This window comes from Ambystoma mexicanum, chromosome 2p (assembly GCF_040938575.1).
Source record: "Ambystoma mexicanum isolate Mex_15411 chromosome 2p, UKY_AmexF1_1, whole genome shotgun sequence".
NCBI lineage: Eukaryota > Metazoa > Chordata > Amphibia > Caudata > Ambystomatidae > Ambystoma > Ambystoma mexicanum.
Window position 1 is genome coordinate 759224599 of NC_090923.1, and position 144179 is coordinate 759368777.

Sequence of the window (144179 nt, forward strand, 5' to 3'; positions counted from 1 at the left end):
TGGTTAAAGTGTACTGTGAGCAGTGTGGATTACCTGGGAATCTTGGATTTTAAGAATTTGAAGTTTCCAGGTTAGAAGTTTGAGGAATAAGTGGGCACAATTGCTCCCATTTTGTGAGAGTATGGTTGCTTTGAAGCATCTGGACATCATTGTAGTTCACTGTGGTGGAAATAGGTTGGGCTATGTCATTGGAATTGCATTACAGTTTGCAATGAAGGATACATTTTCATAGTTGATGGAACTGTTACCACATTTGAAGATTGTGTTCTTCCAGATAGCTGAAAGACAAATGTAGAAGCGTTCACATTTATTTTGTCCACACATTGAGAAAGCAAGGCGCAATGTAAATAACGCTATATGATCTTCTTTGCAGGATGTTGGAAAGACATTTTTTCAGAGTGAAAATATCAAGTTTCATAATGTCAACATTTTCTTTAGATATGGAGTGCATTTGAATGATGTTGGCAAACAGGTTTTTCTAAAAAATATTCAAAATGCATTGAAACAGTTTATGTTAACACATAAAATATGGATTGAAGTATTTTGTAGTGCTTGTAGTAAACAAAAAGTATAATGAAAGCTAGAAAAAATAATGATGTTCAGTAGAACGTTTGTTACTTACATATATAAAACCAAATAATCCCAAAAATATGTAGAAGTCAGAAAGTAAAAGAGCCACCATTTTTGAATGAAAAAGAAGTTAATTGATTATAATTCACCTGCCCTACGCCTACAATTTTGCAGGTGTCCGCACACTAAAATAGTGTATGTGGACCTTACAGGGTGAAAAAGGGCCTCGGATTAAAAAAAATATTTTTTAACTGTGGAAGTTGCCTACAAAAGGAACCTTTTTTCTGTCTTCCTGGCTTTTTCTTTTTTTTTTAAATTTGTTTTATTGTCAGTGAGATGAGGAGGTAAAGTGGGGGGAGTAGTAGGAACCGCAGATATGGAGGGGCAGTTGGACAGGGCAAGATCTTGGGTGGGCCTTAAATATAAGGTAGGGTTCAGTGTTTCTCTTGTGGCTTCGAAAGCACTTTGAAACTTCTTCCCCCTGAAGAGCGATATATACAGAGAATTGTGACCCTCGAAAGGTAAGGATCGAAAGCCTGCGAGGGAGCTGGAAGGATCCTCTGCACCACAGGAGTACCTGGTGTGGTGACAGAAGTGGTTGAGGAAGATAGGGTAGCGTGACAAAGGAACAGACATTCTCAGAGCACCAGAGTGGTTTGATTTGGTGTGGAGGTGCATAGAGGTGTTGCCGAAGGAGTACTGCTCAAGTTGTTCATGAGTAAGTATGACCCCACATTGAATGTATTTCAGCTGGGCAGCCTCAGTGTTTGGTACTTCCCCAATGGTGGTAGAAAACAACCACACCCATGACTCTTTCTGGGCGCTGGAGGTAGGCACTTCCTCTACCTACTCTTCCTGATCCTTGTCATCCTCGTCCACATCATTGCACCTGTTTCCCTGTGCAGGACTTTCATTTGGTGGTTGTGGTGGTTGTCATGGTGGTGGTGGTGCCCCTGGGAGGGAGGGATGGCCATGAGAGTTGCTTTTGTTAAACTTCTGGATGTCTGCTAGAGGTAGCTCTCTTGGAAGATTCTGTCTGGTGATGTGCCAGATTATGAATGAATACCGGGTAGGAAGTAGGTCTTGGAAAGTTGTACGAAGTTGACAGATCAAGTAAAAATGGGTCAAGGACCTGTGGAGGGGTAAACTTTGAATTTGAAATATTGTAGATTGACAAAAAATGCAGTTTCAAATTGTCTCTGTCACACTGTATGGGCACGGTTACATGAAGACATCTGGGGATGTGTTTGGTGGCGGCTGTTCATGTGGATATGTGGAACTCAGCGTGATGTGTGCAGACACTCTATTTCGTTAAAAGGAACCTTGAATAGTCATGTAGTCCATGGACTATTAATTGGGGTTTTTAAAAAAAGGAATGTATCACAGAATAATATAGAAAATATTTATATTATGCCATTTGTGATCTCATCTTTGATGTCCTGGGTGTTAGACTTAGCAGAGCACACTGGTGGTGTGAGTTATTGTTGCTTAGCTTATCATAACTTCAAATTTCTTTTTTTTTTTGGTTTTACTTGTACCCATAACGTCCCTTTAACATAATTTTTTACTGGATTTCATAGGTTTTTGTTAGTACAACTTAACCATAATGACCATTTAACAACTTTTTTTCACTGAATATCTATCTATATATATTTTCTTTACTCTATATAAATAGGATATTAAAATCCACACATTAAATTACTAACTAAAGAGCCCTATATGTATAGGTGAGGTATATACATGGACGGAGAGCACTATGCATTTTATTCAATTTCTGCTACGTATGTATTTTTGCTGCCGAAATGTTATTTGCACATACATCCAAATTCTTTATCTTTTGCATTTTTGCACAAATTCCAACCATTGCCTACATGCATCCCGTCCGAGTATCACTCGAGCCTGCTGTACGTCACATGCACTCTATAAAGGCTACCATTGCCACTTTATTATTAGCCAGCCAGGAGCTATATTTGACTACTTCCTCCTTTTATGCAATGTCAACGTATTATGGACACACAAAGGAATGTTTTAAATCATGGTATACTGTTGAACTTTAAAAACAAATGGTTGCTTTGTGTAATTGCTGTATTCTAAGTGGCATCATATATTGTTTTTGCCCTTACGACATGTATCTTCAAATTATGAAGGTAATCCATGTCGCAAATGTTAGAGGAAGAGGTCTGTATTCTCTTATGAGTAATAATATACCATCGAATCGTTCCAATATGGCTGCCTTGTAAAACATGTTGAATGAATGGCTTTTAGCAGGTAGACACTCTCTATGTGTAATCAGAGAGTTGTTTTGGAGATAAATTGCAGTCCATCATCTGTGTTGTTTGCAAACCTACGTGATCAAGCGGTCTGTGCACCGCGAAACGCGTCGTTTTTTTCTTGTTTCCCTTTCCTGATGCCCTTATACTAATAAAGAAAACGTGCTGCCAGGAATGCTGAGGAGTTTTTTCCACTTATTTGCTGCAAGGACATTGTTTTCCTGTTGTAGCTGCTCTCTGGAGTGCATTCCACTCGCTGCCTTTCCTTTGAAAAGCATTTATTCATATATATATATATATATATATATATATATATATATATATATATGTACATATATATATATATATATATTCATATATAAAACAAAGTTGTGTTTTTTTGTGGGTTTTTATGTGGCGTTGATCTTGGGGATGTAACTCCTCATGAACAGTGAGGCCTGGCATCATGAAATCATGAATTTTGCATAGAATATTCTTTATTATATTGCCAAATTAATGCAACTATTTCTAGCACGATAGGTCATCCCATTCCCGAGATAATTAACTTTTTAAAACATTTTGGCATTACTTTTTGTGGTGTTCCGTGTGCCATCTACAGGTCATTTGTAGAAAGTGCTCATCATTGTACTATCTATGCTGAACTGGACTTGCATTTTTTTGTTTTCATATTTTTTTAGAAGAGTTAGTGTGTCTTTATTTTCATTGATTTCTTTTGCAATAAACTCAACACATGTTAATTTCACTAATTAATTGAACGCCACATTATTACTTATCTCTGAATTAAATTCTCACATGAATATCATATTTGCATGCTTGCAATATGATATTCATATGAGAATTTAAATTGAAGGTAAATTAAAAATTAGTGTTCAGTCAATCAGTGAAATGAACATGTATTGTGTTTTACCTTTGTGGCAAACAACAATATTTGTTGATCTTTTTCGGTGGTATATGAAAAAAAACATCAGAGAATAGTCATCCCGGGCAAAGCCGGGTACCTAGGCTAGTAGTTATATATAATAATGTTTGCAAACTCCATTTTAAATATTTTTATACAACTCACACTCAGAGTTGAATTTCCTACATTCTCAACAACCAGCAAAAACAAACAATGGTCAAAAGCAGTTGACCCAATAGATTTGGAAGGCAATTAACTTTTTTGAAATCATCCGCCACCAAAACAAATACTGCCAACAACAAACAAACAATCTCCTTCATTAAAAGAAAATGTTTGAAAAATTGGAGAACTTATCCAAAAAAAGAGCTTTCAAAGTGGTGGGGGAACAAAACACTCAAAATGTATCTGCAAGTTGGTAGGATACCAAGGTTTCTCAGGATCTGCATTTGTCCTAGTTTAGAAGAGGATGACAGACAAGCGCTGAATTAATGGGAACAGATGCTCAATCAAACATCTATAGAAATGATTCATAGAATCATAGAGCAATCAACCAAAATAGATGGTAAGATATTACAAGAAATTGAAGACAATAAGGATATTAAAACTCTAAATCTACCAGAGGTGACTTTTAAAATTTCTCGCATCTTAATGATTATCTACAACACTTTACAGTACACTGAAGATTAAAAAACAAAAAAGTTCCAAAGGGATGAACAAGACTATCTCAACAAAAGAATATACACATTTCAGAAAGTTTTTGATCAGAAGAAAACTGTCGAAAAAACTGGTGTAGCAAAACAGCCAGTCCACAACTGACTGTCCCATGTTCTTCATCAGAAACAGATCTACCAGAAAGCGGTAACGACACAGACCTCAAAAAAGATAAGGGCTCTTCAGAACCCACTGTTGATTGTCCTTTTTTAGAGGAGCTAAAGAGGCACAAATTGGGTACAGAAATATATCAGTTCCAATCCGGGTTTACAACAAACACATATACAAAAGCAAATATCTCAGTTCCAACAAAACCCACCAAAAGGGTGAAAGGGCAGGCAGGAAATCTAAAAGGAGGATCAAACTGGAGTAACAACAAGATTGCGCCAAATAAATTTATCAGAAAACAGACCTAGTGCTCAATATCTCAAGTTTGATACCCTCCAAAAATGTACTTTTGGCTTTCAATAAAGGGATGGCATACAGCCCTACAAATACCTATGACTACTTTGAGATCAAAGTTGATCTATACAAATTTTGCAGGTGTTTAAAACTAAAAAAGTTCTTTGACACACAAGACACCTGGGGACCACTTCAGAATCTAAAAAAGTACAATCAAAATTAAAAAACAAATCTAGCACAATATATTATCACCTTAATGAATCTTTAAGGCATAGATAAAGAGTTCACAACTCAGAATCCTTTTTCAGAACAATATATAAACACTTTTCAAACATAAGACAGTGAATTGAAACCCAAAGCCAAATGTATACCACAATTACCTTCAGACAATGCCATAGACAGTTTTAATAAGACAGTCACAGAAAATCTTAGAATCCTTATATCAACCAATTGAATCAATCATGTGGCAAGAACAATATAGACTGTTAACTATGGACATGACTTCATTATATACCTGCATTGAACATGAGAAAGTTTTCACAGCAATAGAATACTTTCTCAAATCCAGATCTGTCTCTTTTAACAAAATTAAATGATAATTGAAATAATCAGGTTCACTCTAACTAACAATATTTTCTGTTTTGACAACCAAATCTATTGTCAAGTACAAGGAACTGCCATGGGAGCCAAATATGCAAATCTATTCATGGGTCACTTTGAGCTGGTATAAGCATGGGTCCACAAGGCATCCACAGAAACAGAAAACATTGTGTTCTGGGGTTGTTACACAGACAACATATTGATAATTTGGAATGGAGATAAAAACTCACTTTTGGAATACATAAAATGTTTAAATCTTAATCTCTATAACATCATCTTGAGCATGGAAAAAAATCAGCTTTCTAGATTTAGAAATCTATGTTCATGATCACGAAATACACAAACCCGATTCATCAAACCTATAACTGGCAACAGCATTCTTCATGCCTCCAGTAATAAACTCAGCACACACAATACAGAACATTCCATATGGATAATTTCTTCACATCAAGAGAAATTGCAGTGAAGAAACGGAATTTGAAAAACACTTAGAGAATAGTGAACAAAAATGCAAAGAACGAGGTTACAAGGCATCAACACTAAAAACAGCAAAATAAAAAACTTCAAGCAAGTCACCGGAAGAGAGGAAAATCAGACTTGGGACAACATATAGCTCTGATCATTTAAATATAATAATTATATTGAACAAACACTGGCCCAATTCTCTTCTTGATGCAACCCTATCAAGATATTTAGACAAATATCCAGCAATAACATTTAGGAAAGCAGCAAACATCAAAACACTCATAGGTCCAAGCTATATGAAACCAATCAAATCCAAAAGATCAGTAACCATTCAATCATTATGGAACATTCCTGCAATCATTGAGAACCACAAATGTGGCATTTGCAAAGTATGCCCACAGATAATGGACAACACTAAACCCATACAATTGCCAAATGGCTTCACAAAAAAGATCCATGACTTCATTAACTGCAACACTGAATTTGTAGTGTATGGAATCAAGTGTTACTTTGAAAAATGGTACATTGGGAGCACCATCAGGAAACTAAAATTAAGAATTATACAGCATCTCAGAGCAATAAAGAATAAGGACATAGGATGCCCACTAGCCATCCACCACAATCGAGAACATAGGGATCAAAACATTTACTTTGACTGCTATTTCAACCTAAGACAGCTTCCATTTGAGCTGATTTCCATACACACAATGCTTTGCTCAGGTGGCCCTTAACTAGAGGTGAAGTTATAGTGATAGTGATGGTGATGGCTATTTGGTGGTACTGTGGCATGTGTGACATGGCTCAAATGTCATATTCTACTTTCACATTTAAGGTGGAAAGGTTTCTTTGAAATCTGTTTAAACCCACCATAACTTCAACGGTGTTTGATATACACACACACACACATTTTGCCCCCCCCCCTGCCATTGGGGGAGAGGAGATACGAGTAAAGAGACCTGTTTCCTGTTGCTTGGGGGAAATGTCTTGCCAGCCCAGGATGACAAGGACAAGGACAATGCAACATAGGGATAGAGAGAGAAAGGGGGTCGGTAGGTGGGGGGGTTAGAAAGGAGCATCCAGACCTACATGTTGCTGAAAGGATAAGAGAAAAAGCTCAACTAGATGATTAAAATGAGATCGCACAGAGTCCCGGAGAGTCCCAGTCTACCAGAAAGACTGTGTGAGCAGAGGCAGCGGCTTTAGTATCAGCGTTGGAACAACTGGCTGAATACCCCTTTAAGCAGTAGAAGTGGGCCAGACTTGAATACCCTTACATGGCGTGCAGAGCCGCACAGAGACCCGGAGAGTCTAAGTCTACCAGTCGCCCCGCTCTTGTGGCATGCACGGTTTGAGGGTGCAGATCCAGTGGCCTCATGAAGTGAGTGAAAAACGTGAAAGTTACACTTTGCATCCGCAACAAGTGACCCACATTCTAACCTGAAGAACCAGAGGACACCATCGGACACCAGCAAGAGGGTAATGCGACTGGAACATGGTGTGGAATGCCCCAACACGAGGCTCAAGGCAAAAGTGACTGATTGCGTGCTGCAAGGAATTACGCAGGTCTGCAGTGGTTGAGTGAATGAGGCCGATACTGAGACTGAACGTGCAAACTCAGTTGAAAGTATCCCGCATTGAAAACAGCACATCAAAGTTGACAACTAACAAGAAAGTATGGTGGCGAAATCCATCATTGGAAATCTGGGAAGTCCAGCGGGCATAATTTTGGACCCCGAAAATAAAGAAAAAACTGAAACTGAACGTGAAGCAATGAAATCCAGCGAAGACTTGGAATGGCAAAATATGGTACCCATAGGCACTGTGGCAACCTTGGCCCCGCCGCGGCAAGTACAAAAACTGTGGAAAGCTGTGGGTCTGGGTCCTGATGCAGGTCAGGGTATGGGCTTCGTGACACCAATAGTATGTTGGCAGTTAACAACAACATGGTCCCATACAACTTGGATTCAAATGAATCGAATGAGCGATTGACAAGCCTAACCAAAGCCACGTCACAAAGGAAAGGTGCAACAAGAGTGTACTATATAGACAGCATATGGGAGGTAACTACCTAAGTAACCTCCACAAAATTCCTGCTACAGACGTGGTTGCTGTCTCAGTCGCCGACACAGTGCTCGACATGAAGACAAATGAAATGGAAGAAAGATTGTCAGCTGTAACAAATATGGAACAGACCTCTTTTACTGAAGACATCTACGATCGAACAGACGCAAAGATGTTAGAGGCCGACAACGAGCTACAGATAGCCACCAAACGAGTTGAAACGAACTCAGACAAGCCGACAGGAACAACAAAAGGGCTTGGAGTTAGTGCCGTAAACACAACTAAAAAAAGGCATTCTCGGGTCAAAAGAAAAAACCTGACACAGACAAGGAAACAAAAATAACATCCTCATTAGCACGATTGAAAGAAGTCAGCCCGCCTAATGAAGGTTTTGGAAATGAACTAAAAGAGCAATTAAAAATTGAAAATGAAGATCAAACAATAGAGGTGAATAGATCAAGAAAGGAGGTACTGACATGCAAAACAGACAAAGGAGATATAAGAGGGCCGGTGGAGCTCCATTGTTCAACTCCAGTCTCGTTATTACCCTATATGAGTAAGGGCAAGGGGAACTCCAACTCCTGCCAAATAGAAGACTTACTGAACAAATAATTGAAGGAACTGGAGAAAAGAAACAAATTTATCCAATGAATGGAAAGAAAGGCAAATCAGAAAGTTTCAGTTAGTATAAACACAGAAAGAGCCTCCGAGCTGACAATAAAACAAAGAGCTGCCACATTCAATGAAGACAAAATACGGAGGCCATTAAGAGGCAAGTTCACGACTCGGGAATCAAGAATGCCGACCGGTATACCCGATAAAAATCAAGCAGATAGATTAAACTCCGAGACAATAGAAGAAAAAGATGCTAGTAAGCATCTGTTGGTGGCAGCAGGGATACAGATACATAACAATGTAATGGCTGCTACAACGCTAGCAATGGCTCTCTTTACAAAATTATATGAGAGATTCAATGAGAATGTAAGAGATAATTTGACCCTATTAGCCATGAGACACTCGAAGATGATTTACATAGAATCTTTCACACAACAGTTTCAAGAACGCTTGAACCAGGAAGCAGAAAATTCCAGAACATGACAAAGAAGAATCAGAGACCTTGCAGGAAGGAGAAATAACGACAATGATATAATGATGGAGGCCTTACTGGACTCACTAAAATGGACATGAAAATAAACAGAAAGAAACAAAAAAGCTGAAAGATTATTACGGAATAAATTAAGAAGTGAGGTGAACCAAGCTGTGAATATAAACGAGACATGAGGAAAACAAGATTACATAATAAGACCAATTCTTGAACAACAAAAAAAGGAGTTCATCCACGAATGAACACTCAAACAACTGTAGCAGCACAGGCATCCAGTGACGAACAACGGACTCCAAATATAATTGCACAAACAGGAGAAGGATACACAATATTTCAAAAACCCCATACAGGTACTGTAATGGAAGGAGTAAACAAAATTTCACAATGTGGTAAGAGCACAAGTCAAGAAAAGTCACAAATAACCTTGAACTAGAAAGGCCATCCTAAAATAAAAGCAACAGGCTTTCGAGCGTTCCTGTGAAATATCTCAACACCCCCAAGGGCACCAGAAACCTCTGTGGCGAGGTCGACAAAACTTCCTGAAAGATCACATACATAATCGATCTATCAGAACCTCTGGGCTCATCAGCTGGAAAAATGTCACAGATATCGCTCAACAAAGGAGAGCATGATATAACTGATTAAGCCTCTTTCTACATTGTGGAAGTCAGTAAAGAAGTGAAGGGAACAAAGATCCCTGTAAGAACGAACCATGGTCAGGGGCTTGGGCTCTTAGTAGAAGAAAGTAGAGAGAGTCCTGACAAAAGGAAACAGGGTCCGGGTGTAAGAAAAGTGACCTCCAAGGAAGCTAGTGACTTAACGCATTTTCATACTCTAGCTGAGAAGTTGGAAAAGGGTATAAAGAGTAAAAGCTAAATTGCCAACAAATCGAATCCGCAGTAACGGCCTGAAGAGAAAATAAAACAAATCTCATGGAACCCAAAAAAACCAAGAAAAATAACAGAGGATAGAACAAATGCAAAAAAAGTGTGGGCAAAAAGCTGAAGAACCTTGTGAACCACGGAAAAAGCTACTGTTGGAAAGTATCTTTAATGGAGAAAAAGAGATCAACTTAAACAGAGTGAACATTATGAATTTGTTGCAATCGTTCGTGGGAAGAAACAGATTAGACTCTGATGAGATACAAATAGTGGAATACCTGAATGAAGAAAGGGTAGGTCAAGTGATTTTACATCTGTGATGGAGATAATAGTAGACAAAATTGAGCTAAAAAGAAAGACCTACAGAAAAAAGGCTACGACATAAGACACTATAATGATGTGACAAGAACACATAAGTCACGAGTAGAACACACGAAAGGGGAGAAAAGAGGAGAAAGTGAGTGGAAAGACACCAAGCCAGAGAAGACAGTACCAGTCACAATTAGAATTGATAATTCAAGACTAGGAAACAATGAAGAAGATTGTGGTCACAGGTGCGACAAGAAGAAAGACAAAACAGCTGAAAAATTGGGATTGGATTGCAAGGGCTCTAGTAGGGGCAGAAGAACAATAGGTAGCAGAGGCAAATAATGTTGGAGTTATCTCCAAGATAACATGGAACACAAGAGGGTTTAAGCATCTATTTAACAATGTGCAAGAAGCAATAAGAGAGGCGGAAATACTGTGCCTCCAGGGAACCTGGCTTCAGACCTGTTCATCATGTGACGAATATGACATTAGATTAAACCCTGGTAAAGAAGAAAATGAAAGACCCCTTGCAGGAATCTTGATACTTGTCAAAAACAAAGGCAAGTTATCAGTATCCAGCAATAGAAATCCAAATCGGTACGTTCAATGGGTGATTATTAAAGTATCCTCATGGACAAGTAAAAATAATACCATCTTAATAATAAATGTGTACTGGAACCCTTAGAAAATCAACGCTGGTGAGCTATTGGACTGTATAGCGATGCTTATTGACAATATGCATCAACAAGAGACAAATCCGTTGATTTTAATTTGTGGGGACCTTAACATTAAACTATTGGTGGAAATAGAAGTACCTAAAAGATCAAATATAGGTGTCCAGAAACAGATGGTGTCAAACAGGAACCTGTGGGAAAATCTAAATAAATCCCAGAATCTACACCTACTGAATGGGCAGACGGCAGGTGACATTCCATCCAAAACGACCTGGGAAAATGGTTTTATGAAGTCTACGTTAGACAACATATACATATCTCGAAACCATCTGCACAAAATAATGAGACTTGAGATGTTGGAATCCAAAAACAGCTATCAAAAGCCGCTTAAAGTAACATGAGAGGGAGAAGAGGAATCAACGCAAGGTACATTTACAACGCCCTTGGAAATTAAACAAGGTTGCAATTGCCTAAGAATAAAGCAACGTGATGTGATAGAACTTAAACACTCCTGTATGAAGTACAGAGAGGGTCAAACGAACAACAATGACTATGAACTGCTGTTGGCACCCTATCGAGTGGTAAAAACTGGTTTGAAGCAACCACTTATCTGTCCTAAACATGCTTATAGTAAAAAGGTTGTGGAAAAAAGGAAGGAGATGAGGAGAAAGATAAAGAATGGTACAAAACAGTAAAATTAAGAACGTCAATGGATGAGGTTAATGGCTTAAAACTGAGAAAACAACGCTACAAGAACTGATTAAAGTTCTTCAGAACGAAAAGAGATCAAGAACAAGGTGAAGCTATGCTAAGGGCATTGAAAGATAAAACTTCAAAAGAGTCTTGGACAATAATCAATGGATTAACTCTCCATCAACAGAGCAGGATGAGTAACGCAGTAGCTGAGACTAAATGGGTCGAGCATTCACATCTGTATAATTCAATTAAACAGGGAGAAGAGGCGAAGGAAGAACAGGTTGAGGAAGTAGAGTGGAAACACGATTTGACGCATGACATAATTAAATTCAAAATCAATAAGTTGAAAATATCAGCCCCTGCAGGCCCCGATGGAATCTCTGCAATTATCCGGAAGAATGGTCTGAATTCCTAGAAAAAGTCTACGACAGAGTTGTACTACAGAAAAAACGTCCAAACTCATGGACCTCAGGAATGATAGTGCCTATCTATAAAAAGGGAGCCCGTAAACTAAAGTCCAATATCCTTGCTGGATGTTCCAGTGAAGATACTGGCAACAAGTCTGCCAGAAAGAGTGTCAACCTGGGCAGACAATGTAAGGATTGCCGACACACAGGTTTTGCTAAATTCACAGGAACAGAATTGAACATCATTACGCTGTCTCTATTAAAAATGGAAGCAATCAAATGACAATAAATCTATTTATAGCCTTTATTGACCTAAAAGAGGCCATTGACAGCGTAAATAGAGAAAAACTATGGGCAAAGCTGCAACGTTGGAGCTGTCCAAAAGACCTGTTGGGAATGATAAAGGCCTTTCATCAAAAAACCATAAGAAGAGTCAGGCTAAACAGAGTGGGCCACTTATCAAAAGAAATTAAGATTGGGAACGGTGTCAAAGAAAGCAGGGTGTCCCGTGGCAGCAATCCTTTTAAATTGTATCTTGCAGATCTACCAGAGAAAATAAAATATGACAATCTAAATCAACAACCTTGAATAAGGAGAAGATCTCAATGATACTTTATGCCGATGACTTGGCGGTTCCTGATTTAACAGAACTAGGTCTGCAAAGAAGATTGAAGAGACTATAGACTTACATGCATCAAAATGATCGGAAAATAAATAGCAGTAAGACCAAAATGTTGGTATTTAGAAATAAAAGGGTAGAGCAGAGAAAGAACTATATATGGGAACCAGCAGAACGACGTCTGGAAGTATCCAACTCCATCAGATTCTTAGGTATCCAGTTTAACACGAACGAAAAAGAACCAACTTGGAAAAATTAGTTGGAGAAGAAAGTTTTGGCATTGGCGGCACACGGATCAATTCTGCATGCGCGTTATGGAAATCCACAATCTTACCACTAAGACAGTTCTACCTTCAAAAAGTAATTCCTTGCCTGAACTATGGAGGGGAAGGAATCACTAATCTACACTGGACCAACTGGTCGCAGCTAGAGAGTAAGTTCTGGAAAAAACTTTTAAAACTACCACAGAGCTTACCAAAAGCAGCACTAAGATTGGAACTGTGTCTTCAATTAATGAATTCGATAATTGTATGGAAAACACTGAACTTATTCCAGAAGATAATAGAAGAAAAACCGGCACCTCCATATGTTTTTTTTTACTTCAAGTGGAAGTGGAAAAGGAACAACTTTGTTAAACGAATGGAAAGAAAAATGCAAAGAACAGTTAGAGTGGTTAAACGTATCCATTGACACACTTATGACAAATCCAGATAGAGTGAAGGAGAAACTAAAATGCGCAGAACTGATTGCAACACAGGACGAAAAACAATCATACAAAAGTTTAGCAGACGGTGCAAACGAACATAGGGGTGAAATTCCAAAATATATAAGACAATTTCCAAGCAGACAACATAGAGACTCCTGGCTTCGAATTAGACTAAATATTTACAGTACAAACAGCTACCAGTGGCGAACAGAACAGGTCACAGAGGATCAAACGAAGGCAGATGTCGCCTGTGCTCAGAGGATGGCCATAGTGAAACAGTGAAACATCTTAATGTCCATTGTAAGTCCCTGACAGAGAGGAGAGTCCGATTTTTGGAAAAACACGTTGGCATCTACACAGCAGAAAAAGCAGAAAGCTAGTGGCAAAAGTTTTTATCGGGAGAGGAATCTGGCTTGACATGCACAGGAATCAACTTCTTAGAAGATGTAATGGGAAAAATGCTTGAAGGAGGTCTAAGAAGATGTAATGGGAAAAATGCTTGAAGGAGGTCTAAGAAGATGTAATGGGAAAAATGCTTGAAGGAGGTCTAAGAAGATGTAATGGGAAAAATGCTTGAAGGAGGTCTAAGAAGATGTAATGGGAAAAATGCTTGAAGGAGGTCTAAGAAGATGTAATGGGAAAAATGCTTGAAGGAGGTCTAAGAAGATGTAATGGGAAAAATGCTTGAAGGAGGTCTAAGAAGATGTAATGGGAAAAATGCTTGAAGGAGGTCTAAGAAGATGTAATGGGAAAAATGCTTGAAGGAGGTCTAAGAAGATAGAGAGGACATAGGATAAAATAGGACTTTATCGTGTCTACTTTTCAGTTGGAAGTTGGTTAACTGTGATGCCCCGAATGGGGTCTGGAATTGACATGTGTTAAAAGTGTGTTAAAAGTTTCATTTAACTAAAAAAGCACAATAAAAATAAAGAAATCGCTTTAGGGTGTGAGAGGAAAGGAGATGAAAAGATGGACAGGGGGAAGCAATGACAAGATGGAATGTGCCTTTAATGTATGTACAGTGAAAGGGGGTAAAGATGACTAGGGCAAAGTGGTCAGAATTGTGGGCTAGTGAGGTAGTTGTATGGAAAGTACCGTAAAAGTACCGTAAAAAGATACAAAGGTGTGTTGGATAAATGATGAGTCGGGTAAAAGGATTACATTTTTGGTCTAGAGAGTGGATTGAATGAAAAGAAAAGATGAAGTAGGTAGAAAGATAAAAGGTGCAGCCTGGAGTAGGGGTGCAGGGTAGATCAGTGGAGTATTAAGTAAGTAACGATAGCAGAGGGTGGGAGTGGATGTGGGCTCGTTCCACGAGGTAGACGATTTGTCGCTTGTTAGGTCAGAGGTTTAAGCAAATCAGTCATTTGTGCCAATTACCTTCTGACGGACCCACCAACATGCAAGATCCGTGGGCTATCGCTCTCCTACGAGCCTGTGGTCGTTTTTTGCACACTGATTACAAAGAGTGATAAGATACCAATTTGCAGATGATCTAGCCACAGACAAACTGGCCACAAAGGTAGCTCACAGAATCGCTTTTACAGAAAATCAAATATGCAATGGCAAACTCATATATGTAGGTACAAACACCTACAGGAGACACAGACATATACAACCCTAACCCAGCTAGCAGATGCACAGCATATTAGAAAAAGACATAAAATGCACTTTTTCTGCCAAAGGTAGTCTTGGAATGCAAGCTTACTGTGTCCTTGCATTGGTAACCTAGTTAGGACTGCATGTTCCAGATGTTTTTTAAAAGGGAATCTTGGTGGTGGATGAGTCCTAGCAACCGTGCCCTCTCCCAATTGGCAGGGAGTCTTTTTGAGCCCCAGGCCATATATACCAAGAGTAGAATGGGCATCCATAGCAATGGAGAGCCAGCGTCTTCATGACCCATATCGACATGTGCCAGGAGCAGTCCAGGTTATGTGGGAGTGTGCCGGCGGTGCTGACCTAAAGCAGTGTATGCCAGAGGCAACGCAGGTTAAGGAGCACTATGGTTGCAGTGCTAAAGGCCCTGCTCCACTGGATCCAAGGAGTTGCCCAGATGAAGAGAGGGAGCGGGCAGTGCAGTGAGTGATGCAGCATTCCTACAAGCACAGGTAGGGCCACAGAAGCTGAGGTAACTGCCAAGATCACCAAGTACATTTTTGTACAGCAGGGCCCCGCCCTGGGGCTTTGGGGGGGGGTCCTTGAAATGTGTAACAAAGCATTAGTCAGAATGACTCTCTAGGCAGGGGTGTCAGGCAGCATTGTGTTTAATGGTGCTCCATTCTTTCCTCTTTATTCATACATGTCAACCCCCCTGATTTAGGCAGGTGACTCCCGATGTTTCAATAAAAAATATTGGGTTTTGTCTCTTCTCCCACCTAAAATAATTCTAACCCCAATGTATTTGTATTGCAAATACATTTTTCCTGCTTTCGCTGACGAAATCTTTCTCAGGTGCTTCAGAATGTTGACATCTATGGTTATTATACCTTATACTGTTATACGTTAAAAACCTGTGAACAAGTGTCTCACCTACCATGGTCTGATTTGTTATGTACAGTCCAGGGGAGCTTGGGCTGTATTACTGCCTGGCAGACTTTTTTAACCATTAGACGGTGCTTATGTGCCGCCTATAACCCAAAACTATTGCATTGTAGCACAGCTAGGAGGGAGATGATGGGTGGAGGGACAAAGAACTTGCTCAGTTCTTTGCATACAGATTGACAGCCTTTAACCACGTTAATGAAAATAGCTATTGCCACCCACTTTCTCCCCCTCCATGCCGAAAACACCTACTACATGCATCTCTTTGAGCTAGCTCTGTCAAGCAGTAACATCAAACGTTGACCTGTCAGTGTCATTTCTAAACAGTTTTCTTAGTTAATAGCTTAATTACTGCCAGGATTTTGCCACTGGTATAATAAAATGTCTTAACCAAGTGAGCCTTCAGCCATTCGATCTATATTGGTTCTTTGCAATGAGGTCCTGGTAAAAACAAGCATTGGCAAAGCCAACAGTGTTGGCTTGTATGTAGGCATTAATTAGATAGGCATTTGCCAAGCACTGTTATCATTTGCCCAGGTAACAGCACAATTTTCCAGCTGTTGCTGTCTTAATGCCAAGTAGTACCATTCTCATAGTGCCTGGAAAATGCTTATTCTTTGATTACATATAATCCCAAACGTTTGGGTTTGTAATGCTTGTTTTAAATGAAAGATGAATCCCTTTAAATTATGACATTTGCACATGTGCTGTATTGGTAACTGAAATTTATGATAAGGGGTTCAAACAATAACATCAGATTCCACCTGTGGTTATTGATAGTATAGCCACAACTGCTTCTGCATATGCAAAATTGGCATCTTTTGATGAACAGCTGCGTGGATTTCAGGGGCCTCTGGGTGTGCCATACATGAGAGTGTAGGAGGATTGCAGAATCCTATCAACACACACTAAGTGCCACAGAGTTAGCCAAGCTATTATTTTAAAGACAAGCTTCTAGCCAAAGGACCTTCATCATCACAAATTCAGGGAGTGTATATGCATGCCCATTCACTACTCCTTTCCAGCTAACATCACCCCCAAGGTGGGGCGTCTGTTTGGCTATTTAGGTTGGGTGTGCTCCACTTGTTATTTACAATGGTCATCTGTTACCATCTGATATCCCTCACTTTTTTTGCTACATGGCTGAAGACTTTGAAAGCGCTGTTTAGAGGATTCAGAGTGGTAGTGACCACCACCACAGGTAATGTTTGGAGATGCTAGAAAGGGGATGTGTGCCCCTTCTATCGCTGAGGATTCTCTTTCATGCTGGTCTTCCCTCCCATGGATTTTCTTTCTGGTTTGGTGGATTGTATCTGAAATTGGACGGTCACCTTCTTGAGTCACCCACCTTCCTGACCAGTTCACTCATTGTTGGTTTTTATTGTGTGGGGTTAAATAGCACTGAATGCCATGATTAAAGGACAGAGTCAGTATGAGGGCTCCCCAAAATGAAAGGCCTGCCTTGAATTAACATGGATATAAGGCCCTGCAATTTCAAAGTGAATAGGAGTAAAATTAGGCACCAAAACATGGAGATGCCGAAAATGTTTAATTGCCTAAGATACAAGAAAGATATGAGACAACATTTGCAAAATGTATTGCAGTGCTGAAATCATATTGTCCCAAATAGCAGTGTCCAGAATGTTAAATGGAAATGCCAAAATGTGTTGCAGCCTGCGCAGCAGAATGGAGCGTTTTACTGTGACAAGAACAATTGCATGCAAAGTCAGTTTTTACCTTTCTGTTAAAGATATGCTCCTCAAAATGTGTGCATGAGTTGTAATAGATGAACTGGAGTTTTGTCCATCAGGAACCCATCACAGAGGAAACCATAATTCACAGAATCTACAAGGAGATTTGAATTGCAGCAGAATGAAAATCTTCACGGCTGAAACTTCACCCAGTGACATTGCAATTGTGCCTTTAAAATGAACACTTTTCGAATTCAGGTGTACAGCTAAAGTCTCTACATATATAATGATGTGGCCCTTCTGTAACCACTGTTGGCAGGAAACTACTTTTGCAAGGGTTTCCATGTTCAGATTGTGTGCATTTTCAAGGGTTAGTTAAAGTAAAAATGCTTTCAGCAGAGGCAGGCCCAAATCTTGGCTTCTGGTTTTGTTTCTCTGCTGTGGGTCCTCTAATATGAAACTAGATTCCAAAGCCCATTGTCATGGAAATGGAAGTCTGGTTATCCCTTCAAACATGAGGCCATTCTGTTAAAAATACAAATCAATCTTGGTAGAGATCATTTTCTGCAGGGGGCGAGATAGGGAATTGCCCTCCTCCCCAGCTTTAATGACTAAAACAATTTAGACTGTAATAAAGCTGGCCATTAGCCCTTGAAGTCTTGGGCTAATCTAAACATAGGAACACCTCTTGACATCACAGCCAGTAACAGATCCATTGCAAGGGTGTGGGCCAAAGCTAAGGAGTAGTTTCTCTCCCATTGTGCAAAATGGGAGATATGCTGTATAAGGGATAACTTTGGCAATATTGATTGCAAACTATCCATGTTCAGACTTCTGAATAGCTGTCAGCGAGCTGCATCTGGTGAACAAAAAACAATTTTGGTGACACCAACTTCCCAAAAGTTATATAGAAAAACTTGATGTGGCTCTCTGTATAAAAGTGAGAACCATATAATTTTGAGAAAATATGTAAAATGTGATCCATATTCCACCCACCGAGCGCCATATGTTTCATTAATATAGTTCGGGAGCAAATAAGAAGATACTGTAGCTTCGCACCAGTAGGTCGCACAGACACCTGGCAAAGTTTATGCGATTCACCAAAAAATGTAGTATTAAAAAATGCTGTAATATGTATCCAAATATGAAGAGAAGGGGCATTTGTCATACAGTGAGTTTTCCATGTGCAAAAACCAGACCCCTGTCCAAGTTATATGATGGATTGGGTCTCCTCCCCTGGTTTCCCAAAGCACTCCCACATTCTCTTGACCTATCGGCCCACAGATGGGAGGGAACCCTTGAACACTGCCCAATCCATTCTGCGAGAACTATGACACATCAGTGATGTTACTTTCCTTATAAATAATTCTCTTCGCCTCAAATCAAGACTCTCCCCACCAAATCTTGAGGTGTGCAGCTGACAACATCTGGAACCATACTAACAGACTGAGGCATAAATCCTCTAGTGCAGCTAGGAGCTGTAGTAGCTAGATTGGGACCCTTCTTGAAGGGCGAAGAGAATACTTGATTGGCCCCTTGATTGTCCCAGCAGTGATGCTCTGATGCCCCCCTGATTTCTTTCAAGCCCTCTCCTGTAAGTATAGATATACCAAGCCATAGATTAAGTAAGCCCTATGCTCTTCAACATTGCCATAAAGATTCCCCCATGGCAAAATCCCCTATCTTATTTGTTTGTGCAATTCAGTTATTTTCCTATTGAAAAATCCTTTACTTGTTTGTGCATTGTAGTAATTTTCCCATTGAAAAATCCTTTGTTTGCCTGTGCATTTCAGTCCTTTCCCATTGAAGAATCTCCAGTTGCTTGTGTGGATCCTTAGTATATTTTTCTCAGTAAAATTCATTTCCACATTTATTTCACAGGATTGGGGTAGATGGAATTTGAAACCAACTATCTCTTCCCAGTGCATTGTGTGTCATTATAGTTGTAAAGTGTTCCCGGAAATAAGTCATTTCATTCTGAGCTGAAAAACGAATTTGGCCGTGTATTTAAATTGTGTCCTACAAAATGAATTTCTATCTGCAACTGTATTTTCCCCTGGCTCTGCCATCCTACCCTAAAAAACGATTTTCATATTGTGAGCGATCCCGTTGCCCAGAGCCTACCTGTGATTTGCCTCTGTCATTTTAACTGAAAACCGATTTTCCTATCGTGAATTCCCTATTGCCTAAAGCTTGCCTGTCATTTGCAGTCTTAGTAAAAATGAATGGCATTTGCATTTTTGTTGCCGTTGAAATTGAGCTTAACCATTTGAAAACCGTTTTTCCTAGTCTGTTCCTCTTCCCCTACTGTATGGTGGTAACGAATTTCCAATTGCATTCCCTTTCCATTTGCCCACATGTTGCATATTCTAAAATCGATTTTCCTATTGTGTGCTGGCTAGTATGTTCTAAAGCCCTAATTGTCTTCTAAGAATAAGCAGCACAAAGTACCTTTTGTGCTGTCCCATATCATTTGTACTAACTAGTCAAAAATCAATTTTTCCTGGTGCAGAAAAACAAATTGTCCCATTGATTGCTGGCTCACCATGTTGTTTCTGAAAGCCCCATTCAAAATCCGATTTTAACCTTGTGTTCCCATTCCTTGCACTGCCTTCCATTCAAAGCTTGCAAGCCTAGTGGAGGTCTAAGGGGGGTGAGGGTTGCTGGACTCAAGAATACTTTGTGTTTATGTGCACAGGCACTTTTCTGTGTTTTGCATTCATTTTCATGGTGTTTTGATGGTAGTTTTCCCAGTATGCCGCTTGACCAAAAAGGACTCTGAAATTTGTGTTGCCACACCTTTGTGGCCGTTTTAACTGTTTGTTCTATTTTCCCATTAAATCATAAAATAATAAAATAGTCATTGATAAACACACCGGCCTGGTTCCTAGTCTACTGTGACACTGGGTGTTTGTGGAGGTAGGGTACAAGACGGGTTGGATGCCTCCTTAAAAGAATCTAGATTGTAAAAATAAAAAGCAGTTTTATTGTGCGCCACATTCATTGCAAAGAGATCCCTGACTTCCTTGTGCTGTATAATATATCCTAACAATTGATTCACCATTGTTTTTGGACTGTATTTTTTAGTCCTCGCCTCCCCTCTTGTTATCATCTAAGCTTTGTGTAGGGTCGCCTGATTTTATCCTGCATTTTCCCATTATTGTGGACTTTTGTTTTTCTCAGTCTTGATGATTCATCGTGTAATTTTCTTTCTGACTGGTTTCTTTTGCCTTTCTCTTGCTTTTATCTGTCCTCTCTGCATTTCTTCTCATTACTTCACATTATTGTACCATCCCAATAACTATTGTCAGGCGCTTTGGCATAAAGTAGTATAGAAACAAAATAAAATAGACAATTGAACAATATGATGTCTTCTCTGGTGTCAAGTTATGTTGTTTTGGGGCTTTTCCTAGTCTGGACCCTGACTGTTTGACGTACAACAATGCATTTTGTTTTCTGTAATCCTGCAGCTGTTTGGGGATGCGCCTTTTCACCAGTCTGCCATTGAAATGTAGAGTAGATAGTGGTCGATAGTTTCCAAGGGAAGTTGAGTCCACTCCTTTTGCCCTATTGAGGGTAGTGTTTAGTGCATTTTTCAGGGAGGCAGGAAGTGCCTGGTCGCTAGTGAAGGATTACATAGGGACATCCAGTGGGCATGCAGGGTGTCTAGCAGTGATTTTGTCAGGTGTGCTGAGCGAGGATATGCCTGGCCGTGGGAATGTTTAAAGGTGTTTTGCCAAGACATGAGAGTGATAGTCTTTTACATATTGCAAAATCCCTTCTCAGGGATTTAAATAGCTCAGGGTGATTGGCCGGCTCTGTATATGTGTTTAATGTATCGGGTAATATGTACCATCATGTATCGTACACATATGAGTGTTCTTTTCAAACCTGGAGGAAAAGATAGATTTTATATCTCTGATTTCATGTAGTTAACTGTAAATTCAGAAATCTCTTCAAAGCTTTTCAGTTCTGGCATGAGATACTTAAAGTGTTCAAGGTTGGAGAGTTTAAGAAAGATATCATCCACAACCATGCCTAGTTTAATTCCAAATGACTGAATTTGACACCCGCTAGATAAGTGTTGGCTTCTTATGCTTAGCAAATCACACAATCCTATTGCGGATAAGGGTAGAGACAAGTGGCACCACTCACATGTCACTCTCTCTAGTTCCACCCTGTCAGGGAGTCTCCCACTCACCTGTGCTTTGGATTTAGGATCTGTATAGTTAGCAAAGTGGTACGTTATAACTAGAGTTCCATGCGTCATTTACCTCCCTCTTTTCCACCACAGATTTGTTTGCACCTATTTTCACTGAAATACGAGTGGACACCGCTTTCAGCCCCCCATTCAACACCCACCATTGACAAACCAATATGCCCTTTCTGAAAACAAGCCTCTTATTTTTACTTTCCATGATTTGTTTCTGCACTGAAAAATATAAACTGTGCATATTCAGGTGTACAATCACTGGACACCATTATGAATTCCCAACACCTATAGTCTTTAAGGCCTCCCTCAGGAAGTCCCAGTCTACCCTGTGTAACCTTTTCTCAGCTTCCAATGATGACAGTGGGGTTCAGAAACCTCTTGGTCCTATTCAGCCGGTGAGCAATCCTTTTGACATTGACAAAGGCTTACCTGGCCACAGCCAGCCCCACTAGGTCTGAATGAAAAGGTTCCGGGACAAGAATTTCAAACTGGTTTGCACATATTTTAGAGAGCAGCTTAGCATCACATTTCTGCAGGGCGATAGGTCTGAAGGAGCCACAATTCTCCAGATCTTGACCAGATTTTCAATGAACCTTCTTGTAGCCGTGCTCTTAGTATAAAAGATAGAGCCTAAGCTTTAACAGGAGTTGAAGAGATCACCCATTGGTTGGACGGGTTTTCCACAGGAGAGTTTACATAATCCTCCTGCGCTGGAGCCTTCCTAATTAATAGTGCTTTTATTGCTTTTAAAACCATCCCATTTTGCTTGAGAAATCTAGGACCGAGGGGTGGGGATTGGCTTTCACAATGTATTTAGCCCACTCGTCTGGCAATGTACTGTCATCTGAGTATAATATTTGGTAGAACCAATGCAGGAGTTTCATTTTCTCATTACAAATTCTATTACTTTCCCCTTTCGTTATCATTCAACTATATGAGTGATTCATGTTAGCTTTAGACAATAAACTTGAAACTTGTCTGCCTTCTTGCCTTTTTCATTAAAGGCTTGTTTTAAGGTCAAGCTGGTTCTTTCAGCCTGGTTTAACGATATTGCATTTAGTTGCTCTGTGACTGCTGTTAATGTGTGAAGTACTATTTTGGGTAAAGTCCCTAGATTCTTTATTTCTTTCATGGACCAATACATTTAATGTTTCCTGGCCTAACTAACTCTGCCCCAATTAACAGTAGCTTCTCTTTTATAACTACCTTTTATAACTACCTTGAGTGCATCCCACTTATTATTGAGTGATGTTTCCTCGGGTTTATTTAGTCCATAAAATGGTATCCATTCGGAAATAGTATGAGTGACAACTGGGTCCCTCAGTAGGAGGATTGTAGAAAAGTGTCACACTTCAACTCAAGTGCCTCTGGTATGGCAGTGCTTTATACAGCCCAACTGAACAGTGATTAGAGAATGAGATTCAACCTATAGATACATTTGTAATTGCATCTTATAGATGTAAATATGTAGGTCTATTCTAGAACATGTTTTGTGAACATGTAAATAGGCACCATTTTTCTGGGTGTATGTTGGGATCATCAAGTGCCTTCAGATTCCTAGGTTCATAAAATCCCTTTGGGGCCAATCTGAGGCTGGTTTCACCTCACAACGTTATCTGTGTTAGTAAAACCTATAGGAAGGTGGGATTGGGTTAGTTGGATCATATAAGTGTAGAATATGTAGGGTTGATTGGTCTTACTCTGTCTGATGGTTCCGCCCGGGACCACCCCTAAACTGGTAAGGGTGAATACATGTCATCTCTTCAATACTTAATTGGCTAATGCAACTGGGAAAAAAAAACATTATTTGAGAGCAATGGTTGGATGGTATTGGCTTTGCAAACCTGGCTAGCCTAGCAGGTCATCAGAACATGAGCAATATTGTATGGCAGGGGAAGGACATCCAGGTGCCGCTTTTCCCAATTATAACCCACCATCTCCGATTCCCTAGGCTGAGAATCAGGGCTTTTAGCTTTGTGCTGGGTCTTATCTTGTATCTCTTATTCTGAGAATTCAGAAGGAGGGAAGGTCTTGGATTCTCTGTGTCCGGTGCTAATAAACAGACAGTGTCCTTGAATTATGGGTCACATATGAGAATACCACGTTCGGAATTACTTTACTGTGCATTTATGAGTACTTTTGCTAATATTGATGCGAGTGCCATGGCCCTCTCATCCACTGGGGTCACTCTTAAGCATGGTTTTGTGGAGCATTTGGATTTAATTAATATAACGCGAGGAGGGGGGGCATTACCGGTTCCCGACTGGTACTACCCCCCTTCAAGTGTTGTATTAGTATTAGTATCCGAGCACATCGTACCTGGGTACTAATAGCAGTTTTTCTCAAGTTGATAGACAGTGTTGCAACCGTAACTCAACTTGAAAAAAAAAAAAAGAAAAAGAAATGGCTGCCAGGGATCGGGGAAAGGGACTCTGTGTGTTCCATGACAGCATTTAAAAAAGTAGAAAGAAATGCAAATAAAGAAAATGACTGCCATGGATCAGGAAAAAGGGACTACACACAGCGAGGTCCAATCAGATTGATTGTAACAATCTGATGGACCCTTGCCGGGTACTAATTATGATTATCCTGGACGTGGCTTGTAATAGTCGATTGTGCGTCTTCAGACTTTAATTAGTTTCGGAGTATACTTCTTACAAACTGGGAAGCCTTATCTGGTACCTTCTCTGCAAAGTTCAGACCCTCCATAAGTTCTCAGTAACTTTGGCAGACTATGCCGCTACTATCCAATCTGCTCATTTCTATGCTCTTTTAGCTACTTCAGTGGGTTTGCCTTTCCTGGAGCTTTGATACTCCTTCAAGCTCTCCCATTCATTTGAGCATGGCAGCGCCGTCCATTTTATCCAAAATGTCTGCTTTTCACTGTTCCTCTTCTACATTAAGCGAATGTTATATGTATTTTTATATTTGTTGCATCATAGTGACTATATTCGAATACATGTTTTCTAGTGTCCATTGACTGCAATGTATGTTCATGTATACATGTAGATTGACCTAATGTTTGTGTAACTATGTGATGAATGCATATCTACTTCACGTCTCGAGCATCTATGTGTGTCAGAAGCGAGAAGATATCACTTGCTTTTGTTACCCTCGGTTACAGCATGTCCATGTATGCCAGCTCTTGTAGGCTTATCTCTTCCTCGATTGTGCTGGGGTAAGGCCAATAGGTTAGTTTCAATGAATAATGCCTTTCACATCTGCAGCATGGTGGTGGAGTATTGAAAGTACAGCGATTGAACTTTCTATTCTCTTGCTATTTGATGCGAGACAGGAAGATAACAGCCAAGACCAAATCCCCTGAAGAAGTTCCTAATATTAGTTATTCATCTTGGAAAATGAACAAAACATGTTGGGTTAAGATCTACATCTGCACTACATAGGATGTTCAATGCATGGCTATTCTAAGAGATCATCGTTGTCTGGAATAGTATTAATCTAGAAGACCGTGAGATTTAAGATATACTTCTTGTTGTTGATTTTGATGAATTTGTGTATTTATAAATGATATTTGTTTGTATGAACTTTTAGTTAACACTAGTCACTTTTGGAGTGCACTTTGATATTTGTGAAACACAAGGAATGTGTGATTATATAATTATGTCTGTGTTTTATATAATACATTGAATTTATGTCTAAGATATAGAGTGAGTGAATTGAATTATTTTACTCACTATGGTGTTGTTGCAATCTGCTATGCGAAGAATTAAACAAACACAAATATGCAAGGTGTCAGAATGTGTGTTTTGTATTGTCATACCAGGTTTAACCATGTGTATTGTCCTGGTGTCCCCCCTTTTTGTCCAGAGAGTTTGTAGTACATCTATCCATCGCAGGCTAATTTTCAAATTTCCTATATGATCATAAAACTTAGATTGTCTCAATAATTAGTATATATACCTTTAGGATTATACAGCGTTAGAATTTAACAAGGCAGCAGAAAAAACAAAAACGCTATGCTGATCAGTATGTAACCAAATTGCTTTCTAGAACCTCACTGTTTGTGGCAGAGGGGGACAATTCTCAGCTGGGTAATGTCAGCAACTGGGATGAACTCTTACAACTTAAAAAGTGCATGATAAGAACAGAATTGCATTGGAGCATCATGTTTGAGCACTCAAGAAATGGTACATTACCACAAGGTCTTATAGTAAGGAATGAGCCAAATCTCTTCCTTGATCATAAGAACTTTATAATTCAATGGAGCTACATAGCCGATAAGAGTGGACGAGACTGGCTCATTCTTATTATAGATACAGCAAAGAAAATGACAGACAAGTTGACAGTGGATCTGGCTGCTCTAGAAGAGGAAATCAAGAAATGCGTGTCTCTGGATGTCTTTAAAAAGAGACTAGACCAGATCATTAAGGTAATGGAAGACTTTAAGGTTTTAAGGTTTCCACGACTAGAGATAGACTAGAATAAGACGTTTGAAAAATGATTTAACACGTTTTTCTAATGAAAAGGATTTCAAATACACACAGGAGAATTGTGTTCCCATCTGGAATAACGAGCATGCACAGACAAGAGGCAAACTAGAGGGAAACAAGTTAGGTTTGGGAATACTTCCTATACTTCCAACAGTTCTAACAATGACATTAAAGCAGATCTGACAACCACTAGAGACTCTAATCGAGGTCAACAAAGAGACAGAGGGAGATATGGTAACAGACAGAGACCATATCAGAAGAATCAAGGTCAAAGAGCCACATCAGTTTGACTGTTTAAAAGGTCAACACAGACTCCTATTTACAGCACTGGCTCCTAGAAACAGCGCTCATCTGCTTAACTTTCCCGGTCATATGCAAAACTCCTTTTGGAAAAATGGTTTCGTCTAATGTAGACACAAGATTTCGAGAATTAAACCACCCAGCCCCGAAGATGCCTTTGATTGCTGCCTTAACAAAAGGCACTAGATGGCAGACATCTGGATGCTACAGGCAACATCCGCTTTACTTATTTTCTATCACCACCAAATTGTTGGAGAACCACCATCATCTCTTGGAAAACTCATAACCTTTCTTTTCAGGAAAGCTTTTTGTCTAAACTCTTTTCCGGTCACATGATGTTTGATCTCTTCTGGCCCTGGTTTCAACAGGGGTTGTACACCTAATATGCCCACGTTGGTTTGGTGTGCTCAGTTCTACTCACCCAATGGTCATCCATATCTGATGTCACATTTAATCAGTTGCCTCTTGATGGCTTGCATATAAGACTGGATTCTGCGGATATTACATTGTATCCCTTCTCTTCGTGTTTCTGTATTTGCTCTGATCCCCTTTCTTCCCATTGCACATATATGATCTAATGTCCCCAAAGACTCTTCAGATCAGCCTCCCGCCACCCCTCCCTTTTGGAAGGCTTTGAAGTTAATTTGCTTGAGTGTGGTGTCGTATAAAACTCCAATAAATAAATACACATTGATGCCAATTCCTCACCTGACTCATCAAACTTTGCTACCTGCGTCACAGCCGTTTCATTTCTATAAAATGGCAGAAGAAAACAAACGTGGCTACTAGCCCAGAGGCAAAAAAAACTCAAACTTGGTTTTGATCTTTGAGCAGCACTTAATCCTCTTAAAGCATATTTCACCCGCTGTCACTACTCACTTAACAGGTTATATAAGGTTCTGCTTTCTCTCAATATGAATCACAAAGTGCAAAAAAATTCAGGCATTCGTTTTATCAAAACTGGATTGTTGGAACAACTTGCTTCTGGGCCTCTCCAAGAAAGAGATTGGGTGGTTACAGGTCATCGAGATCAGGACAGCACAGCTTCTGTTCTTCCTCATGAAACCATCCCGACATCAAACGCCTGGCAAATCTTCTTTGGCCGCCATTTTCAACTCTGGTTGTCTTCAACTTCCTTTGTCTCGCGCAGAAAGAGCGGCTAGGGACACGGTTTTGAAATGCCTCTAAAATCGCCTCACCAGACTCCAACCTCTAAGCACTCTAATATCAAATGCTTCAAATAGTTTGGTCCCTGCGGCCTACCAACTAAACAGATTAGGTCATCTTTCTTTCATAGAATGTGGCCCCATTTAAGCTTAGACTGGAATCGAACTACCTGAAATTCCGGAAATGCTAAACACTCTGCTAAGAAGGTCATGTAGTCACAGCTCCCTCTTCCCAAGCCCCTGATGAAGCACTTATTTCGTGTCTGTATGTTGGAAATTCGTGTATGGAAGCAAGGATGGAATTCGCTGCATTACACAGCACTTTTAATGCCTTGTTTTTCTTTCATGGTTTTGCCCCAATTGTTTTCCCAGGCTCCTCTGCATCCTCCCTGCTTCCCCAAACCCCTCTATGCCCAACTCTCAACTCTCATCCTGAGAGCCCTTCTGTGGAATGAGCACTCCACCCTCGCATAATCCACGGAATACTCAACATCTGGTTCCCCAAATCTTGCCCTTACCCCGATGACCTCAGTCTGACCGGCATATCGAAAACTCTGGGCAATACAAACCAAACTACAACTGAGACCTGAGCCCAGGCGCTGCTGCCTCTTGTACACATGTGCATGCCCTTCTGCTGGAGATACCCCAAGACCGTGTCCCTTTTGTTATTATACTCCTCTGGAGAATACAAAATGCGTCCACCCACCACATTATGCCTGCAGGCACTGGTGTGGGCCGCACCTCAACATTTCTACTACATGATAGCACTTCTTCACTTGCTCACTCGTGGCACAGATGTCTTTATGGGTGGGCAAAAGGGGCACTTGCCCAGGGCCCCACCTTGGAAGGGGGGCCCAAAAAGGCTGCCTGATCTGAAGAAGTAAGATTACATTGTTAACCAGTCTTAAATAGCACCCATCAGGATATTTTATGGGGTGCTGCTGAGTCCTTAATCCCATTGCCTTTCTGTTTGGACAAGTCCATTCTGCCTTGATCAATTCATCATGTATTGCTTTCTGTGTTCACTGTGGTATACATCGTTTGTATGTTCCTTACAGCACAACTCTGTAGCATTCTTTCCTTCCTGTGGGAATAATGTTGATCATGTGCAATAGGCAACAGTGAAATGCATATTGATAGATTGAGTGTGACAATGGTTCAGAAGTTAGCTCAGTGTGTGAAGCACCCATTGCAGAGATATGTGTTCATAAGCAAAATTAGAATATCATATTCCAGCAAGCCTGGCTGAGCCTTTCCTATGTCTGAAGTTTATAAAACTGCCTGCATATGTATTTGGTTTTGCAGAACAACATCTGCTGGTATCAGCAATGTACCTGTACCAGATAGGGAATGCTAGCAACGAGAGCATAAACTGTTAGTCCAAGAGGTGAATAAGTATACAAATTCAAGACTATGGAACGAAAGCATTCATGCTTGTATCCTGGCTTTGCCAGCAGACGATACAGTGATCCTGGTCAAATCATCTAATATATATTACATTACTTTGCTGTCTTATGTGAGGTTTGCCTTCGTGCATGCTTCTGGCATCGTTTAGCCCATTACTTGATCTTTCTTCTTATGTAGACCATTTGAGTTGAAGAGGTGGTAGACAGAAGAGAGCGGACCAGATGTTGCAGGCCTTAGGCAAGCATGTTTCAAGGTTTCAAGGTCTGCTTGTTTGACACAAAAAACGGTCAGCTTTTTGGTAAAAGTCAAAGGTTTTTATGCACGTTTATAAATGTGTCATGATGCCTACCCCCGGGCATCCAGACCAAGTCCATGAACCCCGGAAGCAGGCATCATGTTACCTGGAGCAAACCCAGCAACCCCTGTTAGGGGCTATCTGGGTACAGTCCTGGCGCCTATGGCGCCAGGCTCATATGGAACATCAGTCCTGGTGCCATAGGCGCCAGGCTCATATGTTAAAACTTACCTGATGCAGACCATGCTGCAAGGGATCCAAGCATCCAAGCCCATGTGAGGCTTGAAGGGACTATTTTATCTTAGGGACTTTGTTACTCGGGTGTGTTTGTGGAGGAATACTTACCTGGGACTACTTTGAAGGCTATTTATACCACGCCGGAAGAGCAGGACATGCATCGCGTTATTCTGCTTCCAGCAGCGTAACGTTCACCGTGTCTGCAGTCAGCATCCAGCATCCTGCCACGCCCGCCTCGAGTCCAGAGCGCCTAGAAAGAAGGGAAAGAAGAAGAAAGGTTAGAACAAGAACTTTACTGGATTTCTTTCCTGATTTCAGATTCAGCACATCTTCGAACCACAAACAGACTTCATTTTAAACGCGTCGCATCTCCAGCAGCAGCGCCGCGCAATACTCACCGTTCCTCGCAGCATCTCTACGATCCGGTGCTGTCTCCATCACCCGTTTGCCGCATTCCAGCGCCTAAGGGGGACAAGAAAACAACAAGGTGAGCCAAGGGAACAAACAAGGACAATCTCTTGCCACCATATGATTACCTGATTTTACCGCTGGAGGTATTATCCACCAGCACGCCAAATCTTCCTACGCTGCACCTGCAAGAAAAGAGAAAGCAGCGAGTTAAACCTTGCCATCATTTACCGGACAGTGTTACAAAACACAGACTCTTACCTGAACGCTTTCAGCTGCCACAAGACGATCATCTTTTGGGTCTAAGCTGCAAAAGAAACAAGGAATTGGACAAGAGTGATTAATCAGACATTTTGAACTCATTAGAACTATGTACTTACAGCCTTTCGCCCCGAGGTTTGGAGCCAAGATTTGTCCAGAACTCTTCCAATATCCTCAAGCCAGTGAAGTAACTGGCCATCAACGCGCCCCTTCATTCTTCGCAGGATGGAGAGCTCATCATACAAAACTATAAGGTGAGCTTTGTGAAAGGGAATGTCAGAAGTGATAAGTGGGGACACAGTGAGGTGTTAATACTCAAATCCACAGGTGGATAATTCCCTTTCCCCGTCTTTAGGAGACTACTTCTACGGGTCAAGCAGACAAAGCTAGGTGGGCCAGTCCAGTCAGTCATCTCTGCACTACGCATCACGTTGGTGGAGACTGTGTCTGTCCAGTTCCGCTCGACACCCCTGTGGGAGCCAGGTGAGCGTAACAGAACGTAAAGCCTTCCTACAAATTCTCACCCGGGTGTCATGGAGACCTCAGAAACTGACCAACTGGCTCAATTATTAGGGGAACTTAGGGCTGAAGTACATGCCGCTCGCCAAGAAACTAATACAGTCAGGAGAGAGTTGATTGTTTCGAAGGAACGCACTGATGATCTTGCTAGACAATTACTGCAAAACCAAGTGGGGCAAACACCCCTACCGGGACTCGTGGGGGATTCCAAACCCTGTTTCACCAAGCAACCCTGTGCAATTGTTTTTACCAGGCAATATTTCTTTAGCCCCGCCAGAACGCTTTGCGGGGGACCCGAAAAGATTTGCTGTGTTCATGAACCAATGCCGTTTACAATTTTTATGCAGACCTGGAGCCTTTCCAAACATTCAAGCCAAAGTAGCCTTCGTATTATCATATCTCAGTGGCAGTGCAGCGGATTGGTCAATCCCACTAGTCAATCAGGATGACCCTATTCTTCGGGATTTTCAGGGTTTTCAAATGAGCATGGAAAGACTATTTGCCCGGCACTCTCAAGGACAGGCCCTGGATAACGAACTTTTGTCCCTACGACAGGGTAACCAAGACCTTCCAGCCTACATAGCAACTTTAAATAGGTTGGTGGTGGAAACTGGATGGCCCCGAGGAAAAACGGATTACGTTGTTTCATCGGGGACTTCGAGGAGAACTCAAAGATGTTTTGGCTCAATTTGTGAACCCACCTCAAGACTGTGCTGAATATATAGACTTAGTGGTCCAGTTAGATCACAGACTTCAGAATCGAAAGGCTGATTGAGCCAAGTTCGAGAAAAAAGGCGGCAAATGCAATTATGTCTATACTGTGGAACTTCGGGACATTTTCTACGGGATTGCCCTGTAAAACCACCCAAGAAGGTGGTAGGAGTTGCTGATAAAAGCCATATGGAGCCTGACTCGGGAAACGACCACGCCCGACAAGCGTAGAGGTCCGCTTGCCGAGCTTGAAGAAGGATACTCAGACCCCGCATTTCATCATACCAATGGTCCTTATAGATCCAAGGCAGCCATCACATTTGCACGCAGTTAGGGCATACATTGATAGCAGGGCCATAGGAAACTATGTGGACCACGAATTGACTTCTAGGATGAATCTACCTCTCTGCAGAAAGACCACTTCGGATGTCATCACCACAGTCGATGGAACTGAAATTGCCTCGGGGCCTGTAACTCATTCCACCACAGAGATGACATCATTGGGTCAGGATGGGCATTGAGAGACTATTGTGTTTGATTTAATCAAATCCCTGCAGTTCCAAATAATACTGGGGATACCTTGGTTGGAAACGCATAATCCTTGTATTGATTGGCGAGAGAAGAGAATAACCTTCCCGGATTGTGCACATACTTGTTACCCAATAAAAACCTTGAACAAGGACCTGGCCACAGTCTCTACTCCAGTTGTGCAGTTACCACACGAATATCAAGAATTCCAGGATGTTTTCCAAAGAGAACAGGCAAACACCTTACCACCTCACAGATCATACGATTGTCAAATTGATCTCATACCTGGTGCACAACCTCCATGTAGTAGGATCTACGCACTTACGGAACCCGAGAACCTTCACCTACGACAATACTTGGACCAATACCTTGCCAATGGCTTCATTCGTCCATCCAAGTCCCCTGCATCTTCAGCTTTGCTCTTCGTGCCAAAAAAGGAAGGTTACCTTAGAACGTGCATAGACTACCGTGCCTTAAATCAGATCACGATTAAGAACCGATACCCATTGCCTCTGATCCCAGAATTACTAGACCAAGTAAAGGACGCTTGCATCTACACTAAATCAGATCTCAGAGGGGCATACCATCTGGTACGTGTAAAGAAAGGCGACGAATGGAAGACTGCTTTTCGCATTAAGTACGGGTTATTCGAATACCAGGTGATGCCCTTCGGGTTGTGCAATGCACCAGCAGCCTTCCAGTATTTTATGAACAATGTCCTGCGTGAACTTATTGACGTCTGTGTTGTCGTATGCATAGAGGATATTCTAGTGTACTCCTCTTCAGAATCTGACCATGTGAAGCACGTTCGTACAGTCCTTAAGAAACTATGCCAGCACAAGTTATATGCAAAATTGGAAAAATGTGTTTTCTATACTACAGAAGTTGGATTTCTTGGATTTATCCTGACTCCAGAAGGAGTTCGAATGGACTCTCCAAAGGTGGATGCAATTCTCAAATGGCCATCACCCAGTTCAGTTAAAGGAGTACAAAGCATGCTCGGATTTGCTAATTTCTATCGCAGATTCATTCCGGATTTCTCGCACGTTGTACACCCTATCACAGCACTCTTGCAAAAAAACAAACACTTCCTGTGGACTGAAGAAGCTGAGAATGCCTTCTAATAACTGAAAGCGAAATTCACGTCTGCACCTGTATTAAAGCATCCTCGTCCTGAACTCCCATACATAGTTGAAACCGATGCATCCAGTTTAGCCATGGGAGCTGTCCTGTCCCAGAAGGATCCTGAAACCGGTCAACTTCACCCAGTAGCATTTTGGTCCAGAAAGTTCTCGGCACCCGGCTTAAGCTATGCGGTTACCGATAAGGAGCTATTAGCTATCAAATCCGCCTTCAAGGCTTGGCGGCATTATCTTCTCGGTGCCAGGCATACCATTACTGTAATCACTGATCACCGGAACTTGCAGTATTTAAAGACAGCCAAAGCCCAATCATCACGCCAACTTCGATGGGCATTGTTCTTTGCCGAGTTCGATTTTGTGATCACTTATCGACCAGGCTGTAAAAATGGCAAGGCAGATGCCTTATCCCAAATAGGAATGGAAGAAGCATATGCGAACCCGGAGCCGGTGCCTATAATTTCAGAACAAAGAATTCTTGGAATAACTACTTTACAAACCCTAGAAGATATTCAGGTAAAGATCCAACAACTCTTCGATCCAACAGCCCTGCAGGACTGGGTAAAGAAAAGCTCAGACTACTCTGTCATCTATGACCTACCATATTATCAAGGGCATCTATTTCTACGACATAAGGATCTACAAGAACTAGTCATCTCCAATTATCATGACACCCTGATGGAAGGGCACCCAGGTATCGCAAAAACTGAAGCTAAAATTAAGAGACAATTCTGGTGGCCCACCTGGCAAAAAGACATAAAGTCATTTGTAATGTCCTGTGGCATTTGTGCCCAAAACAAAAGTCAGAAGAAAAAACCAGCTGGCCTTTTACAACCCTTGGATATTCCACCTACACCATGGCACACCTTATTGTTGGAATTTATTACAGACCTACCTCCATGTAATGGATTTAACACCATTCTCGTTATTGTGGATCTTTTTTCCAAAATGGCCCACTTTATTCCTTTAAAGGGATTACCTTCTGCTTCAATTCTGGCCAAGGAGTTTCTCGAAAACATTGTTCAAATACACGGATTTCCCTCCGTATTGGTCTCTTACTGAGGTAGTCAATTCATTTCACATTTTTGGAAGAAATGTTGTCAATTGGTGCAAATCGACATGAGGTTATCGACCAGTCACCATCCCCAGACTGATGGTCAAACGGAGAGGACCAACCAGACTCTTGAACAGTACCTGCGTTGTATGATACACCAGACTGAAAGTAATTGTAAGGACATTCTATGGATCTCCGAATATGCATACATAACTCTGTACATTCTGGAACTGGACAAAGCCCCTTTTATACCATATACGGGCACCACCCTCGAACCTCAGAACTTGACTCGCCTCAACACTTAGAAATGCCCGCAGTGAACCATCTGCACGCTACTATTACACAAGCCTTTAAGGAAGCAACTGAACATTTGAAACATGCGAAAGAAAAGTACAAGACAAACGCTGATCAGCATCGAAGTGATGCTCCACAATACCAAATTGGGGATCAAGTTTGGTGGCCACAAAACACATACCTCTAAAAGGAAAGCGGACCTTTAACCCTAGATATTTGGGCCCTTACTTTATTAAGGCCATTATCAACCCGGTGGCCGTCAAATTGGAATTACCTGCTAGTATGCGAAATCACCCCGTCTTCCATGTGTCACTTTTGAAGCCAGTACAACCTGGAACAAGACTAACCAAGCCAAGACCCCATCCTTATAGACGGGGAACCCGAATTTGAAGTGAAAAGTATCCTGGACTCCAAAATGGTTAAGTCAAGACTTTTTTATTTAATCGACTGCAAAGGTTACGGACCACAAGAACGGTCATGGGAACCTAGTGACCACGTTCATGCACCTAGGTTGGTGAGAAGATTCCACCGGAATTTCCCAGACAAACCAAGGCCAAGGGGAGGAACGACTTTAGGAGGGGGCCTTAGGGGGGAGTGCTGTCATGATGCCTACCCCCGGGCATCCAGACCAAGTCCATCAACTCCGGAAGCAGGCGGCATGTTACCTGGAGCAAACCCAGCAACCCCTGTTAGGGGCTATCTGGGTACAGTCCTGGTGCCTATGGCGCCAGGCTCATATGGGACATCAGTCCTGGCACCATAGGCTCCAGGCTCATATGTTAAAACTTACCTGATGCAGACCATGCTGCAAGGGATCCAAGCATCCAAGCACATGTGAGGCTTGAAGGGACTATTTTATCTTAGGGACTATTTTGTTGCTCGGGTGTGGCTGTGGAGGAATACTTACCTGGGACTACTATGAAGGCTATTTAAACCACGGCCGAAGAGCAGCACATGCATCGCGTTATTCTGCATCCAGCAGTGTAAGGCTCACCGTGTCTGCAGTCAGCATCCAGCATCCTGCCATGCCCGCCTCGAGGCCAGAGCGCCTAGACTCTTACCTGAACGCTTTCAGCTGCCACATGACGATCATCTTTTGGGTCTAAGCTGCAAAAGAAACAAGGAATTGGACAAGAGTGATTAATCAGACATTTTGAACTCATTAGAACTATATACTTACGGCCTTTCGCCCCACGGTTTGGAGCCAAGATTTGTCCAGAACTCTTCCAATATCCTCAAGCCAGTGAAGTAACTGCCCCTCAACGCGCCCCTGCATTCTTTGCAGGATGGAGAGCTCATCATACAAAACTATAAGGTGAGCTTTGTAAAAGGGAATGTCAGAAGTGATAAGTGGGGACGCAGTGAGGTGTTAATACTCAAATCCACTGGTGGCTAATTCCCTTTCCCCGTCTTTAGGAGACTACTTCTACGGGTCAAGCAGACGAAGCTAGGTGGGCCAGTCCAGTCAGTCATCTCTGCACTACGCATCACGTTGGTGGAGACCATGGCTGTCCAGTTCCGCTCGACACCCCTGTGGGAGCCAAGTGAGCGTAACAAAATGAAAATGTCACAAGCCATTGTTTTGGAAGTATTTAAAGCTTTAAAATACAATAGAAAAACCCAGATTACATTTGTTAAATCACATCGATTGGTATACTGGTACTTATATACTTCCCTTGATGATGGAGAGAATGAAGCTAGAACCATTCCCATTTTGCATAGAACCCTTCTATAATATTTTGTTAAAAATGGTCATGTTTGGTAATGTGATTTGTGTACATTCCAAGTCCATTTTTATAAAATGAGATTGTTTTAGTTAACGGTAAGAACTGGAAAAGAAAGTGTTCAAATGCAGAAATTGCAGTGATGGCACAAATCCCAGCTTTGCCCCTTTAGCCCTTAACCAATGTGTGATCCTGGGCATCTCATTTAATCTTATATTGCCAGTCCCTAAACCTTTCAAAATTGTCAGCCCTTCAGAGTGATTTCCTTCTCATGGTATGATCTTCATAAAAGACTTATTCATGGTTTCACTGGCTATAGTGTTGCTTCCACTTTAATAGTGAGCATATTCATATCCCACACCACAGGAATGTGTTCCTTTGATATCTAAAGGCAACACTATTTGAAAACCATATCCCACTTTTAATCACAATCTGTATGGATAAAGACACCTTTCTGGAAGCTTCTAATCTGCATCCACTATCCATGCTATGGTATGTGTAGCGTTCTCCTTCCTTCCAATTGGTCTCCTCTTTCCATGCATGAGCACTTTTGCATTCTGTGAGGCAGCTAATGTGAGTTCTCTGTCTATTATGGGTGACATGTACCTTTTACATATGGTCCTGCATTAATACTAGCACTAGAGCAGTAACCTATTCGTAGACTGCTAATGTTGGTCTTCAAATGCTACTTGTTTATCATTCCGATTAGAGCAAGAATGACGAAGGGAAGGGGACTTAAAGGGAGTAAACGTGGTCATTAGGCTGCGAGACAGCATATCAACCTATAGGTTGTGAGTGCAACGGGTGGGGGTTGCGACCGTTATTCTTGATCCCTTAATTCGTTTGGTTTGGTGGAGGGGGCCCCAAAGATGTCTGTGCCCAGGGCCCCAAAAGTGATTAAGATGGCCCCGACTGGTGGAGCTTCAGACCTGCAGACCATGGGCTTGCCCTAGTGATTCTGACCTTGCTTCTTTGTTCATCTTCACCTGGCCTTACCTCTTCCTCTACCCATCCCAACCCGACCCGGGTGCACCGTCCACCTCCACCAGCGACCTGAAGTGGTTTCTTCTGCATGCAGCGCTATACAAAGAAAATAATAATCAAAAGAACACATACATGATCAACAACTGAACGGGTTTTCACACTGCACAATTTCCAAAAGGTGTGATGCCATAATTAGTCTCAGCCGTGTCCAAGGAAGGTGCCTCACACAGCAAAATATAATAAGAAAGCATATTGTTTCCCTCTCTACAGCTCTGGTTTGAAAGTAGAGCAGTGAGAGCAGAGCTGTGTGCCGGTAGTTCCCCACAGCTAGCCTGGACACAAACCGGCGCCAGCTGTTGAACAGGACTCGGGTATGCATGTGTTTTATGGTGCCTGTACAGGGCCCCCTGGGCACGGCTTTTACGGGAAACACTGCAGGAGGGGGTTTTTACAGACCCCTTGAAACATGTCTCCTTCATGTCATGAACAGCTGTGAATGTGCACAAAGTTATCATAGAGGAGAACATGAGAGAAAAGCTGGCGCAGGAAAGCTACGCAACGTTTTAGAAGCTCAAGAAACCGAAGAGGGGAGGGGGAGTCTAATGGGCACACGTGAACGAGGCTAAAGGAAAGTGCATGTGAAAGCCTTGAGGGTCGGTTCACCTGAAACGGGTTTGTGCGACTGGTGAGAGGTTCCTGTGATGGGCTACTAACACTTCTCAGCAAAGCAGTAGTAATACGTGTAATGAGACAGTGATAACACGTTTAGCAGGTCTTCTGTGTTTTATTTGGACTGGGACTGGCATGTCCCGGCAGAGGTGCAACACTTGAACTAGACAGGGCTGCTTTACAGTACCTTAACATTCCAGAAGGTGTGTAATGCTTCCAATAACACAGTATTGCCTCATTCTCCCTAGAGACCACCTCCCTTTTGACCTGGCCCAACCAACTCTCCCTCCCCATCCCGGCGATGAAACCTCTGGCCAATCTCTCTTTCACCTGGCTTACTTTTACTCTGGCCCACATCTCCTTGCCACTTTCCTGCCTCTGCTTTGACTGACCTCTCCTCTTGTCTCCATGCGCTGGCTGTGATTTCCACTCCGCTTGCCCACAGTGCCGCAGTGGAATAGCACACATTGAAAGAGGATTGCTGCAAAATACGACGAGGGCCCCTGAGAATCCTGTCACATAGAGAAATTGCCGTTGTTGGCCCATTCTAGAGGTGGGTGAACACTAAGGGTCTTTCTTACACTACAACAGCTGGGGGAGTACACTCCTACACGTTACACTCCTGCATCTCTCCTGGTCCACTAGCCCATGACCCCTATCCTCCTCTGCCTAGCCCATCTCTCCTTTCCTTTGACCTAAATCTGTTCTCCCATTTCCTAACTCTCCACTTCTCTAATCTGCCCTGCCATACGACGCTTTTTCACTCCCAATTGTTCCAGCCCCCCTCTTCCACCACTCCTCCATAGTGTACTTCCCTAGCTCATATTGTACCTCACTTGCCCACATCTTCTCTGACTCGTAAACCCTCCCCACAAAACCATCTGACTTCAATGGCCCTCCTCCCAGCATATTCTCTACATCCCCGGGGCTCTCCTCCGATTCTCATATCTCTGAGGACATATTGCCTCTCTGCTTGCCGATATATGTCCAGAATTCTCTCTCTACTGGCCCACTTCTGCTCTCCATTGGAGATCATGTTGCTAGGACCTAGTCCCACTTCCCCTGGCCCATCTCCCTTTTCACTAGCCCACATCACTCCTCCCAACCAAACTTTCCTCTCAACCAAAGCTTCCCTCACATCTAATGTATCCACAGCCTACCTCTTTTCTCCCCTAGCTCACCTATTCTCTCTCCCCTCTTCCCAATTTCCCCTGGCCAACATCTTCTCTCATTGATTCTGCCTCTTCCTTGGCACACTTCACCTCTTTGCTCATATCTCTACCACTAGCTCAGTTATCTCACTCTAACCAGTATCTCACAATGCCTATCTCTTCTTCACTTGGTCCAAATTATTCTCTTTTACCTCTTCCAAAGCTTTTACTTACTCTATGCAACACTTCTTTTGGCTGCCTCCCTGCTAACTCAAACTAGCTTTAAGTGGAGAAGGGGCACCCAGTCCTACTCTGGGGTGAAGGGCATCTGCTCTGGTCTGCAGAGCTGCCTGTCCCAATTAGGGTGCTGCTCACTTTTGTAGGGGAGGACTGGCCGCAAGGCCCTCCTCACCTGCAGCCTTCTCCCCAGGTGAGGACCATGACTCGGTGGGCGTCCCCTCATGCCACCCGGGCCCAGGTGGAGGAGGGTTCACCCGCCGACGACATTGCCCACACGTATCCGTTCCCTGCATATACCAAAATTCAGTTAGGCCTAGAAGCCATCTTGTCTAGCAAAGATGGCGTGAGTTCAGCGCACTGTAGCGCGGCCCCCACCTTTGGAGGGCCTTTCATGCATCTCTGCCGCCGCAGCACCATGGCAGCTCCGCTGCGAGCGCGTTCCCATGAGAAAGTTGGGTACGAGCTAACACCAGATATTAACACTGTAACAGTCTGTTATCCACAATGTAATACTGCACCCCGTGTGACCTGGTCCGCGAGGCCAGGGCGACGCAGAAATGAATTCAAGTAGTGGTATTAGTGAACTACTCTTCTTAAACAGAATCTGCAAACTATGAATTAGCCATAAAAGTGAAATGTTTATATGACTTCACATTGTGACTGTACTAATGCTGCTAGATCACAGAGAAAGTGTCTTTAAGTCATATGTAGACACATTAACCCCTATATGTCTTCTTAAGTCACCCATAGTGGCAACCGTCAATCTCTGTGGTCCATAATATAGTTCTACCTCATGTACCGTCGACTGTATATAAATACTTAAACACTGTAGTAGATATAATACCATGTAATGAAAAGGTACTCGGACCGAATGTATTAAAGAAATGTGTAACGAAATTGAAATATAGATGTGTGTTTAAATAAGATCAAAATAAGGCAAAACATTATAAAAGTTCTGCATTCAAAAGTCAGCAACGCACGAGGAAAAAACCTTTGTGAATATATGCAAGGCCATTCTCCCTCCCACCCTACGAAGCCTGCCAGATGAAGAAGCTAAGGCATGTGCCGCGCTCCCTCACCTCCCCCAACCAAGCTGGAGCCGCTTCAGAGAGTCAGAGGCCCCGGTACCGCACCCAAGGCCACAGCCCGCCACCTGTGTTATTTACAGCACGGTAATAAACCCACGTTTGAATCCACAGATCTACCAGCACCCTCTCGTAAATCCCACAATCCCCCTAGACCACCCCAAGAATCATGACCCCGTGCAAAGACGACCCCCAACGCTGGGACAAGACACAGAGACCCATTTATATAATAACTTCTAACGCAGCAGACAGACATGTATCATTCGGCTCAGGCCCCAGAGCCCAGCCCCTCGACCTAAAATACCGGTCAATAGGACACAGGTAAATCTCACCCCAACCGACAACCACCAGACCTCTCACGAGGTGCATTCCTCATGTGTTGCATTTATTTTATCAGATAAACTGCTGAGCGATTTATTGATGAACTTAAATGTCGTTTCTTGAATAACTGCAGTGTGCATGGCCTAGGGCAAACGAGTCAGGAAAGGTATTCATCTTTGTCACAGGCTGCCCCAGCATACCAACACCGCTCGGATGACCTCAAGCTGGCCTGCCAGGCCCAACCCAACCCACGAGGCTGACCAGTGACGTCCTCACGCCAAGACCAACCACGCTGCAGCAACACCTATAGTTAGTCGACGCCACCCAATCCCAATTAACTTGTGCCCCCTATAGTGTGTAGGTTCTGATGACGTTTTTTGTATTAGAAATACGCCTGTCTTTGCTATTGTCAGACAGAGCGCTCTCGGAGGTTGCAGAGTTCTTTGCATGCCCTATTCTTTGGATAAACTCCCACTTACGCTCACCCGCACTCTGTCTTGGCCTTATTCCCATTACGGGAGAGTCTCTTATTGTCTCTCATTGCGGGGAGGATCGTGCTGAAATTGGGGGGCGCTTCCTTTCAGTGGTGACCCCGATAGCGTGATGTCTCCAAATTATTTTTCCTAACTCCTTTTTAACGACCCCCTTTTGGCACGAGAATCTCCGGTCAAAAAGGGAAACGCACGGTGAGCCGGCTCCGGGAAGCTACCCGCCAACGGCGACCGGTACGCTTAGAAGTGCGCACTCAAACTAGAGGGGGTACGGGATCCCGGTTGAAAAATCCCCTTTGAGTACCGCTCGCCGGAGCCGGGGCTGACTGTTGAGCAGAAAGGCCACACCGCCTGGACGGACCCAGTTTCGGAGACTATCGGTTCAAGACGGGCACGTGAGTACCGAGTGCGAGCGATCGTAAAGGGGAAGGGAGGGGAAATTGTGAACAGAAGAACGGGGACAGGTAGAGGAGAAGAATAACGGGGGTCTACTAAAGACGGGTCTTGAAAATTTCTTTATCTTTTTCTTTGCATATGGCCATTAGGAGTAAGAAGTAAATGAAGAAGTAGAAGTGACGGAAACCTAGCTCCGAGAGGGGGTGGAAGGCGGCGCCGCATAGTGCTATCTAAACTAGTACTGGGAATATATAAAGAAGTGAAAAATAAGTTTATTAGTGTCTGGCAAGGGAAGACACAGAGTATATTTTAGTATTTGCTATTTCTTTCTATTCTTTTGCTCAGAGGGTAAGGGTCTGGACTAAAAGTGAGCCTGGGGTGAACTGATTAACATAAAATACCAAGACAGGGGGGAAAACAGCAGAAATAGGGATCAAAAATACTGGCACATGCAGACGGGTATCTAGTTACCCGAGTAGAACAACAGGGACAGCTGGACAGGAAGGAAAGGGAGGAAAAAAGCGAGGTGTGAGTGGGAAAGCATTGTGAGGGGTGCGCGCACCGTGTGAATAGTGAAGAAGAACGACTGATCGCGAGGGGGTGCCAGAGAGTGTGGACCATAACTAGCAGGTGGTTGATTGTGAATGAAAATTGCGCGGGATTGAACAGGGATGCGAAGACAATGAGGAATGGCGAGTAAGAAAGAATGTTAGTAGTGAATTTAACTTGCGTGATATCATTGAGAAGTCCGCTCTTGTCTGGGCCATAAAAATATACTTAGACATATCTATACGTAATCAAAAGTAAAGGAGGTGAACACGGTCAGTGCTATTGATTTAGAATATGGGGGCAGAAACTCCCTTGTCACATATTTGTACGAGCTTACCGGGATACGCTGAACGAATCAAGAAATACCACGATCAATGGGTAACAGAATTAAAAGGGGAAGGATTGCCCCAGATTTGGCCTGAGGGGGGGTCTTTTGAAAAAAGCGTTCTAGATATGGTACGAACGTGCATTCACCTCAAGTATAAGGGCAAACAGTGGCAAAACAGGAAGGAGATATTAGATCTCTGGAGACTATTTGAGGAAATACCCCCACCCAAAGCTCCGGCACCAAATATTGATCTACCTTCCACCACAGATAACCCACTGATGATTCCAAGAGAGGAAAAGGAACAGCTAAATACAGAACAACCTGCGGAGGTGATTAGTTTGTACCCGATATTACATAAACCAGCCCCCGCAGCAGGGTATAGTGATCCTACTTATGTGCCTCCCCCTACAACTACTACACCCCTAAGACCAACAGCCCCCCCACCATACGAAAGCACTAGAGAGCGTGCCCAGACAAGCACGCAGAGAGGGGACATAGAAAAGCTAACGAGCGATTTAGAATCGAGGCTCTCGATAGCAAAGGATGAACTCTCAAGAATAAAAGACATATGTGAGCGTACAGCATGCACTCCCACTCGATCAGGACGTGTATCCAGAACATCAAGTGAAAGTAGACAAATTGAGGAAGGATGGAAAAAGGGTGAAATATTGTTCAGAATTGAGGAAGAACCGACAAGAATAATACAGGTGGAAACACCAGAGGGGAGCATCGGTGATGTATCACGGCAGACAGGGATCAGAGAGGACCTGCTATGTGATGTCCGAGGCGAAATAGATGAGAGTGATAGGTTGAGTATGGCAGTAGGAGGGGAAAGCGAGGAGCTGGACGGTGCATGCTCGCTAGGAACAATAGATGACGAGTGGATGGGACGACTAAGGAATAGAGTGGGGAGGATGGCGTCATTGGGGTCAGCGACGACCAAAGTGGGTGAGGGCGCAACGTTAAAAGGAAAATTACAACTTCCACTAATACACAGAGGGGGAGGAAGACCAAACTATATACCCTGGGCCCAGATGGATAAAGCTAATTTGATGAAGTTATTGCCCCCGTTGTCCGGAGGGGCGAGCAAGTGGATATATGCATTCGAGAAACATACTGCCGGCATACCGCTGGCAGTAGGCGATGTGAAAAGCCTACTAGTATCAGCAGTAGGAGATCAAGCAGACAGAGTATGGGTTAAGGCTGGTTTCCCGGCCGTGACATTAGATTGTGACCGTCATGATGGAGCGTCCTTTAATACAGTGCGGGCACGGGTTTGGGATGCGCTGCGGGAGACGTTCCCAGATACTCCAGATTTACAGTCAGTAATGCAGTGTACAATGAATGACGGGGAGGATGCTATGGATTACATTCTCCGGGTGCAGGAGATGTGGAGAGCGGAAACGGGCACACCCTGGCACCAATCCACATCTCTATTTTATTTTATCATTAAGAGAGGGCTCCCAAAAGAGGTGCAGAAGGCACTCGATAAAATAGCGGGCGTTGAGGCAAAGGGGTGGCCAGAGATCCAAAGTATAATAGTGCACCATTGCAAAAGGATAAAAGAGAGAGAGAGGGAAGTAGCACAGAAAAGGTTGGCAGACGAGGCAAAGTTGGTACAATCAAAACTGGTGAAGGTTGCAGCAGCGGTAGCAGGGCTCCCACTCATGAGGGAGGGAGACGAAGGAGAGGAGGGGCAAATAGCAATACAAGGAAGAATAGCAGCAAATTGGGCAGGACAAGGACAACGACAGTGGACTGAGCAGGAGCAGAACGGAGGTCCAATGTGGCAAGAGTGGGCCCCACGAGGGGGTAGAGGTGGGTACAGGGGCCGAAGAGGGGGACAAGGGTATGGTGGAGTGGGAGGAAATGGATGGCAGGGTCCCAGAGGTCCACAGGGGAGCTGCTGGAACTGTGGGAGGTGGGGACATTACTCGAGGGAGTGCAGAAGCAGACAAAACAACGGGTTCCAGGAGGCAGAACAGTACGGTCACCCACACCCAGGGAGCCCATACGGCCTCCCCATGGGACAGCACCAACAACAAGGAAATGCAGGGCAAAGAGGTAACGCACAACTACACGGACATCAGTACAGAACACAAAATCACCCACAGAATAATGACACTATACAATACATGCCAGGTAACACTTTCGCTACAGTAGCGAATGGAGCCCCCGCACCCGCGCCCTACAGCGGAGTATCAGTAGTTTCGGGGAACATTTTTGATCAGGGAGGGGCAATGAGACACCCCGCATAGGACAGCCCACAGAGAACACTTGCGTGTCCAGTTCTATCTACGACCCACAATGCATCAGAGGAACCATTGATAGGGGCGCAGATAGGAGACAAGCAATTCATATTCATGGTGGATTCCGGAGCGGAGAAATCATGCATTAAAGAGGGCCGGTTCCCGCTATCTAATAGGACGTTAGAGACGCAGGGGTTCTCTGGGGCTGTAATTGAAGTTCCTTACACAGAAGAATTGGATGTAACGGTGGGGGGGAAAACAGTGAAGGCACCCTTACTGTACTATGAACGCTCTCCAATTAATTTGCTGGGGAGGGATCTCTTGAGCAAACTAAACATGACCATATCATTTACAGAAAGTGGTATAGTATGTTCAACACCGGGCATATGTCCTCTACGCATAATGGCAGTAATGCAGGGCCACGCAATCATCACAGAAATTAGAGGATTACCAAAAAACGAGGAGGTGTTTATTGAGGGCATGCGAACATTGGCCCTCATAGTACCAGAACTAAAAAGAATGGATTGGAGGATCCCAGCTGAGTTCCTCTTTCGCCCCATAGTGTGCCCCGACACAGCCACTGGGGCAGTGCTATCATTGGATTTGCACGCAGTACACGTGTCAGCAAAAAGGATATGTGTAATAGGGATTGATATGGAAGGATGCGAATGGCGTACAGTACTGTGTACAAATGCAAATATCCCACTGCGAGAGCTGTCAGATGAAGAGCTCTTTTCAGACGCCGAGACAGACGGCGAAATAGTAATGGAACTAGCAATACCATGTGACATCGTGATTACGGCCAGAGAAACTCCAATTGAATTAATGGCAGTAGTTGGAGCACCACATACATTTTTTGATGATGACATGAGGTTAATACCAACTAACATATGGACGAACGGCCCCCATGATGTAGGGTTATTACATGGAGTTCAACCTGTGGGGATAAAACTGAAAGAAGGGGCAATTTTACCCCGGGTGAGACAATATCCATTGTCTCGCGAGGCAGAAGAGGGAATAAAGGAGACAATAGAGGCACTGTTAGCACAAGGAATAATAGTGCCCTCAAATTCCCCATGCAACACATGCATTTACCCGATCAAAAAGGTGAAGGGAGGTTCCTGGAGGATGATACAAGATTTACGCCCACTCAATGATGTGATTCAGAAAGAGTTCCCTCTAGTGCCGAACCCGGCCACAATACTATGCAACATCCCAAAAACAGCATCTCATTTCACAGTTATTGACTTAAAAAATGCGTTCTTTTCGATCCCCTTAGCAGAAGAGAGCAGGTACTTAACAGCATTTACACTAGGGGGGAGGAGATTTGAACACTGCAGACTACCACAAGGATATTGCGAAAGCCCAAGCATATTCAACAGGATATTACATGAGGATCTAGGGAACCTATCTGTAGAAAGTACGGTGATTCAGTACGTTGACGATTTATTGGTTTGTGCACAGAGCGAGGAAGAGTGTAGAAAGGATTCAATAACACTCCTGACATTACTGGCCAACAAGGGGTACAAGGTGGATAAGGGTAAGTTACAATACTGCCTAACAGAGGTCCTATACTTGGGACAGCTAATATCAAAGGATGGAAAACGGATCATACCAGACAGAGCAGAGGCAATTAGAGCCGTTGGAGAGCCCAAAACAGTAAAAGAGATGCAAAAATTCCTGGGCATGTGCAACTACTGCCGAGCTTGGATATTAGACTACGCAGCATATACAAGGCCCTTGTTACAGGCACTTAAAGAAGCACAACAGGAAAACAGACACATAGAATGGACAGGAGAAATGAACACATCATTTAACTCACTGAAGGAGCTAATATCAAGCGCTCCAGTTCTGGCAAACCCAGATTATGGACGCGAATTCTTCTTATTTTCACACTGCAAGGGAACACTGATGACCGCAGTGCTGACACAAAAGACATCGTTGGGTCACAAGCCACTGGCTTACTATAGCGGCACTCTGGACGCAGTAATGCAAGGACATTTCGCGTGCGAGCAATCTCTCGCTGCTGCCGCGTTCGCCATTGAAAAAAGTGCCACAATAGTAATGGGCTGTCCAGTAACACTGTTTGTGGAACACTCACTATTTGCAATATTAGAGCGATCAAAAAGCACATTAACAACACAACGCGCCACAGCATATGAGATAATATTGTCCAGTGCAAACATCCATATAGTAAGATGTAAAACTGTAAACCCAGCCACATTCATCACGGAGGCGTGCACAATAGAAGACATGCAGAACCACAACTGTGCAACATACACCGGTGACGAGGGTCAGGATCAGGTGGTTTTTGAGAATGCCCTGAACGAGGGAGAGGTGTACTTCGTGGACGGGTCGGCCTCAATTGACATGGAGACAGGAGAGAAACATGTGGGTATGGCAGTGGTACGATTAGAGGAAGGTGAATATGAGACACTAGTGCAATACCGCCTCCCATCACACTATTCAGCCCAAGCAGCAGAACTAATAGCACTAATAGAAGCATTGCATGCAGCTAAGGGGTGCGCAGTAACAATATACACAGACTCAGCATACATGACGACCACAGTACACGGAGGGCTGGCACGGTGGGGGCGGAGAGGGTTTCGACGAGCAGATGGAACACCTGTCCAACACGCAGAATTGTTAAAAGAATTGATTGAGGCACTGCAAGACCCCACGGCAGTGGCAATTGTGAAATGCCAAGCCCATACTACAAACACAGATCTTGTATCTTTGGGAAACGCGGCAGCAGACGCCGCCGCCAAAGAAGCTTCATACTTTCAGAAAGGTGAGGTAGGGGAGTACATGTTGCACCACACAGTAAGCCAAGAGGTCCCCACAGGATATAACATGATGCTCACACAAGAAATACTAGAGCTGCAAGAGGGAGCTAGTGCAGAAGAAAAATTGCTATGGACTAAGAGAGGATGCAGCAAATCACCAACAGACTTATTGTGGCGACAAGAGAGTTCAGGAAAAGCAGTGATGCCAGTTACGTTGTTAGAAATAGCCTTTCAACAACTACACTTCCCTGCACATAATGCTAAGCAACACATAGTGGCAGAGATACAAGAGGATTGGTTTGCACCTTGCCTCCAGGAACACATCACTAGGCTGGCATTGGAATGCACGACATGTCAAATTTACAACTCAGGAATGACATTACGCACACTGAGAGGTACAATACCAAAACCCAATGGCCCATTTAGAGAGCTCCACATCGATTATGTAGATATGGGAGAAAGGTGCAATGGGGCTCGTTACATGATTGTGGTCGTATGTCCCTTCTCAAGGTGGGTGGAAGCGGGCCCCTGTGCACGTCCTGACGCGAAAAAGCGCCGCAAAGTTCTTAGTGAGGGAAGTATTCCCGCGCTGGGGAATTTGCGACGTGATTCGCTCAGACAACGGCACTCATTTCGTTAATGAACTGTTCAAGGAAGTGACTACATTATTGGGAATAAAACACAAATTATGTTCAATTTATCATCCTCAAAGTAATGGCGTAGTGGAAAAGATGAACGGCCTGCTGAAAAGCAGGTTGTCAAAACTATGTTTTTCCCTAAAAAAGACCTGGATGTACTGCCTACCTCTGGCCCTGTTCGAATTGCGCAATCAGCCAAGCAAAGACCATCATTTATCCCCACACGAGATCGTCACGGGAAGGAGAATGCACACAACACATTCGCCTCTCCGTGAACGTTCTGATGCACACAGAAGCGCTGCGGTATTAGGTGAGGAGTTTACCGACTACTTGAAAAAATTAGCACAAGCAGCGCGCGTAATTGCAAAACAACTTGCCCCGCCCTTCACAAGAGAGGAAGGAAATGCAACAGAAGCAGTAACACAGCCGGACAAACAGTCACAGCTGATGCCAGGCGACTACATATATGTCAGAAGTTTTGTGAGAAGGTGGAATGCACCACGTTTCCATGGCCCTTATGAGGTAGTGTTTTGCACGCCCACGGCGGTAAAGGTGAAGGGCCTGAGATATTGGGTGCATTTGACAGATGTACGCAGGGCGTATAGCGCCGTGGAAGGTGAGGTACAGGACGAGGCACAGGCAACAGCGGACAATGGAGTTGTGCAGAATGAATGATGGGAATTTTGTGTGCATTAAGTGATGAACATTGAACGCGACTGGCGCATGGCAAGTGTACTAAAATAAATATGTATATATATATATACATATTTACAACTTTTGAAGGTTTTTGTGGGTTTTTTGGTTTTGGAGAAGTTTTTTTTACTTTCTTTTTTTATATATGAAATAATGTACGGATAGTAATGATTGTAAAATTACCTTGTCTGTGGACACACCCCCTCCCCCACCCACTCCCATACTTTGTCGAAACAACGTCACAACGTTAGAAATGTTTACATGCTTGTACTTAATGCACTTTTGTGTTTCAAACAGGATTTACCATGGCATCCAATGGGCAGCCTGCAACTAATAGATTTGTTAGATTTAGAGAAATGTTAGTAGATAGATTTACATATTCATACGAATGTGGTTTATCAATGTGTGTTATTGTGTTCTTCATATCAATATTTTGCCTGGTGACATATTGGTTCATAGCGTTCATCTCTATCGAGATGAACGAGGGGGGAGGGGGGAGTAACATCACCCTGGCCCCTGGGACGAATTCAACTACAAGTATGAATATTAAAGAAGGTGATTTTTTGGTCTGGGATGGATCACACTTTGTATGGGGTTACTATACTGCAACACCCACTGCTGCCCTGTCACAATCAAGAAATTTCCAAAAAGAAATGGAAAATGACACAATGTCCCTACCTGAAATATATAACAGCCCCACTACCCTTCCCGCCCCGATACAAAACAGTGATTTGTTGTTTATTGAGGAAAATGGAAAAGTAATTACGATGACAGAACACAAGTTCCTATATGAGGAATTGGAAAAGGGGGGTGGGAAGGAGGAAGGGGGGCCTATTTTTTCACCTATCGAAACTAAAAGGTATAGGAGGAGGGAGAAAAGTAGGCGAAGAAGAGAGACAAGTAGGAGGGGGTATGATGAGTATTATGGGTTAGGCTTAGACAAGATGGAAGACCCACGACACCCCCACCAAGCAAATAAATGGTATGCAGATATGAGTGCAACAGCTAAACAGACAACCAAAGAAAGCTGTTATGTCTGTTCGCTCATCCCCCATGCATCAGGCACACCCAAAGTGTTGTTGCCAAGAGAATTGACCATTGTGGATGCCCAATGTCTCCTTCATCTCACACTGTGTAGAATAAAGAACACCTTCCAAGCACACGATGTCTCTTTCAAAATGATACAGAACGACAAAACGTGCTATCCAAAAGCGTCTGGAGTGGTCTGTCTTAAAGAACCCTTTTTTGCAATACAAGGGACACTGTTTTCCGAAAACAGATGGAAAGATGAAGAAGTACTGTGCAAAGCGGAAGCACTGAGAGGTGTCCAACCAGACAAGCTGCGGTGGATGGAAAAAACGTGCACACCAATATGGAAAGAACACATCTCTAAACTAACATGGGTAACAGCGATGGAGAAACCCTTCAAGCTACAAAGTGAAATAAAAAACGAACTATGTTTCAAGGGAGAAGGAAAAGTGGCAATGGGAACGAATAAAAACTGTAACAAAACTCTCACCATCCCAGACATGAAAAAAGGAACAGCAGCGCTAATGGACACATACTGGGTATGCGGGAATCAGGCTTACTTGCACCTTCCCCAGGCATGGAGTGGCAGCTGCTCAATGGCCACTTTGCACTCGGCCCTAATGGTGATTCCAGAAAGTCACGTCGACGAAAATAAAAGGACGCAAGGAAACGTGAACCAAGGTGCGACTTCTCCCACTGCAAAAGCGCACCTCTATGTCCTGTCCTCCGGAGGGAAGGAAGAGGAGCTATCACGGAACAAGCGAGCATCGAACTACATATCACAAGCATCATCCGATTTATTGGCACAGATCCCAGACAGGTATCGCCTGTTCAGCTCCGTGGAAACATTTTTTGCCTCACTAGTTTCAAGTGTCCAAGCAAGAGCAAATGCAAAATGGCTCCAGATCACACGGTGGGAACTGATTCAGCTGGCCAATGACACTGAAGAAGGGTTCAACATAATAAAGGTGGAACTACGAGCTCTGCGACTGATGACCATGGAGAACAGGTATGTTCTGGACCTGTTAACAGCGATGGACGGAGGTGTTTGCCGAAAAATAGGAAGTGCCTGCTGCACGTTCGTACCTTCTGAAGACGCAGAAAATGGATCCCTGTCCCACGTCATTGAAGCAGTACATAACCTGGGAGAGAAGATGAAGATGGAAGGTGGGGCTAAAGATAGCTCATGGTTCGACAATATCTTCTCCTGGGTTCCCTCATGGCTTGGAATGGCAATGAAGTTCTTGATACCAGTTGTGGTGTTCCTCCTCGTGGTGTTCTGCCTGTGCCAGGTGGGCCTCCGATGTTGTGCTAACGCAGTCCCTAACGGTGCAATGATGATGGTGACAATGGGCAACTCTGGTGGTACAATTAGGGCGACACAAGAAGTACATGTACAGATAGGAACAGATGACACTCCCAGGTACCAGTTAGTGCCTATGTACCGTGATAAGTACATAGTAGACAAACTATGGCACACCACTATCAAAGAACCCCGAGATGTGGAACTGGAATGGTATGAGGAGGTCTGGGTAGACTTGGAAGAAACTGGTGACTGTATATATTTAACATGTACACCAGACGAGTATGCTAGAAGAGGTGAGAGCTTGAGGGGGGTATGTAGGGCATGGATGCCTAGAAAAGGAACACCTGCATGGGATGACGCAGTGATAGAGGAACAAGAATGTAGAAGATTGGAAGAGCTAAAGAATTCGTTACTTTAGTAACGAAAGGGGGGAAATGTAGGGGAGGACTGGCCGCGAGGCCCTCCTCACCTGCAGCCTTCTCCCCAGGTGAGGACCATGACTCGGTGGGCGTCCCCTCATGCCACCCGGGCCCAGGTGGAGGAGGGTTCACCCGCCGACGACATTGCCCACACGTATCCGTTCCCTGCATATACCAAAATTCAGTTAGGCCTAGAAGCCATCTTGTCTAGCAAAGATGGCGTGAGTTCAGCGCACTGTAGCGCGGCCCCCACCTTTGAAGGGCCTTTCATGCATCTCTGCCGCCGCAGCACCATGGCAGCTCCGCTGCGAGCGCGTTCCCATGAGAAAGTTGGGTACGAGCTAACACCAGATATTAACACTGTAACAGTCTGTTATCCACAATGTAATACTGCACCCCGTGTGACCTGGTCCGCGAGGCCAGGGCGACGCAGAAATGAATTCAAGTAGTGGTATTAGTGAACTACTCTTCTTAAACAGAATCTGCAAACTATGAATTAGCCATAAAAGTGAAATGTTTATATGACTTCACATTGTGACTGTACTAATGCTGCTAGATCACAGAGAAAGTGTCTTTAAGTCATATGTAGACACATGAACCCCTATATGTCTTCTTAAGTCACCCATAGTGGCAACCGTCAATCTCTGTGGTCCATAATATAGTTCTACCTCATGTACCGTCGACTGTATATAAATACTTAAACACTGTAGTAGATATAATACCATGTAATGAAAAGGTACTCGGACCGAATGTATTAAAGAAATGTGTAACGAAATTGAAATATAGATGTGTGTTTAAATAAGATCAAAATAAGGCAAAACATTATAAAAGTTCTGCATTCAAAAGTCAGCAACGCACGAGGAAAAAACCTTTGTGAATATATGCAAGGCCATTCTCCCTCCCACCCTACGAAGCCTGCCAGATGAAGAAGCTAAGGCATGTGCCGCGCTCCCTCACCTCCCCCAACCAAGCTGGAGCCGCTTCAGAGAGTCAGAGGCCCCGGTACCGCACCCAAGGCCACAGCCCGCCACCTGTGTTATTTACAGCACGGTAATAAACCCACGTTTGAATCCACAGATCTACCAGCACCCTCTCGTAAATCCCACAATCCCCCTAGACCACCCCAAGAATCATGACCCCGTGCAAAGACGACCCCCAACGCTGGGACAAGACACAGAGACCCATTTATATAATAACTTCTAACGCAGCAGACAGACATGTATCATTCGGCTCAGGCCCCAGAGCCCAGCCCCTCGACCTAAAATACCGGTCAATAGGACACAGGTAAATCTCACCCCAACCGACAACCACCAGACCTCTCACGAGGTGCATTCCTCATGTGTTGCATTTATTTTATCAGATAAACTGCTGAGCGATTTATTGATGAACTTAAATGTCGTTTCTTGAATAACTGCAGTGTGCATGGCCTAGGGCAAACGAGTCAGGAAAGGTATTCATCTTTGTCACAGGCTGCCCCAGCATACCAACACCGCTCGGATGACCTCAAGCTGGCCTGCCAGGCCCAACCCAACCCACGAGGCTGACCAGTGACGTCCTCACGCCAAGACCAACCACGCTGCAGCAACACCTATAGTTAGTCGACGCCACCCAATCCCAATTAACTTGTGCCCCCTATAGTGTGTAGGTTCTGATGACGTTTTTTGTATTAGAAATACGCCTGTCTTTGCTATTGTCAGACAGAGCGCTCTCGGAGGTTGCAGAGTTCTTTGCATGCCCTATTCTTTGGATAAACTCCCACTTACGCTCACCCGCACTCTGTCTTGGCCTTATTCCCATTACGGGAGAGTCTCTTATTGTCTCTCATTGCGGGGAGGATCGTGCTGAAATTGGGGGGCGCTTCCTTTCACTTTTCACCCCGAGCGAACCCTAGCCCCAGCTCTCAACCCACCCACATATGCCACACTGTGTGCAATTGAATTGAGGAAACCTCAGTGGAGATAGCGGGATAGAGAGTTGTTGCCACAGTAGAATTGTTCCATGCGTTAATATCCCCGCTAAGGGGCTAAGTGAGGGACTAAGGGGGTCTCCTCGCTTATATTTGCTGTAAAATCTTCCTTTAAAATTAAAATTAAAAAATCAATGAAATCTACTAGGATGAAAAAGATTCGACCAGATAACATAGAACCGAGATTGTGGGGTGATTGTGAAGGCGTCAGGCTGCATAGTTTCATTTCTGGAATAGACATCCTGCAAGCTGGAAGCTAAAATGGCCTCTCTTTCCTGCATCTTACTTCAGATTGTCCCAGACATGTGGGCATGCAGGTGTCCACCTGTAATTGTTAAATACTTCTTTAAGGGATTTGCGACATACACAGTATGCAATACCAGCATTTATTAGCAGAGTTTCTGCGTTTTAATACACAGTATCCGCAACTAAACGCACTTTTGATGTGAACTTATTGAGACAGCACCACCCTTTCTCCGCAGGGCTTTCATTGGTTTTAGCTCCAAAGAGAACCAGGACTATTGCTGTCGGGAGCGATGGGATGCTGCTTGCCAAGGACAGTGCACAGCGAGTTATTTAGGAAGTTCTAAGCAAAAACAGAGTAATACTTCCATGACCGATATCTCAATTCACTCCCAAATTAAGTTAACTTGTAAAGTAACAGCGTTTGGAATTGCTAATAGAGTTAAAAGCAGTGTTGCCATCTGATCCACTAAATATCTGCGAATGTATAAATGCATGAAAAAATCAGAACATGTATTTAGGCCACCATGACATTGATAGATACGCTCGAAACATGAAACAGATGAATATCTAGATTAAATAATTATATAATAATAATCTATTTCTTATATAGCGTCACATACCCATAGGTCTAGGAGCGCTGAATGTTTGAGGAGTGCCTGAATCCATGCATTCATGTATGATGTAGGGAGTGAAATGTCCATTCTGTTTTGTTTTCTTATGCCATCCCAGTTCCTTCTTGCACGCGCTTTGATATATTCTGACATTCCTTAAAAGTGTTCGTACGGCCAACAATTGGAAGATCCTGTTTGTGATGAAAAAAGACAAAGCTATGTTTTATGCTTCTTCCTTAATAGCAGGAAATGTGTCGAGTGCTACTGGGGCGAGGGCCCTGATGGTGCAGCATTATCTTGTGCACAGAACTGCCTGTTAGCAATCCACTGCCACAATGGTTCTCCACATGCCTTTCCCAGCTGCTACTAGTCTTCTCCCTCGCCACTGCAGTCTCCATGAAGTGCAGTCCGCCATTACGCATTTCAGAAACATGTTATGTGTTAGTGTCCCTTTAATTTATCAGTAACGTTTAAATCAAATATGCAAGCAACAAATTGTGCTTACTTTGTTCATCTTTGCAAATGGCCTCAACTACGTGGCAAAAGCGTACGTCATTTTTACGATCAAATAATAATACATTTCAAATGCTGTACTTGATAGCAATGTTTGCACCTATTGCTTGATTTATTCCACAAAATGGCTGCTCCATCTATGCTTACTGCCACTATTCTGGCGTCAAAACATCCCTGAGTTGCAAGGGGTTTCCTTGGTCTAATTTGCGTGCACAGACACTCATCATTGCCAGAGAAAGGGTGGCCCAGGTTCGAATATTGCAGAAACAGGTTTTCCCTTGCGTGCATCCATCATCTAAGGCTGCTTTACCACCATGACTCCCCCCTTGGCTGCTGTATGCAACAGTTATATTCTCTCTCTGGTGTTTTACCCTCTGAGGTAATGAAAGCGTGGAACCTACTGCTACTAAAGAAACGTTCTGTATGCCCTGCAGCCACAGCAAACTACCACCACATCGCCATCATGCCATTCATTGGTAAATTCCTGGAGGATATGGCCATCACTGAGTTCCTCACCTTCAGTCAGCTGCATGGCTTGTTTCATGACCAATAATTTGGCTATTGGCTTTATAGAGGAACAGAGTCTACTCTCGTCCTTATGAGGGATGAACTCTTTTAGTCCTTGGACACTGACACTCCTGCTATCTTCATCCTTCTTGACCTGTCCTCTGCTTTCGACACTTTCAATCATGCTACACTCCTCAACCATCTTGATATCTCATTTGGAATCAAAGATACATTCTTTTAGTGCATTGTTTCTTAACTCTCAGACCGAGTGTCTCAGGCCAGGTCTGGCTCTTTCTGATCTCTGCCTACTGTGGGGCCCTCAACGAGCCATTGGATCATCTTGGCTCATTAATGCCTATTTCACTCCTTTTGTAGATCTTATCTGGCCCTTCTCCACAGCTTTTTGTAACGCTCACCTGGTATCCACGGGGACGTCACTCAGCCTGTTCTGACCTCTTACGACCACAAACCCTTCCCTGGAGTCTACTCGACTGGAGACTGGGCCTGAAACACAGGAGTTTAACTCCCTATTGTCTCTGTGTGCTTGAACCCCTTCTTCCCCGGGGTCCAACCCTTCCCTTTGATCCACAGCTCACCTTGTTTTCTTGGAAAGTGTGCTCTCTGTCCTGCTTTCAGCACAGGGGCGCGTTGATTGTTGCGAGCTCGTTGCTGCCTAGCTACTTCACTGGCAAGAGTCCGACAAGTATAATGAGTCTTTTAAACAGTTCTCTAACTTCGTTCCTTTCCTTCCTTGGATGATGACCGGCGTCCGGGGATGGCGGCGTGCTGCTGAGATGAGTAGCGCTGAAGGTGAGTGAGAGCGTGATGCGCGATGCACCCCTTTCGTATTTGTATTGAGCTGAGTTCTTTTTCTGTGTCTTTTAGGTGCCGCAACGTTTTCAGCGTGGATGCCGGTTATGAAGAACAAATGCGGTGAGTAAGTGCGGTATGCGGCGCCTCTAGATGTTTCCACGCTAACCTGGAGTGTCTTTTCTCTCGTGCAGATGGATGAGAAGTTCCTGAGACAGAGTTCCCCCAGAGCTGCTGGGATTCAGGTAAGCGTTTGAAGCTCGTACAGTCTTTAAAAATAAGCAAAGATTTGCAGAATGCTTACTAATGCCTTTTTTCTGTTCTTTTCCCTTTTCCTTAGGAAGCGGCGTGCCGGGATGGGAATGACACCGCCGAAGATGCCTGCTGAACAGAAGGAGCGATGAATGATGGGCAGAAGCACCGCAAGGTAAGGCTGTTCCTAACAGTGTTCTTGTTCTTGCAGGAGCTGAGCGCAGAAGAAAGATGCAGGCCTACTGGAGACCGATCCGAACACGGTGAGTGTCACGCTGCAGGTGCAGAAAACGCAAAGCATGTTTCTCAGCCTGGGCATGGCTTAAATAGTCTCTGGGTATCCCAGGTGTCTCTGGGCTGAAACACATCCAAAAGACTAGACTGCACATGCAGTTCTGGGAACCGAAATATGTGGGGGCATCCATCTTGTCCTCATCAATGCACTACAAGTCCAATCCCCAATGTTATCCTATGGGAGTGTGTGAGTCTGGTGCCACAAGCGCCAAGTCTGACTCCAAGTGGGTCTTTGGAGGGAAGGAGAGGCCTTTGAGGGCCATGTAGGTGATCGTGGCCTGGCTCCAGCCTGACATCTTGGAGGGCTGGGGACATGAAGGGCAGGAATCATGACACTTTTCAGTGCTATGCTGATGATACACAAATTGCCCTCAGGGCGAATGGCAACTCTTCGATAGCTTGAGCTCGATTTCCACCGGCCACTCCCATGCCATAGCTTATATGTTCAAGAATAAATTGTTCCTCACCCCCTCATGGATAACCAACTCTCCTTCGCTCTGAGGATCTGGGGCCATCTATGAAATCCCACTTCCAGCATCACCACCATTATTCCTTTTCTCAACTTCTCTCACAAAGTGGCAGTGATGAGGGCCCTAGTCCTTTCTATATTAGACCAAGGCAACTGCCTTTACTTTGGCCTCCCAAAAACCCAGTCCAACTTCTGAATTCAATCCAAAATGAAGCTGCCAGTTTCATTCTGGAGCTTAAACCCTGTTACTTCATAACCCCACCCTGAAATCCCTTAATTGGCTCTCCAGTGAAGGCCCAGACCTACTTTAAAGCTTTGCTTATCCACCAGGCACACACATGGGGTTGGGCCTGCTTATTACCAATGTAAATTGAATGTCTACATACTTTTAAGATAACTGATATCCTCCAATTACAGGTACATTGTAGTCCACTGTTCTAAAAGAAAAGGTTTTCTGGCAGGACCCTTAGAGTTGCCGTGGTTTTATTTTATTTTATTTGTTATTTAATATGTGCCTATACACAAGTGTTTCAAGACACAAACCAAGCAAAGGAGTGGGAACAAGGGAGGACAAAACAAACAATCTTCCCAGGCCTAGTGTCATTTAGATTGTGCAAGTGCACAACGAGAAGTGCACGGGAGAGGGTACAGGGAGAAGTGCACCGAGAACAGCAGGGCCCTGGGTTAAGTGCAAGGAAGGCTGGGAAAACCCAGAACGGAAGTGCAAGGTACAGTGCAAGGAGGGCCAGGTGGCAAGTGCAGGGGGACTAGTGGGGGAGGGGGGCAAGTGTCCTGTACGACTCATAGGACACCAAGCAGCCAGTCAGAAAACAGAGCAGGAGCAAGGGTATGTTAGCAGGGGAGAGGGAGTGAGAAAGAAGAGGTGAAAAGGAAGCTCTTGAGGAGTTTCCGGAACTGGAGGAGATCCGTGTGAAGGCAGAGAGAGGCAGGGACGCCATTCCAGATGGAGGCACCTGCGGCGGAGATAGATATACCCCCATTCTCTGCTTGGAGAAACAACTGACCACCAGAGAATTGGAAGTAGAGGAGTGGAGGGCTCTAGGAGGAAGGTACTTAGCAAGAGAGTTGAAGCTATTGAGGGCCACAGCCCCAGAAAGCATTTTTGATGATGCAGAATGTCTTACACTTGATCCTTGTAGCCACAGGGAGCTAGTGGAGGGATTTCAGGGCCGGAGAGATGCAGTCCCTGGGCTTCAGACCAAGGATAAGTCTTGCGGTCCTGTCTGGATGAGTTGAAGAGGACAAAGAGTACAGTTAGGCAGAGAAAGAGGCTTTTGCAGTAGTCCAGCCTAGAGAGAACCAGGGCTCTAGAGACAGTGAACTTCTTGGGGAAGGTGAGAAAAGAAGGGAGAATACCTCTGAGTAGGTGCATCTGGAAATGGGTCTTGTTGGCAAGATCCGTGATGTGTGGAGAAAAGGAGAGAGTGGAGTCGAAGATGACCCCAAGGTTTTTTGCCTTGCATGAGGGTGAGAGCAGAAGGCCCAAAGATGGCAGCCAGTGTGAGAGTGGCAAAGCGGGAGCAGGGGTCCAAATGAGAAGGATCTCAGTCTTACTCGCACTAAGACAGAGATCATTAGAGGCGCACCATGCCTGAATAGCAGTCAGGGATGAGCGTGGAGGAGAAGTGGCCGAGGGTAGTCTGAAAGAGAGGTGCGTGTTATCTAGATAACACTGAAAGTTAAAGGAAACAGTAGAGATCAGGAGGGCCAAAGGGGTCATATAGACATTGAAGAGCCAGGGGAGTGGATAGAGCTCTGTGGGACACCACAGGCAGAGAGAGAGGTGGTGGAGAGAAAGGACCCAAGCTGAATCTGGGAAGGTTGGTCCAGTAGGAAGGAGGTCAACCATGCCAGAGCCTGATCCATGATGCCCAGGGTCTCACAGAGATGAGTAATCAGTATTTTGTAGTTGACCATGTCAAATGCAAAGCAAAAGTCGATGAGAATGAGGACAGAAGGAGAGCTAGAGTCAAGATTAGTGAGTAGAACTTCACGGTTGTTCAGGAGAGTGGTTTCCGTGCCTCTGGCTGCTCTGAAGCCAGACTGATGGTTATGGAGACAGCTAACAGATTCAGAGTGGAGGGTTAGCCAACTTCTCCAGGAGCTTGCCCAGGAAAGGGGTGATAGAGATCGGGCGATAGTTTTCTGGAATGGAGTGTTCTGCAGAATACTTTTTTAGTAGGGGGTGCCCAAGGGAAGATCTCATTTGAGGAAAAACCAAAGCCCCCTGATACTAATGTGACTTGGAGTGGTGTTGATCATACTTATCTAAACAATGGTAGTATTTCAGACCCATTACTACCAAAATCCATCACGTTGTATTTTTTAGAACAAATCAAAATCAAAACAAATCAAGTAGGAAAGATGAAAATTGTGGACTTATACAGAACCTAAAATAGGCTATTTCTTAATGGCTCAAATGCGCTGGAAAGTATCCACCGCCTTCTGCAACTACTTCTGCAACTACCAGCGATTTTGCACTAGTGGAAATAACTGCAGCTATATCAGACGCAAACTGAGTACGGATCCACGTCCCCTCTCTGATCATATTGGAACTGATAATGTTGCATGCGCCATGCTTCCTGGTATTTGGATATGAGTTTATTAAATATGACAAATTCCCTGAACCTAGTAAGAAACTCCAGAAGGACCACAAGAAGATAGCAAGTTTAATCTGAATTACTTAGACATTGGAAAGATTGCCAGAAAAGTAGTGGGAGCAATTGGTCTCGGTGCATCTAATGCCACTGAAAATTGCAATCAATGGGAGGGTGATCAACATGAAGTTGACTGACTCCTCCCTCCTTTAAATATTTGTATACTGTCATGGAATAGTCGGGGTTTCCACTCATTTACGACCAAGGAGGAGGACCTTAATCACATTTGAAAAGCAAGCATAATTGTGTTACAGGAGACGTGGCTTTTGAGGGAAATAAATATTGCTGGTTACCACATCCTTCACAGACCAGCTAGATGTAATACGACAGATGGGCCCTTTGGTGGCCTTTTAATAGGTCTGACAGTAATTATGTACTGTTAATAGTTCAGCAGTACATGAAATTGCACTCTTGTTGTTACTAACTCACACAACCTACAGAATTGATTGCTTTTTCTTTATGTAAAACCTTTGGCCCAGCTTTTGTTGACTTTTTTAACATGATTACTCTATTATGATTAAACTTTGTTTTACATTGAACTTACTTCTTTGTGATCTATTGGTTAGTATATGTTTATCTTCCCTCCTGTAGTTGGCCTGCACCTCCTGTGCGTCTATGAAAGGGGTAGCCTTTTGACTCTGCACCTTACTTATTTATTTCTTTTAATAGGTGTGAAAAATAACCTAATGCTAAAAAGATATGCTAACATCAATAGCCCCTATGTTTTCCGGGGGTTGTTAAAATAAAAGTGCCTCCTTGAAACTACTCAGGCATTACTTATTAACATCTACAACTCCTCTTGTAATGGATGCGTAGCTGATATCATAGAAATTATTGAAGTTTTAATCAACGATTGGTTTACTCAGAATAAAGGATTATACATTGTTATGGGTGATTTAAAATTACCAAAGACCCTCCTCCAAGGACGTAGATAATATAACTACTAACAATTTTGGCTTGAGAGCCATCAGCACGAATGAAACTTTAAAACATACATCTTCAGACCCCTGGAGTGACTTTATGGAAGTACATGGTCTTTATCAACTGTTTATGATCCAGATAGAACCTAGTGTATCTGCATACACTTGGAGCAATGGTCAAGTGCACACCCGTATAGATTATTTTTTGATACTGAGGGAGGTATTTGTGAAAATAAGTGATTTTACATTGATTCCAAATAAACACAGTGATCATTTTATCAGCACATTCACTCTCCAACACCCGCAAATGAGATCTAATAGATTAAGAGGAGCGTACAAAGGAAATAGGTCGGGAAATAGGATTTGTTGGAATTACATTAATATAGGTGTCTTTAATCACCAATTGACTCATGTTCTGACATAAATAGACAGATCAAAGTTTTGTGACGAAAGGTATGTTAACATCGCTCTGAAAGATGCTTATGAATACACACTGATTTATGGAAAAAAGATTTGCACTAATAGGAAAAGAAGCCCAGGTTTGAGAAAAAGAAGCAATATAAGAAAGAGATAAAACAGACTAAGGTCTTGAAACTGTTGAGGGCAGTGGAGAAGGAAATGATAATTAAATTGAGAACTAAATACAAAAACACTGTGAGGGAACATAAATCTTCAGTATTTACTACTCAATGGCAAAATGTATTCAGAGCACTGCAAGAGACCGATTCCCACAGATTTGGATACTTATACAATTCCTGGACAGAAATTACGGAGAGTGAGAAAGAACTTGACCCCATTGCTGTATCAACTTGGATTGTACATATATCCACTCTTTATAATATAGCTACTGAAAGTAAATTACTTATTGGCTCCAGATACATAGGGGCCGGATGGCTAATTGGGTCCTGTCAATGCCTAGAGTTGACTGACATTGCCTATTGGTATTGCCATGTGGCTTGACTTTGCACAAACACCTGATACTGACTGATCCATGAATCTCTGTTAGGCAGTATCAGCCCATTATAGTTAAACACCTAATAAAGATCACAGTCACACGTAAACGCATGCAGGTACACGCAAAGGCTAGTACGTGTCTAGTTTAAAATGACGTTCCATCTAAGATGGCGGCCGCATATACATCCGTACATATGGGAGTATGGAATAAGCGGCTATTTGTTATTAAGCACGGCCTCTTCGCGGATCCCATGTGAATTCTAATTCCTTTGGAAGAACTTGAGCTCGTTAAAGTAATGTGTGAATTTGGTGTGAATGATTATGACACATAGGGATGTGAAATTGCGTTCTTACAGTGATTAGTTGTGTGTATGTGTATCCGCACAGGACACCGCACGCAGCTGGGGCATTGACACAGAACTACACATTGAGCTGTACATTTCCATGTGGCAGATGACAAGAGTCTCTATCTATGGATTAGAGAATGACCAAGTAAGTGAAGGTGGCTTGCTGAAATACATTTTCTCCAGGGTATTCGAATTTGATCAAGAAATTGATTTGGTGCCCCCTTTATGTTATTCATTACAGATTATGCACAAAGGCATTATGGGCAATGTAGTCCTGCCCCCGAGTTGTCTGGACTGTTAAAGAAAATACACGGTGAAACAACTAAGAAATTGATACACCATTTGAAACGGTAATACCCAAGAATTAATGAGTCGGGTGTATAAAAATATACTTAGATTTAGTATATTTTTTAAATAAATGTAAATAGGGAAACACAAATTAAGCTCCCCCTTTTCTTGCAGCATTGGATTAATTTAGATGCCTAAGCTGTACGCAGACAAAAAGATTTCTCTGCAGCGCCTCCCACACTTGAAAGAAACTACGAAAGTAGCAGGTCAGTGGGGTGACTATTCTGGTTTGCTGTGCCCTACAATAACAATTGTTGCACGGAACAAAGTGGTATCTTGATTTTAATTTTTGATTTTAATTTTTAATTTTAGGCAGAAAAGGCTGTGCACATGGTTCAGTGCAGATAGTCAAATTCTCTGTAGAATTAACTTTATTAGCGTCCTGAAGACGGGGGCTGAACACACAATAACATCAGGATTTAATCTGTTTGTGTGTTTTTTCTACCCCCAGAAACATGACTGAGTGTTGACGTATCATGAAAAATAGAGACTGATTCATGATTATTAAAATCACCAGTGTTATGAACCTCACACTCGGCTGAATGCATGAAAAATGTACATGGGTCTACTTCACTAACTGCAGTTGTGAAGTGTATAGCTGTATGATTTACATGATACATTGTATATAGGCACTCTTCATGGAAACACTGTTTGTCTTAAATGACCTATAGTAGGCCTACTGTGTTTGTTTTAGTCAATTGTCCATGTGTCTTTAGTACATGTGGTTTTGTTTTTTATATGACTGTGTATACATATTAAAATATGCTTTTCTTGATACCTGAATTGTTGTGGACAGATTCAGCTAAGTGAAAGTTATAATCACGTATTGAATACTCATTCCATTGCCCAAGTGTTGGGAAGGTGGGAAGCTAGTGGTGTAACTTCTCCTTTATCCAGATACATAGAGGCAGTACATGGAGAAATTACGTGTTCAGTGGATGATATTAACAGGCCGATTCATGGAATTAATGTGCGCTGAAATTTAATGTTTAATAGTGAAACTAAAACAATCTAAAGCCCCTGGTCCCGATGGAATACCAAATATTGTTTTAAAAGCTGGTCCCAATTTATGGCCCGTTGTTATAAATGCACTTTTTGCTAAAAATACTGATCACTGGTGTCCTCCCTCAAAGATGGAAGGAATCTATCATTATTTCCGTCTATAATTATCAGCTATTAGCCATGGTTGTCGCCAGTTCTAAATTATTTGCACAAGTGATCATGGAACACATGAATCAGTGGATTAAAGCCCATCGATTTTTTTAAAAACCAACAAGTGGGCTTTAGAAAGGGTTTTGGAACACTAGATGATTTATGGGCACTATTTTATTTGATAAAAGAGGCAAAGATTGATTAAGAGTGAGTATTGTATGTCTGCTTTTTAGACTGCAAAGCTGCACTTGACACAGTAATTAGCCCACGCCTCTGGAAAAAATTGGAAGATTGGGGTTTTAATCCCGCCCTCCTCCATTTTGTGAGTGAAATATACACTAATACCTCTATGAGAGCTCATAGTAACCAATCAGGATTCCTCAGTGATATTATCCCTACTAACCTAAAGCAGGATTGTGCATTGGCCCCACTTCTTTATAACTTATATGTTGCAGATCTAAATGAAAATGTCCCTCATATAGGTCTCCAAATAGTATCCTGGCTTATCTTACACAGACAATACTTTACTATTAGATCAAACCCCCTTAGGATTACAGCATACAATCATTGCTCTTTAAAATCTTTCCCTAGAAAATGGACTGGAAATCAATTATAAGAAAACAAAAATATTGATATTCCATAAAAGAAACAGGAAAATAAAAAACTTTAACTGGAAAATTGGGAGCAAAACTATTGAGAAAGTGGATAGATATACATACTTAGGCATTACTTTCTTTGAAATTCATAATGCAGAGAAATTGGGAAAACCCATTATTACTAAAACATTCAGGAAATTCAATGCCATAAGAAATAATGTAAAATATAAAGGGGGTCACTCTGTTGAAGGTCTGCTAAAAGTTTCCCCTCATTCATCTGCGCATGTGTCCAGTGTTTCTTTTGCTCGCCTGCCTCTGTATTTTTTCCGTGCCAAAATGCATGGTTCTCACGTTTTCCGATTCACTTCACTGGGGACAACATGGGTTAACAAAGATCAGTGTTACTCACTGTAGTCTGACCTTCCGCGCCGACGCTGGGCTTCTCCGCGGCTTGGCGTCTCTAAAACATACCCTTTTTTTACATAGCCACTCCTGTAACTCAGGAACGGCGCCCGACGAGTCTGCCAACGGCTGGGCTGCCTACCATCCAATCAGTGTTGGTGAATCGGGAGGCACGCTGGCCCCAACCAATCCAGCACATTCTCAGACGGGACCCAATAGCAGGCGGCCTTTCAGACCAACTCCCTCTCTTTAGGTCCATGACTCTGCAGCCTGCAAGCATACGCATTCGAGCGTTTTGCAGTGTAGGACACAGAGAGTAATCAGCAATCCGGCAGTCACAGCCGGTTTGAGGTAAGGAGCACTCGCTTCTCGCTCCAAGGCCAACATTAGCCTTGCATTTACCTGTGTGCATTTCTGCCACAATACCTTTCTGCACGCCACGTATTTCGGGCAGAACCATGAATTTATGCCACTTTGTCTCTTTCTTTCCAGAGACAGCACTCTTCGATCTCTCATTTCCCCTGCGTAAAGGCAAGAGGCTTCTGCCTCTAACAGCCAGCATTGCAGTTTTTCTTCCAGCTTGCCACATACTCACCCTTTAAGGTAGGCGCTAGCTATTGTTCACTGTGATATAAGGCACACACGTGCATAATCTTGCATATTTTCATACACCTACATCAAAGAAAATGTTTAGGTCATTCCTTGAGGTTAACTACAGGCCCCAGGACTCATCCGAGGTGTACCGCAGCACGCTGCATTAGGAATCCATCCCCTCCAGCGTAACCCACGAGCATTTACTGACAGGTAGTTTTTTAAATTTAATTCACAACAGCACAAATTTCACAGCACCTTTACTTGTGCCTCTTTGTCTCTGAATACGCTTTCTATCTTTACTCCTTTAGAGAGCGTGTGTGTTTTTCTCCATTGTGACCCCGCTTTGATGTAGTTTTGCTGTAGTTATCCCGGTTCCACCGACCCAGACGCTCCACACCGGGTTCTCCGGCTACTACGCGCCTGGTTATTTCTACTCACCCACAGTGAATTTACCTGGTAATTTTTGTGCCCATGGGCGTTTCACTTTCTCTCTAAGCAATCTGGGTAGTTGAACAGAAAGGGATTCTCTCTTTCAGTATAATTTACTTTTGTTTATGTCTACTTCCCCACAGGGTCAAGTTGTTGTGTGGTATCTCGCCCTGAGGAAGGCAACTTTAACTGTGTCATGGAACTATTGGCCAGACATGTGGGGTTCTTGGCGAAACGTGGTTTAATGATGTCAATCTAAATCCATTGTTTATATTACTATTTTTTGACACGCACACGTAGGCAGACCTGTCAACAAATCATTAGGACACAGAACAACTTTCAACTCTGCCAAATCTTTGGAAATAATTTATGCAGTGGCTAAATACAAGCCATAAATACGAATGTTGACTAAGGTTAGGTCACATTCGGCATTGGCAGTTTTTTGTCCAGTTTCCTTTAGTATTTTCTCTTGGTTTATCTTGCTTTAAAAGTTTGAAGTAAAACTTTTGTTGTGTGTTTTTTGCATTTTTGATTATCAAACCTTTTTTTTATCAAATATATGTATCTACATGTTTAGTTGTTCATGTATTATTTACATGCTTTTGTTTTTGCCAAATAAAATAACTTTTTACAATTTTTCACTGTCTTTTCAAATATGAGACTACCCTGATTGCTTTCAGAGTTTGCTACAGCCTAGAATTTGTTTGACACCCCTGTGGTGCACCTTGATAAATAAATTATTACTTGAAGCAATTGTTAACTGAGTTTACAACAGTATGGACCCTATTGTTTGAGTACAGTTCTTAGTCCCTTTCCATACTGTTTGTGGGACAATTCCCTCCCTCTTTTGTGTTACTAGATATATTTACTGACAAGGAGACCTCATGGTTGGATATTCTGGAAGGGAAATTGTGGAGACGCACTTTGGGTTTACCAAACTCGACCCCTGTAGAAACCATCCGCAGTGAATTAGGCATAACCGCACTCAGCACTTTAAAGAAAATAAATAGTTCTGCGTTATTGGTAAAAATACAGGCAGATGAATATAATCTAGACACAATGTTCTGTAATTTCAAATATCTGATACATGAGCACAGTCTTAAGAGTGCTTTAAAATGTTGGCTAAAAGAGGTTTTTATCTTTTTATACCAGATTGGATGTGACATGGAATCTTTTAACAATATTATTTCAGCCATTAAAGAAATCAAAGAACAATCTGGTATATGGGTCAGAGATAATTTTAGACAAGCATCTGCTAGATCTTCATACAAGAGATATCAATTCCAGACATTTCTTATAAATGCACCATCCAGGTATTTAAAAACATTCAGAGATGAAAAAAACAGACGGTTCATGTTGTTATTACACTTGGGTCTCTTACCTACTATGTCAAGTCTAGGAGCTTGGACGAAAATTCCATATGTTGAACGGCTTTGTAGATGGTGCAACATGGAAGTGGAGCCAGAAAGCCATTTATTAACTTAATGCACTGCGACAACCTATATTGTAGACAATGTATATTGTCTTATATGATTCCCTCTAGACAATTTGCACACTGAGGTACCAGTGTAGTACTGAATTACACTATGGGCCTCATTACACGGTAGGCGGTAACCATGGCGCTATTAGCGCCATGGTTGCCGCCGGTACCGTACCGAGTCCGCCTTGGTGGATGGCGGAATTACCGCCCTACTCCAAGGTGAGCGGGGGCGGTAATTCCCCAATCCCCATTTACCCTTCCCCATTCCCATTTTTGCCCCATAGGGCATAATGGGAATGGGGAAGGTGCTCATTACGGTACCGCAAATTGCGGTACCGTAATTAGCTCTGAGGTCCCTTTGCGGGTCCCGTCCTTAACGCCTGGAAAAACCAGGCGTTAAGGGAGGACCCGCAAAGGGACCTCGTAGTAAGGCGGTAAGGGTTTACCGGTACTGGTGCCCTTACCGGTACCGGTAAACCCTTACCGCCTACCGTGTAATGAGGCCCTATGTATTACATATGGTTGGAAACTGAGAAATTATTGAAAATCTATAAATAAGAATATTAAGCATTTTATCCAGTTTTATTTAGCATGCATCTTTAATCTCATTAACCTTTGAAATGAAACTGAATATGAAACTGATTTATAATTGTTTGTATAGGTTAAATATGTGTTGTGATTTATTTATTTAATTATTTAATATACTTTTAGCCAAGTCGGCTTTGTATATCGTCATCAATACAATATAAACAATATAAAACAACATTAAATATACCTGATTACTAAAATGGCCTACATGTACATAAATCATCAGAAAAACACACATTTTCAATATAGATGATCCTAAAACAGCGACCTGCACATCACTTTACTCTTAAAAGATAATTCCTATATCTAATAATATAACATTTTAAAACTTTAAAATAGTATATCTTTCGACAGTCCTTCTAATATAGCTAAGCACTGCATACAAAATTTCACTTGGAAGTAGATGAGATTATTATCATTCCCTTCCAAAAATGTATTCCACAGGTCCGCTATTTCGATTGGATCACACTTGTTATTATACGATTGGATCTACTTTGCTCTTAATATATATATAGACTTTCACATTCGATTATTAAGTGCTGAACACTTTCAACTGTATCATTATCACACAGTCTGCATAACCTGGAATCCATACTTACATTCAGTTGCGCACCTATCAAGTCAAGCACAGAGCATCTATTACATTTCATCAATAAGTATTGTCTAACTACCCAGCTACTAGGATATGCCAATATGTATTTCTGTAGTGAGTTGCGTGACATAATATAAACTATACATTGTCTGCTACTTCTATTTGTTGATAATTGGATTAGGTCCATTTTATGGCTAAAGATCCTCATTTTCGCCACTATTGGAAACCTTTTGATCTCTTTTAGGAACTTGAAACCACATTGTATAAATAGTCAAAATTTTAGCAAAGGTACCTAGACGTGCAAATGCTTTTATAAGCACATATTCCTTCAAATAACTAACTATAATAGTATTATTGTTTAGCAGCAATAGCTTGCCGTACCATAGACTTACTCTCGCTATGTATATTGCTGTTATATTCTTGATATTGAATTCCAATTCTGGGGATTCCACTGGTAAACTCTTGGACATGCAGAACAATATTTTGAGCATTTTAGCTTCAAAGTGATTAATTTCTTTTGTCAATTTGTGGCCCCATATTTCCACCCCATGCATAAGTACTGGTGTAACGTTCGATGTATACAGTAACAATACTGTTGTATGAAGATTCCCCCATTTCGACCAATAAATGCGCTTTTAGCATTAGTTATTTTTAAGCATTTAATTTTGATATCGTACCAGTGTGGTATCCAGGTGAACCTGTTGTCAACTATTACTCCCAAATCTTTATATTTTTTAACATCTTCCACTGGCTGAGAGTCATATTTCCACAGATACTTAGGCCTAATGTGCCGACTTTTGCCCCGAAAAGACATGGTTTGAGATTTTAAGATATTCATTTTAAGGCTGTTTTTCTTAGCATAGTTTTCGAGGCACTCCAACAGGTTCTGCAGTCCAACCTGTGTTTGATCTAATAACAACAGGTTAACAGCATAACTTAACCAATTGATGTACTGGTTACCTATCTTGACTGGTGTCAAGGGTTTTGACCCATGTTGAATCAATAGACTGGGTAGATGTGGGGATGAGCTGTCGCCGCCCATTATTCTATCCCAGAACAAACTAAATCAATAGACTGGGTAGATGTGGGGATGAGCTGTCGCCGCCCATTATTCTATCCCAGAACAAACTAAATCAATAGACTGGGTGGATGTGGGGATGAGCTATCGCCGCCCACATTCACGCCAGAATACGAGAACTGCGCAGTTGGCACAAGACCACTCCAAAGATACAACCTTCTTGTGGGGGGTTCCACATCACCACTCTACTATAAGGATGCCTTCAAAACAATGTTAAGCAAGGGTCCTAGACTATCAAGCAAAAGACCACTCTATTGAAATGCAGTAATTCAAGACAACTCAAAAATGGATGCAGTACTGACAAATTCCCCAAGGTGGCGCTAGCGGTCCGAACTCTGACAGGGAAACTGTATTTAGGAGTTGCAAGAGGGGCAGGGACTTCAAAGCTTGTTGGTTAATTGAAAATCTAGCCACCTACTGTTCCCAGAGGCCAAGAGGCTGGGAAACCTTAACACCTCAGAGATTCCCACACTAGGAGGCAGGATATCACATGACCCTGTTGATTGATTGAGGAGAGACTTCCAGGCAGCCTGATGGAGCCCACACAAAAGGCTCTTTCTGTTGAATGGGGTATGTTAATTTTCAGTGTTTCCTGTCAACAGCCCTCTGCCAGCAAGGAGAGACATGTGATCACTGACCCACCCAGACTTCTGGAGGCGGACCCAAACACTTGGGGAGTTGAACTGCAACAAATATATAGTTTATAGAAACAGTGATAATTATTGTAACCAAATGACAGGAATGTACAACTTTGAGAGTCTTAGTTTGAAAAATGCCCTCACGATTTGAGTCCAAACTCCAATTTGTACCATGTTCTGGGGCAAAACCCCGCTAATTATGATTATTGTAGACAATGTGTTTAAGCTAGAGACATGGAAAGTTACTGGGATATATGTGGAAGGGAAATGTACCTTTGTATAATTTCTGATGAAAAACCAATGTTGCAAAACCCACTAAAATCGAAAATAAGTTGCCATTTTTGAATGCAAGCTCCTAGAAACGCCAGAGTCGGGACAGAGACTATCTTTAGTAATATATGATGTGTGTATGTGATGTCAAACAACTGTGTACCTGGGAAATATGTATTTGGATCAGGAATAGGTTTGTGTGCACATTGACCAGGGGAGTGTCATTTCTGCAGGTCAAAAAAAGGACATCACTCTGACACACTATCCCTTCCCAAATCAGGGACCAAAGAATCTATTGACCTATCAAATCAAGAGAGGGACAGGTGTAGGGATGCTAGCCTCTCCACCCACTTTCCAAAACACATAAAAAGAGACTGCTGGGACAGGTAGAGACATTCAATTCCATTTTCTGCGGGACGCTCTGCCGGGAGACTCCAGACTTCACATCCATCAATCTCCAAAGACCAGAACTTTACTTCAGAACTTAAAGCAAGCGCCTAAACCCACAAACTGAGAACTCTTCTCAGCAGGCCTCAGCAACCTTAAAATCAGTTGCAAACTATTCCACAGCCGGATGAGCTGTTTGAATTCTTTGCCAAGAACAATTGCCAGAGACCAGACCAGAGATCCAGAGAACCACAGGCCGCTGTATCCAGAGAGCTGACCCAGACCGCTGTGAGCAGAACCAGAGATCCGGATCGCTGTGAGCAGAACCGGTGCCTGATTGACCCGCCGAGCAGAGAGAACTAAAGTCCAGTCCAGTTGACCAGATCCGTGACGAGGCCCATTCATTTCAAAATTAGGAGTGAGTATCCGCCAGACCTGTGCAGAACCCAATCTCTTAGTTAAAATAATCTAATCCAAACTATTTTAACCTAAGTAGAACTGCCTCCTAGTAATCCTGTCATCTGTTATCTGTCATTCTAAAGCTGCAAGCTGTCATCTGTCATCCTAACGCTGCCAACTGTCACCTGTCATTTTGAGTTTTACTTTAAATCCGAAAATCTACCTTTATTAAATCATCCGTATCTCCGGAACCATTTGTGCTAGGAACGAGATTTAACTTTCTTCTGGAAGCTTAGAATCTAGGCTTTCCCTATACTTTTTCTGTAATGGCGAGACACGCACTCGCAAAATTTACCGCGATTTGCGATTAGGCCCGATTTCTTCATCTGTGGAAATCAGCAGCTTTTTTCTTGTCTTTGCTAAAATTCGTTTGCAATCTGCTAATCATTCATAGAGTATTGTTAAAGCGAGCCTGAACTAATATAAAGTAGCCATCACCTACCCTGAACCTCTAGAGAGAATTAAAAGCAATTTTAGCACCTTTTCACTTCCTTGCAAACCACATTAAAGTAATTTGCCTGTGTTTAAAACTCATCCCTGTTTTCTCTAAGCTTGCTGGGGGAACTGGAACTGTGTATTGCATTATAAAGTGTGATTTGTTGGGATTCTTGAAGACTGTGTGCTCTCCTTCCATTTCTTGTATTGCATAGGGGGGGGAGTGAATTGTCAAAAGAAAAAGTGATCATATTACCTTTTGCTAAAATCATAACAAGTTATTTCTGTACTGCATTTTATTCCACCTTGCGTTTCCTTGAACCATATAAAGCATTCTTTCCCACCTTATTCTTCTGTTCCTATTCATAAGTTACCTCTTGCTGACTACTGCTAATATTCTGAAGTGTGATATCAGTTATCAATTTATTTATAAAGTGTGATAGATATATATTGTTGAATTGTCCAAATAAACCTTTTTAATTTGCAAAACAAACCTACTTTTAGACTCAGTGGGGTCAGGGGGATTCTAAGAGGGGGGTGTTATACAAGGGTTGTCATCCAGAGTACTGAACTGGATATAAAAATACATCAATAAGGGTTTTCCTCGGCATCCCAGACTAGGCATTGACTTAGCTTTAGTGTTTATTGAATATCGCTTACAAAAGTGGGGGCTCGGAGCCGGGAAATTCTGGGTTAGATTTACCACTTGTGCAGATTAATACAGTGTGCCAACTGACCAGATACACATATCCGGTTAGATCACCACGCTGTTTTACACTGTGAAAGCACCCCTCAAAGGAACGCTCTAAGGAAACGGTCTGTTTTGCAAAATAAAATACAAACTTCTGTAAGTCAGGAAGGAACTCACATTCCAGAATGACGACCTTGGTAGATATGAAAATAGCCAGAGAGCACTTCTTACATAAGCTATTTGTGAGAGGTGAGTGGACTCATCAGGACCAAACGGTCTGGTTGCAGGCAATCGCGCAACAGGTCACTGAAACAGGGTCAGATAAATGGGGAGATCAGGGTCCATTACATGTGGCCCTGAGTGAATTATATATGGCTCCTAAAGCTAAAGATGAACACGACAAAATGGTTAGGATAGCGGCATATTTGTATCTATATATGGGAGCCATGCAGGACAAATGTGCTGAAGGCCAAGATCTGGCAAGTAGGCAACAGATGGCGTTAGAAAAGGCCCAATCTGACCTGGTCTCTTCTGAGCAGAGGCTGCAGAGGAGCCAGGAGTCAGAAAATTATAGTAGGCAGTATATCATTAAAATAAAAGAGGACATGGATATACTGCAACAGGAAAAGACAGACCATGATACCAGAATTCTGGCTTTGCAGAAGGAGCACCAAGACAGTTTGGACTCCTTACTGCAGAGCCAGAAAAAGCTGGAGCAACAGGTCAATTTCAACAGGGCATGCACAGAGCAGGTAGCCACCCTGCAAATCCAACTAGATAGAGAGAAAGAGGAAAGCAATAAATTGATTTTGAAAGACCTGGATACCCAGGCAGAGTTTGATGAAGAACGCCAGAAAGCTGGTGCGTTCCAAAGGCAAAGGGACGACCTGGCGGCACAGATGCAGGCTCTTAGTCAGGAAAGGGATACCTTAGGCCAGGAAGTCTGCCACTTAAAAAGGAAAATGGGAGAAAATCACCTGGCCCTCGAGGGACTGGGTGACCTCCAAAAAGAACACCAGAACTTGTTAGAGCACACCAAGAGGGTGGAGGAGGCTCTGGCAAGAAAGGAGCAGGCCAGTAGGGATGGGACTGAGGAGGTAACCCTCCTGCAGCAGAGACTGGCCCAGTACTCCAGGACCAATCAGGAGGCACAGAGATAAAATGAGGCTCTCTGTCAGCACAATGATAGGCTCCAGCAACAGGTAGCCATGCAGGAGAGACTGATAGAGTCTAGTAAGGCCTTAACTGAGGAACTCAAAGCGCAGGCTCTTGCATTGTAACAGGAAGCAGGGGCGGATAGAGATGAGGTTCGCTGAGAAAGAGAAACTCCTGAGCATAACCTCAGGAGCCCTAGTACCAGAGGCCTTCATCTCTCCCAGTCCCTGGACTCTGCCACCCCTATGTCCCCTCACGCACATGAGCCCAGGGCCACGGGGATGGCAGATTACTATCCAGCTAGAAGTATGGGGCTCATAGGCCAGTACCTCCCTGGAATGGATGGGCAAGCATCCGGGTATGGGCACCCAAGCACAGTGCAATTTAGTGGGGAACCCCAGGAGGGTAGGCCCATTAAGGGCATCCTGAAAACCTCTGCCCAGTTAGGTCAGTGGGGGGATACCCAGCAAATCCTGGTAGCAAGGAGGGATCTGAAGACTCCTCTGAGCGTCACAGGACAAAGTAGACCAGGTCCCCACATTCTGCCAGCCATTCCCAGGCTCGCAGAATCCGGGAAAACCTGGAAGATCAGACGGGCACCTGTGGGAGCAGCGCTTCTGAGTCAGAGGATGAATGGACCAGGGTTACCCGAACCAAAAAGGCCAATAAGGCAAAAAGGGCCTTGCTTAAGGACCCATTGAAACAAATAAAGGCAATAAGGAGTGTCATCACGCCTTATCATAAGAACGCCAAGTATTCTGTTTGGGAACACTTGGAGCTCTATGAGCAAATGATGGAGACTTTCCATTTGAAGGACAGCCAAAGCTGTATTCAATATGTAAAGTGGACCTTCTCACCAGAATACTCCAGTTTCTTTGCGGGGCTGTAGGATCAAAACCATTCAAGGTGGTCCACATACAGGGCGGCCATCTTGAAACATTTTTCTGTGCACAGAAATCCTCAAGAGGCTCGCAAGGCAGCCTACAATTTGCAATGTGGGGAGGATCAGACCCCACAAGAGTTTGTGCAAGAATTAAAGCGTGCTTTTGCGCAGACCACCAGAAGGGTGCGCACGGATAGCAGAGAATTTATCAATACGTTTTTCCATGCCTTACCCAAATACATAATGACCCAGCTCGTGAGAGATTTTCATGAGAAAAGATCTTTAGACTGGGTCGTTGAACAGGCTTCCCGGATCTATGAGGTGCAGAAGCCCATCGAAAATAAAAATAATGCGCTGAAAAACCCCAAAACCAACAGCACCCCTGCTGCTGCCAAGGTGGCAGAGGTAAAGGTTGCCCCCGTTTTAGATTTGGAGATGGAAGGGGCCTAAAAACCTGCCTGCACCAAATAATTCACAGCCCAGAAGGCCCTCGGGCCAGTCACAGACAGGGAGTCGAGGAGGTAGTCCCACAAATGGGGTCCCCCACTCCCCTGACTATGTAAGTCCCCACTACAAGGGAAACCGACCAATCCTGGGTTATGTGTGGACTCCTCCAGCCCAAGGGGGGGGGTCCAGCCAAGCACCTAACCCAGGGAACTTCCCTCCCAACTTCCCACAGGAGGGTAGAAATTCTCCAAATCCTGGGCAGAACTTTTTCCCCAGGTATCCACCCAATTTCCAGCCCCAAAATTATCCATCCTTCTTTCCCCAATTCCCTGAGCCCAGACAAACTAATCCGGGAGAGGGGAGGCCAAGGGTGGAGGGGTACCAAAATCTTCCCAACCTGGGGTACTACCAGAGAAGGGATAGCTACCCTTCCCGGGATCAGCCCAGGGGAGGAAATAGAGCCCCGTATCAGCCTGAGCGGGTTTCACAACTTGAGTGCCAGGTCCAAAATATGGCACGGAATCTGGGTCACAATCTGAGGGCTCAACAGAACACTCAGATGAGCATGCCACCGCAGAATGCCCCAAACTCTGGACCTGGTGCTCCAGAACAATGACGGGGGCAGCACCCCGATAACCCACCGGTTCCCAGGGAGGAGGCATAAGGGGAAGGGGGGTGTAAAGCCTTGGAGGAAGCTTCCTTCCCAACTTGTAAACAGCCCCTGGGAAACCAGGAACCGGAAACAAAATCTCCTGCCCCTGAAAGCCTGCCTCCCAAGGAGCAGAGGGGGGTAGGAGAAACAAAGGACCCAAACAGGCCCAGTTTGTGGAGGAGGTACAGATCTTCCAATTTGATGGAGAGGGATCCTCAGAGGATCCTGGGGAAAGGATCTTCTCCTTTAGAGATGGGGGAACTCCTCCCAAGGAAAAATGGGTCCCAAGGGATGCCAATTCAGACTGGGGAGATGTGGAGACTGAGCTACCACCGCCCATCATTCTATCTCAGAACCAACAATACCAAAATCCCGTGGGTCAAACCCATCCTTGGGACTGCCTCCAAAAAGGGGCGGGGGGTGGCCCAGAACCCGAAACCATTTCCATTTGCCAACTTTTTCTTTCAGATTCCCCAGGCTCTCCAGAGAATTCTGCCCAAATCTCTTCTCTTGCAATGTCCAAAACCAGAAAGATAGCCCACCAGTTGTCCAAAAATGTGCATTATCTGTGCCCTCTTGAGGAGAAGGAGGGAAGATATTATGCCCCGGTACAAGTACAGGGGCAGGGTACAATTTTGGCACTGGTGGACACTGGATCCCAAGCTACCCTTCTGTCCAAAAGGGCCTTTGATGAACTATATGCAGGAAGGGAGGAGAATCACCGTATTCCTCTCACCTCTCTTCCTGGACAACTGCAGAACTCTGACGGGAAGGAAATTCCTGTCGAGGGGACTGCAGATTTGGACATCAAAATTGGGCGACACAAGGTGAAACACCCGGTCATAGTAGTGACTGCAGAGGGCACCCCTTGTTTACTAGGGAATGACCTCCTGAGAAGGTTGTCACCCCTAATAGATTGTGTAAACAAGGTCCTCTGGACCCAGACTAGCCGACCAATAAAATTAAAACAGAGTGTCAACCATGTTAGTTTAAATGGCACCTGCCACATGGTTGAACAAAATTCTGACCAAGTAGAATTTCACTTCCAGAATAGCCAGATTCCGGATGTAACAGTAATAGCAGTAGGACAACAGACTGGTGATGGGGGGTCCTCTCTATTTCTGAAAATCAACCTTCCTTCCAGTTTAAGGTGGTATTCCACACTGGAAGGAAACACCCTGAAATTCTTTACTAATCCACAATCAGAAACTCCCACTCCTATAGTCCAGAAAGATGTGAAATCAGCTCAGAGCCTCGCTGATATTCAGCAAATTGGAGAGCAGTTGTTCATCCCTGTTCAGTTAAATGATGGGAAGGACTCTGTTCTCACTCGAGTGTGTGTGAACAACGGTAAGAGTTTCATCAGCGAAGCCATGTTCCGCCAACTCCCAAAAGATCCAGCCATTCCCACATTCAAACTGCTAGACAAATGGGAAATGGACCTGAAAGCACCTAATTCCAAACATCTCCTGCCAAGCAGGTGTATTCTCAAAATCTCCATTGGCAACAAGAGCATAGTCCATAATTGTTGGGTCGTGCGAGATGTCACTGCCGCCTTTTACTTAGGCAGTGACATTCTCAATCGCTTTGCCATTAGTTTGGACCTCAAACTTCAAAGCTTGGTCCCGATTAGCGGATAATCCCATGGGCTTTGATGATCCAGAAAAAGCATTTAGGTCAGCTCAATTGCTACCTTATGCAGTTGAAATTCTGCTTAAAGAGGAAGTGACCTTCCCAGAAAGGACCCGACAATTCTCCCTGGAAGTGAAAGTTAAGAGGACAAAAATTGAAAAACCCTGATGCTTATATTCATCTAAATGCTTCTCTCCAGCAACAAGGGTTAGGGGTAAACCCAACACCATTAGTCAACATAGAACATGACACCATTCCAATAGAGTTGGATAACAGCGACTTAAAGAGTATTACTCTAGCCGCAGGCACCATTATTGGAATGGCGGTTGATGACCGACATTTCTCCATTGATTTAGGAAATGAACTGTTAGGACCGATTCCCAAGGACTGTTTTGACAGTGACAGTGAGGACAATACAACACCAGACAGGATTTTCACCCGGCATGGGGGGAACTTCCTGGTGTACACTTCTTGCCCTTATGGTAAGGAAGATGTGACTTGTGACTTCAGGAGGGATGAGGTGATTTTCCAGGTCCATGAGGACTGCCTTTCCCAACCGAAGCCTCCAGTCCAATCAGCACTCTGACCAGGGACTTCTCCACCCAGCTGGAGGAGGCCGCAGAGATAGCCAAACCAGAATTCTTTCCAGGCTTCAGGCAGATGGTGGAAGAGAGAGTCAACCTAGCTGATGCCTGTGTGACTCTGGAACAGAAGCAAAAGCTGAAACAAGTTTTCTTGGATTTCCAAGATCTCTTTGCGGTAGAGTCATATGACTGTGGTCGCACCGACATCCACCCAACAACAATTCCCACGGACCCTGGAATGACTCCAGTGTTTGTGAAGCAATATCGTTTGCCTCTCGCATCCATGGAGTCCCTTACTGAAATAATTAAGAACCTTGAATCCCGGGGAATAATCCGTCCAGTACACAGCACCTTCAATAATCCGGTGCTGGGAATATTGAAGCCAAACGGCCAGTGGAGACTCTGTGCCGACCTTAGGGAGCTCAACAAACAGGTCCATACTTCCCGATGGCCTCTGCCCTACATTGACCAAGGGCTGGCCCAGATCCAGGGGTCACAGGTATTCACAGCAATAGACCTGACCAATGGATACTGGACCGTGCCTGTCAGTAGGGAGGACCAATACAAACTGGCTTTTACCTTTGGGGGCCAGCAGTACACATGGACCCGGACTCCCTTCGGATACCTCAACTCCGGCAATGAATTCTACATTTTCCTACATAAGGCCATGCCCGACCTGGGTGCGAGGGGTAACCTGGCTTATGTAGATGATGTAAGACAACTCAAGAGAAGCCTCTCACAAGCGCCTTGCCTAGCTTACCCTGTCAGAAACAAGGAGTTCTTCCTGGAGACAGGGTTCTCTAATACGTGCTTGACGGCAGTATTATACCAAAAGCATGACAAGGTCAATAAAGTAATCTCCTATGCGAGCAAAACTTTATCCTCTGTGGAGGAAAAATTCAACAATTGTGAGAAGGCACTCCTGGCAACGGTGTGGGCTTTGAAGAATTACCGCCCGTTTATCCAGGGGGAACACATCATAGTGGAGACTCCACACCAGCCTCTGCAATATCTCCAAAGTGACAGAATCCGGGCCGGAAATGTGAGTAATTCCCAAATTACTTCCTGGATTCTGTCAATGCAAAGCTTTCCTGTGGAGGTCAGATATGGCCAAAACAAGAAGAGTCCCCTCGCGCAAGGTCTGGCTGACTTGCATGATTGTGCCAGAGAAAACTGTCTCGAGGACGAAAGTCTAAAAACCAAGGACAACATGGAGGCATACCTTAATTCCCCACACAAAGTCTTTGAAGAAGACAAGTGTGAGGGAATGCCCACTGTCTATGTGGATGGATGCTCTTACCATGTTGACAACAACGGGGAGAAAGAACTGGTGGCCGGCATAGGGAATGCATGGGTGAGGGAGTTTCCAGAACCCTCAGCTGGATACAAAATTGGTCCCCGAAGTAGTCAGGTGGCAGAATTGATGGCTGTGCATCAGGCCATCCTCACTGCTGTCCAACATCAACTCCACGAACTGGTCATAATCATAGATTCGGATTATGTACGCAACGGGTTCGTGGAGCACCTGGTTAATTGGAAAACCAGAGGCATGTTATGGCTAATAACAAACCCCTGAAACATGGGAAGCTAATCCAAAATATTGATGATCTGGTCACATCGAATGGGATGACCATCTACTGGAAAAAGATCAAGGGTCATTCCAAAGTAGAGGGACCAGACAAAACTGGAAATGACTTAGCTGATCAGCTGGCCAAAACCGGGGCCATCCAAGGGGATCTAATCGAAATAGAGTCCCTGTTGGGGGAAATCCAGGTCACTGCTATCACTAGGTCCCAGACAAATGCTCACAATGATCTTTCAACTGCACAATGGAGTAAGGAGACCCCTGATGCTGATTTGATTACAGCTCAGAAGGGGGATGCAATAATTGGTAAGTTTTACCAACACATTGAGGACCCTGAGAACTTTCCCCTGACGGATACCGATTACATTGGAAAAGAGGACCTAAGAGTGTTGATGAAATGTCCAAAAAGGTTCCGAATCCAAGACGGTTTGTTGGTAAGGCAATCCCAAGCTGGCCATGATCAGTGGGTGGTCCCTACCTCATTCCGAAGCCTGATGTTAAGTCACGCCCATGATGCGGCCACCGCCGGTCATAGGGGGTTTCACACAACACTGGAAATCTTAAGAGAGGTTGCATACTGGCCACACATGGGGCAGGACCTCGACCATTACTTGAAGGGGTGTCTTGTGTGTGCACAATTTCAGCCATCATCCCTCACACACCGTGCGCCTCTCCAAAAGAGGGGGATGACACTGCCATGGTCAGATTTGCAAATCGACTTTGTAGGCCCTGTAATTCGCTCATCTAGAGGAAACAAGTACATGTTGACCGTTACATGCTTGTTTACCAAGTGGGTGGAATGTCTCCCAGCCCCAAACTGCAAGGCAGAAACAGCAGCTGCCCTGATGATTAACCACATCTTTTCCCGTTTTGGTCTACCTCAAAGGATTGAGTCAGACAGGGGTAGCCACTTCACCAGGGAAGTAATGACAAAGATGTGGGAGATACTGGGGGTGAAAAGGAAGCTACACATTGCTTACAGGCCAGCTTCTTCTGGTGCAGTAGAACGCTACAACCGGACAATTGTGAGCATATTAAAAAAGTTTGTGGCAGATTCTGGGCCAAGTTGGGACATCCGATTACCTCTGGTCCTAATGGCCATCAGATCTACCCCTTCATCTGCAACCAAAATGTCACCATTTGAGTTGATGACCGGACGCAAGATGGTGCTTCCCCAGCATTTGCTCTACAGGACCCAAGAGCAGACACTGATAAATGCCTCCACAACTCATGAGTATGTGGAGAATTTAAGGAAACACCTTCAGCATGCTTTTGCCTATGCTCAGCGGAATCTAGAAAGATCAGCTGAGAGTATGAAAACCCACTATGATTTGAAAACTACCCGGAAGGAATATACTGTGGGGGACTGGGTCTATCTATACAATTTCCAAAGGAACCAGGTCAAACAGCAAAAATGTTTGCCTACATGGAAGGGACCCTTTGAAATTATAGACAAAATCTCCCCTGTTGCATACAAGATCTGCATCCCCAAAGGCAGTTTGGCGGAAGGGGAAGACAAGTGGGTACATACAAATTAGCTAAAGTGTTGCCATCCCAGGCACACTCTGCAACAACTGGAGGAGTCCTCTGCAATACCAGAGGGGACCTTTCCAGAGTAATTCAATTCCACCCCTAAAATATCCCACATATAGTGTCTAAAATATTATGATTTGGAAAAATAAAATGTCTTAAATTGTATCTTGTTTTTTTTGTTAAAATAAGAACGCAAATGTTTTGACTATAAAATGTATATGCCACCCCACTATATCAATGGTGGGGAAGAAATGTCTACGAATAGGTATTGCCGCTTTCCTTTGTCGTCCTAGGAGAAAGAAAACCTGGAGACTGGCCAAGGAGGACGATCCGGGGACCGGGAGCAGAGACCCGAGGGGCCCGGGGTACCACCCAACATTCCCATCAGGACCGGCGAAGAGAACCGATCGATCCAACTAGGTGGAGGAAAAGATGCTGAACTGTGCCATCCACAGAATTGGAAGAAGATAATGGGGACATACCAGCGCAAGGGCTCAAAACATCCTTTGCACCCGACTTCCCCTCGACTTGAATCAAAGCGCAGTCGGGCGGGGGGATTTGTCAAGGGTTTTGACCCATGTTGAATCAATAGACTGGGTAGATGTGGGGATGAGCTGTCACCGCCCATTATTCTATCCCAGAACAAACTAAATCAATAGACTGGGCGGATGTGGGGATGAGCTATCACCGCCGACATTCACGCCAGAATACGAGAACTGCGCAGTTGGCACAAGACCACTCCAAAGATACAACCTTCTTGTGGGGGGTTCCACATCACCACTCTACTGTAAGGATGCCATCAAAACAATGTTAAGCAAGGGTCCTATACTATCAAGCAAAAGACCACTCTATTGAAATGCAGTAATTCAAGACAACTCAAAAATGGATGCAGTACCGACAAATTCCCCAAGGTGGCGCTAGCGGTCTAAACTCTGACAGGGAAACTGTATTTAGGAGTTGCAAGAGGGGCAGGGACTTCAAAGCTTGTTGGTTAATTGAAAATCTAGCCACCTGCTGTTCCCAGAGGCCAGGAGGCTGGGAAACCTTAACACCTCAGAGATTCCCACACTAGGAGGCAGGATATCACATGACCCTGTTGATTGATTGAGGAGAGACTTCCAGGCAGCCTGCTGGAGCCCACACAAAAGGCTCTTTCTGTTGAATGGGGTATGTTAATTTTCAGTGTTTCCTGTCAACAGCCCTCTGCCAGCAAGGAGAGACATGTGATCACTGACCCACCCAGACTTCTGGAGGCGGACCCAAACACTTGGGGAGTAGAATTGCAACAAATATATAGTTTATAGAAACAGTGATCATTTATTGTAACCAAATGACAGGAATGTACAACTTTGAGAGTCTTAGTTTGAAAAATGCCCTAACAATTTGAGTCCAAACTCCAATTTGTACCATGTTCTCCAATTTGTACCATGTTCTGGGGCAAAACCCCGCTAATTATGATTATTGTAGACAATGTGTTTAAGCTAGAGACATGGAAAATAAGTTGCCATTTTTTAATGCAAGCTCCTAGAAACGCCAGAGTCGGTACAGGGACTATCTTTAGTAATATATGATGTGTGTATGTGAAGTCAAACAACTGTGTACCTGGGAAATATGTATTTGGATCAGGAATAGGTTTGTGTGCACATTGACCAGGGGAGTGTCATTTCTGCAGGTCATAAAAATGACATCACTCTGACACACTATCCCTTCCCAAATCAGGGACCAAAGAATCTATTGACCTATCAAATCAAGAGAGGGGCAGGCTTAGGGATGCTAGCCTCTCCACCCACTTTCCAAAACACATAAAAAGAGACTGCTGGGACAGGTAGAGACATTCAATTCCATTTTCTGCGGGACGCTCTGCCGGGAGACTCCAGACTTCACATCCATCAATCTCCAAAGACCAGAACTTTACTTCAGAACTTAAAGCAAGGGCCTAAACCCACAAACTGAGAACTCTTCTCAGCTGGCCTCGGCATCCTTAAAATCAGTTGCAAACTATTCCACAGCTGGGAGAGCTGTTTGAATTCTTTGCCAAGAACAATTGCCAGAGACCAGACCAGAGATCCAGAGAACCACAGGCCGCTGTATCCAGAGAGCTGACCCAGACCGCTGTGAGCAGAACCAGAGATCCGGAGCCTGATTGACCCGCCGAGCAGAGAGAACTAAAGTCCAGTCCAGTTGACCAGATCCGTGACGAGGCCCATTCATTTCAAAATTAGGAGTGAGTATCCGCCAGAACTGTGCAGAACCCAATCTCTTAGTTAGAATAATCTAATCCATACTACTTTAACCTAAGTAGAACTGCCTCCTAGTAATCCTGTCATCTGTCATTCTAAAGCTGCGAGCTGTCATCTGTCATCCTAACGCTACCAACTGTCACCTGTCATTTTGAGTTTTACTTTAAATCCGAAAATCTACCTTTATTAAATCATCCGTATCTCCGGAACCGTTTGTGCTAGGAACGAGATTTAACTTTCTTCTGAAATCTAGGCTTTCCAACGAACCTAGAACCGACTTCCTACTCCCTATACTTTTTCCATAATCACGAGACACGCACTCGTGAAATTTACCGCGATTTGTGATTTGGCCCAATTTCTTCATCTGTGGAAATCAGCAGCTTTTTGCTTCTCTTTGCTAAAATTCGTTTGAAATCTGCTAATCATTCATAGAGTATTGTTAAAGTGAGCCTGAACTAATATAAAGTAGCCATCACCTACCCTGAACCTCTAGAGGGAATTAAAAGCAATTTTAGCACCTTTTCACTTCCTTGCAAACCACATTAAAGTAATTTGCCTGTGTTTAAAACTCATCCCTGTTTTCTCTAAGCTTGCTGGGGGAACTGGAACTGTGTATTGCATTATAAAGTGTGATTTGTTGGGATTCTTGAAGACTGTGTGCTCTCCTTCCATTTCTTGTATTGCATAGGGGGGGGGGAGTGAATTGTCAAAAGAAAAAGTGATCATATTACCTTTTGCTAAAATCATAACAAGTTATTTCTGTACTGCATTTTATTCCACCTTGCGTTTCCTTGAACCATATAAAGCATTCTTTCCCACCTTATTCTTCTGTTCCTATTCATAAGTTACCTCTTGCTGACTACTGCTCATATTCTGAAGTGTGATATCAGTTATCAATTTATTTATAAAGTGTGATAGATAGATATTGTTGAATTGTCCAAATAAACCTTTTTAATTTGCAAAACAAACCTACTTTTTGGCTCAGTGGGGACAGGGGGATTCTAAGAGGGGGGTGCTATACAAGGGTTGTCATCCAGAGTACTGAACTGGATATAAAAATACATCAATAAGGGTTTTCCTCAGCATCCCAGACTAGGCATTGACTTAGCTGTAGTGTTGATTGAATATCGCTTACACTGGGAAGGACGTAGAATTTAAAAAGGCTCCTGGTAAAGGTTAAACAAGGTAGCTGCAAGAATGCAGCCCTGTTTAACACCTCTGCCAGTTAAAAGAGATTTAGAGAGTTTGCCCTCAACATTTAGTCTAATTTTTATCGAAGTGTCACGATAGAGCAAAGTAATCATATGTAGGAGTCCACCCGGAATACCCCATTCTTTTAACTTAGCCCAAAGCCTATTCTACAGCACAGTATCAAATGCTGCACTGAAGTCAATGAAGCTCCATAAATTGGTGATTTTTTTATGTGGTTCATATATTCAGCTGCTGTTAACAGTATCAGCAAATTATGGGTTGTGTTAGAAGTTAATCTAAATTCTATTTGATTGGGCAGAAGAATTTTGTTAATTGAGATCCACTCAGTAAGATCCTTCAATATTGTCTTAGCAAATAATGTCGCAGGAATGTCAAGTATAGCCAACATCCTGTAATGGGCGGGATTGGTCCAACATTCCTTCTTATATATCAGCAGAATGTGGCTCACTCTCCTGGAGGGTGGAATAATCCTGTTTTTCCCTATTTCAACAAACAGAAGCTGCAATACTTGTGAACACAGTAGCAGGGATTTCTTAATTAGGCAATTGCATGTGCTATCCGGGCCTTTTGCCCGGGAGGATTTTAGTTAACTAATTTCCACTGTTAGATCATCAACTGTAGCCCTACACTCCCAGACTATTTTAGAGATTTCTAAGTCTATATCCACTGGGATTTGGGTATTTAAAGTTTGCTCAATGTGTTCCACCCAAGCACTCTCAGGTACACTTTGTATTGGAATGTCCCATTTTGTGGTACCTCTAATTACCTCCCGCACCCCATTAGTGTTACCACTACAGGTATGCATTGCAAGCTGATTCCAAATATTTCTCTTACATTTGATATTGTGGAGTTTTAACCATTTCCTATATGATTTTTTGGCTGTGTTAATAGATCTACTTATTTCCCAATCTCTCTCTGTTTTGTGTGCGGTCTTTACTATTAAGGACATTTGGTTTTGTAATTTCTTTTTCGCACTCTATAAATCGCACATTCCTTTACTTAAAATATTCCAGCATTTATGTGTACTCTTATGTGTTCTTCGTTCTTTTGTTATAGTTTTAATCGCATCCCTGATTTCCAGGAAGTCATCTATAATGGTCATCAGTCCTCCACTTACACCATTCTTGTGTTTATCTATACATTTCAGCACAAGAGTTGACATCAATACATTCACATTTTCAAGTTTCTTATGATTCCATTGAATGTGATTCATACTATTATTAACAAAGATATCTTCATTTTCATCAAATTCAATCTTGTCTCTATCGCAACTTTCTATGTCAATAGCTAAACATAGTGGCATGTAGCTACTATTGCCATAACTACTATTAAACGCATTACTGTAGAGATAACAAATATGTAATCCAATGCAGCGGCACTCCTGCCACTTGTTCTTGTGGGGGCTTTCATCGCATCGATTTTACAGTTCCCATTCATTTGGCTGAGCACATTAGCATAGAACATCTCTGCCCAGGCCTGCCTTGGCAGTCCCACACCTTTTTCTTAACAGGAGATGAGCCTAATGATTCAACAATTATCAACTCTGCATTACCAATATTAGTGTTAAAATCGCCTACAATTAGAAGTGGTACATTGGAATTACATAGGTCAAGTAGAATCTCAACTGTTTCTACATTCTGCTTAGTTGCCACTGCTCCTGGAGGATCATAAATGTTTGTGATATTCACCTTTTGATTTTTCAATGTTGCTGAGACAACCATAACCATTGGCAAGGTGCATTGTAGTTCTTTCAGGGACCATGGATGGTAAACTGAGATACAGAGTCCACCCGTTGGTCTACTTTTCGGGCCTTTGATTGCTGATTTATGTATTGTACTACGACCATCTATGTTAGGAATTTCTATCAACCAGGTTTCCTGCAAGGCCACTATCCAAAACAAATGTATGGAAACTAAGAGGCCCTCCTCTGCTGTTAAATGAGTATGGACTTGTGTGTTCCATGAACAAAGGTAATTAGGTCAGCAAGATATTTTTAGAGAAGTGAGTCCTAAAGACTGCTGATAACCATTGCCAGTAGCCTTCGCTATTCTCTTTATTTGCACCTTCAGTAGGCATATTACGTTCAAGCTTTTTATAAGTGTTTGTATCTTCTCTACTTATTTGGGCACTCATTCTACGAGTCCTTGCCACAGAAGACATAGCATCAGTTGCCCTTATGTTCATGTGGTCTCATTTTCTGTGATCGGATGGTCACTATTTTGCAGCTGTAACCTAATTTATTTAATTCTGGTGCATAATTCATGATATCCTCTAAGGTACCAGATGTTTGATACACATACAATTGAATTCTCAACCTGGTGAACTATTTTAATGTCTTCAGAGCAAATTACTCTAAGCGCCACTACTGAATGAAACAATCGCAAAATGTAGGTTTGATTCAATGGAGTCTACAGTCGACTTGGGTTGTAGTTGGAGAGCTTTAATTTCTATGTTATCCAGTGTTTGAGTATTATCTGTATTTTCACTACAAACTTCTTTCATGATGGATTTATTAGAGGGTTGCACTGGGGCCGCTATTCCTGTTTGGGTTGCACTACCCTCCAAACATTTCTTGCTGCTTGTGGCTCCCTGGTTAGCCTCATTTTTACCAGGACCCTGTTCACTAATGAACAAGCATTCTATGTGGGTCATTATGACCCTGGCGCTAAGTGTTTAACAGCGCCGTAAAAGGCCACAGCGCCGTTAAACACTTAGCGCCTGATTACGAGGTCCCTTTGCGGGACCCGACCTTAACGGCTAGTACAGACCAGCCGTTAAAGTAGAGTGCCGCAAAGGGACCTTGGTGCTAAGTATGGTACCGCAATTAGCGGTACCGTACTTAGCGCCTTCCCCTTTCCCATTGAGCCCTATGGGGCAAAAATGGGAATGGGGAAGGGCCATGGCGGCATGGGGAATTACCCCCCCCCGCCAACCTCGGAATGGGGTGGTAATTCCCCATTCCGCCATGGCGGAGTCGGTAAGTTACCGGCATGGACCATGGTGCTATTAGCACCATGGTCCAACGCCTGGGTCGTAATGAGGCCCTATGTCTTGTAATATATCTTCTGTGTTATTTTTAGTCCCTCTTATTTTACCTTTCCTTGCTGTTTGTTTTTGTGAAGTGCTTTTCAGGGCTATATTACCCATACTCCCGTTACTATTTTTAGTATTCCTTTTATTATTCTTAAACTCTTCATTTGGTATAGTACTGATCGCATTGGTGTCTAATGATACACAGGCATTTTTATGTCTATTCTTTATGTTACTATCAATGATCGCTTGGGCGATGGGTTTCTTTTTGCGGTTTTTCGGGTGGTTTTTCCCAAGGGAGTTTGTTAGCAATGTATTGGGCCTCATTACGACCCAGGCGGTAAGTTACCGCCTGGGTCGTACCCTTACCACCATGGTGTAAACTATGTTTACACCATGGTGGATGGCGGATTTACCGCCCCATTCCAAGGTGAGTGGGGCGGTAAATCCCCATTTCCCATTTTACCCTTCCCCATTCCCATTTTTGCCCCATAGGGCATAATAGGAGCGGGGAAGGCGCTAATTACGCCACCGTAAATTACGGTGGCGTAATTAGCACCATGGTCCCTTAGCGCCATGGATTTTAACGCCTGCAAAAAGCAGGCGTTAATATCACCATGGCGCTAACTGACCTTGTAATCAGGCGTTAAGGGTCGGCGCCGTTTACGGCGCCGTTAACCCCTTAACGCCTGATTCATAATGAGGCCCCTTGTCACGATAATTTATCTTTTGAGTTTTACTGCAAGACTCATCCACACACTCACCACACCATCCTGCTCAACCGTCTCCGTCCATCCTGCTCAACCGTCTCCGTGATAATCTGGGTATCACTGATCAGGCTCTGGCCTGGCTGACCTCTTTTCTCTCTGATCGACCCTCCCAGGTCCAACTGGGGTCTTTCCTATCATCTATCTTCCTCTCCACCTGTGGGGTTCCCCAGGGGTCTAACCTCTCACCCTGGCTTTTCAACCAATATCCGGCAACTCTCGCTCACTGCATTGCCATTTTCTGCTCAAATTTCCAGTGCTACGCTGATGACACTCAACTCATTTTCCAGCTGCCCTCGGCCACCTCCTCTCCCTCTTTCATCTCTTACTGCCTAACTGCCATTCAAAATTGGTGTGCCGCCAATGATCTTTGTCTGAATGCCAGCAAGACAGAGATCCTCCTCATCGGCACACCATCTCCATCCTTTTCCCTCACTCTCTGGCCGGCCTCCCTTGGCCCTCCTCCTACCCCTACCTGCGAGGCTAAGAACCTTGGCGTCATCTTTGACTCCACACTTTCCTTCTCGGCCCATATCTCTGATGTCTCTAAAAAGTCAAACTTCTGACTGCACCTCCTCAGAGGTATTCTGCCTTCCCTCTCCTTCCCCCAGAAGCTCATGGTATCCCAAGCTCTGGTTCTCTCTAGCTTGGACTATTGTAACAGCCTCTTTCTAAATCTACCTGCCTCTACTCTCCGCCCTCTACAACTTATCCAGAACAGGACTGCGAGATTTGTCCTTGGCTCAAGCCCTGGGATTGTATCTCTCCAGCTTTGAAATCTCTCCATTGGCTCCCAGTGGATGCAAGGATTAAATTCAAAACCCTCTGCATTGTCCACAAGGCTTTCTGGTGCCGGGGTCCAAAATACCTTCAGCTATCCCTCCGCAAATACCTCCCCTCTCGAGCTCTTCCCTCCTCTACCTCTAACTCCCTCAGGGTCAGTCGTTTTTCAAAGAAACGAGCTGGGGGTAGATCTCTATCTTCGGCTGGGGCCTCCCTCTGGAACAGCCTCCCTGCCACTCTAAAACTTGAGGAGAACCATCTCCGGTTCCGGAAGCACCTCAAAACCTTCCTCTTTGCTTCTGCCTTCGCTCCCCTTCTCCCCTGCTGATCTGCTCTCTTGGCACTGTGCACCTGGCCACCCTCTGTCCCCTGGGCCCAGGTACCTGCTCATCCTGCCACCTTCTTGCACTGCCTCCTTGCCACCCCTTGCACTGGGGTCTGTATCTGTACCCATACAGCCCCCCACCCATTTTTCTTCTTTTTCTGCACTTATTCAGACTTACCCAGTTTGCTGCCTTAAACACAGCACTTGCCACTTGCTGGCTGCACTACCAGTTTGCCTCAATTTTCTATTTATTTTATTTATCTGCGCTCCTCGGCTTCTACACTTTCCACTCTCCCCCTTCCATGCCCTTTATCCCTTTTCCCTTTCCCATGCACTTGCGCGTTCTCAATGTCACTGGGCCTAGTAAGATCGTTTTTATGTTGTGCTGTGTTCTCCCTTGTTCCCCTCCCTTGCCTAGTCGCGCTCTGAAACACTTGTGTACGAGCGCGATACAAATAAAATATCAGATCATATCATATCACAAAGTTGTTCAATTGTTGGATTAGTCTCCTCTTGCTCTCTGTATGTTTTCCTCCCTCTATTGATGCTTTTATGTAATAGGACTGATTGTATGTCACTTTTATTTTCCATATGTTCACACTTTTCTACTATCATTGTCAACAGATTTTCAAAGATGTTAAACATCTCAGTTAATGACATACTATCATTTTCTATATCTGCAGCTAATCCTTCTTGATGTTCTGCCCTAAAGTTATCATATGGGTCAACAAGACTCACATCCCTTCTCATTGTTACTAGATGGCACTACATGGGTGGATAGCCTGATATCAAGATGATCGGTTAAATCTACTTCATACACATTAATACTTGACAGAGATTACTTTCTATCCTTGACAGCAGGTGAAGAGTTGTTATTGGAGGCGGATGACTCGTCAGCTGCAATCAGCTGTTGCATACTTTCTGCAGACGGAAGATCTAGTAGTGTCACATCAGATTCAGCATAATGGATCATAGCGCTCACATGCATCGCGTGTGATGCTATGTTGCTTACACTGTCGAGCACCACAATGTTATCTTTTGTGGAGCCAGTTTGTGTTCTCTCAATCCGGTATTTCGGAACCTGCTATATGTTAGCATCAGCAACATTAGTGTTTAAGCCCTCACAATCATTATTTACTTCCTTAGGAATTAAAATGGTCTTAGTAGGTGTGTTCAGGGGGTTAACAGTGTTGTTCATAATTACAACTAAATCATTTTCCACTTCAGTCGCCTTGTCTTTTGGAGTACATGGTGTTTTTGCCCGGTTTCAGTGCTGATCACATCTGTCAACAGCTTGGTACCCACACAACCCAAAGCAACATTCAAATCAGCTATGATTTTGTTAATTGCAGTCGTTTCTTCTACTAAGGTTAAGGCACTGTTTTTACTGAAATAGCTAGTCAGTGTCTTCGATTTGGAAACGATTTAACAATCCGGTTTAACAATCATTTTCAGAGTGCTATGTTGCCTATTGAGATGGGTGCATTCATGGAGATCGATGGATGGACAAGCAGGTGTGGTTTCCATGATGCAGTGTTTACACACGAAGACAATAGACTTCATTGGGTCAGTTGGTTAGCAGGTCGCGGGACAGCGCGACAGCCTCAGGTAGGATTCTACTTATAGAAACAAGGCACTAGATAGAGGGGTGACAAGGGAAATCTACTGCTCATTATCAATTACGAAGTCACGCTCAGTACACGCGCGGGACAAGCGTGATTGTTGAGAAGAGAAACTTTATTTATATATCCTATATTCGTACTTGATGTAAGTTTACTATCTGAATCCAATGCCAGGGGAAAGAATATCAGTCTGGGAGGCGTGACATGAGAGTACGATCTGACAGGAAACAGAGAAACAACTCGCCTAACCAGCTAACCAGCAAACAGCTAACAGCACTCTATGGTGCACTCGCTTGGATGCGTGCGTGCGGATATACGTGTGCCTGCCTTAAGTACTCCTTGGTCAGTAAGTGGGGGCGTGGCTACTCGCACTAAAGAAATAAAACAATATGAGCTTTTGTCAGACAATATATATTAGGGTATTTCTATAATAATCAGTCTCTACTATAAGCCCTCATACCATGCAGAAATCCAAAACACAATTTTGAAGCTTTTTCATATTTTAAAGCAGTAATCCTCATAGAATTTTTAACAGCACAGCAGGACCAGCAGGACAGCTAACAGCACTATATGGTGCACTTGCTTGGAGGCGTGCGTGCGGATGCGCGTGCACCTGTCTTAAGTACTTCCTGGTCAGTGAGTGGGAGGGTGGCTACTCGGACTGTGCGAGCCCTTGTAATGATGAGCCGCTAGACTGGACATGCAGTTACTGCTATTCTGATTTATATGAATGTTGTAAATTATATTATCAATAGTGTGGAAGGTTTTTGTAACTAAACACTTTAATAAAAAATAAAAAAGCATCCACTACTTTATCCAGGGGACTCTGTATTTTTACACACTTTTTCCAGGCATTGGGTCAAACCGAGGTTTGAGGGACCCTATTTTGTAGAGCAGGCCACTTACTGTGCTGTTAAATTGAGAGGCAAATCAGCTTGGAATTACATTGAGACATCAAACCCTGCAGAGGTGAGACCTACTCCCACCAGAACAAAGACGAGTTGATGCAAGAAGAAGAACAAGGCAAAGAAGAAGCACCACAACACAGATTGACTCTCTTGATGACTAGAGTTAAGTAAGAACAAAACACAGTGTTGGAATAGGCACACTATATTTTCTTCACATTAGGCGTTCATCGTGAAAGTAAAAGGAAAGGAGCAGCTGGAAATGATTCTGTACCTTCACACAGATATCGAAGACCACTTTATTAGATTTTGTCATTGAAACTGGGAGCGGGTGGATGAAACTGCCCAGATTGTTTTTCCATGCTTTTCTGCTTTACACAGCACAAACCTACCCATGTCTGACCCACGGAGTCCCATCTATCATCACATTACTAAGTAGTGCCAACATTTGGTGTGGGAGTGATTGTTTTATGCAGCATTTGCTCCATGCTTTAGATGAAAAGCTTAAACTAACACACTAAAATGATAATCATGTGTTTTGAGGCTTTTCAGGTGATCTCACAGACATTCTGAATACTACAAAGGACATCTGATTCCACAAAGAATGGCAACTGTAGCTCAAACTGTTGTACTGAAGTTTTGTACCTTCTGCTCTCGCTCTACTTCTTTATCTTCTTTGAATTACAAAGCATTCTTTTTTTGCATGCACATGCTTTGGTTCCCATTAACGCAAACCCCATCCATGGTTTTACAGAAGCCATATCTGGGCAGATCACAAATGCTGCCAAAGAAGTAAAGAGATTTAAATGCAGAGTAAATACAGACTTCGACCAGGTAAATTCATATATTATTGATTCGGCCCATATATCTAACAACATGTGATACAAGCACATGACCAAGGTGGGGAAAGGTGGAACGAAACTACAAAGGAGAGCTGCTATGTATGCGCTTTCTTCCCCTATGCCATGAGTACATCCAGAACATTCATAGCAACCGAAATTCCAACCACCAGAGCACAATGCCTCATGCACTTGTCGCTCTGCACACCCAGAGGCCAATTTCAAGGGATATGAGCTACATTAAGATGGATTTCATGGAAGATGTTCCCGTATGACAACAGTTATATTAAGACTCAAGACCTGATAGATAACTACTGGAGCACTGACAAAACAATAGAGTACAGCTCTGATGGCCCACACAAAGGAGAAGCAAAGGTAGTGACATAAAAGGAACTACAATGCCCCAAGACAGGACAAAGGGAAATAGGAGGAATGCCCAGATGCTGTTAAAGACCACCACGGCTAGTTTATGGACAACTCTACACAGCCAAGGGGTGGAAAGGGGGAATGATTGGGAGTAAAGCATGCATGCTGCTAACAGTTCCAGTAGAAGTAGTGCAAAAGGAAAATTACAACTGCCTCAAGAAATGGGAAGCAAGTGCAGAATTGCTTACATGGGTAGAGAACGAAGCGGGTCCTATGCCAATTTTAGCACTTGAGAGTGCTTCGCTATGTTTCTAGAATGATGGTCCAGTGAAGGTTGGAGAGAATAAAAGATGCCATCAAATATCGTAGATACCAGGCATGAAGGTTGGTACCGCAGTGCAAATGGATCACTACTGGGCCTGTGGATCCAAGGCATACATGCAATTGGCGAGGAATATGCTCACTAGAACAGATAAAAATATCATCATTAGTAGTACCCCGGAAGGATATACAAGTAGGTGGGTTCCCAAAGATGGATGCCCATTAAAGGAAGAAGAGATCTGTATATCTGACAAGGGTGAAAAGAGGAAACAACGAATCATCAGAAAATGGTGGATGCGCTAGATGCAATACCACCAGAACACAGACTGTTCAGCACAACTGAGATATTCTTTGCATCCATTGTTCCAGTGGTTCAAGCTAATTTGAATGCCCAGTGGCCCCAAATCACATGCTGGGAGCTGATACAGATGATCAACTGAACCCTCAAGGGATTCAATGTCATCAAAGAAGAACTGAGGGCTGTCAGATTAATGGCCCCACGGAATCAATATGTTCTGGACCTTCTCACAGCTATGGAAGGAGGCATTTGTGCCAAGATCAGGCCTCCTTGCTGTACATTCATAACTGCTCACAATGAGGAGAATGGGACCCTAACAGAGGCTATCACCCAATGGAGGCAGAAACAAATGATGTGGGAAAGGATGATGGCTGGTTAGCATACATTTTTCCTGGATACCATTGTGGATTGCCAAAGGATTGAAAGTACTGGTAGTAGCACTGGTACTAGTGTTGTTCTCCTTCTGTGTCATCAGAGAAGCAATTTCACAATGCAAGAAGACTACTGAAAAGACTATAGAGATGAAAGTACTACTGGATGTAGAGACAGAAGAGGACGATGAGACAAAAAAACATGATGCACTTAAATCACAACTGACGCAGTGTCCTCTGTTCCTGCAAGGTACAATGTTCGAATTTCCTACCAACCATTGTGCCAATTGGGGAGAATGTGTATGGTGTGTTCCTGATGGAGATTGCAGCTATCTAACATGGAGTTTGGTCAACCACACAAAGTATCACAGACAAATAGGAAGAGGGAGAGTTATTTGGGGAGTGAGGAGTGTGGTCGACTTGTCAACCAGAGGGGGATTGAAGACAGAGGTCCAGGTGTGGTCCTTGTGACCCCCACTTGCAACCTGAAGAAGGAGAAATTAGAGACGCACATCACTCCTCGGCCCTTCATCACCATCCCCGATATATCGCAGGTGTGAGAAATGCTATTCAGGCAGACAGTCATTTAAACCATACCTGACTGACAATATGGAGGAGATAGAGTTTTCATCAATCGAACAAGTGGACTGACTATAACCCCGAAAAGCTGTTGATGTCACTACTGACATCACAACATAGATGCGTTTAGATACGAAGCATATAGGCATCCATGCATGCAGCTACAAAGACACAATGGTTTATTGTTGTTAGACACAAAACAAATGCTATGACACACACAGATAGAGGACCGATACACGCACACACACATATCCTTTACTAAGCAGAAACCACAAGATGCCAAGAATATGTATATCTCGCTTCCACATGCTTAACTGCGGCGAACATGAACGGTCATAGAAACAAAAGTGGAAGCCATAGGTGCATTGAAGTGAACGAGGAAGGCAAGTCGGAGTTTTAGTACATGGAGAGGACAGCTTGATTTAGCTAAAGGCAGGCAGACAGAGCCTTCAGCACAAACACAGTGTACATCCTAGTCATGGCTAAGCATAGATGGAATGTTTACAGGCTACCTGCAAGGAAAATAGCCTCATAATTACAAGCAGGAGAGCTCCATTTTGTGGTCCCTACACACATGCCCTGGCAGACTAGGACAGTACCTATTCATTTGAGGTGGATGGGGAAACGTTGTTCCCATCGAACCAGAGGTGCCAAGATACAATAACTAGTCCAAAGCTGAATGTACGCTCTCAGGGCTTAGGCGATCAGAGATGGCAACATGATGGGAACTTAAAATTGATAGTGTCTAGTGAAACAGTCACTAGACCGGAAGACACCTGAGATGATGTAAATACTACTGAAACATAATCTACATATCAATTAGTTAATATTAAATTGAAATGAAAAAAATGAAATATTCTCATAATACTTTAATGGGTAATCTTCTCTTTAATGTTCATTTTTTGTGTGCAGAGGCCCTTGCCGATGCATTTCGGACAGAGCGTCCATCTTCAGGGTGGGATCCACAAATATACAACGTAACATAATATTATGGATAGGTCACTCAACTCATGCATTTAACTCATTTTCTAGTTGTAAGCTGCTTTAAAACTCCATGTTCACATTTTCAAATCCTACCTGTCTCTGCACTAGAGTAGTGGTGATGAGGATTTGATTCCTGCCTCTAATTCAGGCTTTGAACTTCTGATGCTCTGGAATATGAATTCTACACCTCTTTCTTTCACACCCCTAAAACAAAATGTGGCACCATGCTGAACATGTAAGCCATTCAATTTAAGTATGATGCCTAGTTATATGTATTTACGGTGACATGGCAGACGCCTACCTCTTGGTTTAATAGGCGGGTACGGAGAGGTCCTGAAACAGAGATTGGATGTCTGATGTATTCCCAAATGGGTTCAGTGGAATACCTAAAACAAAATTATATGTATATAGGATCTCTTTGAATAAGTCTACAGCATATGGCTCCATGCATTAACTGTCCATTATGTATTAATCTGTGCTATTAGGTCTATTACCTCAAACAGCAACAATGTGATAATTAATCACTTAAGGGTGTCACATGCAATGTCGTGGACTCGGATTGCAAGAGTAGTAACTGAAATAAAGGTGAAGAGAATTCTCCAAATACTTAATGAGCTGAACACGGCTACTTGCTATTCTAATGAGGAGTCTAGCCCGATCTCACGGGTGAACGCATGTTACCTTACCTCATGAAGAATAGATTGATCCGATAGTCCTCAATGCTGCCTCTCTATGATCACAGTTGCTTTCTGAGGAGCTGCACAAGTCTGCTCACTCATAACACAAACCTGTTGCCATAGCAGCAGACGTGTGCATTCCTACAACAATATAAATCATCGTCAACACGTCTGGTGTGATAACGTGTTGCCTCTTCACTGAACGGATTACAAGCTGGTACAGGCTTGATCACCCAGTGTGCTGGGAGGTGTGGTTCAATGCGTAACAACCTGTGAGCCCAACAGGTTTATGAATTACATGGCCCAAGGAAGTGGCCATGTAGTTATGGTTAAGTTGCTAAACCCATAGGAAGAACACTTTTTGGGTGGCTTATAACTTCGCTCCCCCTGGACAAATCTTCACCAAACTTTGCAAAAACCAGTATATGGGGCACTCTGAATTTCTTTGAAAATTTTGGTGAGGTTTGGTCAAGGGGGGCAAAGTTAAAGGAGGGTGCCCAAAATTTTTTTTTTCCCATAATGGGATAAAATGTCTGGCGCGCCTAGAACCCAAACCGCTCGATGGATTTTCACCATGGTGCAGAGAGTGAAGTGGAAAGGGTAGAAGGGATGCCCCAGTGTTACTTACGTGCTTACGGCTGTTCACAGACAGGACATGCCACATCCGGGGCTTCCGAGCATGAAATGGGAGTGTATTTTGAGGATTAGCCAATCAAGTGTTGAGGTTCTGCTTTGTATTGAGAGAGGCTGTGTGTAGTGAAGATGGCGGAGGTGGAGAAAGTCAGGGTGGTGGTGCTTGGAGATATGTTTGTGAATTGTTTGGAGCAGTATGCTAAATCTAGCAATGTGGCTAACCATTTTGACACAGAAGGAGTGGAGGTGGTGTGGTGCACTGTGCCTGGTTTTAATTTGCAGGCAATTGTAGAAGTTTGTCAGGTAGTCCACATGTGGTTGTTCTGCACTGTGGTGCTTGTCATTTGGACTATGTCAGTGATCCTACTTTGTTGCAAGATCTTCAAAACTTGGTTCAGGCAGCAATGAAACTACTTCCAAATGCAAGTTTATTTTTTCTAGTTTGATATCCAGGCCAATATGGCACAATAGTTCTGTTTTATGTCCTCAGCAAAATGTTGGTAGGTGCTCAATCAACCGAGGCATGTTTGCTTTTATGACTAGAGCTGCCATGTTCTTGTGCAACAATGAGAACATTGACTCTGGTAATGTTGATTACTTTAAAGAAGATGGCATGTCTTTATCTTTTATGGGAAATGCCATGCTGTTTTGGAACATAAGGGTTGCTTTGGAGAAGGTAATGTGAAGATTTTTGGAGGAAAATTAGGAAAACGCCCCCAGAAAATACAAAATTAATGGTGTTTCTGAAGTATCTGCAAAAAAAAGGCTCTTTTCAGAGCCAACCTCAAAGGGGAAATGGGGCACACTATTTAAATTTTAATTCCCCACGCTCAGATTTTTTGATTTGTCCGCGGACACCACGGTTGTCAGCGGGCAGCATGTATTACATACAGGATTTTTGAGGTTGAAAGGGATGCAAATGAGACGTAGCACAGAAAGGGATTGGTCAGTAGGGTTTACTGGGTGTGATGTGCGAGCAGAGAGTTTGTTAGAAAGTATTTTTCCTGAGAGGAAAGGAGATAGCTATGGCTGTGTGTTTCAGAAAACAGATTGTCTGGATTTTGGGAGATTCGTGGATAAATTGGTTCAGGTGCGTGCAGATCGCTGTGGAGTGGCTGTACATCTTGGATTCCCTCATGTGGATGTACACTGGCATGGAGTGTGTGGAATGAAGTGGCTGGATTTGGTACCTCTTTGTGCTACTTTGGTGACACAGTGTCATCCAGACATTATTATTATTCAATGTGGAGGGAACAGTTTAGGACATGTGTCTGGAATCTGTATGCAATTTGCAATGAAAGAAGGACTAGGGAAAGTCATGGATATGTATCCAAACTCCAGAGTAATTTTTTCTCGTATTGCGCAGAGACAAATGTGGCTGCGTTCTTCTTCATTTGGTCCACAAATGGAGAAAGCAAGGCGCAATGTTACAAGGCTATCTGTGCTTTTTTGAGAGATGTTGGTATGTCCTCTTTTCACAATGAAAACATTATGTTTCATAGTACACACATTTTTCGTAGAGGTGGAGTACATCTTACTTATGCCAGCAATCAGATTTTTCTGTGAAATATACAAAATGCATTGTGACCTTTTTTGGAATTACAGCAATCCATTTTGCATTAGGTGTTGACCATTTAAAGTTTTCGAAACACAAAAAAACACCAAAAAAGGCTCTTTTCAGAGCCACCACTTCCTCCCAGTGAGATGTGCAATGGTTGTGACAGGGCAGCACCGCAAAGAATTTAGAGGTCCGTGGACATCTGCGCTGTCCCTGAACATTTCGAACAGCAAGAAAGGGCTCAAAAAATTCCAAAAAATATGCAGGTCACCAGGGACATAGTGTGGGACATGTGCAAGGGTGAACTTTCTCAGGGAAATACCTTGGATTGCTGGGAAAAACACTTTTTAGGTGTCTGGGGGCCCGGACAGTGTTCGTTACGCTTAGTGCGGGTACCGTGACATGATGACATTGAGGACACGTTGCTGAATGGGAGAGCTATCTGTAGGACACCAAATGCAGGGTCGTGTCTATGCATGCGTGCAGGTGTTCTACGGCCAGTGTTCCAGTCCCCAAACTAATTAAAAGTGTGACACACATGCGGCAAACAGTTGCAGACAGGCACGATGTTTGTATGGGCAAGGGTGTGCTACGCATGTGTGTGGGTGTTCTACGGACAGTGTTCAGGTCCCTGAACAAAACAAATGTGTGTCAGAACTTTGCAGACAGGTGGACGGGCTATGTGTTCTATGGACATATTAATTCTGGTTACAGGGGAAATGTTCTTAGGACACTTTATTTTGCATAGCTACAAACATGCGGACGTCCTTAGTGTTCTGCAGACACCCCCATTTTAACTACAGGCCATTCGAACAGGTATAGTGTCCTTAGGACACCCCCATTTTGGTTAATTACAGATAGGCGGACATCTGGTATCCTAAGAACACCTCCATTTTGATTGCCAACAATACGAACAGGTATAGTGCCCTTAGGACACCCCCATTTTGGTTAATTACGGACAGGCCGACATCTTGTGTGTCCTAAGGACACCTCCATTTTGATTGCCAACAATACGAACAGGTATAGTGTTCTTAGGACAGCCCCCATGTTGGTTAATTGAGGACATCCCTAGCTGCTTTTTTTAAATAAATAAGACACAGAGGAATATACTAATAACACACTTAATATTTTATTATTGCATAACAGTATAAAAATTACAAAAAAGAGGGGGAAGCAGAAACTGAAACAAATACAGGGGAATTAGGTGTTTGGACATGATAGATGGGTGGGGAGGTTTTTCTTGCTGGGGAGGTTTTGGGGATAGTTGGCTGGGACATGGAGAGGGGGAACAGGTACACGTGGGACAGTGATATTTAATTTGGTCTTTTATATGGTCTTCCACAAAGTTTTTTTCATAAGAATGACATTTTTCATTGACATATCCATTTTTAGCTCCATTCACTGCAGAGGATTTTCTAACGTCTCTCTTGGTATATTATTTTTAATGTCTGTACGGTCTGTTTGAAAACAAAAGTATTTGTTAAGTACACATAAAGTAATGGTTGTTAATTGGCTTACATAGAGAATTGTAGTGTCTACCATTAGTATCACTGTCTTCACTCATTTTATCCCGAGGAAAATTTTCTTCCAGCCATTCCAAAGTACTGGATATTTCTGTGTAAAAAAAATAATATGAATTTTAGTGTACCTAATACAGAAAGTTTATAAATATATACAATACATGTAGTTTACTCACTAGTTTCTTGCTAAGTTTTGATGTTACTGCTGCGTAGGTGTCCTGTTGATTTTTGCTGTGCAATTTCTGTGCGGTAATTCTGTTGGCGGCATATTTATTGTGTTTTGGTTTATTCCTCTATGTTGCATATGCTATGTAATTGGACTGTTGGTGTCTTACATGCACAATTTCACTTCTTATTTATTATTGAATGTAATTTATTTATGTGTTGCTTTTTGAGCATGTTTAGTGTTTTTGGATGATATAACAATGTAAGATACCCCCTGAGTTTTTGGATAGTGTTGATGTTGTCCGAGTCCGTCCATAAACAGAGGCATGGTCCACGGATTTCAGACGCACTAGCTCAGGTGGGGGGTTCAGTATGTTCTATGTTAAATGTATATAAACTAAGGGCATCCTAGTAAACATTTATCAAATTTACATTATCTATATATGTAGATTCAGTGAAAAAAACGTTGTTACAGGAACGTTATGGTTAAGTTGCACTAATAAAAACCTATGAAATTCAATGAAAAAACATTGTTAAAAGGGACGTTATGGTTAAGTTGCGCTACTAAAAACCTATGAAATTCAGTAAAAAAACATTGTTAAAAGGACGTTATGGTTACAAGTAAAATATTTAAAAAAAACGGAAATTCGACAGTTATGGTAAACTAAGCAACCATAACTCGCGCCACCACAGTGCACTGCTAAGACTAACACCCAGGACATCAAAGATGACACCACAAATGTCATTGATGACATTACTGATGACATCACATGTCTGGCTCCCTCTTTTTCTCTTTACTGACATATCTAGGCCACATGGTTTTCTTTAGTAACAGTCAGGAACTAAAAATTCAAAAGGTACTATATGTGTAGACATCCTTCAAATATGTTCTTACAGTAATTCCCTTAGGGTCCACACACATCATATGAAACATATACATAGGGGAAGACACAGGCTTGAAAGACAGCAATCTTTTGTGTGCATGAAGGTAATCAGTAAAGTTACCAACACTTTCTGATAGTTCTGCTGTTTTTTATTACTGTACTTTCCCTGGATATGCTCATATTTGCATACATTGTACTCGCACTACTTTCCTTAGAGTCCAGTCACATCAGATGATACTTATACATATGGGAAGTAGCAGCTTTGAAGTAGAGCAATCATTTCTGTGCATGAAGATAATATTCAGTTAGGTTCTAAACATTGTCTGGTAGTCCTGCTGCTTTTTTGCTTACTTCACTTTCCCCGTATATGCTCATATTTGTATGTGTTGTCTCTTTGTGTTTTGTCTGTAATAATGCAATTATGTATGAAGTGGGTTTTATTAGCTACTTATTACATTTTTCAAGAAAGCATTTATCATTTTACTATTCAACATGGCAAGATTATTAATATTGTACCTCCATCATGTATGCTGCACACAATGCCTTGTTTCTACATGAGTAGCTTAGTATACTGCAAAGAACTTCATAATGGAATGCTATTTGTATCAATGCATTGCTCAATAAACTACGTACCTCATGATATTTATTCCAATGATCCATGACACTTTTTTGTCAACATTATATTAAGAATCCCTTGTACAGACTTTTCATGAAAAATAAATGCACATGTGATGTCATCAGTGATGTCATCAATGACATTTGTGATGTTATCTTTAATGTCCTGGGTGTTAGTCTTAGCGGTGGACGGTGGTGGCGCGAGTTATGGTTGCTTAACTTACCATAACTGTCGAATTTCAGGGGTTTTTCGATTTTACTTGTAGCCATAACGTCCTTTTAACAATGTTTATTTACTGAATTTCATAGGTGTTTAGTAGTGCAACTTAAGCATAACGTCCCTTTAACAAAGTGTTTTCATTGAATCGCATATATACGAACTGTTGTGCTGAACCTAACATCTAAATTTTTTCCAGTTCAACAGTAGATAGTAATTATGTCAAGGGTGGAGACTGTCTATGTGCTGATATCCCGTCAATTATTATTTTATTTATTTAATGTGATTTAGTCTGAGAAAAACTCAAACTTTACACATATTATACAAAAAGATAAAACAAAACACTATACAATATATTTGCAATTACTTAATCAAATATGCTAAAACAATAAATCACATAATATTTAAAACAAATACATTAAATCAGCGAAAAATTTGTATCCTACATCTGCTAAGTGGCCACTTATCGTCACACTCAACCATCTACCTATGACCACAAAGCAGCTCACGCGACTTCCCAATTCCATCCCACTTCCCAAGACTAATCAGATTTGTCACCTTCTTATCAAAAGCCAGATTGAACTGCTTCTTTAGAATACCTCAATTTAGCATTTCTACTTTGAGTTCCACCTTAAGCCATACATCATAAAAGGCAATTAATAGACTCATATTCCCCGAGTTTGTACAGTAACACCAAAAGGACAGATCTTTCAAGATATCAAGATATCCCGTAAAACATATCCCTCCCATAGGGGCATGTGCTGCAATACCCCAATGTGGGATGAAAGTGTACAAATGAACTGTGTGCAGATAATTTGAAAAATCCATTAATTCTGTGCTAGCCCAATACATTACCTAAAGTCTCGACCTTGCATAGTTTGGTGGTTGCCTGCACTAAGTGTGCAAACAAGGTGACTGTGTGACTGTGCTATCCAAATGAGTTAGCTGTCTGAATTGTATGGTGCACCATTGCACTGAATCCTCAGTGTAAAAATAGTATACCATAAGAATCTGTCAGACACAAACAAACAACCTATGTAAATAACATATAAAAGATAATGGCACCAGAATCAGCACAGAACCGGTTACACTTATCATTCTCTGGTTAGTACATTTCTCATCCTTTGAGGGCAATTGTTTTACATTTCATGCATCAATACCTCTATAGTGGAGAGCTTATATGTGCATTTTATATGCATATTCAATAGTTTGTCAAAATATTGCTGAAAGACTCAATGCTTAAAGAAATAACAAATAATATAGCATTGAATATCCTACTTGGATCTTTAGAAATCTCACTCATGGAATATGATAAGACAGTCATGCGGATGATGGCAAATAGATTATCAGAGTAATCCTAGCATTCTGTTGTGAATCTCATTAATGAGATATGTTTAGCAGCAGACTGCATAATGCTTAGCAGGTTATCAGTGTGCGCCTTTTTTCTCAAAATGTGTTTAGTTCTCGTGCTAAGATAGCACAGTCTCCTGTCAGAATCCAAATCTATTGTGCATATACCGGGAAACAACTGTACAGTCCTCTTAAACCTCAAAGTGTATATTTCATTATAAGAAACAAAACAGATCTAGCTCTTCATTAAGTCCATTAGGAGAAACTGTATCCAGTTTGTGGATCTAGAATGCTTCTTGTTGCTCAAGTTTCTTATTAATGCTAATTCACAAGTTGGTGACGTTCACAACCTCATGTATTTGGAACCGAAGCTGGGCCAGTTGGTGTTTATGTTGCTGGAAATGCCTGGCTATGGGTGACTTTTGGTTGTTAGTTCTAATGTTGGACTTATGTTCTTTCCACTGTGTCCAGGCTTTCTGTCTTGTTTGTTATATTTACATTAGACGGTATCAGTTAATATTATCCCCACCAATAATATCGCCATATATATGGTTGTCGGGAATAGCCATAGGCGATATTATAAGTGGAGATCATTTTTGGGGTAAATAGGAGCGTGGGTTGCGGGGGTGTCCCCACGCCCTTTAAAATAATATGGGGGTTGTGGGGGTGTCCCCCGCAGGTTCAATGGGTTAATATCACCGCAAAAATAGGGCGCTATTCTTGCATGGCGATATTTTTGTGGGGATATTAACACATGGAACCCATTAGACCACATGGACACTTAATAGAGTACATGACATTCTGTGTGTTGCATGTGGAATGATCCCGTAATCTGATTTTCTCTCCCGTTCTAGGGTGTTCTACGAGATCTTTTTTGGTGATATTGTTACAAGTATTTATTGCATGACATGCAAGGATATGTGCCAGTGTTTTGGGGTTTCTGTCCTGTTTTCCTCCTGGGCTGTGTCTTCACCAGTAAATCTCTTAAATTATTACTTTTTAGGAATGCAAAGATGGGTTTCTCAGCAAACAGGGTTCTCAAGTGTATTGTCACAGTTCAGCAGCAGCTAATGTTAAAGTACAGATATTTTGATTTTAGTAAAGTGGATGTTGTATTTGCTTACAAACACCAATGGGCTTTCAGTGATGTTGGTATCTGTCTTTGGTGTCGAGAGGGTGGACCGTTCCTTCATGGAAACTTTGTGCTTTGCTGCTAGCAGTTCAGTTTCTGCATATGCTCTCACCTGGAACTTGTTCATCTTTTATTCAGTTCTCGCTCCCAGTCTTCCTCAGAGTTGACTATGCATTTGACTCTTAGTAATTGATTGTAGGGCAAACTTCTCATAGTTGAGGGTGGGTAAAAACTCATCCTGTATAGAAGATTATTGCGATCAGTCAGTTTATGATATAGCGAGATCATAAAACTGGGAGCTGAAGGTGTGATCTGTATGTCCAAAAAATTAATACTGGAATTTTAGAAAACCGTCGGAAGCGGCCGTCTATGCACTGTGCACGTTACTGTGTAGAGAACGGTGCGGCTTGACGTTTTGGTAGCGCTCTTGAGCAGTTCTTTCCTCTAACATTTGCTGGCATTTAGCAGAGCAGAGCTGAGTTGTCTGCTGTCCGTAACCAGACCTGGCCCAGAGCCATCTTAGACCGGGAAATCTGTATACAGTGGGACGGCAGCACTGAGGGCACTGATGGATAGAGCTCAGAGAATACACTGTCGCTTGTCAACATGCGCCCTCAGACTGCGTCCCCGGGTGAGTGTCGGGACTTGGGTTTTGTGTTTGTTTTTGTGTCCCGTTGGTCTAACGGAGGTGTGAAGGGTGTTGTGCTGCACTGATAACAGTGCTTGGCTTCTGGAGAAGCATGCAGCACGCAACAAGCAGCTGAGTTTCATTTTGTTTTCTCCTGCCTGTGTCGACCCGAGTCCTGTAGCATTTGTAAACCGTTTAGCTGATTGCACTTGGCAAAAGCAAGGGGCATTCCTAGTGGTTGTGCCGAGAAACTGAGTGGCCCCTTGGCTCTATTTACTTTTTTTTAATGAACTTCTAAGCAGTGTTTTGGTCGCTCAGGGCTGGGTGCTCTGCCTAGTCCTTGGCCACATTTTGTGCTCTTGCCAGCAGGGCAGAATCTGAACACAGCCCGTTTCAATAATTCCTACTAAGGAAGTCGAAGGAGACTTCAGGGCTAGTCCCTTTGATCCTTTGCGTCTCTTCTCATTTAACCATGCGAGGGAAAACAAAGAGCTATGCTCTTCGGAGTGCGAACTCCCGCTTGAGGGGGGGATCCCACTCCCTGTACTGTTCCAAATCAGCAGGAACCGCAGATCTCAAAGGAGAACGGAAAGATTCCATCATTCTTCCACCCAGTTCATCTAAATCATTTAGTCAAGCGCTACAGGGGGCGGAAGCAACCTCTGAAAGTACTGCAATAATCATTAATGAAACACAACCTACAGACTCAAGCAGTGGCAACATAGAATCCGAAATTTCCGGTCAAGTTCAGATGGAAATTGAAATAGAACAACATGCAAATGCCTCAATCATCGGAAGCCTGCGTCAGTCTGGAGAATGAGATACAGGCAACCAAGGATTTGCGAGACAGAGTAAGAATGACACCTGAAATCTTTGGTACCCAGGACACGTTGTTTGATGTCCTAGATGGATCACCTGAACCAGAGGCCCGTTGAATAGAGGATCGCACAAGGTGAAGAGATCATTCCTCTCTACATTTTCATGGTTACAAATAAGCAATGACTCATCGGATTGCAGATCCTCGTCTTCAACACTGTGTTGCAGTCTTTTATCCATCTGTATGACCCAGTGGCTTATGAAGTGCGGCTTAACACTCAATTACTGATGGAAATAAAATCTTTATTAACTCAAGATTTTGCTGTATGCCACCCTCGTTCCAGTACAGATCCTGTTATTCATCATTTAAGTACCTCACAAGTTACATCTCAGGAGTCTACAATTTTACAAGAAGAAAAGAACAGTCACACAGCTTTATCAGAAGAACAGACAAAGTCCACAGTGGCAACACTTCTTCCTTTCATCCAAGATAGAGTTGAATCCCATGAGAGAAAAGAAATTAATTTTATGCTGCCTCAACTTCAAAAGAAAAAATCTAAAAACATGAGGGGGGCCTTGAATTCCTCTAACAAGGGGACCTGTAAGTTCTTACATAGTATGTTGTTTGGAGAAAAGCGGATTAGCCAACAGAAAAGACAGACGGGTACCCAGAGCGAAGTTATCAACCTTTTGGCAGAGGCACTTTCCGCTCCAAGCATGGGCGGAAAACCACGTAAGGCAAATACAAACAAAAGATCAAGAGCATCTGCAGTTCCAAAAGACTGCATCTCCACAGACTCTGTGAAAAATGAGAATGAAAGCGGTCGCAGAAACTCTAAGGGCAAAGCCAGAAACAAGGAATTCTACAAAATATTGCGTCACCTATGTGTCAGGAGTAGCAGAAAAAAATCTGGCACACTGGGATCCAACATCAACACAGCTCCATTTCATTTAAGAAACCAAACTCCTCTCATTGACTTAACCCACTGGAATCATTGATCTACTAACAGTAAGAAGCAGCAATTACACGGGTCGGAGGAGACAATGGACACAGACCATCCAGTGGACCAGCCCAAGACAAAGCTACGTCAGGGAGCAAGGTCTGAAAAGCCCCTTCTGTAAAGGAAGGGAATATTTTTTTTTATTCTTGAGGCCATACGTGATTGCGAGTACAATATCTAACTGAACAGAAAAAGATTGTTAGCTCAACTTTTGTCAATCCAACAACTGAACTGTATCTCATCAGCAGATATTAGGTTTGTCCATTTGTTTGATCCCAGCCATCTGGGAAAATGTGCGGTCCATCTGCATTAAAAAATGATTGAGAAACGTATCATTGAGCAACAGGAAGAAAGCTTATTGGCAGGGTTTGAATGCTATTATGTACGTAAAGCGGAAGGTCAGAAAACACATCCTGCAAAACCAACGATCATTATTACACATCACTTCGACTCTGTCAATGAGTACGACAACACCTCCTCCCACATAGATCGTAATTGGGGTTGGCTTCCCTCAGCCTTACACATCACAGGGCGAACCCAACCTGGTTTCACCTAAGCAGTGGAATATTTTGTGCTGGAACACAAGGGGGCACAACATATTTTTGAACAGGGAAAAAAATATTGTTTGGAAGGATTTTAGTCTGATCCTCTTACGAGAAACCTATCTAATCTAAACACTTGTATGGGATGGGTTTCAGGTAGTGTAAAAGTCAGCAGGCAAGGGAAGGCCGAAAGGCAGACTAATTACTGCTGTAAAAACATCAAAGGGCATAAGTATAATTGAATTGGTGACACACAATGATTCCATCTTAATTGTTAATGTCATGGATAGAAGATATCACATACTGAGTCCATTATTTCTGCTGATTAATGTATACTTCAATCCTGTAACTGCCTCTCTTCAGGCAATTTTAACTGAGATTGAAGATACTTTGGTCGACTGCCTAACAGTGAGTCCTAACATATGTGCCATAATCGTTGGAGATTTTAACTGCCAATGTTCGGTTGGAGATTTTGATTGGAACAACTTGGAAAGCGGGAAGAAAGCCTTGCCTACTCTAACAAAGGCAGCAGTTAATAATGATAGGGTATGGTCACATTTTCTTTCTAGATGGGATTTCATACAAACTAATCTGCTCAATGACAGTGCTCTAAGAACCACACGTACTTGGCATGGTCCTTTTGCAGAATTATCTATTGACTACATTTTTCTCAGAAATATTGACCTGCACCACATCACTCCCCTCCAAATGATTACAAAAAAAACTAGCGACCACTCACTTTATGGATAGCACTGAAGGTGGAAGGATTTACTAATATCTCAGAATCGAAACATAAAGCAACACTGGTGGTATCAAATTCAGTAAGCAGGTTGTCTCAACACCTTCAGAACCCGGGTGACGCAAATCGACATCTGCTACAATGGTAGACCTCCCGGAGTGAGAGCGAAACATGCAAGTTTACCTCTCCAGGAAAATGTCCTCAATTACTCAAAAGACTTGAAAAAACAAAAATAACCCACATGCACAAATGACAATACCCTTCTTTTCTACAAAATAGACAGACCTATGATAATAACATACAAACTCACAAACATGAGCTATGTACAGCTCTTAGAATAATATCTAGATCATCTTGTACCAAGAAAGAAGTTAAAGGCAAAAAAAAAGAATTATTATTAGAGGTCACCAGCGCTGGTGTAAATCTTATGAAATAGGCAACTATATAAAACGGAATAAAGACATGCTAAAAAAAACGAGTTAAGAAGGACAACAGAGCTATCCGGTGGGAAATGAAAAACAAGAGTCATGAACAAGCGTTGGTGCAAGCATGAAGAGTAAGCGAGGGTGACTGGGTGGACTAGTTCATGACTAAATACACCACGCCTGCATCTACAGCTGCAGAGGCTATGCACAAAAGTGGTAAACTGTCAGTATTTGATCAGCAGGATATTGAAATTACTATTAGTAAGTTAAAAAACACCTGAGCAAGCGGCCCGGATTGCATAACCAACAGTGTATTTAAAGACAACCCTGTCCTTTGGGCCGACATTCTATTACATCTTTTTAACAACATAGTTTCTGACAGTAAATGTCCAGACTCATGGACAGATTCAATACTTGTCCCTATATTTAAAAAGGGTAATAGCAAGGAACCATTGAGTTACTGGCCAATTTCACTGCTTGATAACTCAAACATGTTCTCACATTTAATCCTGACAGATTTAAGGGCCTGGGATAACACATTCAATGTTTTAACCCTGCTGCAGACAGGATACAGAAAGAATGAAGGAACAATAATTAGTGGGCGTGCTCTTAACGCCTGCCTGTCAGATGTGGGGACCGACTCAGGGTTCTCTCTGTATGTGGCAGCTGTGGATTTAACATCCGCTTTTGACAATGTTGATACAGCTAAATTATGGGCAAATTGACCAAATTGGACATTGATCCCTCCCTGCTGGCATTGATTCAGCTCATATATTCAAACAATACAACTAGGGTCAGATTAAACACTGCAGTAGACCTATCCAGACCAATAGAATTTACTAGAGGCATTCAGCAAGGCTGTGTGTTAGCACTGTCTCTTTGTAATTTCTATTAGGCCGACATATGGGAGACTAGTAAAGATTGGGGAGGTTATGTTCCCACGTGGAAGGGATTTAAAGTTACGGGCATCATCTTTGTGGACAACATCATTCTAATGGACTATACACCAGCCAGCCTCCAGCGCCAGTTGTATGGCCAGAATTAGTATTTGATAGAAAACTCAGTACAAATAAATCCCACAAAATCGTACATAATAGCAAGCTCGACTAAAAAAAGAACACGAAATATACACGGGAATTAAATAACATCCCAATCAAACAAGTCAATTCAATCAGGTACCTCGGAAATTATCTATCGGTAAAAAATTAAGGTGAAATTGACAGAGCTCGAATTGATAAAAACAGGATTTCCTGTCTGATGTTATTAATAAGGGTAAAAAGCAAACTATGTGCATATTCGATGATGCCCTTAATAGACTTTTACAAAGTGAAAGTTTCTTCAATAGTGCTATACGGGTGTGAGATTATGAATGTCTTAAATAGGAAGTTTTTTGGCAAACTCAAAGGGAACATTCTAAGTTGTACATGCTAATGTTATTGTAAATTGTTTAGCATGCCAGAAATTGACCGTTGGGCATACCCTGCGAACAGTGAGAGGAGCAATACCATGTCATACTGAACCATTTTAGCATTTATATATCAGCTATATAGGTATGCTCCAAATTTATAATGACCACAGGTACACATGCTTGTGTTGTATGTCCCTTTTCCCGATGGATTGAAGCAGGTCCATCCATACATTCATATGCCACATGTGCAGTGAAGTTCCTCGTATATGAAGTATTTCCAAGGTGGGGAGTGTGCAAAGTGCTCAGGTTTGACAATGGACCACACTTTGTAAATAAGGTGTTTCAGCACATCACTATCCTGTTGGGTATAAAGCACACATTCTCGTTAGCTTATCACCCACAAGCAAACGGTTTTTGTGAATGCCTCAAAAACCTCGTAAAGGAGCGAACTGTCAAACTAAAAGATACTTTGAAAAAGGGTTTGCTCCATTGCCTTCCTTTAGCCCTCTGCCCGGCTCTGACCATCATCTGGCTCCACATGATCTTGTGTCAGGACGCTGAATCCATACCCCCTTGATCCTCCCACTTGAGCTCATATTGATTCAGAGACTGATGCCACTGTGTTAGTGAAATATATCAGCTGAACTAGATAGCTTTAAAAAGAATTGAAAGAAAAGTGAAATTGCCTGGATTTTTTTTGTTTGTGTAATTACCTTACAGGCCTTTGGTCCAGGACTAGTGGCCCAATTAGTCCTATTTCGCAATTTATAGGGAAAGAAATGCACAGTTATTTGGCAGCTATGATGGAATCTATCAAATGTATGTCTAGACAGGTACGAGTGCAACAGGGGGGTTCAACAAAGACTGATGCAGTGTATGAACAAGTTGGTCTAGATGTTCCACTGAAACCACTAGTACTGTTTTCAGAGGATAAGGTCCTGTGTAGAAATTTTACATGAAGGTGGCACAAGCCCTATTTTGAGGGACCGTTCATAGTGGAGGAGGTTACAGTCTGCAGTGAAAGTTCAAGGAAGGCATATCTAGGCAACATTAAACACTACAAAGGAGAGAACCCCCTGTCCACTAACATTGAGCATAAAAGTAAAGAAGATGTGAGAAGAATACAAACGAGGTCAAGAATGAGAGCCAATCAGCAGCAAGAATAATACAAAAACAATGGGCCTCATTACAGGTCGGGCGGTCCGGAATTAACAGTGGCGGTAAACCCGCTGCCACTGTTAATTCCGGACCGCCCGATCCTGAGTCCTGCAGGCGGGAGGCGATCTTCCCACCAGGTCTGACCTGGCGGGTTGAACACCTCCCGCCTGCAGGCGGACGTGGAAACATCAGCACCATCAAAAGAGGGTGCCGTTGTTTCCACTTCGCCATTCCAATTGAGTCCTATGGGACTCAAAGGGAATGGGGATTTACACCATTCCGCCCCGGGATTCGCAGGACACCGGGGTCGTAATACCCTGGTATTTCCTTGAGTCACGGAGGCGGAATGGTAATACGAGTCCGGCGGTAACCAGGCAGCTTTACCGCCGCGGTTACCGCCGGACTCGTAATGAGGCCCAATGTTTTTCTATAGATACAGACAAGCCAGTTCGACATTCATTCAACAACTATTGCCTAAAAGAAAGTGTCACAATTCAACAGTAAAAGGAAAACAACAGATCTTCCGTATAGAAATTTTATTTTTCTTGGTCCTGTCATTTGTTATGAAAACGTATCCCTTCTTAGGAGCCTGGAACATTTGCATCACCATATTACTATTTAACATGAAGACTTATATAGTCTTGCAAAGAAATTTTCTCTCAATATTAACAAGGTTTTTCTTGTGAACAATATTCCTTTTTAGCACCTAGAAGAGAGTTTAATCGCAGAAATGTGCAGAAAGTAGATACACTAGCAATAGTGATCATAGCAATGTTCTTTACATTTTATAGTCTTTATATAATTATTTGTATTGAAGCAAGAGAAATGATCATTAATAATACTACTAGACCAGTAAACATGAGCATAATTATTGTAACAATGATGAACTAAATGACACCAGAACAAATCCCTGTAGTAAACACAAAGATGGAAAGACTAAAAAGAAGTGTGTTAGATGTCTCAATGCCTGGCCCAATATATTGATGATTAGTACCTGTTTGTTGGTTATGCATATCCCATGGGAAATACTATACACCAACTCCCAGTGTCGGGTTATCTGTGGTACTCTTTAGTTTCTGCCGTACTATCTGCGTTTCGTAACTAACAGCTTTGGTTGGTGTGTGCGGGTGTTTGAGGTGTCCTCGTCGCTGCTTGAATTTGAAGAAAAGTCGACCTTCTTTACTCTGGATGTACAGAGCTTATATACCTCAATACCACACAGTGATGGACTTGATGCTCTGGAATGGGCCCTCCTTAAAGAAGACCATGTACAATCAAATAAAATCTTTCTAATTGAGCTGGCAAAAATTATTCCTTGCAATAATTATTTCGATTTCAAAAGACACATGGGGCCTCATTACGAGGTGGGCGGTAAGGGATTATCGGTACCGGTAAGGGCACCGATACCAGTAATCCCTTACCGCCCTACTACGAGTTCCCTTTGCGGGTCCTCCCTTAAGGCCTGGTTCTACCAGGCGTTAAGGACAGGACAGGACACGCAAAGGGACCTTAGAGCTAATAACGGTACCGCAATTTGCGGTACCGTTATTAGCGCCTGTCCAATCCCATTGAGCCCTATGGGGGCTCAAATGGGAATGGGGAAGGGCCCTGGTGAATGGGGAATTACCACCCCCGCTAACCTTGGAATGGGGAGGTAATAGCTCCATTCACCAGGGCGGAGTCGGTAAGGGTTTGGAGGCAGCCATGGCGCTAATAGCACCATGGTTACCTCCAAACTCGTAATGACCCCCATTGCCTACAAATCTCAGGATCTTCAATGGGCTCATCAATGGCCCCCACCTACGCAAACCTGTTTATGTTTGAATTTGAGACAAAACACATTTTGGACCACCCACATTGGAAAAATTAGTTACATTTATGGAAACGATACATAGATGACATCTTTGGCATGTGGAAAGGCCCCAAAGAGGAGCTTGACATGTTTGTGAGCTACCTAAATGTCCAATATTCACACATTAAATTCACCATGGATATGGGAAAACTGAACATCCATTTTCTTGATGTTATAATCAAACCAGTTGACACAACTCTAACCACTTCTCTCTACCAGTAACCAACTGATGTTAATAATACATTGCATTACTCCAACATCCATCCGGACCATCTTAAAAATAATCTACCTTTAAGTCAATTTTTGAGATTACAGAAACTAAATACAGAGGACCAGAAATGCCAGACAAGCGTGAATCAAATGACTGAAAGATTTTAAAAAAGAGGTTATCCTAACAGTACATTAGAGAGGGTTAGAAATAGAAGCTCAGAAAAATCAAGAGCTGATCTCCTGGCACCTAAAATTCATGATGGAGATGCATCATGTGTCCACATTATGAGATATTCCATGCAAAGTCATCAAATCAAACGCCTGCTGAAGAAAAATTGGAAATTGACAAGATTAGACACACAACTGTGCAAATTGTTCCCCAAAACTCCAATAATTGCCTGCACAAGAGGGAGAAACTTCAAAGACAATCTAGTTAAAGCAGAAAGGACTTTTCAATCGAAACCGAGCTTCTTGGGCAAACCAAAATTTGGGACATTTCCGTTTACATTGCAGCCATTGCAACAACATCCAAAAAGGAGAACAAATCAGGCACCCATGCACAGGTCATAGAATTAACATCAAACATTTGCCACTTGCAACTCAACATTTTTGATCTATGGACTAATTTGCCCATGCAGTAAATTTTACGTGGATCAAAACGACTCGTAAAAATTGAAGAAAGGTTGATAAAACATAAGTCATACATATCGACAAACAATCAAACATCGCCACTCACCAGACATTTCAATGAAATGTGTCATTCAATTGCACAACTGAAGTACCTGGTACTCCAAACCATCAGAATCCCTCCCAGAAGAGGCAACATTCACTCTAAATTGACAAAGAGGGATCTATTTTGGATCCATAAATTAGACAGTGAACTAGATGGACCCCAGCTGGCCCAAAAGACTGGGGGTCTCCAAACAGCCCTTTAAGATGAGCAGCTGTACCCTTGACTAGACGGGAATGAAGATTCATACTCTTGCACCAATTAATAATAACAACTCAATAGTTTGGCAAAGGGAGTCCGTTTAATGACAAGTACAAAAACAGGGAGTTCAATAAACATCAGCAACCGCTCGATCTTCCTTCTCACTTAAACTCCAATTAATTTCAGAAAAAACATAATATTTATACCAAAAACTCATCATCATTGATGTGTAATCTTAAAAAAACCTAACATGCAACGTGATTGGTTATAGGAAGGTAACTTTAACTTAGGTACTATATCTGTATATGGTAATGGGGAGAGGGGATTGGATAATCAATGTCAGGTGGGGCAACTAAGCCATTCCTTCAAAATGGCCACTGTAAACATCACTAAAAGTATGACGTCTCATTGGTTTTACTTACTATAGCACCCTAGATTACACTGTCCACTATGATTGGGTTGGCATCAACCCAACTCATACTTTTCCACTTGCGCTTAGCAGCATGCAGAATAACCAGCCAGGTGCAGCGAGTTTGTGTGCACCCCAGCTTCCCTCCAATTATGTTACAATCATTCATCACCTCAGTGGTCATCTGTCAATTACTGCTTTGTAGCTTGGCCTCGAATCTGCTCTTGGTCTGAGAAAGTTTAAGGAGTGTGGATCTGGCAGGGATCCGTGCATAGGTGTGAAAGTCTCATCCCTTCCTGCCTGCCTTGTCACGTGATTAGGACACCCTGAAATCGATCTCTTCTTCATGCAATTTCGTGTATTTGTTTTAATTCTACCATTCTTCTACCATCTGTGGCTTATCTTGACCTTTCTGAGCAGGATACTCTGTTCTTTTTCTCTTTAATTGTATCCATTGCTGCTTATTCCAGCCCAATATGATCTTGGCTTCTTGGCATGCTTACCTTCAGCTGGGCTTCTCTCCGTCTTAATTCTCGATTTGTTAGCTGCAACACTCTCCTCTTGAGACCCTTAGTAACCTCTTGTTAATTCTGCTCATGTGCGTAGTGGATTTTTACTCATCTATAAAGTGCTTTTGAGGTAAATATATGTATAGTTGGCACTTGCCGCAATCTAGTTTACTACTAAGCATAAGTAAGATTCGCGATTTCTTTGCTTCTTGCGGTTTCTTGCAACTGTACACGTTTAAACTAATTTAATGTCTTCATCATGCATATGGCATAAGTTTCTGCATTTCTGACATCAATTTCTTCATCTTAAGCTCAAGATGTCACTTATCCATGGTATTTCGTCTCCCTGTCAATATTCTTAGGTTCTTATATCTTCTATATGTGTGTCAGTCCGATTTCTCATGATGTCACCATTCATCTTCCTTTATTATCTTCTTGGCTTCTTCAGGTATCTCATTCTGACAACCGTAATTTTGTCTTGCCTGTAGATATGGTCTTCTCAATGGGTACCTTACTGTCCAGGTTTTCTTAGGTGTCGGTACTACAATAAGTTCTGTTACCCTGATAGGCTTTGGGCAGAGCCCAACTGTGGCTGTCTGCTGCTTTATCTGTTCTTCATACATCACATATTTTGGCGTGAACGTACCTGGTACTTCGAAGGGGGAGACTGGAGTGGGGATTATGCCTGGCACTTCCTCTTCACTCTCCCCTCTGGGCAATTCACTGACCACTCTCACATCATCTTCTATTCCTAGACATCCTAGTCTGAAGAAGTGCCTCTTAGGGACCCATATTCTTATGACTCCCTTCAGGCATCCTGCTGTTCTTACGTGCTCATCTTTGTTCCATGTCATTAGTTGACATTCTCCACTTGGATTGCAATAGATCAATGTTCCCACATATTTTCTATGTTTCTTCAGATACTGAAACTTTGTTCCTTCTGGTGCAAAAAATGCTGGCCTTCACAAAGTCTCTTATTTCTTCATCAGTCAGGTCCTTAGGCTTCCATTCTGACTCGACATCAATCATGATCTTCATCCCTATGGCCTTTTTTGCAGTTTTCTGCCACTGAGAGATTATTATCTTGATAACACAGAATCCAAGAAAAATCATCACCAACAGGGGTCCTAGAAACTTGAATGCATCTGCCATCCATTGTGGAACCCATGAGAACAGTGATCCAAACCAACTGTCATCATCAACTTCATCAACTTCATCTATCATCTGATTCTGTAGTTTTGTCAGCATACCTATGCTTCTGTTAAGGTTCCATTTTCGTCATCGTGTGACAGTATAAATGTGAAACATGATGCTCCGATTTTTGCACAAACACCTCCATCCACAGCTGTGATCATGTCAAGGACATATCTGTTCTGGAGAGTCATTAGTTGAATCGCTCTTAACTCTTCTTTGATTGCATAGAATTCCTTTATGGTTGTGTTGATGGTCTGCAGTAACTCCTATCTGGTTATCTGCAACTATTTAGTATTTGCTCCAATCTGAATTCTTAGCATCAGGATTGTCGTGAACACTGATGAGGTCAAGCTGAACAACCTGTGTTCATATGGGATTGCATTAAAGGCGTCTTCTGATTTGGCAGAGAAGTAATTTTCTCTCTTCATTCAGCTCATCAGTTCCACAGATCTCTTCTTCCTCATATGAGCATCTACTTTCGGGAAACTGTCAATATTCAGATAACTTTTTGGAATCAACAATGTTGGAACATGGACATTCACTAATATAAATATACCTCCCCAATTCTTCAGCAATCTGATATATCCTTTGGATCCACATGCCCAATAATGATCCATGATCACTGATGTTCCATGCATCATTCCTGTAGCATCGAAGATTCGTCCACAGTTCTGATTTTCTACCATTGTTTCTGAAGCACAGTTTGGAATTCTCCAATGGCACTATCTGTAAGGGTCCTCCTCTGTCTTCAACCTATATTAGCAGTCTTGCTAGTCTTGGCCATAATTGCTTGCATAACCTATGTGCATTTTCAATGGTTTCCTTATAGTATCCAATTATCATCCATGCTCTGCAGATCACTACTCCTTTCTCCCATCCTTCTGGAGAAAGCATTGCTCCCCAAATTTGCATTTGGCCTCTTTCTTTCCATCTTCAAGCTTCTTCTGTAATTTACCTTTGACGTTCAGCTTTTTGTTTGTTTCTCTTCTGATCTCCGCTCCTTTAACTCCAGGATTTTCATATCGGATCACAATGTTCTTTGTTTTGCCATTGTTTCTTGCCTTTATGTCTTGGATATAATCATCTTCATCTGGATCAGTTGCTTCAGTTGCCCATTTGAGTTATGCATCACTTCCCATGAACTGGCCTCTGGTCATGCACATTGCTAAATGTGATAGGCAGTGTGCCATTATGACATCTATCTCAACAGCCACGAAGATGTTTTACTTTCCCATGCTGTAGGGTAGCAATGCACAAACAAAGCATTCTTCCTCTGAAGTTCATTTTCCAACTTCCTTCATATGGTGATACCATATGTTGTGTCCCAAGTGTGCTGTGCTTTCCAGCTAATCATTGAATTTGTTATTGTCTTCTTGTGTGCTCCTTCTAGTTCTTAAGGTCTTCCTGTACTTTGCTATAACCACATTCTTAAACACATCCGTATAGCTTCTTCTTGCTGGAGGATTCTCAGGTATCTCCATCAATGATCTGGGCGTGTCCTCCTTTATTATTTTTGTAGGAGTTTGCGCAAGCTGCTTCTTCCTTTCAATATCCCAATCAGGCATGAAGATGTCGCTTATAATTTATGTGTGTGTCTTCTCTCCAGTCATTGCCCTGATAGCATGTCTCACAGGATCAGGTGTGCTTGCAGGCGTTGTCTCTATTTGCTTATTCTCTAAAGTCTTTCGTCTCTTTAAAAGTTCAGCTTTCTCCATTTGTGTCTCAAGTTCTCTTGGTGTGGAGCTTCTCCTCATTGTTTGTCCAAGCTTCCCCCATTCACTGGAATGTGATTCTGAACCCATTGACACCAGGCAAAGTGTGTATGTATTCATTATCTGTGTAAGTGTATGCTTCATCAACCCTTTCTCAGGTTTACTTTGCCGACCCTGTCTCCGGCTTTTCAATTCATGTGTTACCACAAGTGTGTGTGTGTCATCATTAATCGCATCCATCTCAAGTTCAGTCACTCTATCATTCTTTCTAGGAACTGGAATGACTATGTAAGGTCTGGGTACCTTTGTAGGTTTCATGCGTACATCATTAGGTGGGTGCACGGGAACCTGTATGTTTGTGCACAAATGAAAAATGCAATTCTAATTGACAATGACAGTAGTATGATAATAAATACTATGCATGTGTAAACAATGCACCTGTAAGTTTACTTGCAGCATTTGCTTCTGGGCCAATATGAATGTCTCTCCTCATGAGGAAGGACAAAGTTACTGTTCTGGTTTCCCATCTCGATCATCTAAGGAAGCAAAACTAACTCTTTAATACATGCTAAACAGTGCCACTTTATCTGGATTCTGCTGCCTCTGCTTGCAGGTCACAAATGCTGGAATGATTATCCTCTTAGTCTGAGTAATAGACTGTCTCTTGTCTCTGGAAACAGTTCTCTTTTCTATAAAACAAAGTTCCAAATGAGGCAATAAGTATAGCAAGTCTTAATTTGTGTGTTCAAAATAGACCAGTTCCCAGTCAATGCCTCTTAACTGTTTAACTCCAGACGACATGATGTTCCTTTGTCAGCATACACAAAAGTGAAGTATTTGGCAACACATTCACGATCTGCCCCTCGAAAGAAAGTTCACAATCTTCTCCAGTGATTCTGATGAGGATTAGAAAGTTTGACCTGCATTATAATACCATGCAGGAGCATACTCATCTATGTAGACTTCGCTGGGTCTCTGATGCAAGTGAGGACATCAACACTGGCATATCTCCCCACAAGTTCTGGAAAGTCTTCAATCAAGCGAAAGAATATGTTACTAGCTAGTCTACCATCTTCTTGTAACAGGACATTTGTCTTGTCCTCGCTGTACTCCGGGAGCAAAAGAAACTGCTCTGTTATCACTGTGAGCAGCCTCCTTATTGTCTTTTTGTTTTCAGGATCTTGAAGAAACTCTGTTATGCTTGTGATTCTTCCCACCAACGATGGGTATGACCTCAATACTAACTCGAACTAGATCAGAATGTCTTTGATGAGGTCACTATTGCGTGACACCATAAGTGAGTCCAAATAAGGCTTCTGTGTCGAAAGAGTCAGGATACTGTATTCTCTTCCAATGTACGTATCCTCAAAAATGTAGCATATCTATTCTTTTCAAGGCTTCAATGTGTCTCAGTCCAAAGTTCAAAGTCAACAAGCTATTTTGTGGCTCATATGTGCAATTCTTCTTCTTCACCCTGCAACTAGGATGCAGAGTGTCCGTGTTTTTATGTCCTTCTTCCTTATTTTGTTCAAAGGAAGTGTCCAGAACTAAGCCACAACTTTACACAAAAGTTCTTTGTCTTTTACTTGGCTGGTCATGCGTCCTTCTTCTTCATCATGGATCTTGTCTGCACGTGCTGTGGTTCTTCCCTGTAGTCTCTATGCGGTGGGGTGCGAGCAGAGGGTCTTCTCCGATGTATGGCTTGATGTCAACCAAAAAGATCCAAGCTCTTCTTCCCTGTAGCTTGCCTGCAGAGGGTGTGACGTCCTCCAATCTAAAGGGACCGTTGAACCTTGTCTCGTCCCACTTTTTTCTTGTGTGATTTCTCACCAGGACCATGTCATCAGGGAATATTAGAGGAACACGTAATTCTGGAACTTTGTCTGTTGTAGTATCTCCTGTGTTCTGTGCTGCCCTGCACCCTTCTTGTTGTTGCTGCAGCTGTCCTGAAATTACAGTAAGACAAGAGGTCAGGCAGTTCAAGTAGTTTTGCATTTCCTATCCTAACACTTCTCCTGTTATCTGAGCATCACATCTAGCTCTATTTTGAGGTGTCAATGGTTCTGCCTGTCACGATTTCGTGCGGCATGAGATGATGGTCAGCTGGTTTCTGAGTGCATACAGTGCCACTGGAAGAGAGTGTAGCCATCCCATCTTCAGAGAAAGCTTCAACTTGGCTATCCTTTCCTTTAACAAGCCGTTGAGCTTCTCGGATATGCCATTCCCTTGAGGATGATACACCAAAAAAAATGTGTGCTTTATACCAAGCAACAAGCTAATCTGTTCATATACTGCATTGACAAAATGAGGACCATTGTCTGATCTCATGATTTCACACACTCCCCATCTGGGAAACACCTCCCTCACCAGGAATTTGGCTGCACAGGTAGAGTCTGGGTGTGTACATGGACCTGTTTCTATCCAATTAGAGAATGGACACACCACAACAATTAGATATCTGTACCCATTACATACTTGAATCATATCGATATAATCGATATGCAAGTGCTGAAAAGGCCCATTAGGCCTTGGGATTACTCCTCTAATCACACATAGTTTATGTCCAGCCGTGAACTGGTGACAGTTTATACAGTTTACCATAAAAAATGCAATGTGTTCTGCCAAATTCGGTATGAACCAGTCTTCGGCAATTGTCGCTGTTAGATTCTCCTTTGTCATCTGCGCTGGTTAGTGTAACTGTTCCGGTGCCATTTTCAATAAGGCTATAGGCATCACTCGTTTACCAGTGCTGTCTTGTCACCACAAACTCCCGCAGGGGTTTAAAGAACACCTTTGTCGCTTCCATAGGTTCTTCTCCTCCTGTGGTGCCTCCCCTTGGAGCTCCATTAACTGGGTTTTTGCCATGTGTCATAGCCTTCAGGCTTGCTTTGTGCAACAATCATTCTCTCATGCACATCAGTTATTTCCACATTAATGATTATTTCATCTTTCGTTGCCACACACTTGGCTTCAGTGTCTACTGCTTGATTTCCACATGAGATGAAAATCTGTCCCTTTCTTGTAGGCAGCGCATTTCACGACCCCTATGCCCACTGGGAGTTGTAGTGCCTTAATGAGTCTGTCCAATAAGGCTGCTTGCTGCACTGGCGTGCCATCCGCTCAGAGGTAGCCCCTCCTTTTCCAGCACGCTAGCCCTGCGTGCACTGTTGACGTCACATAAGCAGAGTCACTGTAAACATCACTTCCTGGTCTGTGTGATTCTCGAGTGTGAGTATCAACACAAATAAATCTGCAGGTTGTGCTGACTAATGTGAGGGTAAACGTGCACCAATTAGTACTCACAATTCCCCATTTGCCATGTGTTTCACCACAGTAGCACCTGTATATTTCTGTCCATCATTTTGATCAATCCTTGAGGATCCAGCAATGAAGACGATGTCTCCCTCAGCCAATGCATTTTCTTTCACTCTGGGAATCTCATCATAAAATTCTTCATAGTGTGCGCAATCATGTATTGGCTCTCCTTCAGTGATTGGCTCTGATGTAAACATAACTGGGTTCACTATTTTGCATCAAACTATTTTAATCAATGGATTTGATATGACCCTTTCATAAGCAGAAGCTAACTGAGATGTCAATGTGCCTTTTGGCATCTCTAAAATAACAAATAATGCGTGCTCGACAAACAATGGTTGTAGCCTTCTCTATGACGAACACTATGGCAGCCAAACTTTGTTTGCACAGGAAGTAACCCCTCATTACTGGGTCTAAATTCCCACTGTAGTATGCAAGGGGCTTGTACCCCAGCGTGGTTTTCTGTGTGAGTACTGCTGTCATAACACTGCCATTCGTGTGTGAAAACAGGTAAAATTCCTCTGCATAATTGAGAATCCCTAAAACTAGTGCCGTGCAAATGGCCTTTTTTAGTTTAACAAACCCTTCTTCCATGATCTCGGTCCACACAATTTTTTATTTCATTGCCTGTGCTTTCTTTAAGGCTTGTAACAAGGGCCTGGTATAAGAACTGTAGTCAAAGACCCATCCCCTGACGTAGTTACATAATCCTAGAAAACTCTGCATTTGTTTTATCGTGTGTGGTTTGGCTGTCTTTGAAATGGCTTCAGCTCTTTCAGGGGTAACCCTTTTCCTCTCATGTGAGATTAGCTGGCCTATATACAGCACTTCTTGTTGACAATATTGTAACTTCTCTTTGTCAGCTTTATATCCTTTCTCTGCCAGTATACTTAATAGATGAATAGAATCATGTCTGCACTTTTCCTCTGTCGTGCTGCCAATTACATTGGCATCCACGTATTGCAAGACAACACTCTCTAATGCAATATTGACCCGTTGAAAATCGAAGGAGACTCACAGTACCCTTGAGGCAGCCTTGTGCTTTTCAGACAAACTTGTCTGAATGTAAATGAGGTTAAGTCTTGTGAATCTTTGTACAATGGGATTGAGAAAAATGCATTTTTCAAGTCAATCACTGTGAAATACCTCGCTTCAATGGTTATAATATATAGGATCGTGGACGGGTTAGGGACTAGAGGGAACTCGGCCTCTACTATCTGATTTATCGGGCGTAGATCTTGGATTAAACGCCAAGATCCTCCCTTTGATTTTTTAATTGGATAAACCAAAGTATTGCATGACGACTCTGATGTCACTAAGATGCCCTGCTCCATCATGGCAGAAATTGTCTTAAAAATCCCTTCATCTGCCTCCCTAGACATGCGATACTGTCATGCTTTTGGTAATATTGCTCCTGGTTTCAATTTTATCTTCACTTCTCCGACTCCTTTCAGTAAGCCTACGTCATAAGGGCTTGTAGGCAATACTGAGACAGGCACATTTACCATGTCATCATCAAAATATTCAGGATGTTTTTGTGCCAGCATCATTCTCTGAGGCACTTCTCTGTTGATCATTTTCACCCAATAGATGAGATTAACCTCAACTGTCATCTCATCTTCACTTATTTGCTCTTCAAACAGATCGTCATCAGTGACGTCAGTCAATCCGTAACCTTCCCCAATGACGATTACTGCACACCATTGTCTGCCTTCATCATAACAACTGTCAAGCAAAGCCCTCTCTCCTCGCACTATGGCTGCTTGTATTGTTAAGGGAAACTCTTGTCCCTTTTCCTCATGCATAGGTATTCTTGGTCTGAATAAAAACTAATCTGGGGTTCTCATGGTTTTGTCTGCAAGGCCTGGTAGCCATGACATTAAAATGCACACTCCATATACAAATATTTCAGGTTCCAATGAAATAGCTCTCAAAGCCATTTGTCCTGCGTATGCTCTAATCATTTTGCATACGTTCAAATAATGCATTCCTGGAGTTGAACACACTATGCCCTTCTCCATGAATGAGATTATCATGTTTAATGTTGTCATTAGGTCTCGTCCCAATATATTCACCAGGGTTTGCCTTCAATATAGCAGTGGCACATTGATGTGACATTTGCCTATGTAAACTGGAAGTTCTTTCGTAAAAGGAACATGTCTTGTTGCTCCTGTGAAGCCCTGAGTATTTATAGCATCGCCGGACAAAGAAAAATGTGCCTTTACATATACACGAGCGTGTCGCACTAGTGTCAACTAAGAAAGAATATTCTTTATCCCCTATACTGACATCTACCCTTGGTTCCTCGTGAGGGTTTGGTGTCACCTATAGGATAGAACACATCAGGTCTCCCAGTAAGCTGTCCTATTCCATATATTATCTTGTCCCATTCTGAGTGAATGGATTCCACCCGTCACTTGTGGCATCTCTTATTCCAGAATTCAGTACCTGACCTATACCTGTTTGGAACAGTTGCATTGCCGACTGTTGAGACTGCCCCTGTGTTAATGTTGGTACATTCTGCTGCAGCTGCAAGTTTTGCTGTACTCTTGGCGCTTGCTGCTCCACCGTGTGATTCTGTGCAACTCCATTTCCACCCTGCTGTGAGAACGCAGGTCGATTCACCATCACTCCTCTTGTGAATTGGTCGTTTTGCACCATGCCTTGACTTCACCATGTGTGTGCTAGATGCCCTGTCATTCCACACGTCCAACATATTGGCAGTGGTCTGATTATTTGCCAATTTTGCATATCCTGGTTTCTGCTTTGCATATTTTGAAAAACTCCTTGATTCTTTTGAAAACCTCCCTTATTACTCTGCCATACTCTTCCTCAAAAGCCTCTTCCCCTTGGGTAAAGCCCATTATTGCTTTGATCAAACTGCCTTTGATTATTGATCCGCTGCGTGTTAGTTATCATTGCCCCTTCAATGGCATGCTTTGATAATTTTTTTCTGCACCAATTTAGCCTCTTCACCTTTTCCTGCAGCATCCTTTTTTGCGATTCTTCTCTTGCAGCAGCCTGCAATAGTGCGCAATGGTCAACTGTATTTCAGACCATGACTTAGCCTCAATCCCTACCAATTTCTTGAGCTGTTTCTGTACCTGGCAGCCCTTGGCATAATATATGGTAAAACACGGGTATAGATTTTCCCCAAGATTCACAAGTTTCCAGCACCCAGGCATCTTGGAAATTCTGAATGTAAAGCAATGGATCATCTGACTCTTTCATCTTACGTGTCATTATAGCTACCATATCAAAAGTGTCCGGGTATAGCACTCGAAGCGCCTTTTATACCACGGTTCTGCAATTGTTAAATGGAGCGCCATCATGCACAGTATAAACTGTAGTTACCCCAGGGTAACCTGCTCGTGTCCATACATTGTCAGCTCTATCACCAAGTATAGCAATTAAAAGACTCTTAATATCCCCTATAGCTAAAGTGTTCCCTCCTGTCATTTTTTCTAACTCATGTATCAATTTTCCAGCTCCCAGTGTCAACATTGGGAGCTTATTTTATAGGTTTTCTCTATCCATGTGTGGCCAAGGTATATATTGTGGCCTTATTCCTCCTTTTTCTAGTAAAGGGAACTGTGACACATGGCACTCCTTTTCCTCTCTCATCATTTTTCTGTCCACCGCAGGGGTAATGTTCCCGCATCTCCGTCTACCTGGAAATGTCCGTAATATGCTCACATAGGGTGGTAGAGACACACCCCTCTGACCGTATGGTACTCCTTCATGCCGATCTGATTAAATAGCTGACTCTGATGCCTTAGGTATAGACCACTAGAATCTGACCATCTTATTCCCTTTCCCCAAGAGAAGCATCTTTCGCGTCTTCTCACGTCTTCTCTCTCTTCACAGTCTTCTCTTTCTGCGTCAGATATTGTCTGTGCCCAACACGTTCAACTTCTCTCATCCCCCTAATTTCTGTCTAGAGTCAGCCTATCTATGGACAGCTCTCTATTTCTGATACTTAGGGAGGCGTCCTCAGTATCATAAAGCTGAGTGCTCACAAGACGCTCATCCTCTCCTTTCGCTTGGGGTACATGTTCTAGTCCCATTTCATCATATATTCTATCAATCGTTTCTCCGATGCTTCTGGTGTCGAAGTCATCTTCTATATTTGCCCTAGATGTGCCTGGTACTGAATCGTACTCAGGAAATAATTCTTCTCTATCTTCCCAGTCTACTACTGGATCGGGTTTTTTAAAATCTCTTTCCAGATATTCGAGATCCCGTGCTGTCTGCCTTCGCTTACTATCTATGTCGTCATCAAATTCTCTATGCTTCCTTGCTTCCCCTCTGACCCTCTTTTCTTCTTGTTTCCTCACATCTGTTAGTTCAATTTGTCCTTTGCATTTCCTCATCTTTTTGTCTTTTTATTCTCTTCTCCTGTATTTTTTGTTCTTATTCTTCCATTCTCCTTTGTTCTTGTCTGTCCTGATCATCAGCTGTTCTCTGTTTATGATTGCATTTTCTTTGCTCTTCTGCCTTTTCCTGTTTTCTGACCTGTTCATCATGATATAACTGCTCTCGTTTCTGTCTATCCTTTTTCTTAGCCCCTTTGTCTCTTACTCGGTTTTCCCTTTCTTTCTCTTTCCTTTTAAATTCATCTTGTTCTTCCCTTTGTTTCATATCCTCAATGCCTTTACCATTGAGTTTCAATAAAATCTCATCTCCCATCCATTCATTCTGTGCGAATGCTATCTCATCATTTCCGTCTTCATCTCCTTTCCATCTCTTTACCTCTCTTCCTGTCTTCCTGTACTTAGAGATGTACATGCTTGTGCTTGATCTCCTTTTTCCTTATTGTGTCTCTCCTTGTCCTTCGGGACTTTGAAGGTAATATCTCTTTCTCTATCCTTTTCTGGGCTTTCGTCACTACTTTGCATAGGCGACTCATATGACGGGTTGCTATATCCTGTGGCTGCTTTAAGTTCCCTCAATGGGTATAATCCTTCGTCTTTACTAGCTTTGCTTTTCGCTTCAGACGGTGCGGGGGGCGCAAAAGGCTCTTTACCCCCCTCTGTGCATATATTCAGTATCCAATCTAACGGCGGCTCCTCCTTTTCTTGTTGGTACATCTTCCAAAGTTCTAAACTATCTAGGTGTTTATCTAACTATTTTGCCCGTGTATGTGGCGTGCAAATATGTTGTCATGTGCTGCAGGACCATTTTGGATAGCGATCCTCCTTGGGGCTATGGCATAAACATTTTGTCTGCGGTCCCTTTAACCCATTCTGCACTGTACTGTTTAAGTTTAGGTGCATGTTTCGGAAGCTGTTTGCACATGTGTATCAGTGGGGTAATGTCTTCCATGCCTAACCTGTTTATCCTCTCCTTATATAACACTTTATTATGATTTACATTTCACAACAAGATCAACAATATGAGCGTGCACCAATCGTCGCAAGCTCCAATCTCGTTTTTCAACAAAGTATGTACTTTTACTTTCACAAACAACACCCATCAATCCATGCCATGCAACATTTTATCTATTCAATCGCGCAATTTTCATGCTCTTTTTAAAAAAAAAAAGTTTTTACCATCTGACGTCATAGAAAAAAACCCATAAAACAGACAACACAGACTCTGGCCGGCTACACAAATCTGCTTCCTCAGATGCATCCTGCCCCTAATTTGTATTCCGCCATGGAATTTATTTTTGAAAATTTGGTTTTATTGGAATTTTACAGTTATGACATAATTCAAAAAATAATGCAAACATCCATATATATCAAAGTGAGGTCACAACTTTCCCCTCCCACCCCGCACCTCCCACACCCACCCCCCCCCCCTTATCCCACGCCATGGTTTAATGGTAGATAACAACAACAGAGTCCAGCACATCGTCTGAGGATACAATGCGAGCATATGGTTGCTTCTGAGAGAGAAACGGTGCTCAAAAAATAAGGTTCAACATATAAGAGTCACATGTCTTGTAACAATCGATCTCCTCCAACTCCAGAGGGGTTGCCCCAATCGTGTTGTTCCCATCAGGAGAACCGTCTGAGATGGTTACTCATGACTCAGGCTGTTTTCCCGTATTTGTCAAAAAATGGCAGCCATAGGGCCTCAATGTTAGATTTGGATTCATCGATCAGGTGGGTCAAATACTCCATATCGTAGATTGCTCGTGTTTTCGCTACCCACTCCCCCTCCCCGGAGGTCGGGGTGATTTCCATTTCTGGGCCCAGCAGCATCTAGCCGCGACTAGCATGACCTGCAACATGTGGTCGTGTTTCACCTTGGGGCCTCCCTCAACCTCAATACCGAACAACACCAGTCAGGGGGACCGAGTTCTCACCAATCCGTCCACCCCCCTTATCCATGACAGGACCTCACTCCAATAGGTTTGTGCCACCTGGCACTTCCACCACATATGGACATAGTCTTCCTTTTCAACATGGCATTTCCAGCAGTGGGGGTCGTAGCCTTTTCTCATCCTGGCTATCCTTTGTGGGGGGTAGTGCCATCTGTGTATCAACTTCAAGGCCTGCTGGCGGTATTGGGGTGCAGTTGTGGAGCGGTGTACCTGCCTACAGATCTTGGTCCATCTTTTTTCCGTTATAGGGGTGCCCAGGTCCTTCCCCCATTGTACTTGGGAGGATGGAGGGTCCCGTGGGGTAGAGAACAGCAAGAAGCTATAAAGCCGCGATATCACCCCATTGGTACCTTTGTGCGTTATGAGGAATTTCTCAAAATCGGTTAGGTCCCGCCTAAGTGTGTCTCCCCATCTGCTCTCGGTAAGGGCACCCTTGAGCTGCAGATATTGAAAGGGGGAGAGGTCAGGGAGGCCCAGGGCATCCTTCAAGTCACCTAGAGAAATAAACACCCCATCCACCCAGAGCTGTCCTGTCCGTCCACCCCCCTTATCCATGACAGGACCTCACGCCAATAGGTTTGTGCCACCTGGCACTTCCACCACATATGGACATAGTCTCCCTTTTCAACATGGCATTTCCAGCAGTGGGGGTCGTAGCCTTTTCTCATCCTGGCTATCCTTTGTGGGGGGTAGTGCCATCTGTGTATCAACTTCAAGGCCTGCTGGCAGTATTGGGGTGCAGTTGTGGAGCTGTGTACCTGCCTACAGATCTTGGTCCATCTTTTTTCCGTTATAGGGGTGCCCAGGTCCTTCCCCCATTATACTTGGGAGGATGGAGGGTCCCGTGGGGTAGAGAACAGCAAGAAGCTATAAAGCCGCGATATCACCCCCTTGGTACCTTTGTGCGTTATGAGGAATTTCTCAAAATCGGTTAGGTCCCGCCTAAGTGTGTCTCCCCATCTGCTCTCGGTAAGGGCACCCTTGAGCTGCAGATATTGAAAGGGGGAGAGGTCAGGGAGGCCCAGGGCATCCTTCAAGTCACCTAGAGAAATAAACACCCCATCCACCCAGAGCTGTCCGGCCCTACAGAGGCCCACCTCATACCATTGCTGGAATGCTAGTGGTTCGTTGATCCCTTCCCAAAGTGGTGGGGCCAGATGCAGCTAAAAGGTGAGGGCCACGTTGTGAGCCATCTCATGTAACCCCCTTCCTTCCAAAAGGACCACAGCACTCCCAACACTGGGTGTTTCAGAACCCTTCTTGGGATAGATGTCTTGGGGACCCATAGCCATTCGTCCAGTGTGACTGGCGAGAAGAGTGTGTTATCTAATGTTACCCATTGTTTCTTTGGGCCAGTCATCAGGTGGTCAACAAGGGCGCGCAGTTGTGACGCCTTATAGTTGGTGTCAAGATCGGGGAAACCCACCCCACCCTCATCCTTGGGTCTTGTGAGAGTGTTGTAAGCAATTCTATGGGATTTACCAGCCACATAGATAACGGAGAAGGGCCCGTTTGATCTGCTGGAGGAATGGGTTTGGTATCTGGGTTGGCAGCATTTGAAACAGGCTCAAGAATTTGGGGAGGATTACCATTTTGATGGAGTTGAGGCGAGTCATCCATGAGAGGCCAGATTTCGACCAGCGTCCCAGGTCGTGTTTGATCGACCTCCATAGGGGCGGACAGTTTACTTTGAAGAGATCCCCTAGGTCTGATGGAATTTGGATCCCCAGGTGGGAGAATCCCTCTGTACGTTTACAAAACGGAAGGTTGTCGATATATTGTCGCTCGGTCTCGTTGAGCTGGCCTGCCGGGAACGCCACTGATTTATCTACATTGACCCTGTAGCCTGCTAGGGAACCATATCGCTCCAGACTATTCAACACCTCCGGGACAGATTGGGATGGTTTAGAGAGGTACAGGAGGACATCGTCGGCAAACAGGGTTATTTTGTAATCGGTTGCCCCCATCTTGACACCCTGGATCTGGTCGTTAGTCCTGATTGCTATAGCCCAAGGTTCCATCACCAGTGCATATATGAGGGGGGACAGTGGGCATCCCTGTCTTTTGCCTTTCTCTAAAGGAAAGGACTCCGACTCTCTTCCATTGACCACCACTTTAGCGGAAGGGCGGGAGTAGAGGGCCGTCATCCATCCCCGCCACCTGGGACCCATCCCCAAGGACGATAGAACCCCCTCCATGAAGGCCCAGCTCACCCTGTCGAACGCCTTCTCCGCGTCTAGAGACAGGAGAAGGGCACCGTCGGATTTCACTCCATTTGAGCTCAATATGTGGAGGGTTTTGCGCATACTATCCGCTCCTTGTCTATTTACTACGAAGCCTACCTGATCGGGGTGGATCAGCCGGGGGAGACACCATTCTAGACGTGTCACCAGGATCCTGGTAAAGATCTTGGCGTCTGTGTTCAGGAGCGAGATGGGCCTGTATGAGCCACACTCCGCTGGATCTCTGCCCGGCTCAGGGATAACTGTGATTATGGCCTGCAGGAATGTTGTTGGAATGCTTTCTAAGGTCTTGATGTGGTTAAATAATTTGGTCAGCGGTTGGGTTAGTTCGGACTGGAATTGTTTATAGAAATCCGCTGTGTACCCGTCTTCCCCCGGGGTCTTGCCTATTTTAAGCTTTTTGATGGCCTCCTCCACCTCCTCCTCCGTTATCTCCTTGTCCAGTGTCTCTCTCTCTAGGTCTGTGAACTTGGGTAGGGGGTGGGCATCAAGATATTTTCGAATTTCCTCCAGTGATTCACCCTCTTGTTTGGTATAGAGGGCCCTATGAAAGGCCGCGAATGATTCTGCTATATGTTCAGTTTTTATCTGGGTGTTACCCGCCCCGTCCTTGACCTTTTCTATGTGTCTGTCCGTCCTATTTCCCCTCAGTCTGTGTGCCAGAAGAGTCCCAACCCTGTCGCCCCTCTCGTAGTATCTCTGCTTCGTGTATCTCATTTTTTTAACTACCTCTCCAATCAGGATTGTATGCAGAGCCTGTCTCTTCTCTCTCATTTCACTCAGGAGGTTTTCGCGGTCTATGTTTCCTTTGGTGAGCTGTGCCCTCATGGCCCGCAGGTCTTCCCGGTGTCTGGATTCTATCAGGGCCCTCTCTCGCTTCTTGCTTGCACCCTCTGCAATGAGGAGACCCCTAAAGGTGGCCTTCGCTACCTCCCAGACTGAGACCATTGGGACCTCCCCTGTGTCGTTCGACCGCCATGGAATTTAAGCCCATTTCTTTCAGAACGCCTTTAATCGATTCTGGTCTCCTACAATTCAGGACCTTAAAGGAAGGCTTCTTCTAGCACTCTTTAAAACCTAAGAAAATGGGCGTATACTCTTACCTCAGTCACTCCCGGGATCTCTCTATATTGCTCGGCCACCCTCAAGTCAATATCTTCCCCTTATATATGCATTACACTCTTACTCAGATGCTATTTTTGTCCCACCTTCTTCCGTTACCTGCCCTTTACTTGTTTTAAGGCACGCAACTTTTTGCCTAAGCATTCAGTCTTTTTCACTCACCGTTCACATGTTTTTCCTCTCAGGACGCTTGGGAGCACGGCCTTCGTTACTGCCTTTCCGTGCCGGTCATTCGATCAGCTGCTCGTAGAAGTGGAAAGGGCTTCTTGGGGGAAAGCAAAGGTTCCTTCAGACCTAACCTGCAGGGTTTATTTAAACTAGCCACTATCTACGCGGAGCTTCTCGTTCTACTCTGCCGGATGGCAAAGGACTTGTGATATTGCCGAGGACCCGAAGTTACTTATGTCGATGGTCAATGGGTGTCTTATCTAATCTAAACCATCTAATTTCTGCTACAAAGTGAACTGGATGGACCCCATTTGGCTCATAAGACTGGGGGTCTCCAAACAGCCCTTTAAGATGAGCAGCAGCACCCTTAAGATAGATGGGGATGCAGATTCATACTCTTGCACCAAATAATAATGACAACTCAATAGTTTGGCAAAGGGAGTCCGTTTATGACAAGTACAAAAAAAGGGGAGTTCAATGAACATCAGCAACCGCTCGATCTTCCTTCTCGCTTAAACTCCAATTAATTTCAGAAAAAACACAATATTTATACCAAATACTTGTCATCGTTGACGCGTAATCTTATAAAACCTAACATGCAACGTGATTGGCTATAGGAAGGCAACTTTAACATAGGTACAATATCTGTATGTGGTAACAGGGAGAGGGGATTGGATAATCAATGTCAGGGGGGGCAACTAAGCCCTGCTTCCAAAATGGCCACTGTGAACATCACTAAAAGTACGACGTCTCATTGGCTCTACTTACTATAGGACCCTAGATTACACGGTCCAGTATGATTGGGTTGGCATCAACCCCACTTGTACTTTTCAACTTGCGCTTAGCAGCATGAGAATAACCAGCCAGGTGCAGGGAGTTTGTTTGCACTGCAGCTTCCCTCCAATTATGTTACAATCATTCATCAGCTTAGTGGTCACGAGTGTGGGTCTGGAAGGGATCTGTGCATAGGTGTGAAAGTCTCATCCCTTCCTGCCTGCCTTGTCACGTGATTAGGACACCCTGAAATCATCCTCCTCTTCATGCAATTTCATGTATTTGATTTAATTCTGCCAGTCTTCTACCATCTGTGGCTTATCTTGACCTTTCTGAACAGGATACTCTGTTCTTTTTCTCTTTAATTCTATCCATTGTTGGCCTATTCCAGCCCGATACAGCCTTGGCATGGTTACCTTCAGCTGGGCTTCTCTCCGTCTTAATTCTAGATTTGTTTGCTGCAACACTCTCCTCTTGAGACCTTTAGTAACTTCTGGTTAATTGTGCTCATGTGCATAGTGGATTTTCACTGATCTTTAAAGTGCTTTTGAGGTATATATAAATATATGTATAGTTGGCGATTGCCGCAATCTATTTTACTACTAAGCATAAGCAAGCTTCACAATTTCTTTGCTTCTTGTGGTTTCTTGCATCTGTACACGTTTAAACTTACTTAATATCTTCATCATGCATATGGCATACGTTTCTGCATCTCCGACATCAATTTCTTCATCTTAGGCTCAAGATGTCACTTATCCATGGTATTTTGTCTCTCTGTCAGTATTCTTAGGTTCTTATATCTTCTCTGATTTCTCATGACGTCACCATTTATCTTCCTTTATTATCTTCTTGGCTTCTTCAGGTATCTCATTCTGACAATGGTCATTTCGTCTTGCCTGTAGATATGGTCTTCTCAATGGGTACCTCACTGTCCAGGATTTTTAGGTGTCTGTACTTCAATAGGTTCTGTTACCCTGGTAGGCACTGGGCAGAGCCCAACTGCGGATCTCTGCTGGTTTATTTGTTCTTCATATGTCACATATTTTGGCGTGAACATACCTGGTACTTTCGAAGGGGGCGGCTGGAGTGGGGATGGTGCTTTGCACTTCCTCTTCAACGCTATAGCCCTTTTGGGTCTCAATGAAGAATACTCGCTAGCAGCATTTCTATAGACTAATCCATGGGACAATTAAGTAGATGCCTTTCTGACAGAACTTTAACAATTTATTAGCGTGCATATTATCAATAAGAGCACATTGAGTCTGTGACAGATATACCATGTATACACATAAGATTGTATGTCATACAAGTACGGACATTACAGACAACGATAAGATTATTTCACCTATGAATCCTACACATCTCTAACCAACCATAGCTTAATAACACAGATCAAAGTGCTGTTGGAATTAAAACATATGTAATAGACATACATATGAAGATACAATTAATGTGAATAACATGTAGAAACTTCCCATCAGTATCATTATGTAATTTTAAGATTACCTGTATGACATAATCTATTAATTGGTACCATCACAGCAATATGCTCTAGGCTGCATATATTGTTACTTTGTACTGTACAGCATAGATCCAGCTTCTGTAGATCTGAAATGGTGACTGTTAATGTGAAGTATCAACTTTATATTCATATTCCAAAGGTCAGTGAGCAACATATATAGAAGAGATGTATATGCTATACTAGAATGGGCACACTTGTAACTACAAAGATCAACATCCAACTGACCATAAAATGTTTTGAATTTACATTTCGAGTGAGATTATATAATAAGTCATCTTAACTAGACTTTAGAACCCACAGACACTCACACATGGCATAGATACTTCATACATCAAGATATCAGAGCAAGGTTATCTACACAAAGTTATGCACTTTTTCAGTGTCCTTCAAGCAGCGACTAGGACACCTCAAACACCCACAGACACCAATGAGCACTGTTCCTTAGTTACAACATACAGATAGTACGCCGGAAAATAAAGGGTACTACAGATTACTCGAACTGACACTACAAATCGCATCCAGTAAATCCAACTTGCACGGATAGTTAAAATCTATAGCTAAAATCTGTTTTCTTATGCCGACCAAATATATAACTAAAACCGGGCAATCTGTCTTTCATATAGGACTCTACTCAGAATCTTCGATTCTGCCAAGTTACACTGTGCTCAATCTCGACTCTACTTACTGCGTAAGCCAAATTTGACTCCCTTTGGGTATTCATCAGCTTTGAGCAGATATGGAAAACATATTTAGTGTTTCCATCCTTATTTTCCTTCGATCAGATCATGTCCACTGAACACTGGGGCACCAAGAGTTATCTATAGCATTTCCCACGGGATATGCATAACCAACAAACAGGTACTAATGTATACATACATTGGTCGCTAGTAAGATGATTTGGTCACAGAGACATCAGAATCCTACCACTTTATCTAATTTTCATATTTAGAATCCTCAAGATCAGAAGAACAGTCTTGTGTGAAGGGGTCACTAAGAGTGTCTGAAGGCTGTTATTAAACTCTTCAAGTTACAGGTGATTTTGTGAAAGGAGTATAAGATGATCCCTTGAAGGCTATCAAATATTGGTTGTTGCAATATACTCATACTCAGGTTTTACTTACCTTGAAGATTACGCTGAACCTTGATACATTGAATTATATGAATTTGACTTCCTGAACTTTATTTTGCTCCTGAAGAGGGGATATTTAGGTCCCGAAACTTGTTGAGCTCATTGTACTTTGAATACATTTGAATAGTACATACACTATTGAATGATTAAAAATAATACATTTTTATGTGAACCTATTGTCAATCTTTAAATGTTGAACACATGAATGTCTGCTTTTTCAGTATATGCGAGTGCAGGGGACGGGAGTGTCTGTCTCTTTTTTTGCCATGAAATTAGGAACAGCCGTAATAATGGACCACTATTGGGCTTGTGGTTTCAAACCCTGCATGCAACTTCTTCCAAATTAGGGAGGCCTGTGTTCCCTGGTAATAATCAGTGCACCAGCCTTGGTAGTACCCCAGAGTGAGGTGCAGATTGGTGATTTTACCAAAATGAACACACACAGAAGACATAAGTGGTCCTTTACCCTTAAGCGCACAAGAAGAAGTGCAGACACATATGATAAAATACCAGATGAGCTTAAATAGTTCAGTAAAACAGAGATGTTCTTTGCATCCCTCTTGACTCCCATATTACATCCCAATGCAAATCCTAAATGGCTGCAAATTGCCCGATGGGAACTATTGCAGACTATAAATATGACTGTGAAAGTCTTTAGCGCTATAAGAGAAGAGCTGATGGCAATAAGACTCATGACCCTCCAGAACACGTACATTCTCAATCTGATAACAGCCATGGAGGGGGGCACGTGTGCGAAAATTGGACCTTCTTGCTGCGTGTACTCACAAGCCCACGATGAGGAGAATGGTAACCTCACAGAGGCCATAGCCACTTTAACAGAAATACAAACAAGAATGGTGGAGGAGGTAGACGATATTTCTGATGATGACTGGTTTAATTACCTGTTCTCATGGATCCCCTCCTGGTTGGCTAATTCATTCACGGTACTAATGGTCATTTTAGTACTAGTACTATTTGCTTTCTGTGCTATAAGAAAAGGACTGCCAAATAGGCAGTAGGAATGATAATAGTTATAAACTTGGATACTCACATACACACGTATACCCAAACAGATGATCTCCCCCATAAGCAAGCAATGGAAAGCCCTATCACCCTTCCAGGATCAAATGTATTTGTCCTCAGGACTCTCAGAATTAGACCGAGCACTGGGTATATTGTGATTCCAATGGGAATGCTACTGTATGGCCTGGAGTGTGGATGAACATGTTAGACATACAGGCTGCTTTAGGGGGGTGACTAAGATATGGATACCCAAAGAGCCCTATGTGGGGGAGAGCAGAAGGAAGAGTGTGCTCGAGTACTCGACCAGAGCAGAGAATGTTGAGGGGCAAATTAATATGTCAATCATAGCTGATACCCCTCCTCTGGGTAAACAATGTACATGTGAGAAATGTTACTCACTAAGCCAACCCTACCTCCCTTATCCCATGCAGGTACAGCAGGACATGGACACAATATAAGCTGAAGATGGCATGAGTAATAAAACTAATATTATGACAATACATGTGCATGCATTGGTCACAAAGCAAATGTGCACTCAACATGAAGAACAAGCACACTAGGTAATGTATGCATTTATACATTAAGAATATTAACATGGCATCCAGAAGACATGAAGAATACTAACATAAGCAATGTATAACTGAATGCAACATGAACAACACAGAAATATAGCTCACTAACATAGAAATGCAACAGTAATGGGCAGCCATATTTTCCAAAATAGAAGTCAATGCATGCTTCTAAGTAAACAAAGGGCCTCAAAGCTTCACAAGAACTCAAAATGCTGAAATTACAAAATACAGTCCTGTGCAAAGCTCAGATAGTAGCTAGAAATCCAAGCCAAGGTTACCATCAATAGGAATGGCATAAAGAAAGCACAAGATAACGTTTCCCAAAATGCAAGCCCTATTTCTTTCAGATTAAGAGTATAACCAACCTTTGTTAGCTGCAGGACAACCATAAGCCAAAGAATAACTCAAGAGTGTCCCAATGGTAAAAGAAAACGTAACCCTCACATTAATATTAGCTAAACTCCTAATAAAGGCAGGGTAAAATAATTCCAAACATTATCCCACCACACGTGACCCACAATTGAAGAACACTGTCTATTCATTAGCAATGAATATAGAAATGACACCTGTCTGACTCCTTACATGTATCCCAGACACGAGACACCACACAAGGCCAAATACAAAGAGATCCCCGTCTCATGGCCTAGAAATGAGGGATGGCATCTTTTTTAATCAAAAGCAAAGCAGTCTGTGGACCTCTATCCCCCTACAAGGTTGGTCAGTATGTTGGAATTGAAATGATATTATGCCTCCTATCGCAGTATTTGAATGTGTATTGGCCTACGCCAAGTTGTCTAAAATATCATGTAAATAGACTCCGCGGCAAGGTCTTGACCTTAACGAAAAGTTATGTAAGTCGCCATCTTGGATTTAACCGCCATTTTAGGTTATCTTGTAAAGTGGAAGTCACCCTGAACATCAAAATGGAGGCCGAATAACATTCTGAGTGAGATTCTGTCCGTTGTGACCTCCGCACACACGAATAATTAATATGCCTGCAGGCCACTTGTCGGGGTCGCGAACTAAGACCTTGTCCTATCACTGACCTATGTGTAAATGAACAACTGTATCAGCGGAACTGATCAGAATGCATGCATTATAGGATTGACCTGGCAAGGAACCCTAGGCCTGGTCCCAAGAATGGTTAACCCGCGAGGGGGTTGGCCAAGGGCTGGATAAAGGATATAAAAGCCCAAGTATTCCAATGTACGGTCTCTCTACTAATGCATCGAACCCTCGTTGAAGTTCGTTACGTTACTCTGAGAGCCGAATAGCTATCCGTTTGTCAATTGACTTTTTGGTAACTGTTGTAGCTTTTAAATAAAGCACTTGTATGTCCTTTGTAAGCTGTGTTGGCGTGTTTCCTTTGGGCTTCCCAGCCTCATATCAATTTTTATGTTTCCACAAGTAAGAAGCCCACCAATGAAACTCTCTACTGTTACGCTGCCCATGAAGCAAGGTGCCAGCCAATTACATATTTTAGAGATGTCTTTTTACCTTTATCAGTTTAGAGGTAGTCTCAAGAGGAGCCATCAGACAAGTATTACCCAATTATAATGTAACCCATATCGAATGTATATGTACTCACCACTATTAACCAATCACTGTACCCTGTAGGGTTTTGGTAACTAAGATTACAGTCTGATGTCAGTTGACAACTGTTGCATATATAAACCATTGCTTTTGATAAGCATGTTCACTGGGTCAAGAATTCTATGCTTGTATGCTGTTACTACTTTATTTGGATGATAATAAAGCTGGGCTTTGCCTTGCACTTTTTCTATTTATGTTATTGCGTCCATTTTGAACTGGCTCCAGAACATGTGTAATTTGGGACTTCCCATGCCATCTTAACAAAAGGGTATTGTAGCGGGGTAGAATGGAATAGAGGGAATTCAATGGGGGGGGGTTCCATTTGAGAGGGGAATAGGGCTCTGGTGAGAGGGTCGACCTGGAGATGTTGTGAGGAGTGAATGGAGGGTAGGTAAACAGGAGGATGTCAACATACAGGAGGAGGAGCAGGTCACACAGGGGGAGAGGTGGAGTGCCAGAGCAGAACTTCTAGTGGGTCAGGCAGGGTTTAAACAGAAATGCTTATGCATACAGATGGTGTAACACATTAAACCGGAGGGGAAGTGGGGGCACGAATCATGCAGGAGACTCTCCATAATGGTAAAGTTGGGCTGAAAGTAACAGTGTGGCCCAAGCAAACACGGACAGTGAAACAGAGCCGCTGCATGTTACAGAGTGCAATGCGAGCAGGCAAGGAAAGTTAACAACATAGACAAAGCAATAGAAAGCAAACAAAGACGATTCAACGAAACAACATAGAACCGAACAACACGTATGAGAATGCAAACGGAATTCATATTTTAAACTCGTATTTTTTAGGGCTCTCTCAAAAAAAAACAACTGGAGCTGTGTGCTCTCTAGAGGTTTCACAGATATAATTTAGTGACCCAAGCATGTTCTGTCAAGCTTTATCGAAAGGCGGTGCAGTAACCACGGCAGTGAGGGAAAAAGGGTGATCATGCACGCCTGATAAACCTGCCATATGGAGAAATTCCAGTAATAGAGGTTCATTTCCCGTGATGGGAAAGCTCTCCAAGTCCCTCATTAGCGAGCATCCAAAGTGAAATGCTAATTCTAATGGACAGGTGGGCCCAATGAGAGATGCCGTCCTAGGCCCCGGCACAATTTAATTGTTCAGTAGAGAGCAGAGCAAACGGGTCCCATATTACAGTAACTTTGTACAGTTTTTGCACAGTATCAGCCCTGGGGAGAAAATTGCCATTGTGCAAAAAAGTGCTCATCCAATGCATTTAAACAACATGGCATTTTTACACGAGGGCAATGTTTTCCGGAGTGCTACTACTGTTCCAGATTAGAACTGAGAGAAACATTCAATGTATGTTTGACCACGGGCAATGTTTGCCCTGGGGATAAAAGGAAGCAGTACTACTGCCTTGTGCAAAACTGCATTGAAATTACAGGGCAGATTCTCAAAAACTGCTTTAAGTGAAACAAAGCAAGTGATACACATTTTTGTTTGAGAAATGCACAGGTCCCCATATTCTTAAAGGTGCCCTGTACATTTCAGGGGGGCTGGACGGCAGAGCAAATGTTGCACTATTCAGCCGCCTTATATACATTAACTTTAAAAGCACAATTCCAAGTGTAATGCATGTTCGGTTCCTGGCAGTCGCAAGGATGCCGGGAGCACGTTTCACAGTGACAGCTGTCAAAAAAAGAAAAACACATTTCTATCACTGTTTAAGGGATGGAAACGCATGTGGGACAGCATAGGTTCATACCGCTGCTGTTCCACATAGACAAAAAATGCATGTCAAGCTCAGGAATAACCCAGCCATGCAAAGTACATCCCGTGTGGCAGTTTTAAACAAGTGTGTGGAGATACCTTTGGTTTCTGCAGATTTTAAAATGCTTTCCGTTTTTAAAAAAAGGATGTTCATTAAAATGGACAGAAACATCCTCTAATTTACGCAAATGTGCTAAGGGGATAAAAGAGGGCACTTCAATGTGTGCATCTATTATGCACACATTATAGAATTATGAATTTGAGGTGTTTAAGAACAGACTAAATCAGTGACTCACCTCCTGAAGTGTGCCTGAAATACATTTTTAATGAGTCTGGCAATTATTGTATAGAATTCCAAAAAGACACATTTTTTTGTTATTCCTATTCTTTCTTTTTTAGGGTCACTGCGCAAAGTGTTACACTTGAGGAACCTCTTATTTTTTTTTAAGAGGCCTGAACAACCCACTCCAGAAACAAAGAGCCACATCCCAGGAGCTTTGATAAAAAAATTGATTAAAAAATACTTTTTTTATGCATAGCAAGGGAGACCACAGGTGTGTAACGCTCACCTTGTATCCACGGGGACATCACTCAGCCTGTTCTGGCCTCTTATGACCTCGAACCCTTCCCTGGAGTCTACTTGACTGGAGACTGGGCCTGAAACACAGGATTGGTACAGTTTAACTACCTATTGTCTCTGTGTGCTTGAATCCCTTCTTCCCCAGGGTCCTACCCTTCCCTATGATCCACAGCTCACCTTGTTTTCTTGGAAAGTGTGCTCTCTCCGTCCTGCTTTCAGCGCAGGGGCGCGTTGATTGATGCAGGCTCGTTGCTGCCTAGTTACTTCACTGGCAAGAGTCCGACAGGTAAGTATAATGAGTCTTTTGAACAGTTCTCTAACTTTGTTCCTTTCCTTCCTTAGATGATGGCGTCCGGGGATGGAGACGTGTTGCTGAGATGAGTAGCGCTGAAGGTGAGTGAGAGCGCGATGCACGATGCGACCCTTTCGTATTTGTATTGAACTGACTTATTTTTCTGTGTCTTTTAGGTGCCGCAACGTTTTCAGCGTGGATGCCGGTTATGAATAAGAAATGCGGTGAGTAAGCGTGGTATGCTGCGCCTCTAGATGTTTCCACGCTAACCTGGAGTGTCTTTTCCCTCTTGCAGATGGATGAGAAGTTCCGGAGACAGAGTTCCCCCAGAGCGGCTGGGATTCAGGTAAGTGGTTGAAGCTCGTACAGTCTTTAAAAATAAGCGAAGATTTGCTGAATGCTTACTAATGCCTTTTTTCTGCCGGGATGGGAATGACACCGCCGAAGATGCCCGCAGAACAGAAGGAGCAATGAATGATGGGCAGAAGCGCCGCAAGGTAATGCTGTTCCTAACAGTGTTCTTGCAGGAGCTGAGCGCAGAAGAAAGATGCAGGCCTACTGGAGACCGATCCGAACACGGTGAGTGACATGCTGCAGGTGCAGAAAACACAAAGCATGTTTCTCAGCCTGGGCGTGACTTAAATAGTCTCTGGGTATCCCAGGTGTCTCTGGGCTGAAACACACCCAAAAGACTAGACTGCACATGAAGTTCTGGGAACCAAAATATGTGGGGGCATCCATCTTGTCCCCATCCATGCACTACAAGTCCAATCCCCAATGTTATCCTATGGGAGTGAGTGAGTCTGGTGCCACAAGCGCCAAGTCTGACTCCAAGTGGGTCTTTGGAGGGATGGAGAGGCCCTTGAGGGCCATGTAGGTGATCGTGGACTGGCTCCAGCCTGACATCTTGGAGGGCTGGGGACATGAGGGGCAGGAATCATGACAGGTGTAGCAAGGGAGAACTCAGGGGTCGCAGGTGTGACCCCTGACAACCCCCAAATGACGATGCGTGATCCCTACATGCTTGTCAGGACAGAGTTATTAAAGAATATCTGAATCATAGTAACGGTAATACCCTACAATGACCTCTCTGAAGACAAGGATATTCCAGTCAGTACAGTACACGAGGAATACTATGCACAGTTCGAAAAATCACAGTCAAGGCGTATTGAGGTGGAGCATCTTTACCATGTTTTCGTTGTGATCTGCTGCAGAATACTGTCTGGGTTCTATAGCGTTTGTTGGTGTGACTGCTGACTACAGTCAGGACATTTGTAGTATTGGTGTGACTGTTGGCTATGGTCGGGGCGTCTGTTGTTGTGGTGTGACTGTTGGCTACAGTCAGGGTGTCTGTAGCATTGATGTGGCTGTTGGTTACATTCAGGGCATGTAAGTCTATTGAGAAGTTTTCGAAATGTACAGGTATGTGGTTCAAGGAAGCGCTGTGTTGTGTTTGGAGGGGTTTCTGCTGTGACTATGGCAGTTTGTGCATATGGTATTTGGGCTGTTTCGTGTTGGATGCTGACAGGTTTCTCAGCAAGGCCGTCCTTTTGGGATATTTTCCTCTTGTCCCAGTAAATTGTGTTGGACAGTGGCAAAGTGCAGGGGACTATTGGGGTCGATATAGTGTTGATGCTGAGACTGTGGGCATTGATTGTCAGGTGGTGTTTTATGGGTATTGTTGGATATCCGATGGGATTGTGGACAGTTATGTTGCTTATTCGCAGGTAAGCGAGCTGGTCGGTCCTCAGGTGTGGCAGGCCTGGGGCTCTGGTGGGCAGTCCAGAGTTGAAGGAGTTTCGTTTTTTTTAGGGCCAGGTTGGTAGGGTAGTTTTAGCGTGCTCTCATCTGAGCATGGTTTGCCCTTGGACATGATAGGCTTGAGACCCTGGGGGCAGCCGAGGGCAGGCAGGGTGCAGTTTTTTTTGTTTTTGTCTTTTGTGGTGTTCCTGCCGGCCGGTTTGGTGCAGTGGGCGTTAGCCTCCTTCTACTTCGGTGGACTTTTTGTTCCAGTTCTGCATTGGTGTAAGGGGGGAGTGGAGTGTTGGTGGGTTTTCTGGTCTGGGATTTGTTTGGCTTTTACTGACAGCATTAGATGTATTGCGACCCATCATGACTGCACCTTTTGTTATTGGGTGTTGGGTGCTGGCATTTATGATGGGTCCAGGTTTTAGTTGTTGTGTTGACTACTTTTGTTTTCTCCTATTGACTTCAGTATATTTTCCTGCTATGTTGGCCGCTTGGTGGCAAACCTCTGGGGTGTGTGGTGTGCATGGAATGAGGTGTCTAGTTGTGTTGGTCATTACTTCCATTTCGTTGCAGTTGTTTATATATCCGTTAACGAAGGCAGAAGTGTAGTAATGTGCTTTGTGTGTGGGTCAGGTGAGGTGGTGTCAGAGGTTCTGTGGTGATGTCAGAGCTTCTGGGGGCTTTGTGGAATGTGGGTCCTTCTTTGTTCTAAGGGTGACCGTTGACAGTTGGCAGAAGAAAGCTGGCTGCATGGGTTTGAGGGATCCAGTGTCCATATCTGTGCATCATGTCTTCGTGTACCTACATGGCTTCCTTGTTTCTATGTGAACCCTGAGTGTTGGCAACCAATGGACATTAAACCAGAGTGTACTTACCTATGACAGTCCGGCTCCCATTATATCATAGTGCTTTGTTTTCAGGCTTCTACTCCAAGAAGTTTGTCTGGCACTTAGAGATGGTCCTTCACCTCCTGTAAGCAGAATCCTGAGATGCAGTGCACCTTTAGCAGAAAGAACTTGGTCTTAAGCAGTTTCACCCCAAACATGCCCCTGAGGTGGGTAGGCAGAAGAGCTCTTTTCTTCCTTACAGCATTCTCACCTCTATGGCAGAGGATTGTTGCAAAGCAAACCTTATGTCATGGGTCCAATCCAGGCTGTTGTAGCAAGTGTTCTTTGCCTTCTGATGTCATACCCAAAGAACGTTTAGTGAACCCCAGGAAATTCCAAGATGGAAAAACCCATCTCTGTAAAAACCCTACTTTAACCCTCTGCAAGACAAGAATATGGATGGGCAAGGTTTGATGATTACTGCTATCACTCATCCTATGAGCTTTGTTATCAGGCAAGTGGAGTAGTTTAGTGAATGATATTGGGGGTGTGGGTGTGATTTTTTTCCCAATAAGCTTTGCAGTGTATCAACTAAAAAGGGGAGAGTGACAAGTTGGTGATCATCACTTTATTATTACATTTTAAAAGAAAAAATAACTATATTACTGTGACTGCTTTGACTTGCTATCTTTTGATGTATTGTCCTACATTTGCAAGATGTATCTTAGTCTTAACTACATACCTTCATGTCTCCAATACACATTTCTCACCTGTGCTCTCAAATCACCATATGAAAAATCTAGAAAAGATCCTGCATCCAAAATATATCTGTCAGCCTCCACACTACATTTCACGGAAGAGAATTCAGTGTGTATGTATCAAACTTAGCCACCTATTCTGATTTACCAAGAGTAACGATTAGAGGAGTGGACACACTTGGAAAAATGTACAATTGATTAGTGTCTTAGTTTAGTGGGTAGAGAAATATACAGCAGCATGTGCCTTAATATGCAAGACTTTGATGGCAACATACCTGAGTGGGTTGAGGCCTTGCTGCAGAGGTGTGTGTGTGTATTCTCTAAGTCACAGGTACACATCTTGGTAGGAACAGCAGGGTGTTTATTGCTTCCGAGTTCATTCAATAAAATAATTATAGCATCTCTTAGTGGCATGCAGAGAGAATAACATCTGCGGGACTGCTTATCCTGTGCAGGCATTCTGCCACTATACTCCTGTGAAAGGCTTACTTCCCACAAACTGCCATCTACTAGATCCAGTCTCCTTTGCTCACAGGGAAGCACAGCAGGACAGATTCCCTTCCCTTGTATTGGGTGGCACTGCCAAGGCATACCTTTGCCAGAAGCTTTAAGGGTATAATTATGATGGCATTACCCATGTGCAGTGTGGGGACATGGTATAATGTGGACTGTTCAGCCGCATAATAATAATCTATGTGAAAAGT